We start from the raw sequence: 142,718 nt of genomic DNA, 5'->3' as shown, positions 1-142,718 counted from the left end.
AAAATAGACTTTATTATTATACTTGGCCTATTTGAACACAGTGCAGCAAGAGTAACTATCTCTCCACAGGCCTTTTTCATAAGCTTTGATGGAACTCTGTTCCAAAAGAAATCTTAGATAGGACTTTTTAAAGCTGGGCTAAGCCATGGATTTGTACCCTTAAATATTTGTGAGTCGGGTAAACCTGTATTTTTGAGGTCCCAAGATCATAGTGTTTCTGAGTCTGTTAGAAAGAGACATTTTTTTACTCACCACAGGCCAGGAATTCTGTATGAGAACTGTGTAGACTACAGGTATGAGACCAGCTTTCCCAAGAGGCTGTTACTTGCTTTGCAACTTAAACTTGATTTCTTAAAGGAAAACACACCCTTCCAGTTAAAGCCTTGCTAAAGAACTAGCATTTTTCTATTGTGTTTCACTGCATAAGAAAATGGATTTTTCAGCTGGGCACGGTGGCTCATGCCTGTAATCACAGCACTTTGGTAGCCTGAGGTAGGCAGATCAAGAGATCAAGACCATCTTGGCCAACATGGTGAAACCCCATATCTACTAAAAATACAAAAGTTAGCTGGCTGTGGTGGTGCACACCTGTAGTACCGGCTACTCAGGAGGCTGAGGAGGGAGAGTCACTTGAACCTGGGAGGCAGAGGTTGCAGTGAGCTAAGATTGTGCCACTGCATGCCAGCCACAGACAGAGCGAGACTATGTTTCAAAAGAAAGAAAAAATAGAAAAAGGATTTTTGTTTCATTGATGCAAACAACTATATTGTTGCAAGTTAAGAATACTTACAACTAGTTGATAAAGGTTCCAAGATGGCTGAATAGGAACAGTTCCAGTCCACAGCTCCCAGCGTGAGCGATGCAGAAGATGGGTGATTTCTACATTTCCAACTGAGGTACCAGGTTCATTTCACTGGGGCTTGTTGGACAGTAGGTGCAGCCCATGGAGTGTGAGCCAATGCAGGGAAGTGTATCACCTCACCTGGGAAGTGCAAGGGGTTGGGGAATTCCCTTTCCTGGCCGAGGGAAACTGTGACAGACTGTACCTGGAAAATCGGGACACTCACACCCTATTACTGTGCTTTTCCAACAGTCCTAGCAAACAGCACACCAGAAGATTATATCCCATGCCTGGCTTGCAGGGTCCCACGACCACAGAGACTTGCTCACTGCTAGCGGGGCAGTCTGAGATAAAACTGCAAGGTGGCAGTGAGGCTGGGGGAGGGGAATCTGCCATTGCTGAGGCTTGAGTAAGTAAACAAAGTGGCTGGGAAGCTCGAACTGGGTGGAGCCCACCGCAGCTCAAGGAGGCCTGCCTCCCTCTGTAGACTACACCTCGGGGGCAGAGCATAGCTGAATAAAAGGCAGCAGAAACTTCTGCAGACTTAAACGTTCCTATTGATAGCTTTGAAAAGAGTAGTGGTTCTCCCAACACAGAGTTTGAGATCTGAGAATGGACAGACTGCCTCCTCAAGTGGGTCCCTGACCCCCGAGTAGCCTAACTGGGAGACACCTCCCAGTAGGGGCTGACTGACACCTCATACAGCTCTGTGGCCCTCTGAGATGAAGCTTCCAGAGGAAGGATCAGGCAGCAATATCTGCCATTCTGCAACATTTGCTGTTCTGCAGCCTCCGCTGGTGATACCCAGGCAAACAGGGTCTGGAGCGGAACTCGAGCAAACTGCAACAGACCTGCAGCTGAGGGTCCTGACTGTTAGAAGGAAAATTAACAAACAGAAAGGACATCCACACCAAAACCCCGTCTGTACATCACCATCATCAAAGACCAAAGGTAGATAAAACCACAAAGATGGGGAGAAACCAGAGCAGAAAAGCTGAAAATTCTAAAAATCAGAGCACCTCTTCTCCTCCAAAGGAACAAAGCTCCTCATCAGCAATGGAAAACAGGTGGATGGAGAATGACTTTGACGAGTTGAGAGAAGGCTTCAGATGATCAATAATAACAGCCTTCTCCAAGCTAAAGGAGGATGTTCAAACCCATTGCAAAGAAGCTAAAAACCTTGAAAAAAGATTAGAAGAAGAGCTAACTAGAGTAAACAGCATAGAGAAGACCTTAAATGACCTGATGGAGCTGAAAACCATGGCACGAGAACTACGTGATGCATGCACAAGCTTCAGGAGCCAATTTGATCAAGTGGAAGAAAGGGTATCAATGATTGAAGATCAAATAAATGAAATGAAGTGAGAAGAGAAGTTTAGAGAAAAAAGAGTAAAAAGAAATGAACAAAGCCTCCAAGAAATAGGAGACTACGTGAAAAGACTTAATCTATGTCTGATTGGTGTACCTGAAAGTGACGGGGAGAATGGAACCAAGTTGCAAAACACTCTTCATGATATTATCCAGGAGAACTTCCCCAACCTAGCAAGGCAGGCCAACATTCAAATTCAGGAAACACAGAGAACACCACAAAGATACTCCTTGAGAAGAGTAACTCCAAGACAAAGAATTGTCAGGTTCGCCAAAGTTGAAATGAAGGAAAAAATGTTAAGGGCAGCCAGAGAGAAAGATCGGGTTACCCACAAAAGGAAACCCATCAGACTAACAGTGGATCTCTCGACAGAAACTCTACAAGCCAGAAGAGAGTGGGGGCCAATATTCAACATTCTTAAAGAAAAGAATTTTCAACCCAGAATTTCATATCCAGCAAAATTAAGCTACATAAGTGAAGGAGAAATAAAATCCTCTACAGACAAGCAAATGCTGAGAGATTTTGTCACTACCAGGCCTGCCTTACAAGAGGTCCTGAAAGAAGCACTAAATATGGAAAGGAAAAACTGGTACCAGCCTCTGCAAAAACATGCCAAATTCCAAAGACCATCGATGCTAGGAAGAAACAGCATCAACTAATGAGCAAAATAACCAGCTAACATAATGACAGGATCAAATTCACACATAACAATATTAACCTTAAATGTAAATGGGTTAAATGCTCCAATTAAAAGATACAGACTGGGAAATTGGATAAAGAGTCAAGACCCATCAGTGTGCTGCATTCAGGAGACCCATCTCACATCCAGAGACACACATAGTCTCAAAATAAAGGGATGGAGGAAGATCTACCAAGCAAATGAGAGGAAAAAAAAGAGCAGGGTTGCAATCCTAGTCTCTGATAAAACAGACTTTAAACCAGCAAAGATCAAAAGAGACAAAGAAGACCATTACATAATGGTAAAGGGATCAATTCAACAAGAAGAGCTAACTATCCTAAATATATATGCACCCAATACAGGAGCACCCGGATTCATAAAGCAAGTCACCAGAGACTTACAAAGAGACTTAGACTCCCACACAATAATAATGGAAGACTTTAACACCCCACTCTCGCCATTAAACAGATCAATGAGACAGAAAGTTAACAAGGATATCCAGGAGTTGAACTCAGCTCTGCACCAAGCTGACCTAATAGACATCTATAGAATTCTCCACCCCAAATCAAGAGAATATAGATTCTTCTCAGAGCCACATCACACTTATTCCAAAATTGACCACACAGTTGGAAGTAAAGCACTCCTCAGCAAATGTAAAAGAACAGAAATTATAACAAACTGTCTTTTAGACCACAGTGCAATCAAATAAGAACTCAGGATTAAGAAACTCACTCAAAACTGCACAACTACATGGAAACTGAACAACCTGCCCCTGAATGACTACTGGGTACATAATGAAATGAAGGCAGAAATAAACATGTTCTTTGAAACCAGTGAGAACAAGGACACAACATAACAGAATCTCTGGGACACATTTAAAGCAGTGTGTAGAGGGAAATTTATGGCATTAAATGCCCATAAGAGAAAGTAGGAAAGATCTAAAATTGACATCACAATTAAAAGAACTAGAGAAGCAAGAGCAAACACATTCAAAAGCTAGCAGAAGGCAAGAAATAACTAAGATCAGAGCAGAACTGAAGGAGACAGAGACACAAAAACCCTCCAAAAAATCAATGAATCCAGGAGGTGGTTTTTTAAAAAGATCAACAAAATTGATAGATGGCTAGCAAGACTAATAAAGAGGAAAAGAGAGAAGAATCAAGTCGACACAATAAAAAATGATAAAGGAGATATCACCACCGATCTCACAGAAATACAAACTACCATCAGAAAATACTATAAACAGCTCTATGCAAATAAACTAGAAAATCTAGAAGAAATGGATAAATTCCTGGACACATGCACCCTCCGAAGACTAAACCAGGAAGAAGTTGAATCCCTGAATAGACCAATAACAGGCTCTTAAATTGAGGCAAAAATTAATAGCATACCAATAAAAAAAAGTCCAGGACCAGATGGATTCACAGCTGAATTCTACCAGAGGTACAAACAGGAGCTGGTACCATTCCTCCTGAAAATATTCCAATCAATAGAAAAAGACAGAATCCTCCCTAGCTCATTTTGTGAGGCCAGCATCATCTTGATACCAAAGTCTGGCAGAAACACGACAAAAAAAGAGAATTTTAGACCAATATCCCTGATGAACATTGATGCAAAAATCCTCAATAAAATACTGGCAAACCTCATCCAGCAGCACATTAAAAAGCTTATCCACCACGATCAAGTTGGCTTCAGCCCTAGGATGCAAGGGTGGTTCAACATACACAAATCATAAACTTAATCCATCATATAAACAGAACCAAAGACAAAAACCACATGACTATCTCAATAGATGCAGAAAAGAGCTTTGACAAAAATTCAACCCTTCATTCTAAAAACTCTCAATCAACTAGGTATTGATGGAACATGTCTCAAAATAATAAGAGCTATTTATGACAAACCCACAGCCAATATCATACTGAATGGGCAAAAACTGGAAGCATTCCCTTTGAAAACTGGCATAAGACAAGGATGCCCTCTCTCACCACTCCTATTCAACTTAGTGTTGGAAGTTCTGGCCAGGGCAATCAGGACAGAAAGAAAGGGTATTCAATTAGGAAAAGAGGAAGTCAAATTTTCCCTGTTTGCAGATGACATGATTGTATATTTAGAAAACCCCACCATCTCAGCCCCACATCTCCTTAAGCTGATAAGCAACCTCAGCAAACTCTCAGGATACAAAATTTTTCGGTGTGCAAAAATCACAAACATTCCTATACACAAATAACAGACAAACAGAGAGCCAAATCCTAAGTGAACTCCCATTCACAATTGCTACAAAGAGAATAAAATACCTAGGAATACATCTTCCAAGGAATGTGAAGGACCTCTTCAAGGAGAACTATAAACCACTGCTCAATGAAATAAAAGAGGACTCAAACAAATGGAAGTACATTCCATGCTCATGGATAGGAAGAATCAATATTGTGAAAATGGCCATACTGCCCAAGGTAATTTATAGATTCGATGTCATCCCCATCAAGCTACATCTGACTTTCTTCACAGAATTGGAAAAAAAACTACTTAAGTTCATATGGAACCAAAAAAGAGCCCACATTGCCAAGACAATCCCAAGCCAAAAGAACAAAGCTGGAGGCATCACACTACCTGATTTCAAACTGTACTACAAGGCTACAGTAACCAAAACAGCATGATACTAGTATGAAAACAGAGATATAGACCAATGGAACAGAACAGAGCCTCAGAAATAACACCACACATCTGCCACCATCTGATCTTTGACAAACCTGACAAAAATAAGAAATGGAGAAAGGATTCCATATTTAATAAATGGCGCTGGGAAAACTGGCTAACCATATGTAGAAAGCTGAAACTGGATCCCTTCCTTACACTTTATACAAAAATTAATTCAAGATGGATTAAAGACTTAAATGTTAGACCTAAAACCATAAAAACCCTAGAAGAAAACCTAGGCGATACCACTCAGGACATAGGCATGGGCAAGGACTTCATGACTAAAACACCAAAAGCAATGGCAACAAAAGCCAAAATTGACAAGTGAGAGCTAATTAAACTAAAGAGCTTCTGCACAGCAAAAGAAACTACCATCAGAGTGAACAGGCAACCTACAGAATGGGAGAAAAGTTTTAAAATCTACCCATCTGACAAAGGGCTAATATCTAGAATCTGCAAAGAACTTAAACAAATTTACAAGAAAAAATCAAACAACCCCATCAAAAAGTGGGCAAAGGATATGAACAGACACTTCTCAAAAGAAGACGTTTATGCAGCCAACAGACACATGAAAAAATGCTCATCATCACTGGCCATCAGAGAAATGCAAGCCAAACCACAAAGAGGTACCATCTCATACCAGTTAGAATGGCGTCATTAAAAAGTCAGGAAACAACAGATGCTGGAGAGGATGTGGAGAAATAGAAACGCTTTTACACTGTTGGTGGGACTGTAAACTAGTTCATCCTTTGTGGAAGACAGTGTGGTGATTCTTTAAAGATCTAGAACTAGAAATACCATTTGACCCAGCAATCCCATTACTGGGTATATACCCAAAAATTTATAAATCATGCTGCTATAAAGACATATGCACATGTATGTTTATTGTGCTGCTATTCACAATAGCAAAGACTTGGAACCAACCCAAATGCCCATCAATGATAGGCTGGATTAAGAAAATGTGGCACATATACACCATGGAATACTATGCAGCCAAAAAAGAGGATGAGTTCATGTCCTTTGTAGGGACATGGATGAAGCTGGGAACCATCGTTCTGAGCAAACTATCACAAGGACAGAAAACCAAACACCGCATGTTTTCACTCCTAGGTGGGAATTGAACAATGACAACACTTGGACACAGGAAGGGGAATATCACACACTGTGGCCTGTCGTGGGGTAAGGGTAGGGGGAAGGGATAGCATTAGGAGATATGCCTAATGTTAAATGACGAGTGAATGGGTGCAGCACAACATGGCCCATGTATACATATGTAACAAAACTGCATGTTGTGCACATGTACCCTAGAACTTAAAGTGTAATTTAAAAAATTTTAAAAAAGAATACTTACAAATAGTTTTTTATTTTTAGCAGAACCAGGCAAAGAGAAACAGACAAGGTCCAAATTATGTTTAAGCAGTATACCTTGCTCCGTGGTTTAAAACGTTTAAGAAAGTTTTTCTGACTCTGAAAAACAAAATAAGAATCAGCAATGCTTTAAGCAAAAGTTAAAAACATTGCTTTAGTTTTCCATTAGCTAAATCCATCCTATTAACTTTGTTCTGCTTGATATCCATAAACATTTTAGCTTTTTATGAGTTCTGTACTTTATCTGTTATCAGAAATCTGCTTTTGAGAGCACCGGTTAAATTCCCACAGCTGATTATAGACCATTTTTAAGAGGATTAAAACAAGAAAATTGTCTGCCAATGACAAAATGTCCAGGGTTACAGTTAGAAACACGACTGACAAAAAAATTTGATTATCTTTGTAGTTTACAATAACCCAACATAACAACCTTAATTTTGATTGGTAGCACATATTTAAACATTAGAACCTTAGACACCCCATATAGTTTTGGAACATATGTTAATATTATATACTTAAATATAAACTGAAAAAAATAGACATCATTTTGACAATCCCATGTACCTAAACATGTTAAATAATTCTGTTTGCCTTGCTTTTGAATGCTTTAGGGGCTCTTTGTAGCACCAAAAAGCCATGCATCAGGAAAGACAACCTTTGAGACTGAAGTTTGATTTTGAGGACCTTCTTAAATATGTTAGAGGTCTAAAACAGTTAATCTTAAGGAATAGAATTTTAGATTACCATAAGCTATTTGTTTTGCCAACATGAAGAATTAAAAATTTGAAAAAGCAAAAATCTTTTATTGGCCCTTACTACTATATAAAAATCCTGTTAAAAAGAGAAAGCCAAATTTTCCCCTTGCATTAGTTTACTATTAATGTTAACCCCAATTTTAATGAAACCTTATAGTCAATTCTATTTAATCTTAACCAGTTTAAACATGAAGTGAGATTCTTACAAATCTTCTTTTATTATTATACTTTAAGTTCTAGGGTACATGTGCACAGTATGCAGGTTTGATACATAGCTGTACATGTGCCATGTTGGTTTGCTGCACCCATCAACTTGTCATTTACATTAGGTATATCTCCTAATGCTATCCCTCTCCTTGGCACCCACCCCACGACAGGCCCCAGTGTGTGATGTTCTCCACCCTGTGTCCAAGTGTTGTCATTGTTCAATTCCCACCTATGAGTGAAAATATGTGATGCTTGGTTTTCTGTCCTTGTGATAGATTGCTGAGAATTATGGTTTCCAGCTTCATCTATGTCCCTGCAAAGGACATGAACTCATCCTTTTTTATGGCTGCATAGTATTCCATGGTGTATATGTGCCACATTTTCTCAATCCAGTTTATCATTGATGGACATTTGGGTTGAGTACAGGTCTTTTCTATTGTGAGTAGTGCTGCAATAAACATACATGTGCATGTGTCTTTATAGCAGCATGATTTATAATTTTTCGGGTATATATCCAGTAATGGGATTGCTGGGTCAAATGGTATTTCTAGTTCTAGATCCTTGAGGAATCGCTGCACTGTCTTCCACAATGGTTGAATTAATTTACACTCCCACCAACAGTGTAAAAGTGTTCCTATTTCTCCACATTCTCTCCAGAATCTGTTGTTTCCTGACTTTTTAATGATCACCATTCTAATTGGCATGAGATGGTATCTCATTGTGGTTTTGATTTCCATTGCTATGATGACAAGTGATGAGGAGCATTTTTTCATGTGCTTGCTGGCTGCATAAATGTCTTCTTTTGAGAAGTGTCTGTCATATCCTTTGCCCACCTTTTGATGGGGTTGTTTGTTTTTTTCTTGTAAATTTGTTTGATTTCTTTGTAGATTCTGGATATTAGCCCTTTGTCAGATGGGTAGATTTCAAAATTTTTCTCTCATTCTTTAGGTTGCCTTTTCACTCTGATGGTATTTTCTTTTGCTGTGCAGAAGCTCTTTAGTTTAGTTAGATCTTATTTGTCAATTTTGGCTTTTGTTGCCATTGCTTTTGGTGTTTTAGTCATGAAGTCCTTGCCCATGCCTATGTCCTGAGTGGTATTGTCTAGGATTTCTTCTAGGGTTTTTATGGCTTTAGGTCTAACATTTAAGTCTTTAAATCATCTTGAATTAATTTTTGTATAAGGTGTAAGGAAGGGATCCAGTTTCAGCTTTCTACATATGGCTAGCCAGTTTTCCCAGCGCCATTTATTAAATAGGGAATCCTTTCTTCATTTCTTGTTTTTGTCAGGTCTGTCAAATATAAGATGGTTGTAGATGTGTGATGTTATTTCTGAGGCCACTGTTCTGTTCCATTGGTCTATATCTCTGTTTTGGTATGAGTACCATGCTGTTTTGGTTATTGTAGCCTTGTAGGATAGTCTGAAGTCAGGTAGTGTGATGCCTTCAGCTTTGTTCTTTTTGATTAGGATTGTCTTGGCAATGAGGGCTCTTTTTTGGTTCCATATGAACTTTAAAGTAGTTTTTTTCCAATTCTGTGAAGAAAGTCAGTGGTAGCTTGATGGGGATGCCATTGAATCTATAAATTACCTTGGGCAGTATGGCCATTTTCAGAATATTGATTCTTCCCATCCAGGAGCATGGAATGTACTTCCATTTGTTTGTGTCCTCTTTTATTTCATTGAGCAGTGGTTTACAGCTCTCCTTGAAGAGGTCCTTCACATTCCTTGGAATTTGTATTCCTAGGTATTTTATTCTCTTTGTAGCAATTGTGAATGGGAGTTCACTCATGATTTGGCTCTCTGTTTGTCTGTTATTTGTGTATAGGAATGGTTGTGATTTTTTACACTGAAAAATTTTGTATCCTGAGACTTTGCTGAAGTTGCTTATCAGCTTAAAGAGACATGGGGCTGAGATGGTGAGGTTTTCTAAATATACAATCATGTCATCTGCAAACAGGGACAATTTGATTTCCTGTTTTCCTAATTGAATATGCTTTATTTCTTTCTCTTGCCTGATTGCCCAGAACCTTCAACACTAAGATGAATAGGAGTGGTGAGAGAGGACATCCCTGTCCTGTGCCAGTTTTCAAAGGGAATGCTTCCAGTTTTTGCCCATTCAGTATGATATTGGCTGTGGTTCTCTCATAAACAGCTCTTATTATTTTGAGAAACATTCCTTGAATACCTAGGTGATTGAGAGTTTTTGCATGAAGTGCTGTTGAATTTTGTCAAAGGCCTTTTCTGCATCTATTGAGACAATCATGTGGTTTTTGTCGTTGGTTCTGTTTATATGATGGGTAACGTTTATTGATTTGCATGTGCTGAACCAGCCTTGCATTCCAGGGAAGAAGCTGATTTGATTGTCAAGAATAAACATTTTGATGTGCTGCTGGATTTGGTTTGCCAGTATTTTATTGAGGAATTTTGCATCGATGTTCATCAGGGATATTGGTCTAAAATTCTCTTTTGTTGTGTTTCTGCCAAGCTTTGGTATCGGGATGATGCTGGCCTCATAAAATGAGTTAGGGAGGATTCTGTCTTTTTCTATTGATTGGAATAGTATCAGAAGAAATGTTCCCACCTCCTCTTTGTACCTCTGGTAGAATTCAGCTGTGAATCCGTCTGGTCCTGGGCGTTTTTTGTTGGTAGCCTATTAATTATTTCCTCAATTTCAGAACCTGTTATTGGTCTATTCAGAGATGCAACTTATTCCTGGTTTAGTCTTGGGAGGGTTTATGTGTCCAGGAATTTATCCATTTCTTCTAGATTTTCTAGTTTATTTGCATAGAGGTGTTTATAATATTCTCTGATTGTAGTTTGTATGTCTGTGGGATAATTGGTGATATCCCTGTTATCATTTTTTATTGCATCTATTTGATTCTTCCCTCTTCTTCTTTATTAGTCTTGCTAATGGTCTATCAATTTTGTTGATCTTTTCAAAAAACCACCTCCTGGATTCATTGATTTTTTGAAGGGTTTTTTTAATCTCTATCTCCTTCAGTTCTGCTCTGATCTTAGTTATTTCTTGCCTTCTGTTAGCTTTTGAATGTGTTTGCTCTTGCCTCTTTTTTCTTTTAATTGTGATGTTAGGGTGTCAATTTTAGATCTTTCCTGCTTTCTCTTGTGGGCATTTAGTGCTATACATTTCCCTCTACCCACTGCTTTAAATGTGTCCCAGAGATTTTGTTATGTTGTGTCTTTGGTCTCATTGGTTTCAAAGAACATCTTTATTTCTGCCTTCATTTCATTATTTACCTAGTGGTCATTCAGGAGCAGGTTGTTCAGTTTCCATGTAGTTGTGCAGTTTTGAGTGAGTTTCTTAATCCTGAGTTCTTATTTAATTGCACTGTGGTCTAAGAGACAGTTTACTGTGATTTCTGCTCTTTTACATTTGTTGAGGAGTGCTTTACTTCCAATTATGTTGTCAATTTTAGAATAAGTGTGATGTTGTGCTCAGAGGAATGTATATTTTATTGATTTGATGTTGAGAGTTTTGTAGATGTCTATTAGGTCAGCTTGGTGCAGAGCTGAGTTCAACTCCTGGATATCGTTGTTAACCTTCTGTCTTGTTCATCTGTCTGATGTTGACTGTGGGGTGTTAAAGTCTCCCATTATTATTGTGTGGGAGTCTAAGTCTCTTTGTAGGTCTCTGGTGGCTTGCTTTATGAATCTGGGTGCTCCTGTATTGGGTGCTTATATATTTAGGATAGTTAGCCTTCTTGTTGCATTGATCCCTTTACCATTGTGTAATGGCCTTCTTTGTCTTTTTTGATCTTTGCTGGTTTAAAGTCTGTTTTATCAGAGACTAGGATTGCAACCCCTGCTTTTTTTTGTTTTCCATTTGCTTGGTAGATCTTCCTCCATCCCTTTATTTTGAGCCTATGTGTGTCTCTGGATGTCAGATAGGTCTTCTGAATGCAGTACACTGCTGGGTCTTGACTCTTTATCCAATTTGCTGGTCTGTGTCTTTTAATTGGTCATTTAGCCCTTTTACATTTAAGGTTAATATTGTTATGTGTGAATTTGATCCTGTAATTATGATGTTAGCTGGTTATTTTGCCTGCTAATTGATGGTTTCTTCATAGCATTGATGGTCTTTGCAATTTGACATGTTTTTTGCAGTGGCCGGTACAGGTTGTTTCTTTCCATTTTTAGTACTTCCTTCAGGAGCTCTTGTAAGCAGGCCTGGTCATGACAAAACCTCTCAGCATTTCCTTGTCTGTAAAGGATTTTATTTCTCCTTCACTTATGTAGCTTAGTTTTGCTGGATATGAAATTCTGGGTTGAAAATTATTTTCTTTAAGATTGTTGAATATTGGCCCCCACTCTCTTCTGGCTTGCAGGATTTCTGCTGAGAGATCTGCTGCTAGTCTGATGGGCTTCCCTTTGTGGGTAACCTGACCTTTCTGTCTGGCTACCCTTAACATTTTTCCTTCATTTCAACCTTGGTGAATCTGAAAATTATTTGTCTTGGGATTGCTCTTCTCAAGGAGTATCTTTGTGGTGTTCTCTGTATTTCCTGAATTTGAATGTTGGCCCACTTTGCTAGGTTGGGGAAGTTCTCCTGGATAATATCCTGAAGAGTGTTTTCCAACTTGGTTCCATTCTCCCCATCACTTTCAGGTACACCTATCAAATGTAGATTTGGTCTTTTCACATAGTCCCATATTTCTTGGAGGCTTTGTTCATTTCTTTCTACTCCTTTTTCTCTAACCTTGTCTTCTCACCTTATTTCATTAATTTGATCTTCAATCACTGATACCCTTTCTTCCACTTGATTGAATCAGCTATTGAAGCTTGTGCATGCATCACTAAGTTCTCATGCCATGGTTTTCAGCTCCATCAGGTCATTTAAGGTCTTCTTTTCACTGTTTATTCTAGTTAGCCATTCGTCTACCCTTTCTTTAAGGTTTTTAGCTTCCTTGTGATGAGTTTGTACATGCTCCTTTAGCTCAGACAAGTTTGTTATTACCGACCTTCTGAAGCCTACTTCTGTCAACTCTTCAAAGTCATTCTCCATCCAGCTTTGTTCCATTGCTGGTGAGGAGCTGTGATCCTTTGGATGAGAAGAGGTGCCCTGGTTTTTAGAATTTTCAGCTTTTCTGCTCTGGTTTCTCCCCACCTTTGTGGTTTTATCTACATTTGGTCTTTGATGTTGGTGACCTACAGATGGGGTTTTGGTGTATATGTCCTTTTTGTTGATGTTGCTTCTATTCCTTTCTGTTTGCTGGTTTTCTTTCTGACAGTCAGGTTTCTCAGCTGCAGGTCTGTTGGAATTTGCTGGAGGTCCAGTCCACACCCTGTTTGCCTGGGTGTCACCAGTGGAGGCTGCAGAATGGCAATTATTGCAGAACAGCAAATACTGCTGCCTGATCCTTCCTCTGGAAGCTTTGTCCCAGAGGGGCACCCGCCTATATGAGGTGTCTGTTGGCCCTTACTGGGGGGTGTCTCCCAGTTAGGCTACATGGGGGTCATGGATTGACTTCAGGTGGCAGTCTGTCCATTCTTAGAGCTCAAACCCCATGCTGGGAGAACCACTGCTCTCTTCAGAGCTGTCAGACAGGAACTTTTAAGTCTGCAGAAGCTGTCTGCTGCCTTTTGTTCAGATATGCCCTGCCCACAAAGTTGGAGTCTATAGAGGCAGTAGGCCTTGCTGAGCTGCAGTGGGCTCCACCCAGTTCAAGCTTCCTAGCTACTTTGTTTAGCTACTCAAGCCTCAGCAGAGGCAGACGCCCTTCCCCCAACCAGACTGCTGTGTCACCTTTGATCTTAGACTGCTGTGCTAGCAGTGAGCAAGGCTCTGTGACTGCAGGACCTGCTGAGCCAGGCACGGGAGAGAATATTCTTCTCTGCTGGTTGTTGCGACCTTGGGAAAAGTGCAGTATTTGGGTGGGAGTGTCCCATTTTTCCAAGTACAGTCTGTCCCAGCTTCCCCTGGCTAGAAAAGGGAAATTCCCCAACCCCTTGTTCTTCCCAGGTGAGGTGATGTCCTGCCCTGCTTTGGCTTGCCCTCTGTGGGCTGCACCCTCTGTCCAACCAGTCCCAATGAGATCAGCCAGGTACCTCAGTTGGAAATGCAGAAATCACCCATCTTCTTCCTTGATCACGTTGGGATCTGCAGACCAGATCTCTTCCTATTTGGCCATCTTGGAATGGATATTCGATGTTTACAAATCTTTTATAATCTTTTAGAAATTTTGATATAGAGCAGATTAGCATTTTAAGAAAGCCTTGTGCTTTAATTTAAATGCTTAATTTAAAGGAACACCATATGTTATTCCTTTGAATTTAGTTCATATATTTACAGTTTTCTTTTGCAAAATTAATTTTTACAGTGTTTTAAAAATTTGCTTAAAACTTTCACTTTATTTAATTTAAGACAATCTTTTACTCCTGAGAAAAATGTAGATTTTTATGCCTTCTTATAATTTTTTATTAAAAAATTTTACTGATTTTACACACATTTCATGCAAATCCATTTTTAGTAGTCTCAATTACATGTTATAATGGTAACTTTTTGTAATTTTAACTTTAATGTAAAACCTGGTAAGTTGTTTTAATTATGTGCTAGAAGCAGATAAAGACTGACTTCTTCCAGTATAGTTAGGGGCATGGTTACTTTTATATATCACCAGGCCTTACTAATTGTAAAGCTCGCAGGTTGACAGTACTTAAAGGCCAAAGAAGCAGTTTACAACATTAAAACATTTAACAAACCTAGTATTTGACCTGCATAATTTAGACCACCTGTTTACATGTTTAAGACATTTGTATTCTACAAGAATGTTTTTATGTCTTAAATATTAAAGTTACATGAACCAAGAGGCACTACAGCCTTTAATTTTGTCTTAATATTTTTTGAAGTGCTTATTTGCACACCAATTAATTAGAGGTTTTTTATAGACTTCACACAAAACACGTACATAACCATCTAAACAAACAGAAGAAGATTCAGTAACTATAAGATTTTTTGTTTGCCAATTTTCTAATTGGATTATTGGTCTCTGGTTGAGGCCATTTAAGAACAGGGCTAGGGGCCAGGCATGGTGGCTCATGCCTGTAATCCCAGCACTTTGGGAGGCCGAGGTGGGTGGATCACCTGCGGTCAGGAGTTTGAGACCAGCCTGGCCAACATGGTGAAAACACATCTCTACTAAAAATAAAAAAAGTTAGCTGGGCATGGTGGCAGGTGCCTGCAATCCCAGCTACTCACTAGGCTGAGGCAGGATAATTGCTTGAACCCAGGAGGCGGAGGTTGCAGTGAGACAAGATTGCACTGTTGCACTCTGGTCTAGGTGACAGAGTGAGACTCTGTCCCCCATAAAAAAAAAAAAAAAATGGACAGGGCTAGGAATACAGTTTCCAGGGCCTAACAAATAAGCATAGCTAGAAGAAAAAGATTTTGAGAGGGACTTATTTACTTTTAATTCTAGGAGTTTCATTTAAAAAAAGCAGAGATTTCTTTTAAAATGTAATTTGTGGTGGCTTTTTGGTTTTCCTGAGGAGTCTTAGGCCACCAGAGGTTATTTTAGGGCCTTCTATGCTTGCATCAACAGCGACAAGAAAGAGTGGATAAAAGTAATTCAGTTAAGTGAGATAAAACCCTCTTCCAGGAAAACAAGTTTTATAAAGATAAAAACAGAAAGGCTTTTTGAATATACTTATAGCTTGGATATTCACTTTTCATTAAGTTGAGTACACTTTAAAAATGTTTATTTAATTAATTAAAACTTTACAAAGAATATAAACAGTGATTCTTCTTATTTCTTTTACCAGTTTACACCACTACCTGTTTACAATCCTGTTTAGGTTCTTTAGTTTCCTCTGGGAGAAAGTGGCTGGGTTCAGGCAAAGGCAAGTTTTTAACTGGACTGCAGATCACTTTAGCAGCAAAGCTTGATATTTGAGGAGGTGATTATTAGCCAGAGGTTTCCATTAGAGGACAGCAGTCCTATGTGGGAATGCTGACAGTTATTTCCCATTGTTAACTTCATGGCCTTTCATACCAGCAAGCCACCACCAAAACTGGTAAGAGGCAAGCTGGCCATCCTCTAGCCATCAAGTCAAGTTTCTTGCTTAGGTAACCCACTGGTTGTTGACCTGGACCTTGAGCCTTAGTTCAAACTCCCAGGGTCATTAACTTCCTTTTTGATACATAGAGATTAAATGCTTTCCTTATGGGAAGATTAAGGGTTGGTGCTTTAAGTAAGGCTGCCTTTAGTTGGTTAAAGGCTTTTTAGTTTTAGATTCCCAAGTTACCAAGTGAGTCTTTATGTGCTTGAGTTTTTATAAGGTGGTATAAAAGGTTAGCTATTTCACCATTCCCAAATACCCAGAATTTGCAAAAATCCAGTAATGTCTAAGATCCCTCCCAAATGTTTAAGAGTTTTTGGAAAGGAAAAGGAGAAAATAAGTTTAATTCTTTCTCTACCTGGTGTTCTTGTACCTTCTGACTAGACCTATCTACTTTACTGCAGTTTGACAGAGCTGAGCTTTAAATTTTATGGCCCTATATTCCCTTTCAGCTAATAAATTGAGGAAAGCCTTAGTGCCTTCCTGAGACCTCCTCAGTTGAGGCAGAGAGAACAGTGTTATTTAAATACTGCAAAGTTTCAACTTGAGGATGACAAAACCTAGAAAGATGTTTGAACAGGGCCTGTTTTAGCAGCTTCCTTCTGATATTAGAGACTGCCTAAGTAATAAATCTTTTTTCCTGAATCACAACACAGGGAGGTTTGTTTTACTAAAGTTTTTCTCAGCCTTTTCAAAAAGGCCATGGGATTTTTATCTGGTTTCTGATTTAACAAGGAGAGGTTAGAGTAATTAATATGCTTGATTGTGGTTCTTTGCAAACTTTCTAATATGCACATCAGAAAGTGTTTTCTTTTCCACTTCTCTATAGGATCACAAGGGCTCCCATTAGAGTATTTAAAGGGCATTGTTTTTATTCTTATTGGGAATGTGGATTATGTCTCTTTTTTTCCCTTTTGACTGGGTTTCTTTTCTGACTGGCTCTAGGAAACCTACTGTTTGTTTTTGAGGTGTTTTTTTGTTTTTTTTTTTTTTTTTTTTTTTTTTTTTTGCTGCCCGTAAGGCTGCCTGTTTCTTAACAGTTAGGGTTTGGCTTAAAAGCAGCATAGCATCTCTCCATGTAACATTAAACCCTTGGGTTAAATTTTGGAAAGCCTCTATATATGAATCAGGGTCATTAGAGAACTTGCCTGGGGCTCACTTTATTTTCTTAAGGTCCTGCAACGAGAAGAGAACTTGAATCCTAGTAACACCATGTCTACTGGGCATTTTCTGTAGGGGGTAACAGCAATGTTGTGGGTTTCTTCAGTGGCACAACCAGAGGAGCTGATGATATATGGGTATTGGGGGCCCAAAATATGTGAGGCTGCTGGGGCACCTGGAAGTTACATTTGAGTGTTCCCGAAGGGTTTGTATCTCAACTTTTGGTAATTATATTTTGCAGAAAGATCTATTTGTTGGACAGTGTTGAAATTAATGCTTCCCTTAGAAAGCCAGGCCTACTGTCTCTAAGATGGCCATGGGTTTGTGCAATAGAATATAAGCCACTTTTTCTTTAGAATATCAGGATTAAAGAAGTTCCAGTGTTTCAGAATGCACTAGAGGGGAATACAGACTGTTGATGGTTTGTTACCTATCTAGAGAAAGAGGGGAGACAAGGCGTTCCTCAGTCCCCTTTCTCTTTTCAGTGTGGCCTAGGGTGGAAGGAAAGAGAAAAAGGACATACCACTTCTCGACCTTCCTTTTTTTCCTCTGTGTCCCAGCAACCATCATAGATGTTACCCATGGATGGAAGCATGACCTTTACCCATGGTTCCGGAGGAGTTCGTAGGCAAGACAGATTGTGCTCACCTGCTCAAGACCCTAGCTTTCCATCCTGCTGGTTTTCTAGACCCGCTCAGCGCAAAAGGCTCTCAAGGTACTCCAGTGGCTGGGGAGAGATTATGCAGTAGTTGGATTTAGGCAAGATACTTTTTTAGAGGGAATGCCCTAATGCCATTTTTGGCTTCCCTTGCTATGGCCCCAGGAAAGCATCAGAATCCCAAAGAATGGGACGAGTTTACTTTCAAACATAAAATTCCTTTCTGTTTAAATTTCAATGTAGTTTGATGAAGAACAGGTGCCTTAAAAATGTGTAAAAATTGAAGATTTATTTTGTTAGAAAGGCTTTCTTCTGGCTGTTGAAAGCTGAGTTTTTCTGTTTACAAATAGGGCATGAGGACTTATCACTGATAAAGGGATGTAAAAGGGAAAATAATTGGGGAACTGTACGTTTTGGACAGAGTGTTGGCCAGTCTTCACGTGGATAAAAATCCCATTCCACTAGGGGTGCTGTAAAATTAGAAATGCTAGGTAAAAACTCCAACTTTATATTTTTAGGCAAAAGTTAGAAAGAGGTTTGGGGTTTGATAGGCTGTTCCTATAGCATATGCCCCAGAACAAAAAAAATGAACTTGTCTCATATAGGAACTGTTTAGATACATTGGACAGTGCTCAGCTTTCACATGGAGAGAAAAAACAAACAAAATGCGAAGGAGGGTATTAACTCAGAGTGAAATATTCTCTCATACAGTGCCATGAATGTTTATTACTGGGGGACAGAAAGGCCTTTACTAAGTAAAAATTTAGAGAGATTTTGAATTTACCCTATTACTAGGAAATTATAAAACAACACCTCTGAGTTACATATTTGATTACCAAGACACTGACTGACTTTACTCAGCATGATTATATCCATAGGCTGTAAAAACATTCACAACATTGCATACAAAGAACGGATAGGAGAAATGATAGCCATGGAAAAAAAAGAACAAGAATAAGAGAAATGAAATGAAATAAAAAAAGACTGGAAGTTCTTGTGCCAACACCCTCATTGGCTGTTGAGGACTGGACTTAGTCCAAGGGCTTTTAGGTAACATTGAGGTATAGACTCAGCCAGGAACCTTCAGTAGCTCTAGGACCTCCTTTCAGTTCCACAAAATGGGTAGGCCCTTCATGAAAGAAAACTGGATTAGAACAGTTTTCAAGGTTGTTTTTGAAAGAAAAAAACTTAGGACAAGAATTTAATATTGTATTTAATAATTTGAACTTAGAAATGACCAACCTATCTCATTTTTTTGTTTTTGCTCCACATATCCTGTTATTGAGTCCCTCTCACTCCATATTTAAGCCGTAATCAGGCTTCACTTCAGAAAAAAAAAGAGAAATGGGTTGCCATATATGTTCAGTTAAGAATCAGGATCCTCTTGTGTATAAAAACTTTTACATTTATCATTCTTAGTACAAAGCAGTATTTTTAAGATGTGGACATGTTCATTCAAATTAAATATAACGATTTTTATTAGTATGCCCGTGTGGCAAGGTATCTGTATAAAGTTCATGCAGTGGTCTGTTTCATAATCTCCCAAAATAAGGATCAATATGTATGCACTCCTGGATCTTAGTTTTTTGTTGTTGTTTTTTGTTGTTTTTTTTTTTTGTTTATTTACAATTTAAAGGTTTTTTTCTAATTTATGATAATGTTAATCTACAGAAAGCTTACCAAAAGCTCTATTTTACTACAATTTTCTTAAACAAAAGTCCAAACACTCAAACATTGAAAGTGACTTTCTCAATTACCATTTTTCATTTGATGTATCTTCACTTATTACTACTGCATTGCAGTTTTTTTCTTATGTGGTGCAAGGTTATAAAAATGCCTTCCAGTTGATTTTTTGGTAACAGTAGAATCTGTTTTCTCAGACAATAACATGAGAATTTTGGATATATTACCTTTTGAGTTACTAAAAGGAACTTGATAAATGTGCAGAAATTTGTCTTTGTTAATAGATGTTTTATTCAAAGACTAAAGAAAGAAAAGTTGGCCAGGTGTGGTGGTTCACACCTGTAATCCCAGCACTTTGGGAGGCTGAAGGGGGTAGATCACAAGGTCAGGATTTTGAGACCAGTCTGCCCAACATAGTGAAACCCCATCTCTACTAAAAATACAAAAAATTAGCTGGGTGTGGTGGTGTGCACCTGTAATCCCAGCTACTCAGGAGGCTGAGGCAGGAGAATTGCATGAACCCAGGAGGTGGAGGTTGCAGTGAGCCAAGATTGCACCATTGCATTCCAGCCCAGATGAGAGTGCGAGACTCTGTCTGAAAAAAAGAAAGAAAAAAAAACAAAAGTCATACAAACGCACTGAAAATAAATTGGAATCCGGCACCTGACACTGATTAACAGGTTGAGCAGATTAAACTAGACCTAAATCCCTGTAAACAACATTGAAATTTGGAATTTTTTAATTAACAACGTCTTCAACAATTTAATAAACCTATGGGATTAGCAAGAAAAGATTTGTTTACCCATCATCAATCAATATTAGGTTAAACTACAAAACTTTGAACACACCGTATATAAAATGAAATTAGTAAACTATCCCCAGAGCTAATCTGATTAAAACAAGACTTCTGGGTATTTAGAAACACCAAATTATTGATAAACATATCTATTTTTAACAGATTTTTGATCTTATATATATACTACTATTAAGTAAAACCTAGTACTAATAGATATGATTTATAAAATATTTGTGAATATTTATTACTGTAGTAAAATATCAAGAAATTATTTAAATCTATTGTCTAAAAATTTTTCATTAACATATTTGGTATTTTAATTGAATGCCAGTATTCATATAATATGGCAAACCACTCATTTCTGTACTATTTTGTCATTTTATAACTGAAGCCTGAATTTGTAGCCATTTTTTAAAAAAACAATCTTTTCTCGAGAAAGATTTACACATCAAAATGTAGAGGTATTAATGTCACATTATAAACATAGTTTGCTGAACCCTACAGTAATTTGTAAAGTTTGTTTGTGTATACCAACCTTAGATTTTCTAAAGCACAATAAAGTCTTTTTACGTTGTTATTTAACATAAAAAAGTCCAAAATATATCCAGACAGGCAGGAACTATGGCTGCCACTTTAAAACACAAATGTTTCAGCACAATACACTATTCTGTGTATGTACAGATAAATAATCAAACTTTGAAATTTTCAAATCATAAACAGATAATATTTGTTACTTTCAGCCTTTACTATGTAAAACAAATACACACAGTTTACTCTTCTTAGTTTAAAATATATTTACTTTGAACAATTCAACTAATGCAAGACTATTGAAAATTTCATAAGCCATACAAATGTCAACTTCATTTTCAAAATTATAAGAACTAAAAAAAAAAAAAATAAGCTAAAGCATGACACTTTAGTTTAAAAAAAAGATAAATAACTTTTTATTTGCACTTGTGATGAGAATCACCTTTATTCATTTAGGAATAAACAGGAAATGGTGGAGCTGTAACTCGCTGTGTGGTGACTGTGATGGTATTTACTGTCATAGGGATGGTGGGATCCAGTGGACCAGAATCGTCAGCACCTTACCATGTTCACTGCTGTCTTTTCACTCTGTCACTAAGATTAGTTTCCGAAACTCATCAACTCTTTCTATCATGGTGTGAACTGCTTTGCACTGCGTTAGCATCTGCCTTTGGTTTCTGCTCATTTTCTTTGACTTTCATTTTTCTTGTCCTTCTCTGGTGTTTGCTTCACTGCTCCACTTTGAGGAGTTTGGGCAGCTTCACACTCAGTCACTCCAACAGTTTGTTCATTTGGCTGAAGCTCTCCATTCTTCTGTTCTTGGCATCTGAGATTTGTCAGCAAGGCCTGGTTTACAGGGACCATGGCTACTGCCTCCTCCCACCTGCGGGGCACCTCCTTCACTTCTGGAGGGCGCCAGTTCCAGTTGTGATCCAGCCGAGCACAGCAGGAACCACCGCAGCAGCCGGAGCCCCCATGGCCAAGGTTGCCCAGCCCGAGGACACCTGGACTCAAAGCCAGGATTGGGGCTCAGCTTGGCGCACAGAAATCCGAGGTCAACCAGAGCATTTCCCACAGCAGGGCAAGCCCTCCTCGACCTGTGGGGCCAGTTTCTCCCACTGGCTTTCTGCTGCCACCTCCCCTTCCATCAGAGGGACGCTCAAGATTGTGTAAGGGCCTGTGGACACCGTGAAGAGTCCAGGGAAGTGAGGAGGGGCTGGGCCAGGCAGGCTCAAGCCCAGCACATGGCCACACCCCTCACGCCTGAGCAGAGATCAGCCACTGCCACCGCGGGGAGGACAGAGGGGCCCAGGATCCCCCAGGCAGCCTCCCTCTGCGTCAGGAGAGGAAGGAACTACTTCCAGAAAAAATGTATAGAGTAGAAATGGCATATCTGACCCAATCGAGTTTTCAGTTTTTCTTTCCTTTTCTTTTCTTTTTTTTAGGTTAAAATACATTTTTATTAAATGTTAGAATAAATTTATACACAATTCACAAATTCTTTACAAAGAATTGCCAATCTTTGTCCAATTTTGTAGTAGTCTCTATACAGATTCAGAAATTCTGCTGTGAACAGGGTTTATAAAATATTTCTTTTAGAGAGCATCACAATGCTAATTTTAGGCAAAATAATGTTTTATAACGGAAGTCTTTGCATGGAGGTGAGCTCAAACACCCTTATTCTTTATTCCAGTGATGAAATAATGAGAAAAATAAACATTAAACTGACTTACCAAGAAAACAATGAACAAGTAATTCTGTAAACTTCTCAAATTCTCCTAAAATTTTTTATTACTTTCAGAAGCAATACTTTTGCAAGGTATCAACAACCACACTATGTACCCAAATAAAATGAATGTCAGAAATAAAAATACTGTCACAAAGAAGCACCCCTTATTGGAAGATGTATTGAAGAAGTCTTATTACACTGAAAGTTTATAGCACAGACCATAAACTCAGAGTCTCTTCACACATAATAACAATTCATCCATTTTGAAATGAGTAACTTCTCCTTTGTAGTGTTGCTAGTATAAAAAAAGATATACAAGTTCAAAATATGCTGGCAACATACAAAAGTGGCCAATAGTTTTGGTCTTTGAGAGTACGCCCTGCAGTTTAACAAAGACTGGCTTTGAATCTTCCATTCAAAAGCACACTTCTCTTCCAAAAGGATGACTGCCCAACTGATGCCATCCCAGAGAGCAGATATCCCAACCACCAACTTGAAATGGCTGAACAAAGAAAACTAACCAATTACTTCAAAGATGGGAAGCAAAATCAATGTCAAGGTATTTAAAATCATAAGAAATTTTAAAATTCAATTTTTGAAAAATTTCCCCTGAGCTTTGGCTGCTTTTTATATACAGTCTCTAGTAACAGATGCATTCCATCGTTCCAAGTTGTACTTATAAATGCTATAATTCTTGGTGCTAAAAATAGGTAAGTTATGTCTTGAACAGCAAAGTGGTAGCAATTACATTTCATGGAAATCTTTGGTGAGATGCAGTCCTGCAGGAGCCTCCTTTGTTTCCCTCCTCATAATGTGCCTAGAATCTTCAAGTTATCTTCAGAGGAGAAACTACAAGACCACAATGAAGGACAAGCAGACCATCCTGCATTGCTGCATCACCTATTGCACGTCGGATTTCCCTTAGAGTTTGATACTGCTCCAACAGGTGATCACCACAGATGATATCTACCTGACAAGCTGGATCAAGACCCATTTTTCTTCTGAAGAATTTTTCTACATGTCCAATAGTTGCTTCTCCTGAAACTCGAACAAACTTCTTTTCCAATGGCTTAAAATGTCCCGTGCCTTCATTAGCACCAATGAACTCCAGTAATAAAGACATATCAAGTTCCGGTGGAATACGAAACACTGATTCTAGGATTTTTTTAGATCTTCCTTTGCTTGAAGGGACTGGCTGTGGACCAGCAGGTTTAGGTACTTCTAGACCTCTTTCTTGATAGAAAGCATGCATTTGCTTTTTTTCTCTTTCCTCTAGATTGATCACTAATTTGTACACTATGTCTTGTAACTGTCGGTCCAACCTTATGTTATAAAGAGGTTGTGTCTGATGTACTGCTATATTGCATTTTGGACATCTGTTGCTGTAGTAAAAATGTCTTACGATGCAGCTTTTACAAAAGGTATAAAGACATTCTGTGATGGTAGTTGCATCTGTTAAGTAACCTTTGCAAATGGAACACAAGATATATGGGGTCAGCTCAGAGAGATTAATCAGGCGCTCCTCCTCGTCCTCCGAGTCCTGCCGGCCTCCCTCCAGCCTCAACGAGAAGTGACTCATGTCCTCCTCCTCCTCTTCTTCCTCCTCTAGCTCCTCTTATTCTTCCAAGTCCTCGTCCTCATCCTCGAAGCGGCCTCTGAAGCGGCCCAGGCTGCGCTCCGGCTTCAGCTCAGGGGGCTTCAGCTCAGGGGGCCGGGAGCCGGAGCAGCCAGGAGCCCCAGTCTCAGACAGAGGCGCCGGTCCCTCCTCACCTGCTGCCGGTGCGAGTGTGAGGGCGGGCGGGGAGACAGGAGGCGGAGGCGGCAATGCTGCAGCTCCCTTGGCTTTGGCAGCGCTTACGCTGCCCGCCGTCACCACCGCGACCCCCTCCATGGTTGGGGCAACTTGCTTTCACGTTAAGAAAAGAAGTCACATCGAATAGTTGATAGGTCTAAAGATATGTTACAATGCCCTTTGTGGGCAAAGTGCAGGCAGGAGACTCACATAACCTTGGTGCTGTTCCCAGGAATATATCACAATGCCTTCTGGGTACAGTTCAAAAATGAAAGTGTAACATCACCTTAGTTTGAGGCCCAGTGATATATCACAATCTCTCCTGTGGACAGAAACTAGAAAGAAGAATCACATCAGTTAGGTGCTGAGTTCAGCAATATGTCATAATGCCCCCTGTGAGCAGGGACCAGGCAAAAAAAGAGAGTCACATAACCTGGGTTATTGGCACAGAGATTTGTCACAATTCCCCCTGTTGGCAGGTCCTAGGCATGAGAGTTACATCACCTGGGTGTTGGATCCAGCAATATTTTATGATAATATGTGAAAAGGGCACAGGCAGGAGAGTCATGTAACCTGGGTACATACCCCAGAGATATGTCAAAATACCTTTTGTGGACAGTGCCAAGGCAGAAAAATAGAGTCACATCACCTAGGTGCTGGGTACAGCAACACATCACAATTCCATCTGTGGGCTAGGCCATGGCAAGAGTCATATCACTGAGATGCCAAATAGAGGAATATGTCAGCATCACTCCTGCAGGAAAGTCTGAGGAAAAGATGAACAATCTTACACATGTCCCAATTCTAGGTATAAGAGTCAACACTTCCTATATTTAGGGTCTAAGCAAATGAGTCACAGTCTCAGTGGTGGGCTGAATTTGTGCATGAGCATCTCAATTTGTTCTATGAATTCCATTTTCTTAGTGGAGTGATGACCTCATAACTGTGCTGAATTTTGGTCTGAGAGTCACCAACCCCCTTGTGGACTGGGTCTACCAATGAGAGACAATGTTTTAATTTTCAACTGCCTTTGGTTATGAGATTCAACACCTCAACAGTGAGCTGTATCCATGAGGAAAGATGGCAAGTTTTACTGTCAGCTGGGTGTGGATATCACTGTCACAATCTCACCTGTGCACTGAACCCCGTTAGTACATTCTCTATACTACCCAAGATCATCGTAGAATAGGAATTAGAGTCACAATTTGCCCTGAGACCTTTATGCTGCTCCCTAGGCCCAGGTAGAAAAGTTAATATTTCTCAAATTAATTGGGCCCAGACAGAAGAGTCCTCACTTGTCTATGAGCTGGGTCTAGAAATGAGTCACCATCCCACCTTTGTACAGGTGTTTACATGACAGTCAGGAATCAAACTGTGGATTGCATCTGCATGTGAGACACAAGACCTCACCAATGGGCTGTTTCCAGGTGTTAGGGTGACAATCCTAACAGCTGGCTGGATGTGTATACAAGAAACACAATATCCCTTTTGTTTTGGGACATGTGAACATTCTCTGTACCACTCAAGAGCTTTATACAAGTGCATGGTAGTTCTCTATGACCGTCATATAAAGAGGAGACATAGGTATTTTATAAGTTTTCCTAAGCCTAGCTATAAGAAACAGTATCTCTTCTATTGACTTGTTTGAGGTATGAGAACTGTCATCACACCTGTGAGCTGGGCCAGGATACATGTAATAATTTCTCCCCTGAATAGAGAGTAAACAGGGAAGTCACATTACCTGGGTTTGGGGCTGAAGATACATCATAATCTTCTTTGAGGGCAGGGACAAGAAAGGAGAGTCAAATCTCCTGAATTCTTGGCCAGGAAGATGTACAATCCTCTCTTGAATGTTGGGAACAGGCAGCAGAGTCACATCACCTAGGGCCCAGTGATATGTCACAATTGTCTCTGTGGGCAAACCCCAGTCAGAAGAGACACATCACTAGGTTGCTTAGTTCAGTAATATGCCACAATCTTCCCTGAGGGCAGGGTACATGCAGAAAAGGACAGTCATATTTTTAAAGTCACATATCTTTTAAAAAAGTCATGAGGCCCCCTTGGGCTGAGTCCGGGCAGAAGTTTTCCTATCCGTAGCTGTTGGTCACAGAGGTGTGTCACAATACCAATAATATGTGAAACCCGAGCAAGAGAGGATAGTAACATCATCAAGGTGCTCGGTCCAGTGATATGTCACAATCTCTTCTTTTTGCAGGGCTCAGGAAAAGAGTAGAGTCACATCACCTAAGTGATGAATAAAATGATATGTGATAATATTCCTGTGAACAGAGCTTATGCAGGAAAGTCACATCACCTAGGTGTTTAACCTAGCTATATATTACACATGTATGCAGTGCCCACGCAAAAGCAGAGAGTCATATCACTAGGTGCTGGGTCCAGCAATATTTCATAATATCCCTTGAGGGGAGGTCCCAGGAAGTAGATTCACATCACCAAGGTGAATGGCCCAGAAATATGTCCTCTTGTGGGTAGGGCTCAGGAAAAAGAGGAGAGTCACATAACCTAGTGACTGGGCCCAGCTCTATGTCACAACCAACCCAGTGATAAAGCCTAGTCATGAGACAAGAGTCACACCATGTAGGTGCTAAGCCAAGTGATAGTTCACAATCCACACTGTGCACAAGTTGCAGAAAAAAACAGGAGTATCACATCATCTAGGTAATGGGCCTAATGATATATCATAGTAACCCCTGTGGAAAGAGACCAGGAAGAAGTATTACATCACCTGTGTTCTGGGCCTAGCAATAAGTCACTCTCCCTATCTCCCACTCTCCTGAAGGCATGGCCCAGGCAGAAGAGGAGAGTCACATCAACTGAGTGATGAGCGCAGAAATATGTAACAGTGCCCTCTGTAGATAGAACCCAGTCATAAGAGTTACTTCCTTTGGGTGTTGGACCCTGCAATATGTCACAATGGCCAATGTTGTCTGGACACAGGCAAAAGAGTCACATAACCTGTCTACAGAGCACTTTGATATGTGAAAATGCTCTCTATGGGTGGAGCCACAGCAAAAGAATAAAGTCACATCACCTAGGTGCTGGGTCCATGGATGTGTCATGTTTTTATCTGTTGTCTGACCCCAAGCAAGGGAGTCAAATTATTAAGGTCCCGGGCAGAGGCTTATGTCACAATCACACCTAGGAAGGTCCAGGGATGTGACTGACAATCTTGAACATGTCTAGGTTTTATTTACGAGAGTCAACACCTCCTGTATGTTGGCCCTAAAAACAGGAGTCACGCAATCTCAGTGAGAGAGTGGGTCCATACATGACAGCCTCAATCCCTCCTGCAAACTCTGTCCTCTTTGAGGATTCACAGCCTCATATGTGTGCTGAATGTCTGAGATTAACCAACCCACTTGTGGATTGGATCCATGGATGATAGTCAATTTTCCAACTTTCCACTGCCACAGGGTATGAAATTAAGAACTTCAAAAGAGGGCTGTGTTCATGTGGGAGGATGACAATTTTTACTATCAGCTGGATGTGCACACAGGTGTTACAATCTCATCTGATTCCTGGGCCCTGTTAAGACACTCTCTGTACCACACAAGGGATTTATGTGGTATGCACGAGAGTCACAATCTGTTCTGAAACCTTCATACTAGTATGGATTCATGATTTTACCTGTGGCTTTAAGCCCAGGCATGAGGGTCAACATCTCTTGGATTGGTGGGTTCCAGATAGAACAGTCTTTACCTGCCTATGATTTGGGTTTAGGAATGAATCACTATCTTAACAGAGGCTGAATGTTCTGTCACAATTGCAACTGTAGATTGTGTCTGCATTTGGGATTCAGGACCTCCTCAGTGGGCTCGGTCTATGTGTGAGGGTGATGATCTTAATGACTGCCACAGTGTAAATATGTAAAACACAACCTCAGTTGTGTGCTGTCCTCTGTGGTGACACTCTCAGTACCAGCTGAGTGCTTTATAGCACATGCAATAGAGTGATAAACCTCCATGATCTTTGTACAAAGAGGAGACCAAGGATCTTACCCATTTTTCTAAGCCTACCTACAAAAGACAGTATTTCTCTTATTGGCAGGTTTGAGGAATGAGGGTCATCATCACATCTGTTACCTGAGTAAAGACATATGTCACAATTCCACCTGTGGATAGGAAGCGTGCAGGAGAGTCACATCATGTGGGTTTGGATCTAGAGATATTTCTCAACATTCCCTGAGGACAGAGACCAGGCAGGAGAGTCACATCACCTGGGTGCTGCTCCTAGCAATATGTCACAATTTCTTCTATGGGTAGGGTGCAAGCAGGAGAAAGTCATCTCCTAGGTAATGTATGCAGAGATATGTCACAAGGCTTTCTGTGAGTAAGTTTTAGGCAAGAGCCTCCCATACCCTAGGTGTTGGGCCTAGCAATATGTCACAATACTCAAAATATGAGAGGCCCAGGTAAAAGAGAAGACTCGCATTACCTAGGTGTTGGGTCTAGGGCTTTATACAGTTTGAATGAGAGTCACAATCCAGTCTGAGACTTTCTTGCTGGTATGAACCTATGATTGTATCTGTGTCCCTAAACCTAGGTAGGAGAGTCAACTTCTCTCCAATGTTCTGGGTCCAGATAGGAGAGCCCTCATCTTCTTATGAGCTGCATTTAAAGATGTTTCACCATCACAAATCTGGCCAGATGCTCACATATGACAGTCACAAATCCAACTGTGAACTGCATCCATGTGTAAGATTCACAAGTGAGGTCTATCCATCTGTGAGGGTTACAATTTTAACAGTTGATGGGTTGTGCATATGTGCAAGTCAACTTCACCTGTAGGCTGGGCTCTGTGGTGACACATTGTGTACAATTCAATGGCTTTATACCATATGTGAGAGTGTGGTAATCCCCTCTGACCTGCAGAAAAATAGGATACCCACGATCACACCCATATCCCTAAGCCTAGCCTTGGGAGACAGTATCTCAGCAATTGGCTGGTTCAAGATATGAAAGTCATCATATTACTTGTGAGATGGGACAGTATATATGTAACAAATCCACATTTGTGTAGGTAGCAAGCACGAGAGTCACATCACCTGGGTGCTGGGCCAGAGATTTGTTATAAAAAACAAAGCTTTTAACTGGTCCTGAGAACTAACTAGACATAGTCACAGAGATCTGTTATATTTGTTTATATTTGTTAGAATATTTCCTTATTTTTGAAAACTGAGTGAATTTTCAATGTATTTATCTTTCTAATTGTCTCTACTGAATGATTTGGTGACAGAAATTTGCATTGCTTTTGCCTATTGGCTTACAATAACAATGCTTCAATAACTATGGGTATGCAAATAACTGTTCAGTTTACCATATATGTGAAAATTTATGTATGTGTTGCATTTTATTTTATTAGTCTACTTTTTTTACCTTTACACTCATTCAAATTGTTTTAATTCTTTAACTTTATAATGTGTTTTGAAATCAGGAACTGTAATGCCTCCAAATTGTTTTTTTTTTAAATATTTTTTGGTACATTATTGTCTCTTGCAATTTCATATACTTTTGCATTTGCTGTTTTTGTCTCTTTAAAAATGCAACGAGAAATTTTAAAAACATTGAATTAAATCTGTAGATTACATTGGGCAGTATAAACATCTTCACAATATTAATTATTTCAACTTTTCACCAAGAGCATGCTCAAGAGTGTATTGTTTAATTTGTAGATATTTGTGAATTTTTCAGGTTTCTTCTGTTGTTTATATATTCTTATTCAATTTTGGTTATAAGAAGTAATCCACACAATTTTAGTTTTAAAAATTTGTTAAGACTTCTTTTTTGACCTAACCGGTGATCTATCAAAGAGAATGTTATGAGCTACTGCAAAGGGTGTGTGTCCTATGTTGTTGAGGAGTATTCTCTATACCTTTCTTAGGAATCATTGTTTTATACTGCCTGCAAATCTTATGTTCCCTTACTAATATTCTGCTTTGTCTTATTTTTATTATTGAACACAAGGTATAGAAATATCTCACTATAATTATATTGCTCTCTATGTGTTTCTTCAATTCTTTCAATATTTGCTTTATATATTCAGAACCCTAATATGAGACACACACACACACAAACTTATGTACAAATTTGTCATAGGTTCCCAGTGCATAAATCTATTATTGTATTATTGTTTGCAGGGCACAGTGGCTTACATCTGTAATCCCAGAACTTTGGGAGGCCAAGGTGGGTGGATCACGAGGTCAGGAGATTGAGACCTTCCTGACTAACATGGTGAAACCATGTCTCTACTAAAAATACAGAAAAAAAAAAAAATTAGCCGGGCGGGTGGCATGTGCCTGTAGTCCCAGCTACAGGCTGTAGTCTATACAGGTTTTTTCTATGGTACTTTGGAGATTACATAAAACCTTTAAAAGATACAACAATATATTTTAATCTGGTAAAAAATTAACTTTAGTTGCCTGTAAAATTTCTTCCTCATTACATGTGCCCTAAACCTTGTTATTAATGTTGCTAATTATCTTTTTATCCTGCATATTCATTAACAGGTGTTTACCATAATTTCTATGCTTTTATGTTTCAAATTTTAGACACTAAAAGTGCTTTTTCCACCATTTTGATAATGCTAAGGAATTCTGTTTTGTGTATGTGCGTAAGTTTTTTAGAAAGTTATGTATTTTTATAAAATTATGTGTTGTTCTCCTTCATCATGTTCTTTTCAGTGGAAGGAACTCCTTTCAGCATCTTTAATATGTAGGGCATATGAAATGCCAATATACTTTTTCCAAATTTGGTTACTTTGCAAGGTCATTTTCTTTTTATTTGTTAGGACAGTTTTGCTGATAGCATTATTCTCACTTGACAACTATTTTCTTTAGGACTTTGACTACATCACACAGTTTCCTCCTAACCTGCAAAATTTTTGTCGACAAATTTACTGGTTATCTCATTAGACTATGCTTTTAAATGACACATCACTTTTGCCTTGAAGCTCTCAAGATTCTCTAATTGTCTATGACTTTAAAAATTGTGCCTATATATATGTTTGTTAGAAATATCTTTGTGTGGCCAGGTGCAGTGGGTCACACCTGTAATCCCAGCACCTTGGGAGGCTGAGGTGGGCTGATCATCTGAGGTCGGGAGTTTGAGACCAGCTGACCAACCTGGAGAAACCTCGTCTCTGCTAAAAAAAATATATAAAAATTAGCCAGGTGTGGTGGTGCATGCCTGTAATCCCAGCTACTCAAGAAGGCTGAGGCAGGAGAATCACTTGAACCCGGGAGGTGGATGTTGCGGTGAGCCAAGATTGCACCACTGCACTCCAGCCTGGGCAATAAGAGCAAAACTGGGTCTCAAAAAAAAAAAAAAAAAAAGAAATATCTTTGTATGCATCCTAGTTTGTTGAGCTTCTTCATTTTTACATCACATTTTATTACCTTTAAAAATTTTCAGTTATTTCACTTTGTATTTTTACCTCCATAATTTCTAGGGTTTATTGATATTTTAAATATTTTTGTTGTTATTCTTTTTTTAATTGCATTTATTTTAATGCTGAATTTACTCACAGGCCATAAGTTTGTGTTTCTTCAGTTTCTTCTGGGACACCTTTTTTTTCTGGGTAATGTCCTTTTTCAGTTTAGGAACAATTTGTTCCTTTTCAGTAAAGATCATCTTTATGTGGCAGGGAGAGCTCATATATGGGTGAATCTGACCATGAGCTCTGTAGTCTAGACATAATAAAATTTATACTGGAGAAAACCCTACAAATGTGAAGAGTGTGGCAATGCTTTTAATCAGTCCTCAAACCTTATTGAACGTAAAATAATTAATACTGGAGACAAACCCTATAAATGTGAAAAAATGTAACAAAGTCTTTAATTGGTCTTCAACTCTTACTGAACATCAGAGAATTTATACAGAAGATAAAGCCTAAGAATACAAAGAATGTGAAAAAGGCTTTAACTTTTGAACGCTTATTACACATAGGATACATCATATTGGAGAGAAATTCTAGAAATGTGAAGAATATGGCAAAGCTTTTAATAAGTTCTCAAACCATACTGGAGAGAAACTCTACAAATCTGAAAGACGTGACAATGTTTTTGAAAACACCTCAAAATTCTAAAAATAAAAGAAATCATACTGGTAAGAAACAGTAGAAGTGTGAGTAATGTGACAAAGCCTTTAAATTCTTGTCACACTTGATTGTAAGATAATTTATACTGGAGAAAACTTCTTCAAGTATGAAGAATAAGACAAAAAGTTTAACCAATGCTCACATCTTTTTGTTTGTTTGTTTGTTTGTTTGTTTGTTTTTTGGAGATAGAGTTTCGCTCTTGTTGCCCAGGCTGGAGTGCAATGGTGTGATCTTGGCTCGCTGCAACTTGTGCTTCCTGGGTTCAAGCGATTCTCCTGCCTCAGCCTCCTGAGTAGCTGGGACTAAAGGCATGCACCAGCACACCCAGCAAATTTTGTATTTTTAATAGAGATGGGGTTTCTCCAAGTTGGTCAGGCTGGTCTCAAACTCCTGACCTCAGGTGATCTGCCTGCCTCAGCCTCCCAAAGTGCTGGGATTACAGGCGTGAGCCACCATGCCTGGCTCAGTGCTCACATCTTATTGCACAGGAAAGCATTTATTCTTGAGAAAAATTATACTAATATAAAAAATGTGGAAAAGCCATTCATATCTGCTCACATCTTACTCAACATCACGGAGTTCATACTTAAAGCATTAACAATGCAATTACTGTCAAAAGATCTATCAGAATATATAAACCTTTAATAGTATTTATTTTGGGCCGGGCGCGGTGGCTCACTCCTATAATCCCAGCGCTTTGGGAGGCCGAGGCGGGCAGATCACCTGAGGTTGGGAGTTCAAGACCAGCCTGACTAACATGGAGAAAGCCTGTCTCTACTAAAAATACAAAACTTAGCCGGGCATGGTGGTGCATGCCTGTAATCCTAGCTACTTAAGAGGCTGAAGCAGTACAATCGCTTGAACCCAGGAGGTGGAGGTTGTGGTGAGCCAAGATCACGCCACTGCACTCCAGCCTTGGCAACAAGAGCGAAACTCTGCCTCAAAAAAAAAAAAGTGTATTAATTTTGAACATGAATGAACATTACAAATATAAAAAGGGTTTTAGTGCCTTTAATTCTATTACAGATCTTGTTGTATACATTTTGTGCTAGAGGAAAACCCTGTGGCAGTTGCTCAAACTTTATTCAACACCAGGAAATTTATATTGGAGAAATACCCTGCAAATTTAATGAATTTGGAAAACCATTTTTTAAAAAACTACAGCTTAGAAAACATCAGAGTGTATACTAAGATTTTTTTTGTAAATACAGTAAATATAGAGTATTTTATCCAAAATTAAGTCTATGTCAGTATCAGAGAATATACAGTAGTAATAATAAGGCACTGAAATGTCAGACATTACACTAAATCAGAGTGTTGAGTATAGAAAATAATTCCAAACTAAAATTGTTAGATAAGTTTTTTGTACATAACTTTAAAAGGAGCAGATTTTTTGTAGAGTTATAATTACATGGGAAGTATACTTTTTATTGAAAAAATTACAGACTTTTTGAAAAGCAAATAATGATGCAATTGAACTCTCAAATTATTTTCTGCTCTTTGTTTCTATTGTATTCACATGTGAAAGCATGTGATCAATTGCTGCATCAGATATATGAGAGATTATTTTTATTAAGTGGGCATTATTTATGAACTTTTCCATAAAAGAATAAGGATATTAAAATATAAGATGCATGATGAAAATCTAAGTGAAGAGGCTTTTTGTGGTTGACTTATAATACTGAGTAGTGTATGGGGTAGGTTTCTAAGTAATATTCTTGTGCATTATAGTGAGAGAAAAACATTTTTAAATTTTAGTTAAAATTAAAAATAAAATTAGTAGTATATCATTATAATTGTGCTTATATGTAATAAAATATGGTACATTAAAAATTTTTAGATTATATGTGAACTTAATTTTGTAACATTTTTTAACATGTTAATTTTATTGTGCACTCAATGAAGTGTTATTATGCCACTAACTTTAACCTATCCCACCTTACTCAAGGGTGTAGGTAAAACATGGTAACAGTATATTATTTAGTAACATAGTGGAATAACATCTCTAGTAATCTATTTTTTCACTGGCTTTAATCTGCAAATAAGTGAGAGACTATTGTTCTCATAGGTTAAGTTTTTATTTTTTTTTCTTATTTAAATTTTTTAAAAAATTTTGTGGGCATATAGTGTATGTATATATTTATGCCATATATGGCATATTTTGATACAGGCATACAATATGAAATAATTACATCAGGGTAAGTGAGGGATTCATCACCTCCAGCATTTATTCTTTTTTTTTTTTTTTCCTTTTTTTGAGACAGAGTCTCGCTCTGTCGCCCAGACTGGAGTGCAGTGGCGCAATCTCAGCTCACGGCAAGCTCCGCCTCCCGGGTTCATGCCATTCTCCTGTCTCAGCCTCCCAAGTAGCTGGGACTAGAGGCGCCTTCCACCACGCCTGGCTAATTTTTTGTATTTTTAGTAGAGACGGGGTTTCACCATGTTAGCCAGGATGGCCTGGACCTCCTGACCTCGTGATCCGCCCGCCTCGGCCTCCCAAAGTGCTGGGATTACAGGCGTGAGCCACTGCGCCAGGCAGCATTTATTCTTTAAGTTAGAAACAATTCAATTCTACACTTCTAGTTATTTTAAAATGTACAATTAAATTGTTGTTGACTACAGGGTCATTTTACGGTCATAATGAAAATTATATACAAGTATACATAAAATCCATACATATCTGAGACCTAAATATTTTTAAAAACTTGTTACATATCTTTCTTCGAACATGTGGACACTCTGCCTGCAAAAATGTACAGATTTTTACTTTTGATTTAAGTAGGATTAAATATATACATATATTACTCTGAAGACAAACATGAGGTGTAAAAACATGCAGTAAGTGTGTTTGTATAACTATGGGTTTGTACCTGTTTTCAGAAGAATACAACAATATTAGAACAAAACAAATTATTTTAATGACTAATTTACTAGAAAACTAAAAACCTCAATTTGCCTAGGCAATAATCTATCGTGATTAATTTCCCAGATGTTCTTTGAGCTTCTTGTGTTTTGACGTCTAGGTCTCTAGCAAGGCTGAGAAAGTTTTCCTTGATCGTTACACCAAAAATATTTTCCAAACTTTTAAATTTCTCTTCTTCTCCAGGAAAGCCAGTTATTCTCAGATTTGGTTGTTTAACATACTCCCAAACTTCTTGGAGGCTTTATTATTTTAAAATTATCTTTTCTTTGTTTTTGTTGGATTGGGTTGATTTGAAAACATTGTCTTCGAGCTCTGAAGTTCTTTGTTCTGCTTGTTTAATTTTATTGCTGAGACTTTTCAGGACATTTTGCATTTCTCTAAGTGTGTCCTTTATTTCCCGAAGTCGTGATTTGTTTTTTTTTTTTTGTATGCTATCTATTTCACTGAAGATTTCTCCCCTCATTTCTTGCATGTTTTCAAATTTTTTAAAATTGGACTTCACCTTTCTCTGGTGCCTCCTTGATTAACTTAATAATCAACCTTCTGAATTCCTTTTCACGTAAATCAGGGATTTCTTCCTGGTTTGAATTCATTCCTGGTGAGCTAGTGTAATTTTTGGAGGGTGTTAAAGAACTTCGTTTTCTCCTATTACCAGAGTTGTCTTTCTGGTGTCTTCTCATTTTGGTGGGCAATATCAGAGGCAAGACCTGGGGCTCAAGACTGCTGTTCAGATTTTTTTGTCCCACAGGGTGTTCCCTTGATGTAGTACTCCACCACTTTTCCTAGGGATGTGGCTTTCTTAGAGCTGAACTGTAGTGATTGTTATTTCTTTTCTGGATCTAGCAACTTAGAACTACCAGGCTGAGGGCCGGTACTGGGGCTTGTCTACATAGAGTCCTTTGATGTGAACCATCTGCAGGTCTCTCAGCCATGGATACCAGCACCTGCTTCAGTGGAGGTGGCAGGGGAGTAAAATGGACTCTGTGATGTTTCTTAATTTTGGTTGTTTAATGCACTATTTTTGTGCTCCTGACAAAAGGTGGTGCTTTCAAAAGAGCATCAGCTGTGGTAATAAAAGGATCAGGCAGTGGGCAGGGCCCCATAACTCCCAAGAGGATACCCTCTTTGTCTTCAGCTACCAAGGTGGGTAGAGAAGGACCATCAGGTGGGGGCAGGGTTAGGCATATCTGAGCTCAGACTCTCCTTGGGCAGGGATTGCTGTGGCTGCTATGGGGAGTGGGGGTGTGGTTTTCAGGTCAACAAAGTTGTGTTCCCAGGAGGATTATGGCTGCCTTTGCTGTGTCATTCAGGTTGTCAGTCAGAGAACTGGGGGAAAGCCAGCAGTTACAGGCCTCACCCAGCTTCCGTACAACCCAAAAGGTCTGTCTTACTCTCACCGTGCCACCTCCAACAGCACCAAGTCTCTTTCCAGGCAGTGGGTAAGTAGGGCTGAGAACTTGCCATAGGCTCCCAGCCTTCCAACTGAGAAAGTAAGCAGGACTTTCACACCTTACCACCTGTCATGTGTGCACACCGGACTCACACCCTTCCCATGTTCTGGCCAGGAGACTTTGTGTCCAGTTGGAATTGTTACAAAGTTCAGCTGGAGGTTTTCTTCTTCCTGTGGCCTTTTCCCAGTGCCTCTGGCATCCCTCCCCAATGATCCCTGTAAAATAGATCAGAACTGGGTTTTCTGGGGGACCCAGAGAGCCCACAGGTCTTTTCTGGCTGCTGCTTCTACTCCTGCATTTTGCTCAGCTCTCTAAATTGATTCAGCTCCAGGTAAGGTCAAATTCTTTTTCTGTGATCTAGACCTTCAGGTTTTTCAGTGAGGGTGTGTGTTTGGTGGCAAACAATCTCCCTTTCCTACTTTCACAGCTTGGGCATTCACAGCATTTGGGCAGTCTCCCAGGCCCTGCAGGAGCATCTGCTTTTTTCAGAGGGTTTGTGGATTTTCTTGGCTTTTCTGGTATATTTCTGCAGTAGTTCTGGAGGAAAAGTTCATGATGCGAGTCTCAACATGCTGCTCTGTGTGTCTGAGTGGAAGCTGTGATCTAATTCTGCCTTCTCTATACCATTTTCTGTTGAGTCCTGACCTATTTTTTTTCTTGGGGGCTTTTTAAATACATATAGATACAGGTATAAGATTGGTGGATAAACATACAGAATGGGTCCCCTGGTTATGTTTATACAAACTCCACATATGCATACGTCTGGCAAAAAGCTTCAGGAAAAAAAGTAGGTCTGAGGTTATTTTCCTTCACAACTCCTTTAAACCAGGTGAATTCGAGAAGCTGATTAGCTCCACCCAGGTTAATCAATCAGCCAATCCTCTCAGCCCAGATAGATATGATCAGCCAATTAGCTAAGTTGGAAAAGTGAAAGCATCACATTTTGTGATGTTATCAAGCCACATCACAACATGGCTGATATGAATAACACAGACATACAGTGAGTATGAGAGTGGGGTCCTGAAGGCCGGGTGCGGTGGCTCACGCCTATAATCCCAACACTTTGGAAGGCTGAGGCGGGCAGATCATGAGGTCAGGAGATCGAGACCAACCTGGCTAACACGGTGAAACCCCGTCTCTACTAAAAATACAAAAAATTAGCCAGGCATGGTGGTGGGCACCTGTAGTCCCAGCTACTCCTGAGGCTGAGGCAGAAGAATGGCATGAACCCGGGATGCGGAGCTTGCAGTGAGTCCAGATCACGCCACTACACTCCAGACTGGGACAGAGAGCGAGACTCCATCTCAAAAAAAAAAAAAAAAAAAAAATTAGCGAGGCATGGTGGCTTATGCTTACACTCTCAGCTACTTGGGAGGCTGAGGTAGCAGAATCACTTGAACCCAGAAGGTGGAGGTTGCAGTGAACCGAGATTGTGCCACTGCACTTCAGCCTGGGTGGCCGACCAAGATGGCTTCAAAAAGCAACAAGAAGCCGGGCGCGGTGGCTCATGCCTGTAATCCCAGCACTTTTGGAGGCCAAGGAGGGCGGATCACGAGGTCAGGAGATCGAGACCAACCTGGCTAACACGGTGAAACCCCGTCTCTACTAAAAATACAAAAAATTAGCCGGGCGTGGTGGCGGGCGCCTGTAGTCCCAGCTACTCCGGAGGCTGAGGCAGGAGAATGGCGTGAACCCAGGAGGCGGAGCTTGCAGTGAGCCGAGATAGCTCCCCTGCACTCCAGCCTGGGTGACAGAGCGAGACTCCGTCTCAAAAAAAAAAAAAAAAAAAAAAAAAAAAAGAACAACAACAAAAAAGCAACAAGAACAACAACAACAACAGAACCCAATAAAACAAATAGGTAATACTGAACATTCACTAAAGCGCCATAGGTGGATCTTATTTGCCCCGCCAAATCTTCTTTGTGAGGAAGGCTAGGCCCCCTAGTGTCTAATATTTCTGGCAGTTCCTCTCTAGATGAACAGAACCTCAGTGAACTGGTTTGATGAAACCCAAAATTAAAAACACCCAGGTGCCAGGTTATCAAGGAAATATTTAAGTTTATGAAAAAAAGTGACATGGTGTGTTGCTTGGATTGAATAAATCTTTACGGAGCTAAGTGACTGACTGGATTTACCTAACCTGTAGGTAAAGATAATGGAAATCACCTCTGATGAATTTTATTTTATAGGCTTCTTACTGTACATATATACATTAGACATAAAATAGGTGGCTAAACATATACTCACAAAATAAGTCACATGGGTATGTCTACGTAATATTCATCTGTGTATATAGGTCTCCAAAGAAAGCCTCAGAAAAAAGTAGGTCAAAGGTCATCTCCGTATTCTCCTGAAGCCAAGGTAAATTCAGTAAGCCACTTCGCAGAACCCAGGTGGATCCAATCAGCCAATTATCTAAATAACGACTGTGGATTTATCAAGGCAGGACCAAAATGGTGGGTGTGAGTAGAACATGCACACACTGAGAAGAAATGCAAGGGCCGGGTTCGGTGGCTCACGTCTGTAATCCCAGCACTTCGGGAGGCTGAGGTGGGCAGATTGCAAGGTCAAGAAATCGAGACCATCCTGACCAACATGTTGAAACCCCGTCTCTACTAAAAATAGAAAAATTAGCTGGGCGTGGTGGCACATGCCTGTAGTCCCAGCTACTCAGGAGGCTGAGGCAGGAGAATCACTTGAACCCAGGAGGCAGAGGTTGCAGTGAGCCGAGATCACACCACTGCACTCCAGTCTGGCGACAGAGCAAGACTCCGTCTCAAAAAAAAGAAAAAAAGGAACTTTCTTACACGTATAAATTTATCTGCCCTTTAAACAAGATCTAGAGAATTACACAAATAAAAATATGCTCCAATATCCTGCTGCATTTAACATATATTGTTAAAGAAGGATTTTTTCTTGTTTCTTGCTTCTGGGAGATAAAAGTACACTAAGGCGATGGAAGTCATTCATTGCTATGTCAATGTTGACCCTTCTCTTTCTGTTGCACATGGGGCCAAAGTTGAACCAGCCTCATTCCAAAGTTTCTCACCAAAATTTGAGAATGTTTATTCTTTCTCATTAAGACTTTCATCAAGACAGGGACTCTTGTTTATTTCCATGAGCGTGCGATGTGAAAACACTTTTCTTTTTGTCTTTGTGGCTAAAATAGGCTCTTTATGGTAATGGAAAGAAAGCCTAGGTTTCTTATTATAAGATAGACTGTGATACTGAAAGCAAATACAATGGTACATGTTACCTGGCTACATTTCAAATAGCTGATAGTGACACTGCACTGAACCACCAAAGGTGGTTCTTTTTGGCCAGGCCAAAGCTCCTTTGTGAAAAAGGTTAGGCCCACTGGTGTCAGGCATGTCTGAATGTTTCTAGCCAGATGGACAGAATCCCATGGGCCAGTTTGATGAGACCGAGTTAAAAACACCTTGGTGCTGTGTAATGAGGACATTTTTACATTAAAAAAGCAAGATTTGAGGCCGGGCATGGTTGCTCATGCCTGTAATCCCAGCACTTTGGGAGGCCGAGGCGGGCAAACAACCAGGTCAGGAGTTCGAGACCAGCCTGGCCAACATGGTGAAATCCCATCTCTACTAAAAATATAAAAATTAGCTGGGCGCGGTGGTGGGTGCCTGTAATCCCAGCTACTCTGGGGGCTGAGGCAGGAGAATCCTTTGAACCTGGGAGGCAGAGGTTGCAATAAGCTGAGATTGCACCCACTGCACTCCAGCGTGGGTGACAGGGTGAGACTCTGTCTCAAAAAAAAAAAAAAAAAAAAAAAAGCAGGATTTGCTGTATGGCTTGAATTTGATAAGTCTTCACTAAGCTAATGGTTGATTGAATTTACCTGGCCTGAATGGGAAAAAAATAAATATCACCTCTGACCTACTCTTGTTGGCTGTCTTTTGTACATATAGATATAGATATAAGATAGGTGGCTAGATAAACATATACACAGAAAATGGGTAACATAGGTATGTCAACGTAATGATCTTTATTGCATATGTCCTGTAGGGAAGCCTCAGAATAAAAGTAGGTCAGAGGTCATTTTTCTTTCCAACTTCTGCAGCCCTGGTGAGTTTAATGAGCCGCTTAGATCAGCTCAGGTTGATATAAGTCAATTAGCTAAATTAGGAAGTTGCAGGCATCCAGGCAGACCCCAAATGGCAAATGTGAATCACATAGGTTTACAGTGAGAAAGGAAGCAGGGCCCTGAAATGCTAAGCTGGAACTAGAGTCTAACATGGTTTTGCCGAAAACTTACCTCCCAGGCGATGCACCTAAATGTGAAGCTTTGTTGATATTTAAACATAACATTGTATGGCTGTGTTCCAGTCTGAGATGGTATGGATCCATATGGGTTAGAGTAGGTTTACATCTGCATCTTCAGTGTAGGCTAGGGAATTTAAAATGTCTTTTGATTAATATCTTTTATATATATAAATATTTACATAGGCATGCTCATATAATTCTATATTCATATTTATCTACTCATGTATATCTATATACAGATCTATCTATCATTTTTTCCATTTGCATACAAAATAAAGATATAGGAGGTCAAAGGACAAATAAGTATTTGCATTTATAGCAATGTAAAGAAAAACTTCCATAAATGCAAAATCTTACTTGCCCTTTAAATTTTATCCACAATAGTATACAAATGGAGGTATGCTCTGATGTACGTCTTGTTGCATTTAATGTTTACAAGAAAAGAATTGGTCTTTGTTGCTCACATCTGTTGCAGAAAATGCACTAAGGCCACGAGAGTTATTTATTGCCAAGTCAAAACTGACCCTTTTTATTCTGGTGAACACGAAAACATGGATAAACTAGTTTCAGCCTAAAGGCCTTAACCCAAATTTGCAAATGAGAAATAATTCTTTTAAAAGCTTCCCTCAATTTTAGGGCTCTTATTTTTGAATACTTGACACAGAAATAGATCTTATCTTACTGTTTTGTTGGCTCAAGAAGTGACATTTTGGGTAAGAAAATAAAACACGAGGTCTGGGACTTGACTATAGACTGCTATATTGAAAGCAAAGTTCAGGGTTTTTTTGGACACTTTTTTTCTGTACATTTAAATACAGATATAATGTATGTAGATAGATAAACATATACATCCAGGTTCACTGGCTCACGTCGGTAATTCCAGCACATTGGGAGGCCAAGGCGAGTTGATCATTTGGGGCCAGGAGTTCAAGACCGTAGCCTGGCCACATGGCAAAACCCCATCTCTACTAAAAATACAAAAATTAGCCAGGCATGGTGGTGCACACCTGTAATCCCAGCTACTCATGAGGCATGAGAATCACTTGAACCTGGGAGGAAAAAGTTGCTTTGAGTCGTGATCACACCACTGCATTCCACCATGGGCGACAAAGCAAGACAGTCTCAAAAATAAAAAGATAAACATATACAAAGACACAAGGTCATAGAAATATGTGTATGTAATGTTCACTTGTGACTATGTTTTGTAAGAAACTCACAAATGAAAAGTAAGTCAGAGGTTAAGTCCCTACTCATGCCCCTCAAGATAGATGAATACAATCAGCCAATTTTCTCAGCCCAGGTAAATGTAATCAGTTGATGAGCTCAACCCAAGTGTTTCCAATTAGCCAATTAGCTGAGCCCAGGTCATTTCCATTAGCCAATTATCTCAGCCCAACTGATTCCATTTAGCCAATCAGCTCAGCCCAGGCAATTCCAATCAGTAAATTAGCTCAGCCCAGGTGATTCCAAACAGCCAATTAGTTCAGCCCTGGCAATTTCAATCAGCCCATGAGATCAGCCCAGGTGAATCTAATGGGCTGATTAGCTTAGCCTAGGTTATTCTAACCTGAAAGTTAGCTCATGTGATTTTAATAAGGAAATTAGCTAAGTTCTAGTAAATCCAATCAGCCAATTAGCTGAAACCTTGTGATTTCAATCAGCCAATTAGCTCAGTTCAGAAATATCCAATTAGCCAATTACCTCAGCTTAGTTTATTCCAATAAGCCAATTAGTTTTGCACAGGTAGATCCAATCAAGAAATTATTCAAATAACAACTGCAGCTTCATCAAAGCAGCATGTATAACATGGCTTTGCTGTCAGCTTATTTCTGAGGCCTATGATACTGAAGGTGAAGGTATTTTTATGCTTACATAAACAATATTGAATGGCTATGTTCCATTCTGAAATTCTGTTGTGCAAAGGAGCTTGGAAGTAATTCTATACTTGCATCATTAGTATATGTTAAGAGATTGAAAATGATCTGTTGGGGAACATTTCTTTTATACATAAATATTTACATAGACATACTCATATAATCCTGTAAGTTTTTAAAATCTATTTACTTATGTATATCTATATCCTGATGTACCAATCTTTGTATTCACATTTAAAAAGAATAGAGATACAGAATGTGGAAGTATTGGTAAATATTGGTACTAATTGTAATATAGAAAGAAATTTTAGGCTGTGTGCGGTGGGTCATACCTGTAGCCCCAGCACTTTGGGAGGCCGAGGCAAGTGGATGACCTGAGGTCAGGAGTTTGAGGCCAGCCTGGCCAACATGGTGAAACCCAGTCTCTACTAAAAGTACAAAAAATTAACCAGGTGTGGTGGTGGTCACCTGTAGTCCCAGCTACTAGGGAGACTAAGGCAGGAGAATCGCTTGAACCCGGGAGATGGATGTTGCAGTAAGCCGAGATTGTGCCACTGCACTCCAGCATGGGCAACAGAGCAAGACTCCGTCTCAAAAAGAAAAAAAAAAAAGAGAGAAATTTTAATAGATATATAAACTTATCTGCTCTATAAACTATATCTAGAATAATACACAAATAGAGGTATGTTCTGACATACATTTTGCTGCATTTAACATAAAAGAAAAAAGCAGCTGTCCTTTTTGTTCACTTCTGTGAAATGGCCATGTACTAAGGCCATGGAACTCATTAATTGTCATGTCAAAGTTGACCCTTTCTTTATGTTGTATATAGGGCCAGAGATAAACCAACTCAAGTCCAATGGCCACCCACATCTGAGAATGCTTATTCTTTCTCATTAGAACTTCCATCAAGACAGGGTTTTTTTATGGCTGGATGCGGTGGCTCACACCTTTAATCCCAGCACTTTGAGAGGCCGAGGCAGGTGGATCACCTGATGTCAGGAGTTCTAGACCAGCCTGGCCAACATGGCAAAACCTCATCTCAACTAAAAAAAAAAAAAAAATACAACAATTAGCTGGGTGTGGTGGCAGGTGCCTGTAATCCCAGCTACTCGGGAGGCTGAGGCAGGAGAATCTCTTGAACCCAGGAGGCGGAGGTTGCAGTGAGTCGAGATCATGCCATTGCACTCCAGCCTGGGGGTCTTCGTCTCAAAGAAAAAAAAAAAAAGACAGTGGTTTTTGCTTCTTTATTCCATGAGTGTGTGATGTAAAAGTGCAATCTTATCTTTTTGTCATTGTGGCTGAAGTAGGGTCTTTATGGTAATGGAAAGAAAGTCTAGCTCTCCTTTTAGAAGACAGACTGTGATACTGAAAGCAAATATAAGAGTACATGGTGTCTGGCCAAATTCCTGTGAAGCAAGAGCGAACATGCAATAAGGTGCCAAAGGTGACTCTTGTTGACTAGGCCAAAGTTTTTTTGTGTGTGAGGAAGGCTAGGCTCACTGGTGTCAGGTATTTTTAAATTTCCTAGCTGGATGAACAGAATCCCAATGGGCTGGTTTGGTGAGAGACAAAATTAAAAGAACCCAGGTTCCAGGTAGGTAGGACATTTTCACACTTATCAAAAAAGTGATGTGGTGGGTAGCTTGAATCAAACAAAAGTTATTGAGCAAATTGGCTGATTAGATTTATCTGGCCTGGAGGAAAAGAAAATGCAAATGACCTCTGACATAGTTTATGTTAGGGGCTTCTTTTTGTATATGTAAACATAGATATAAGATCGGTAGATTGATAAACATATAAACACAGAATAGATTACATGGGTCTGTCTACAAAATGTCCATTTATGCATCTGTCCTGTAAAAAAAGCTTCAGAATAAAAGTAGGTCAGAGGTGGTCTTACTTTTCTATCCCTGCAGCCCAGAATTCAGTAAGACAATTTGCTCAGCCCACATGATTGCAATAAGCCAATTAGCTCAGCTCAGGTGAATATAATCAGCCAATTAGCCAAATGGGGACAGCAAAGGCATTTAGGTAGGCCAAAATGATGGCTGTGAATAACACAGGCATACCTGAGAAAAAAGCAGGGTCTTGAAATGCTAACCTGAACTTAAAGGCTTACGAGGTAGTTCTGAAAGCTTACTATCCAGGCCATGCCCATAAATGTGAAGCTTTGTTCCTCTTAGCCTTATTGCTCTTATCTGTGAGGATAATATTTATTAAAGCCCAAAGAGGTTTTTATTGTTAAGTTAAAAATGTTCCTATTGGGTGGCTGAGGTAGGAGAATCACTTGAACCTGGGAGGCAGAGGTTGCAGTGAGCAATGGCACCACTGCACTCCAGCCTGGGCGACAGTGTGAGACTCCATCTCAAAAAAAAAAAAAAGTTTCTATTGATTCTGGTGAACATGGAACCAGAGATAAACTAGCCTCAGCTTAAAGGCCCTCACCCACATTTAAATATGCACTTAAGCCATGGGAGTCACTCACTGCCATGTCAATGTTGATCCTTCGTTTTCTGCTGTACGTAGGACCAGAGATAAACCAGTCCCAGGACAAAGACCCTCACCTCAATTTCAGAATGCTTATTCTTTCTCATTGGGGCCTCCATCAAGATGAGTTTTTCTTTTCTTCATGAATGTGTAATGTAAATGTGCACTATTGTCAACTACTCTTTGTTGCTGATGTAGGGTGTCTGTGGTAATGGAAAAAAGTCTAGATCTCTTTTTAGAAGATAGACTTTGATACTGAAAGTAATTATAACAGTGCATGGTACCTGGCCACATTTCAACCGGTGATAGTGAATGTTCACTGAAGTGCCAAAAATGGCTATTATTGCCCAGGTCAAATTTGCTTTGTGATGAAGGCTAGGCACACTGGTGTCAGGCATATCTGGCTGTTTCTAGCTGAATGGACAGAACCCCGCTGGAGTGGTTTAACAGAATACACAATTACAAACTACAGGGTTTCAGGTAACAAAAGCAGTTTCACATTTATGAAAAAAATGTGATGTGTATGGCTCAGACTGAATACAACTTAACTGAACTAATTTGCTAATCATATTTAAATGGCATGGAGGAAAAGAAAATGGAAATGAACTCTGACCTAGTTAACTTTGGAAGCTTTATTCTGTACATACCTATATAGATATATAGATATAAAGTAGCTGCATAAATAAACATATACACACATAATAAGTTCCATGGGTATATCTATGTAATGGTCATTTGTCCATGTGTCCTGTTAAAAAAAAAAGCATCCGAAGAAAAGTAGACTAGAGGTCATCTCCTTTATTACATTTGCAGTGCAAGTGAATTCAGTAAGCCAATTAGCTCAGCACAGGTGATAGCAGTAAACCAATAAACTCAGCTCAGGTTAATATAAGCACCTAATTATCTAAACTGGGAAGTGGAGGCATCAAGGCAGGCTCTAACAAGCAGACGTGAATGACACAGGCATACAGATAGAAGAAAAGCAGGCCCCTAAAGTGGTAAGCTAGACATAGAGACTTACAAGGCAGTACTAAAAGTTTATTTCCCAGGTGGTGACCATAAACATTAAGTTTTGTTGATGTTTATAAATAACATTGTGTGGCTCCGTTTCACTCCGTAATTGTATAGAGCCATCTAGGTGAGAAGCATGTCTTCATCTTTGTTTTCAGGATAGGCTGAGGAATTGAAAATGTCACTTGATGAACGTTTTTTGTATACATAAACATTTACATAGACAAACTAATATAATGCTGCATGTATGTGTTAAAATATTTCTCTACCTATGTATATCTATAATCATCTATCTAGCATTCTCTCCATATTCAAGCAGAATAAAAAATATAGAAGCTCAAGATATTGATAGCTACTTGTACTGAGGGCAGTATAAAAAAAAAAAAAAACCTTTCAGTCAGGCACGGTGGCTCATGCCTGTAATCCCAGCACTTTGGGAGGCCAAGGCAGGCAAATCATGAGGTCAGGAGTTTGAGACCAGCCTGACCAACATGGAGAAACCCCGTCTCTACTAAAAATACAAAAATTAGCTGGGTGTGGTGGTGGGTGCCTGTAATCCCAGCTACTCGGAAGGCTGAAGCAGGAGAATCGTTTCAACCTGGGAGGCAGAAGTTGCAGTGAGCCAAGATTGCAACACTGCACTCCAGCCTGGGCGACAGAGCAAGACTCCATCTTAAAAAAAAAAGAAAAAAAAAAAAAGTCCGTGCATGATGGCTCATGCCTGTAATCCCAGCACTTTGGGAGGCTGAGGCGGGCAGATTACAAGGTCAGGAGATCGAGACCATCTTGGCCAACATGGTGAAACCCCGTCTCTACTAAAAACACAAAAAATTAGCCAGGCGTGGTGGCGGGCGCCTGTGGTCCCAGCTGCTCAGGGGGCTGAGGCAGGAGAATGGCGTGAACCCAGGAGGCAGAGCTTGCAGTGAGCTGAGATCATGCTACTGCACTCCAGCCTGGATGACAGAGCGAGACTCCGTCTCAAAAAAAAAAAAAAAAGTTGGTCAGTGGTCATTTTTTTAAAATCCCTGATGCACAGGTGAATTCAATAAGCCAATTAGCACAACCCAGATGATAACAATAAGCCAATTAGCTTAGCTTGGGAGGATATAATGAGCCAATTAGCTGAATTGGAAAATAGAGAAATCAGGGCAGGCCCAAAACTGTGGATGTAAAAAACACATGCATACCAGGAGAAGAAATGCAGGGTTCTGAAATTCTAAGCTGGACACAAAGACTTAAATGGTAATAGTAAAAACTTATTTCCCAGGCCATGCCTGTAAATGTGAAGGTTTGTTGATGTCTACACATAACATTGTTTGGGTGTATTTGAGTCTTTGATGGAATGGAGACATATAGATGAGAAGTAAATTTTCATCTATGTCCTCAAAATTGGCTGATGTATTGAAAATGTCTCTTGATTAACATCTTCTGTATACATAAATATTTACATGAAAAACATAATTCTCTTCATATTTATTTATCAATCTACCTATGTATTACTATATCCGGATGTCAAGAATGTTATGTTTTATTCTGGTGAGGATAGGACCAGAGATAAACTAGCTTCAGCTTAAAGACCCTCACCCAAAGTTAAAAATGCTGAATAAGGCCAGGCACGGTGGCTCACGTCTGGAATCCCAGCACTTTGGGAGGCCAAGGTGGGCAGATCACCTGAGTTCAGGAGTTCAAGATCAGCCCAGCCAACTATGCTGGAAACAGTAAAACTTTATCTGCCCTTAGTACATAATTAAAATAAGTTACCAGGTTTTACATTAAAGTTTAAAATTGCTGAGTTACCATTATAACATATAATAGAGACCACTAAAAATGAATTTACATGCCAGGTGTGTAAGAACAGCAAAATATGTTTTAGTAAAAGATTATAAAAGGGATGAAAGTTTAAATTTTTACCTAGGTTTAAAGGATTATTTTGAATTAGATAAGATAAAGCTGATAGCAGTAAACCAATAAACTCAGCTCAGGTTAATATAAGCACCCAATTATCTAAACTGGGAAGTGGAGGCATCAAGGCAGGCTCAAACTAGCAGATGTGAATGACATGGCCAAGCATGGTGGTTCATGCCCGTAATCACAGCAGTTTGGGAGGCCGAGACGGGTGGATCACCTGAGGTCAGGAGTTCAAGACCAGCCTGACCAACATGGAGAAACCCCGTATCTACTAAAACTACAAAATTAGCCAGGTGTGGTGGGGCATGCCTGTCATCCCAGCTACTTAGGAAGCTGAGGCAGGAGAATTGCTTGAAAATGGGACGTGGAGGTTTCACTGAGTCGAGATCACGCCATTGCACTCCAGCCTGGGCAACAAGAGCAAAACTCTGTCTCAAAAACAAAAAAAACCCTGATGGTTTAAACAAATTGTGGATGGACTATAAAAATTAATATTGCAAAAGAAATTCTGTGCATGAACATACTGACTAAATTCAAGAGGGTATTATATAGTTGTTATTCCATAAATTGTGCATTGAACAAAAAGAAAAACATTTCCGTAAGGCACTAGTCTGTGCTTTAGCAAATTTATAAATGATTACAAAAGGTTTATAAAAATTTTACCTTATGGTCAAACTGATTAAGATTGGATAGAATTGCCTATATAGTTTCATTAGAAAATTAGGTTTGATATTAATAGTAGACTAATGCAAGAGTAAAATTTGGCTTTCTCTTCCTTGTACAAGATTTTCATGTAATAGTAAAAGATAATGGCTGGGCACAGTGGCTCACACCTGTAATCCCAGCACATTAGGAGGCAGAGGTGGGTAGATCACCTGAGGTCAGGAGTTCTGGAACGGGAATTAAAAGAAATTAAAGAATGTGTAAACAGAAACTCAGTTATATGTAAGAAAATCCAATCCCTCCCTGAGAAAGAGAAAGGCTGGAGTCCTTTAAAAATTAACTGCCTGTTTTTGTGTGGCTAGCGAGCCTTATCTCACCCTTTCCCAGGCAATGTGAAGACCCTGTTTCTCTAGCTGTGCAGCTGCATTGTCACTAGACAGATAAACTCAAGTCATAAAAAATGTTTTTCCTTAAAAAGTAGGAGATGATGTAGTGCATGTCTCAATTAATTGAATAACTGTCTTTGTTTCTCACTTCTGTAAAATGCTTCCCTCTGCACAGATCTCCCCCAACCCCACGAAATGCTTAAAAGGTGATTTAGCTCTTTGTTCAGGGCTCAGTCCTTTGGATGTTAATCCGACTGGGCCAGTGCACCTAAATAATAAATATCCTCCTCAACCCCTTGGTCTCTCTGATTCCGTAAAATATCCCACTACAGTTCAAGACCAGACTGACCAACGTGGTGAAACCCCGTCTCTACTAAAAACACAAAAATTAGCTCGGCATGGTTGTGTGTGCCTGTGGACCCAGCTACTCAAGAGGCTGAGGTGAGAGGATTGCTTGTACCTGGGAGGTGGAGGTTGCAGTAAGCTGAAATTGCACCACTGCAGTCCAGCCTGGGTGACAAAGTAAAACTCTGTCTGGAGAAAAAAAAAAGAAAAATTAATGAAACATTTCTGTTTACCTGCAGGTAGACTGCCAAAGAAAAGAAAGAAAAGAGAAAAGACAAATTGTTTAGAAAGCTAAGTCTCCCCTCTTAATGAGTAAAGGCTTTTGCCTTGTTTTAAAATTTTCAAGTTATCATTTTGGCAAAATAAATAACTTATGGTAACTTGAAATTGTATTTCATAATATCAAGTATTTAAAACCTCTAGTATTTGACAGGCTTCCCAAAATCAAATTTCAGCTTCAAGGTTGCCTTTCCTGACCCCTAGCTTTTGGATGCTTCAGTGATACAGAGAACCCCTGGAGCATCCAGAAGAGAGAAAATCAGAATTATTTGACATGTTTAGGTACATGGATTGCTAAAATAATGCTTAATCTTCCTCACATAATCTTTTAGTGAATAATATTAATATGTGTTTCAAAATTGTATGGGATTTCTAGAATTCTAATGTCTAAATATATGCTATCAATCACAATTAAGTTGCTATGTTATTGTAAAACACAGAGATAACAAAATTTATTTGTCAGTTGTGTTTGTTTGTTTGTTTTTTGAGATGGAGTTTCACTCTGTCACCCAGGCTGGAGTGCAGTGGTACAATTTCGGCTCACTACAATATCCATCACCTGGGTCAAGCCATTCTTTTGCTTCAGCCTCTCAAGTAGCTGGGATTACAGGTGCCCACAAACATACCTGGCTAATTTTTGTATTTTCAGTAGGAACAGAGTTTCACCATGTAGGCCAGGCTGGTCTCAAACTCTTGACCTCAGATTATCTGCCCGCCTCAGCCTCCCAAAGTGCTGGGTTATAGGCGTGAACCACCGTGCCTGGCCTCAATTGTGTTTTGGACTATTCCCTGGACGTTGTCATTCACAGACAATTGTTTTCTTGTTTTCATCTTTTTCAAAAGATGGTTTATAATCAGCTATAGGACTTTAACAGGTGCTCTCAAATACAGGTTTCTGATAACTTTAGAGATTGTGACATTGAAATAAAGGAGAAACATACAGAACTCATGAAGAGCTAAAGTGTTCATGAATATCAAGCAGAACAAAAGTTAGCTCAATGGACTAAACTAATAGGAAATTGAAGTAATTTTTTTTTCAACTTTTTGCTTCAAACATTGCTAATTTTTGTTTTGTTTTCCATAGTCAAGGAAACTTACCTTGAGCTATTTACAGCCTTTAATAATTGAGTAAAGTATACTCCTGTGAACAAAATTTGGAGCGTATTTGTTTTTCTCTGGCTAGTTTCTACAGAATTTGGAAGCTTATCTGTGAGTGTTCTTAACTTATGGTAATATGGTTGTTTGCATCAGTGCAATAAGAATCCATTTTCTTTTGCAACAGGGTGCAATTGGAGAAACTGGTTGTTTTACCAAGGCTTTGACTGGAAAAATATGCTTCCCTTTAAGGAATCAGGCTCAACTTGCAGAGCCAATAAAAGCTCCTTGAGCAAACTGCTCTCATACCTGTCTACACAGTCCCTGTACAGGGTTCCTAACATGTGTTGAGTAAAAAATGTCACTTTGTAACAGGCCCAGGAACCCCATATACTTGGGACCTCAAGAAGAAAGGAATTCACCTAATTCCTCAGTATTTGAGATTACAAACCCATGAGGGGGCTTGGCTTATAAAGTTATATCATAGATTCCTTGTAGAACAGAGTCCCATCAAAGTGAATTTTAAAAGCCTATTTAAAAATAATTATTCTTCCTGCACTTTATACAAACAATCAGGCCAAGCATAAAACTAAATTTTATTTTGCAAACAAGTCAGCCCTATCATGGTGTGTTTTTAACAAAAATGAGAACTGGAGAGAAAAATTATGTTTCCAAACTTATCATACACTTGTCATTAAATTATAGTCTCATTAGTTTTTAAGTTTTTCCTTGCAATTTAGACTAACCCTGTTTATTCCTGTGAATCAACCAGTGATCTCCAGCTACAGTGCAGAAGAAACAGAAAGGAATGGTTAATGTAACAATCTGGATCCACATTTCAGTTCTGGGCAATTATCCCGCAAATCCTGTCAGGTGATAGGAGTAACTAGAGTACCCATAACCTGGAGGTTTCTATGTTTGGGAAAATAAGAACAATGGAGCTAACGAAATCCAAGCCCCGTGCACCCAAATCTTAGCAGGCATAACTATAGCCACCTGTTATCTGGGTGTGTCAGCAGCCTTAGGATTTTTGTGCTGTCATTACCCTCTTGTTTCATTTTAATACATGTCTTCCAATAACCCAGTTTGTCTTTTCTTGCATTCAGGCCATTAAACTCCAAATGGCCATGCAACTGGAGCCTCAGATGATGGCCATGTTTTACTGGAGACCCTTACATAGGCCTCTGAGGGAGATCTGACTGCTGACTTGCCAAAACAGTGCCCCCTGTCAGCAGACAGCAGTTAAGATTAGTCATCGTTCTTATCATTATCTTTATTCTAATGTCAGTTAGATGTACTTCTTTAGCTTAACATCAGCATAATGTAGGAACAAAATCTTTAAAAATTTAAGCAAACGAAAACTACACCAAAAAAAAAACTAACATCCACGAATGCATACATATTGATCTTTGTGTTGGCAGAGTCTGAAGCAGAACATTGGGTGAAGTTGAGGCAGTTATTTTGACCACATTGGCATACTGATAAAATTATTTATATTTGAATAAAATACGTCTACATCCTATAAATACTGCTTTGTACTGTAAATAATAAATGTAAGATCTCTATCCTTAAGAGGATTCTAATTCTCAACTCAATATATATAGAAACCCATTCCTCTGGTTCCTCCAAACTGAAGCCTCCTTAAGGCTCAAATATAGAGTGAGAGGAATTCAACAACAGAGCATGTGAAACAAAAAGGATGAGGTAGGATGGTCAACTCTAAGGCCCAGATTGCCTTGGTGACCCCAATATAATAATATCAACTATTAAGCTCACTAACTAAAAATAAACATAAAAAGCTGAAAATACCATGGCTTAAATTTGATGGGACTGAGTCTCTAGAACTGTAGACAGTTATACTAAAAGAATTGAGCCAGAATGACATGTATCTAAGGATTATTAAAGAGAATGTTTAAAAGCACATAAGTATTTGTTCCAAATCTCATTAGAGTAGCAATATTCTTTTCTGTAATGTCAGCTTCCCCAAGCTAGGGATACCATAGACTAAGACAAGTGCCTAATATGTTGCAGGTAATTATTTTCTACATTTAATGAACTTGCAATAAGTTTGTAAAATATATTGGCTTCTGTTTCACGTATAAATCTCACTGAAAGGCACTATCCAGTAGCTATTTTTCTGAGTCAATTTTGGGATTTTCTGTTGCTTGATTCCCAACTAACGTTATTTGAATCTTAGTGATTTCTTTTTCTTTTTCTTTCTTTCTTTTTTTTTTTTTGAGATGGATTTTTGCTCTTGTTGCCCAGGCTGGAGTACAGTGGTGTGATCTTGGCTCACCGCAACCTCCACCTCCCAGGTTCAAGTGATGCTCCTGCCTCAGCCTCCCGAGTAGCTGGGACTACAGGCAGGGGCCACCATGCTGGGCTAATTGTGTATTTTTAGTAGAGTCAGGGTTTCTCCATATTGGTCAGGCTGGTCTCGAACTCCTGACCTCAGGTGATCTGCCTGCTTCGGCCTCCCAAAGTGCTAGGATTACAGACATGAGCCACCATGCCTGGCTGAATCTTAGTGATTTCTAAAGCCACAGATGTAATAACAGAAAGAGAACAAAAATGAAGCCAAGTTACCCCAACAGTTCATGTATAATATATTTTGTTTTATGGATGAACCAAAAACCACACAAGCTAAAAAAAAGTGGGTTTAATATTCAACCTGAGTTCAATGGTAGCAGTCAAAATCATATGCAAAACTTAGCAAAGTCACAATATAGAAACTCTTAGCCTGGTATTCCAAAAAAAAAAAAATTCTTATTTTGGCTATTTTTTTTTTTTTAAATTGATCATTCTTGGGTGTTTCTCGCAGAGGGGGATTTGGCAGGGTCATAGGACAATAGTGGAGGGAAGGTCAGCAGATAAACAAGTGAACAAAGGTCTCTGGTTTTCCTAGGCAGAGGACCCTGGGGCCTTCCGCAGTGTTTGTGTACCTGGGTACTTGAGATTAGGGAGTGGTGATGACTCTCAAGGAGCATGCTGCCTTCAAGCATCTGTTTAACAAAGCACATCTTGCACCGCCCTTAATCCATTTAACCCTGAGTGGACACAGCACATGTTTCAGAGAGCACCGGGTTGGGGGTAAGGTCATAGATCAACAGCATCCCAAGGCAGAAGAATTTTTCTTAGTACAGAACAAAATGGAGTCTCCTATGTCTACTTCTTTCCATACAGACACAGCAACCATCTGATTTCTCTATCTTTTCCCCACATTTCCCCCTTTTCTATTCCACAAAACCGCCATTGTCATCATGGCCCGTTCTCAATGAGCTGTTGGGTACACCTCCCAGACAGGGTGGCGGCCGGGCAGAGGGGCTCCTCACTTCCCAGAAGGGGCGGCCGGGCAGAGGCGCCCCCCACCTCCCCGACGGGGCAGCTGGCCGGGCGGGGGCTGCCCCCCACCTCCCTCCCTGATGGGGCGGCTGCCGGGCGGAGGGGCTCCTCACTTCTCAGACGGGGTGGCTGCCGGGCGGAGGGGCTCCTCACTTCTCAGACGGGGTGGCTGCCGGGCGGAGGGGCTCCTCACTTCTCAGACGGGGTGGCCGGGCGGGGACGCTCCTCACCTCCCAGACGGGGTCACGGCCAGGCAGAGGCGCTCCTCACATCCCAGACAGGGCGGCGGAGCAGAGGCCCTCCCAACATCTCAGAGGAGGGGCGGCTGGGCAGAGACGCTCCTCACTTCCTAGACAGGATGGCGGCTGGGAAGAGGCGATCCTCACTTCCCAGACTGGGAAGACGGGCAGAGGGGCTCCTCACATCCCCGACGATGGGCGGCCAGGCAGAGACGCTCCTCACTTCCCAGACGGGGTGGTGGCCGGGCAGCGGCTGCAATCTCGGCACTTTGGGAGGCCAAGGCAGGCGGCTGGGAGGTGGAGGTTGTAGCGAGCCGAGATCAGGCCACTGCACTCCAGCCTGGGCAACATTGAGCACTGAGTGAATGAGACTCCATCTGCAATCCCAGCACCTCGGGAGGCTGAGGCTGGCTGGCATTTTTAAAAAAGGATAAATACACGAAATATGACAAAATATACTCACTCAATTACAATAAAATATTTGAAATATGAATAATTTTATTCTTAATATTTACTATAATATATTTAGACAAGAGTTTCAGTAAAAAATACTTACAGCTACCATGTATGAATTAAAACAGCCCCGGGGGAAATAGTAATTTTTATTAATAGTGAATCCTGAAGCTCCAAGGGTGTAAAATAATTTCTCCTGGGCACACACAGCTAATGACCTAGATAAAGCTCACATATGTTTAATTTTAAAATTTTTATTTTCCTGGCCGGGCCCAGTGGCTCACACCTGTAATCCCAGCACTTTGGGAGGCCAAGGCGGGCAGATCATCTAAGGTCAGGAGTTCAAGAACAGCCTCAACATGGAGAAACCACGTCTCTACTGAAAATACAAAATTAGCCAGGCATGGTGGTGCATGCCTGTAATCGCAGCTACTCGGGAGGCTGAGGCAGGAGAATTGCTTGAACCTGGGAGGCGGAGGTTGAGATGAGCCGAGATCGCACCATTGCATTGTCTGGGCAACAAGAGCGAAACTCCGTCTCAAAAAAAAAAAAAAAATGTTTTTCCCACTATTGTCTATGGTAACATAACAGCTAAATCTTAATCACAGAGTTGGAAGTTGGGAATAAATTAAGACAAGTACTATTTAGGCAGGATAGGTAATCAAGAAAGTGACCATGTCCTTGAAATGCAACAACCATGGTGATTGCATGATGACTGCATATTGTCAACAAAATAAACCACAGCATTTGCACAGTATTTCAGCTCATTCAAGCAACGCTTTCTCCAGTTAGATAGCATGCACATTTTGATTTTACCTGTTCTCAAACTAACCTTTTACTCATAATAGGAAAATGCACACCTGTGAGTGATTTAGGATGCTTACGAAACATGTGATGTATGAACAAGCATGTACAGCTACTGTGTTTGTGCACCAAGAGAACCACCTAGAACATGCTATTGTAGTAACACCTCTTCCCACATCTTTTTTTTTAGAGACGGAGTCTTGCTCTGTCACCCAGGCTGGAGTGCAGTGGCTTGCTCTCGGCTCACTGCAACCTCCGCCTGCCGGGTTCAAGCAATTCTCCTGCCTTAGCCTCCTGAGTAGCTGGGACTGCAGGTGCACACCACCATCCCCGGCTAATTTTTTGTATTTTTAGTAGAGACAGGATTTCACCATGCTGGCCAGGCTGGTCTCGATCTCCTGACCTTGTGATCTGCCCGCCTCAGCCTCCCAAAGTGCTGGGGTTACAGGTGTGAGGCACTGCGCCCTGCCTTCCCACATCTTTATAAATAACTAAGTAAGATTTGCATAAATACAGTCTCCCTAGTCACAGTCTTTTCTGTCTTATTCTTATAAGTAGCCTGCCTTGAATCCCTTCTCTCTCAGGGTGTACTGGCTATTCTGCACCTAACTTTTAAAATAGTCATTCTCCTTTGCAATACTTTATGCTTCATTTCCTTTGTTGTGTGTCTCTAATTTTTTTTAACTAAGAAGACAAGAAATGAGGTCTTACAACAGCCATCAAGACTGTCATGGTTTGTTTTGTATTCTTTATTATCAATATTTTCTTCTCTGATATGTCAATATGCACATTTTAAACACAGACTACTTTTATTGAAGTCTACTATATAACACTGTTAAATTAAAAATTTAAATCACAAAATAACTTATCATAAAAGCATGTACATATTTCCATTTCAGCTTTATTACACTATTCAAAATTTTTGTAAAATTTCTGACACACAGTAAAATACATTTATCAAATTTAATATTTTATTTTATAATTTGAATTCAATTCCAAAATGATTTATATTCAAGTTTATTGTTATATTTGCTTTTGACCGATTTAGGCTTTCCAAGCTAAAGATAAACTAAAGCATGTTTTCAAAAGTTCAAGAGATTTAAGCTTACTGGCATGAAATGCTCTGTAGTAAAAAAAAAAAAAAAAAAAAAAACGCATTTTTTAATCAATATTTTAATAGTTTTATGTCTGAGTACTTAAACATCAAGGACAGGACTCTGAATGATGTTGATTGCATACTTAATTGATAAAGTAGAAGATAATCATCAAAGTCTAATAAGTGATGGATACAGCAACATAATACTTGACAAAACAATTCAAGAGATGTTTGACAAACAAGAAGGCTGCATAGGAACTACGCTGCACTACTAATGTAAAGTGTTCTCTCTCCCTCTCTGACTTTAGTCTTTATTGACAACCCTACAGCCGCCACATACTCACATACACAGAATAAGAAAAATTAACTCTTTTCCTAGAAGACAGTGTCTCATCTTTATTTTATTATACCTGTTTAACATTGCTGTGACAATGTTCTTCAAGTGCACTTTCTTTATAAGATAACCTGTGTGAATTTGAATAGATTGATACTGGAGAGACCCAGCTCAGAATACTCACTTGAACTGTCCCTTTGATTTTCAGGCAGTTAAAATGTTTTTGAAGGGTGAAAATAAACTGACTACTGATTAAGCAGAGAGTCTAACATAGAAAAAGGTTTTTCAATTGTTTGAAAGTTACATTGCATGGTCTACAAGTTTTAAAATGTAAAATACGTAATATAAATAATGCACAACTAAATAAGATAGAAATGAAGGAGCTGGCCACAAAGGACAGCCAAAACTCTATTATAGCAATATAGAAAAATATGTATCTACGATCAGAAGAAGGTAACTTGAAGTATTTGAGAGACATTCTCTAAAAATCTACAAGTATTTTTAATTTCTACAAAAATGTTTGTTAGGCACTTTAATTTTCTTTCTTTCTTTCTTTTTGGGACAGAGTCTGGCCCAGGCTGGAGTGCAGTGGTGTGATCTCAGCTCACTGCAAGCTCCGCCTCCCGGGTTCATGCCATTCTCCTGCCTCTGCCTCCCGAGTAGCTGGGACAACAGGCGCCCGCCACCACGCCTGGCAAATTTTTTGTGTTTTTAGTAGAGACTGGGTTTCACCATGTTAGCCAGGATGGTCTCGATCTCCTGACCTGGGGATCCGCCTGCCTGGGCCTCCCAAAGTGCTGGGATTACAGGCATGAGCCACTGTGCCTGGTCAGGCACTTTTAATTTTCAAAAAAAATTTAAACGCATTTGTTGTCAGTTCGGGTTTTCTGAAGAATTTAAATAGAAACAATTACAATAATACGTATCAAAAATCAACTTTTCTGGTAATTGATCAGTTTAATTTTCAGACCAAAAGAGTCAAATTTTACAAAATTTTATGTTGAAAATCAGAAGCCTCTTATAACTGAGAGAGATGACACAAAGATGCAGCTTTCATGTTGGGTGAAAGAGAAAATGATTATAGGGTTAGATAATTGTTTAATCGATGTTGATGTTTATTACTATTTTGTCTCAAACGATGTTGATAATGAAGAAATGTCTTTGATCGAAAAAATTTTTTAGAAACTTATCTTCTTAATCAGCCAAAATATTAACCAAAATAAGGCATATAAAATATTTAACAGTCATAATTTACATTTTAAGAATAATCTACTTCTAGGAATAAAAAAGGAAGGAAAAATAATATAAAAACAAATGAAAGTAAAGGATGTGGATTACTCACAATAGCTAATGTATGAAGTCAACCTAAGTATTCATCAACAAGGGAATGGATAAAGAAAATGTGGTATATTTACACAATGGAATGCTATTTAGTCTTAAAAAGAAAGTCTTGCTATTTGCAACAACATTAATAAACCCAGAGGACATTGTGCTAAGTGAAATAAGTCAGCAGAGAAAAAACTAATACCAAACAATCTTATTTTTATGTAGAGTTTAAAAATATTCAAGCTCACAGAAGCAGAAAATAGAATAATGCCTGGGACTGGAGGTGGAGATGTTGGTCAAAAGCAATGGGTCTTCCCTAAACCACTTACCTTAACAAATGAATTATTCTCCTATCAGTTTTAATTCAACAAGGAAGTGAATTATATCCTTAAGAATCAAAACAGGCCAGGCGCGATGGCTCACGGCTGTAATCCCAGCACTTTGGCAGGCTGAGGCAGGTGGATCACCTGAGGCCAGGAATTTGAGACCAGCCTGCCCAACATGGCAAAACCCCGTCTCTACTAAAAATACAAAAAAGTAGCTGTGCATGGTGGTGGGTGCCTGTAATTCCAGATACTCGGGAGGCTGAGGTAGAAGAATCGCTTGAACCTGGGAGGTGGAGGTTGCAATGAGCCAAGATTGCACCACTACAGCCTGGGCGACAAGAGTGAAACTCCATCTCAAAAAAGAAAAAAAAAGAAAACTGAAGAAATAATATATTTATTAAAGTAATGCAAGATGTATGCTGAAATTTCAGAGGCTTAGCAAAATAATATATTTTCTGCTGACATCCCTATCTTCTGGTTTTTTTCCTCAAGAGCGAAACTCCGTCTCAAAAAAAAAAGAAAACTGAAGAAATAATATATTTATTAAAGTAATGCAGGATGTACACTGAAATTTCAGGGGCTTAGCAAAATAATATATTTTCTGCTGACATCACTATCCTCTGGTTTTTTTCTTTTGATGTTAAGAGGACTTCTTCAGGATCTTTCAGAGATTATTTTTTCTTTCTTTTTTTCTTTTTGAGATGGAGTTTTGCTCTTATTGCCCAGGCTGGAGTGCAATGGGGCCATCACAACTTACTGCAACCTCTGCCTCCCAGGTTCAAGCGATTCTCCTGCCTCAGCCTCCTGAGTGGCTGGGATTACAGGCACACGCCACCACACCTGGCTAATTTTTGTATTTTTAGTAGAGACGGGTTTTCTCTATGTTGGTCAGGCTGGTTTTGAACTCCTGACCTCAGGTAATCCACCCTCCTCGGCCTCCTAATGCTGGGATTACAGGCGCTAGCCACCACACCCGGCACACTTTCATTTTCTATCTGCGTCCTTCTCTTTCTTCAGCCAATGGATGAAAAAGGAGATGCTGAGAAGACACATTTGCTTTTCATCCACACATCACTTCCACTCACTATTAGTCAATGTGGGTAGAGCTGAGAATGCCAGTTTCCTGGCAGAATAGCCACTTCTCAGCAGTAAAAAACACACCAAAAGTATAAATCTTTGATAAAAAGCTAACATACTTTAAGCAAAATAAGCATATGCATCAATAATAAAATGCTCGTGGATATTCATTTGGTTGATTTCTTTTGAGCTCAGGTAATATTGATCTAAAGCTAGCAAATATACAGCAGATAAATGAATATCACTGGAAATCAGAATATTGTCAATTAAGTTTTCTGTCAATAGAAGTAAAAATATGACCTCACACTAATAGTCTCACCTAGAGTTGTACAACATCAAATGCTTTTTATTAAAAATTGTATTTCATATGTATTCAATTTATATGACCCTCCACTATTTCAATGCTTTCTCCACTTTTATCAGTAGAAAACAGGCCAGCTGGTTCTAGGAAAGCACGCAGTGCTATTGCTACTTTAACAGTGATGATAAAGAGCAAAGAGCACTTGTTTGGGTGGTACTCACATGCCAAACTCTGTTTTGGGCCCAAAGTACTGGTTTTCTATTTTTCTTTTAATGTACTAATGAAATAGAATTCATAGCTAAGAAGACTTTATCTCATTCAAGTATGTATTATAGAATTTGACATGTGTCTCTGATTTACCTGGAAAAGTAAATTTTTCTATGAATCCAAATTGAGTACTATACATAAACAATTCTTTTACTAAAAGCCTTTCAGAGGTAGAGTAAGATTTACAAAATTTTATTATAATATGAAAAAACTGTGTTAACCATGTTCTCAGTAATCGCTCTGAACAACTCATTCTTAGTTCCCAGTATTCACCAGAAGTCACTCGGGAAATTGGTGTCTCTGTAAAGAGGCAGAAGAAGGTGCTAAGTGGAGGTGCAGCACCTTGCACATGCTTTCCACATGCACCTATTAGGGTCTTAATTTAATTGGGCTGTCATTTTCATGGCTAGATACTTACTGAATCTAGTCATACTATTTTTTGGCAGATGATGGCATCTGTAACTCATTAATTTTATATAATTATTTGCTTGGCTGAAAAATAAATGTTTTGTTAACATACTCTAAATTTAGTTTATATTTGCAATTTTTAATCTTTTAATGTTAAAGCAAATCAGAGAAGAGCAATGTGTATATTTAGTATGCTTTTTTTCTGCCTATCAGAATTCTTGTATTGCCTCAGAAATCCTAGGAAGTTACCTAAAAAAAAAAATTTCTTCTAATTTTTTAGGCAGAGTTTTAGATTTCTGAAGGTCAATCATGTAATGATTGGGCAAAGCTAAAATCTTGTCTTTGCTTCTTGGTAGTAACTGGCTGTTTTATTGTTTTTTATTTATTTATTTTTCTGGCCGTTTTAAAAAGCATGGCAATTACGCCAAGACATTGAAAACATGTGGCTTTAATTTTATTCTATTTCAAATGTTTTCTGTTACCTTTATCATGTTAATCTAAGAGAAACTATCTACATAACTGTTTATGCATTCAAGAAATATTCATATTAAGGTGTTTAAAGTTCAATGTTGTATTACAGTATAATAGGATCTTCTAAAATTAGCAGTTCCTTATTAATAAATTCATTGTTTTCAAGGCTTTTCAATTATGAAAACAAATAATTAGGTATGCTTTCTAATTATAATTTCAATTTTAGGAGGGTACCCACTGGTCTCCATGGTATTTCTGAAATGGATAGTGTAAAACTGGGCCAACCAGAATGGTGCAGACATGCTGATTTATTAGAATGAGTTTAGCTTTCTTAGTAGACTACCGGTATCCCAGAGGCTGATCATTCACTATGGCTTACAAAATGTTTCTCCATAATGCCAGTGAGCACCTTCGACCATGTTGTCTTTTTCCTCTCATTGATGTGGTCATGTTGTGGTTTTTTCTGTCACCTTAATGCTATCTCAAATGAGAAGTGATTATTTCTTGCATGAATGAGACCCCCCCCCCCTTTTATTTTCTTGTCATGGAATTCTTCTGTCTTCCTGTGGAAAGCAACATGTGGGAAGCAGAAATGATGACAATATTCAAACATTTCCTGCCATGTGACCACCAAAAGCAGCTTACAACATGGCCCACCTAGAAGTCACTTACTTCCAGGCAAGCAGCAGTGTTTTACTATGATGTCTCTTCCTCTTAAAAGCACCTCTAATTCAGTTTAGCCAAATTGAGATAATCTCCCTTTTGATGAACACTAAGTCAACATATTAGTAACCTAATTTCATGAGTGATTTCTCACCACAGTCACACCTTTTTTACGCTCAAGAGAAAAGGAATGCACAGCAGATGTGCAACAGACCTGCAATCCTTGGGATCATCTTAGAATTTTGCCTACCCACCTGAATAGACTTTTAAAATAGTCTTATAGTTTATTTTGTTATCTAAGTAAACAAAGATATCATCTGCAAATAATTAACTATTTTCCAATTTTATTTATTGCAAATATTAATATCTTTTTTGCTTAAATTATTTCTTCATGTACCATTCTATACATTCAAACAATCTTATAACAATATAAATGATTCAATTTTTGATTTTTATTAAAAATGAGTGTTTAAATGTATTAAGTTACTGTGAGAATTAAAATCCATTAACACATAAATAATGTTATGGTTAGTGCTGAGTACAAATTAGCTATTAATAAGATATTCATATGCTGAATTACATTAATATGTGCTTTAACACAAATATTTTTACATAACACACGTTTATCAACAAATAAATATATATTTAATTTTTTAAAATGTGGTAAATGGAATACAATTCAGCCTTAAAAGAAGGTAAATCCAACCATTTGAAACAATATAGATAAATTTGGAAGACACTATGCTAGATGGAATAAGTCTGACACAGAAAGACAAACACTGCATGATCTCATTTATATGTAGAATCTAATAAAGTTTAACTCAAAAAAGTAGAAAGTGAAATAATGGTGACTAGAAGGCAGGGGTCTGAGAGGGAAATAGGGATTTGTTAAAGGGTATAATGTTTCAAATAGACAGAGGCAAATAGGGTTTGAGATCTATTGCACAGCAGCATAACTATAGTAAACAATAATGCATTATTTCAAAATAGGAGTACATTTCAGATGTCTCACCACAAAAAGGTTATTGATACGTTATGTAACTTTACTTATTTTATATACATATATCAAAACATCACTTTGTACCCTGTAATGTATAAAACTCTGATTTTCCAATAAAAATACTATTTTTTTTTTTTTGAGATGAGTCTCACTCTGTTGCCCAGGCTGGAGTGCAGTGGCGTGATCTCAGCTCACTGCAACCTCCGTCTCACGAGTTGAAGCAATTCTCCCTCCTCAGCCTCCCAAGTAGCTGGGACTACAGGCGTGCGCCACCACACCTGGCTAATTTTTGTACTTATTTATTTTTGAGAAGGAGTTTCACTCTTGTTGCCCAGGCTGGAGTACAGTGGTGTGAACTGGCTCACTGCAACCTCTGCCTCCTGGATTCAAGCGAATCTCCTGCTCAGCCTCCTGAGTAGCTGGCATTACAGGTGCCCACGACCACACCCAGCTAATTTTTGGATTTTTGGTAGAGACAGGGTTTCACCACGTTGACCAGACTGCTCTCGAACTCCTGAATTCAGGTGATCTGCCCATCTGGGCCTCCCAAAGTGCTGGGATTACAGGCGTAAGCCACTACACCCGGCCAGTACATTTTTTTTTTTTTTAAAGAGATAAACGTTAAGAAATTGGGTCAGAGAAAAAGTGTTTCTTCATCTTAAAATTCCAGGAAACATACATATATTAAAACATATATATATAATATATATATACATATATATACACACATATATATAAATTAAAACATATATGTTTCCTGGAATTATAAGATGAAGAAATATATATATATTTATTTTACATATATATATTTCAAATGCCTTTCTCATTTAGTAATGTAGGTAGGTAAACTTTTAATATTATGAATAGTCTGGACCCAAAATTCAGAAATAAAATATCTTGATTTGAATGTTCAACATAACGTAATACTAAGAAACAGACTCTAAAGCAACTGTTTAAAGTTTTCTCTAAATGTCTTAGATGATTTCCTTCACTTGTTAGAGAAAAAATATTTGAATACATATTTGTAAACTACATTTAAGTTTAACAAATGAACATAAATACTTGGCAATAAGAAATTTATTAAACAAGCAGATGAAGAAACAATTTGCCTCTTTAATTTTAACACTGACAAACACTAGGCATTTAAGTGCTTATTTATCTAGTGTTACTGGAGTGCTAAGGAGCAGTACTCAACAAGAAATCTTTCCACAGATATTTGTAACTATGCTGTATGTGAATATATGGGAATTTGCCAAAGATAGTATTAAAAACATCCAACTACAATTATAGCCCCGGACTGACTGATTAGAACAAACATGGGTTACAAACCACTGATTCGGCCACGTTCTTTTTAGGCTCAACATTGATCATGAGCTAACAGAATCAACAAGAGCTAATAAATTTCCTGTACACTCACGATGTGCTGGGAACTCTTCTGGTACCTTTATCAGTATTAATTGCTCTGATTTTACTAATACCCTAAGATTTAAGCACTATTATCCTCACTGTACAGCTTAAGGGTTAAGCACAGGGAGGTTAACAAACTGTATTCAGGTCATACAGCTCATAAGTGGCAGAACTAGGATGCAAACAGGAACCACCTCATACTAAGTATCAATCTTAATCATTAAGCCCAACACCCTCTCACCTAATGCTTTTTTCCATTTCCAACATAACATTTTGGCTTTGAATTTTCTACTTTAGTAGAATCTAAAAGGAATTTAAAAATCACTATTTATACCTTTAGATAGTATGTAGAACTGGATTTTTGGTTTAAAGTACTCATTACTAAGCCTAACAAAAATACATTGGTAAGTGGCTACTAACAATGATATTTCTCTTATTATTTAAAAGAACCACTCATTTTACCTTTTATCAAATTTTTATATTAAAAGCTAGAATGAGCCTATAATTTAATAGAAAACTTATGGTCTGCATATACCTGATCATTTTTTGACTGGTTTACACTTTCTGAAAGTTTCAGAAACACTAATATCAGAATACTTTTTCCTATTTAATAATTAAAGAATATTAAGTTTTTACAGTGACTAAAATAAAATAGTTTGGAATTACTTTTTTTATTTTTTAAAAATTGTATTTACTTATTTTTTTTGAGATGCAGTTTCAGTCTTGTTGCCCAGGCTGGAGTGCAGTGGTGCAATCTTGGCTCACTGCAACCTCCACCTCCCAGGTGCAAGTGATTCTCCTGCCTCAGCCTCCCGAGTAGCTGGGATTACAGGCGCTCGCCACCACGCCCAGCTAATTTTTGTATTTTTAGTAGAGACAGGGTTTCACCATGTTGGCCAGGCTAGTCTCGAACTCCCGGCCTCAGGCAACCCACCTGCCTTGGCCTCCCAAAGTGCTAAGATTACAGGTATGAGCCACTGCATCCGGTCAATAGTTTGGAATTACTAATCAGTCACTTACCAATGATCAAGGAATTGGCTACAGTTAGGTGAGTAAAAATCTGTAGACTAAACTGTACCTACTAAAAAAAAGTCATATAAAAGAATATGGGCCGAGCGCAGTGGCTCATGCCTGTAATCCCAGTACTTTGGGAGGCCGAGGCGGATCTCAAGGTCCGGAGCTTGAGACCAGCCTGACCAACATGGTGAAACCCCGTCTCTACTAAAAATACAAAAGTTAGCCGGGCATGGTGGTGTGCACCTGTAATCCCAACTACTCAGGAGGCTGAGGCAGGAGAATCGCTTGAACCTGGGAGGCGGAGGTGGCAGTGAGTTGATATCATGCCAGTGCACTCCAGCCTGGATGACGGAACGAGACTCCATCTCAAAAAAAAAAAAAAAAAGAGTGGAATTTCTCCAAATTGTTTTATCAAGATGTAAAATAAATATTATTCCAAATTTCAGATCCACAGGTCATTGTACTGTTTTGCCACATTCAACATTCACACTTAAAAATATAAGATTCTGCCAGGCGCAGTGGCTCACGCCTATAATCTCAGCACTTTGGGAGGCCGAGGCGGGTGGATCACCTGAGGTCAGGAGTTTGAGACTAACCTGGCCAACATGGCGAAACCCCATATCTACTAAAAATACAAAAATTAGCTGGGCGTGGTGTAATTCCAGCTACTTGGGAGGCTGAGGTAGGAGAATCGCTGGAATCTGGGGGATGGAGGTCACAGTGAGCCGAGATTGGGCCACTTCACTCCAGCCTGGGAGAGAGAGTGAAACTCCGTCTCAAAAAAAGAAAAAAAAAAAAAAAGATTCTGCATAGAAACATAAGTTGTGCTATAAATATATCATAGAAAATTAAATTTAAAATTGTTCATTTACCATTAACTCTATTTAGAATCTAATTTCTGAAATATTTTTACAAATTTTATATTTGCCATGCTTTTTGCAAGAATAAAACTTTTTTTTTTACAAAGAAAAAGCTAACTGATGTAATCTTTTCACTTGTTAACAGCGTATGTCTATTCTCTTACTTGACTAATCTGAAAGTTTTATTGATAAGCAAATTCTTCAGTTAAAACCAATTTTTCAATGCATTAAAAATACCAACTTTCTCATGAGAACCCACAAACTACCATGTAAAATGACATGGCATGAAGACAACAATGAGAAAACTGTAGTCATAACACAGTAAAAGAAGAAAGACTGTGATGCATATATAGTTGGAATACACTAAGTAAGACAAAACTGAAGATCAGTAGAAAATAAAAGCAGCAGAATTTGTGTTTAAATTCAGCAAGTCAGCTTTGCAGCCTGAAAATGTCTTCTCCACATGATGAATCAATGTTATTTCTTCACCATTGCTATTTTCCATCTCTGACTTGAAGTTACAAACTAACTCCAGCAAAAATATTTATGACTTATTATAAAGCATGTTTTACTCAGAAGAGCTGTCATATTTGTTTGCTACATTTATATGTAAAAACATCCTCATGACTTATGAAGTCTCCCTAGTACTTACCAAAGCAAATTAGCTCACTCAATAGATTTACTTATGTCAATTATAAAAAGTGAAAGAAACAATAAAGAAAATTAGCCTTATACAGGTTTCTCCAATAAAACAAAAATCAAACGTTAAAATATAACAATATAACTATTATATAAAAACTAACTTATAGTTATATAAAAATATAACTAATTTTGTAATTACATCTAAAAATTATTTTGTGTGCACTCTTAAATTTCATAAAAATCATTCTTATAATCCCTGACCAGCTCACATAATGAGTACTTCATAAAATACAAAACAAGAACATTATGGGTCTAGCATGAGTACCAGACAAGTAAAAACAGAGAATGTGCATAGGGAGATTCTGAACTATAAGCCCTAACATTTTACAGCAATGAATTCAATACAATGCACAGAGTATAGATTTGCTTTCAACATTTTCGAGGTTTTTAGTTTTCTAATAAGTCACCGTATTAAAATAATTTGTTTTGTTCCAATATTGCTTTCTGCTTCTGAAAATGGGTACAAACTCATACTCATACACACTTCATAATTTTCTTACACCTAAGGTTTATCTTTAGAGTAATATATGTATATATTTAACTCTATGTAAATCAAAACTAAAAGCCTATATGTGTTTGCAGGCAGAGATAAATCATGTTCAAAGAAAAATATGTAACAAATTCTTTAAATATTTATTCAGTACTTAGAAATGTATCAATTTTATTTATACTTCTATATAAATTTTATTATGACCATAAAAATGACCCTGTAGTCAGAACAATTGCAAATTTTAAAATAATCAAAGTACTTTCAATATTTTAAAATAACTAACAGTATTTTTATTTTACTAATCAAATTGTTTGTAATAAAAAGGATAAATGCTAGAGGTGATGGATGCCTCATTTATCCTGATGTAACTATTATATATTATATGCCTGTACCAAAATATGCCATATATGGCATAAATATATACACATACTGTGTAACCACAAAATTAAAAAGAATAAATTTAAGAAAAAAAGGATAAAAATGTAACCTATGGGAAAAATATTTTTAAACTTATTTGCAATTTGAAGCCATTGGCAGAAGAGATTACTAGAGGTGTTATTCCACTATGTTGCCAAATAGTATATTGTTACCATATTTTACCTACACCCTTGAGTAAGGTGGGGTATGTTAAAGTTAGTGGAATAATAATACTCCACTGAATGCACAAGTCTTTTTTTTTTTTTTTTTTTTTTTGAGACGAAGTCTTGCTCTTGTTGCCCAGGCTGGAGTGCAATGTCGTGATCTTGGCTCACTGCAACCTCTGCCTCCTGGGTACACGTGATTCTCTTGCCTCAATCTCCCAAATAGCTGGGATTTCAGGCACCTACCACCATGACTGGCTAATTTTTTGTATTTTTAGTAGAGACAGGGTTTCACCATGTTGGCCAGGCTGGTTTCAAACTCCTGGCCTCAATTGATCCGCCCGCCTCAGCCTCCCAAAGTGTTGGGATTACAGGCGTGAGCTACTGTGCCCGGCCTGAATGTATAATAGTCTTAACGTGGTAAAAGAAAATATTTAATTATAAATTAAGTCCACAAATAATCTAAAAATTTTAAAATGTACTGCATTTTATTAAATAAAAGTACAATCACTAACATTATATGGTACTATTTTAATTAATTTTAACTTACATTTAACTAAAATTAAAAATGTTTTTCTCTCATAACATGAGCAACTACTTCATACATCACTAAGTTAACCACAAAGAACCTCTTCACTTAGACTCTTATGCATCTTATATTTCAATGTCCTTACTATTTTATAGAAGAGGTCGTATATAATTCCCACCTAATAAAGTATCTCTTATATCTCTGATGCAGCAATAGTTGATCACATGGTTTCACAGATGAATACAATAGAAATGAAGAAACAGCATGAAGTAATTTGAGAGTTGACTTACATCATTATTTACTTTTAAAAAGCTTTATAATTTTATCAAAAAAGTATACTTGAATTTAATTATGACTTCTCAAAGAAATGTCTACTCATTTTAAAGCTATATAAAATTAATTTACTTACCAACTGTAGTTTTGGATTTTCTATACTCAGCAATCTGATTTAGTGTAATGTCTGAAGTGTCAGTGCCTTAGCTATTTCTACTGTTAATTCTCTGATAATTATATAAACTCAATTTGAATTAAATATTTCTTTGTATTTATTGCATCTGCAAAAGTATATTTTAGTATGAGCTCTCTGGCATTTTCTAAGCTATAGTTATGGAAAAAATGTTTTTCCAAATTCATCACACTTGCTGAATTCTTCTCCAACATAAATTTCCTAATGCTGAACAAAATTTTAGCAACTGCTTCAGGGTTATTCTCTAGTACAAAATGTGTACAATAAAATCTGTGATACAAGTAAAAGCACTACAAACCCCTTTATATTTGTAATGTTTGTCTTTAGAATGAACTCTTCTTCACTTTAAAGGTTTATATTTCTGAAAGATCATTTGACAGTAATTGTATTTATAATACTTTTATTAAGTGTGAACTCTGATGTGTAATATGTGAGCAAATATTAATGACTTTTCCACATTCTTTATATTTGTACACCATTTCTCAACTATAAATGCTTTCCTGTACAATAAGTTGTGAACACTCGTTAAAAGTTATATTCTTCACACTTGGAGTTTTCTCCGGTATAAATTATTTTACCTGCAATCAAGTGTGAAAACCATTTAAAAGTTTTTCATGTTCTTTATATTTCTAGAGTTTTGCACTAGTATAATTTTTTTTTTATGTTTAGAAAAGTTTGAGGTATTGTTAAAAGCACCGTGACATCATTCAGGATTGTAGAGTTTCGCTCCAGTATGAAACGTCTTATATCTGTTAAGAATTGAGGACTTGTTAAGGGCTTTGTGACATTCTTCACACTTTAGGATTTCTGTCCAGTATAAATTATGCGTAATAAGGGTTGAGAACTTTTAAAGGCCTTGTCACATTCTTCATATTTGTAGGCTTTATCTTCCACATGAGTTCTCATGTTTAGTAAGAGTTGAGAACTGGGTAGAGGCTATGCCACATTCATCACATTTCAAGAGTTTCTCTCCAGCATGAATTATTTTATGCTTAGTAAATGTTGAGGATTTGTTAAAAGCCAGGCCACGTTCTTCACATTTGTAGGGTTTCTCTATTATGAATTCCCTTATGTTTAGTAAGGATTGAGGAACAGTTAAAAGCTTTGACACATTCTTCACATTTGTAGGGTTTTTCTCCATTATGAATTATGTTTAGTAAGGTTTGAGGAATGGTTACAAGCTTTGCCACATTCTTCATATTTGTTGGGGTTCTCTCCAGCATGAATTCTCTTATGTACGGTAAGGTATGAGAAACGATTAAAAGGCTTGCCACATTCTTCACATTTGTAGGGTTTCTCTCCAGTATGAATTATCTTATGTTGAGAAAGGTGTGAAGACCGGTTAAAGGCTTTGCCACATTCTTCACATTTGTAGGGCTTCTCCCCAGTATGAATTATCTTATGTTGAGTAAGGTGTGAAGACTGGTTAAAGGCTTTGCCACACTCTTCACATTTGTAGGGTTTCTCTCCAGTATGAATTATCTTATGTCGAATAAGGTATGAAGACCGGTTAAAGGCTTTGCCACACTCTTCACATTTGTAGGGTTTCTCTCCAGTATGAATTATCTTACGCTGAGTAAGGGTAGTAAGAGCTGAGGACCAGTTAAAGGCTTTGCAATATTCATCACATTTGTAGGCCTTCTCTCTAGTATGAATTCTCTTATGTTTAGTAAGGTGTGAAGACCGATTAAAGGCTTTTCCACACTCTTCACATTTGTAGGGTTTCTCTTCAGTATGAATTATATTATGTTGAGTAAGGTGTGAAGACCGGTTAAAAGCTTTGCCACACTCTTCACATTTGAAGGGTTTCTCTCCAGTATGAATCATCTTATGTCGAGTAAGGGCTGAGGACTGGTTAAAGGCTTTGCCACACTCTTCACATTTGTAGGGTTTCTCTCCAGTATGAATTCTCTTATGTTGAGTAAGGGTAGTAAGAGCTGAGGACCACTTAAAGGCTTTGCAACATTCATCATATTTGAAGGGCTTCTCTCTATTATGAATTCTCTTATGTTGAGTAATGTGTGAAGACCGGTTAAAGGCTTTGCCACACTCTTCACATTTGTAGGGTTTCTCTCTAGTATGAATTACCTTATGTTGAGTAAGGTGTGAAGACCGGTTAAAAGCTTTTCCACACTCTTCACATTTGTAGGGTTTCTCTCCAGTATGAGTCATCTTATGTCGAGTAAGAGCTGAGGACTGGTTGAAGGCTTTGCCACATTCTTCACATTTGTGGGAATTCTCTCTAATATGAATTCTCTTATGTCGAGTTAGTTGTGAAAGCATGCAAAATGATTTGCCACATTCTTTACATTTGCAAGTTTTCTTTTCAGTATGTCTTATCTTATGTCTATCTGAATTTGAAAACTTATAGAAGACTTTTACATATTTATCACATTGATATATTTTGCTCTGGGTAGTTATCAGACATTGGTTAAGTCCATTATAACCTCCTTTGCACACCTTACACTCATCCATACTTTTACAGCCCTTTCTTAATTGTAAATTCTCATGTTCACATTTATCATATCTCCTCAGTATGACTTTTTGGAAAAAATATTTTATGTCTCGCTCTGGGCAAAGGTCTTCAGCAATATGAGAACATATAACTAAAAGAAATAAAAACAACCAATTACTCCACTTACTAGACTCAGGTAAATATTTTTTACAAATCTAACCTATAAAACTGTATATACTACATAAGGAAGATGGCATAGCAAAATACCACAGGCTCTAATTTATTCAAAAACATATAAAATGTAACAAAAACATACTGACCAAAACACATTTTTGGAAAATTTATAAATGAGTTAAGTGTGTAAAGTGCCCCAGGTTAACACAATGTAAAAAGCAACATAGAAGAAAAAGAAAAATCTGTTATATTAACCCAACACAGTACTTCCTTCTCCTCAGTATAACATAGTGCCCTTAGAAGTAAATTGCCAACTCCTTGTTTCTATTTAAAAGACAAGAAAAATATTGGCACATACATTTCTATGTCTGGCTTTTAGGGGTCTTTCAAGACACTGGTTTCATTCTCCCATTAAATAAAATGCTGAAAAAAAATAGTATACTTTAGAATGACAATTTGAGACTGCTGAGACCAAAGGTAAATGTTACAGCAGCAGAGAGACTGCAGTACCACAGACAGGTAACAAGTGTAGCAAGTGATTGATAACTAGGAAGAAGTGCAAATAAACTTTTTAAACTAGAAAATAAAACATTTCAGATCAGACACATTCTAAGAACATGTCTGAAAGGCTCCCAGAATGTCTAGCCATGACAACTGGTTTTAGACTATGCCGGGATAAAGCTACGTTGTAAAGATTGTGACAGGTAGCCATTTTTTTTTTTAAATGTCCAAGTCTCAAATATTACAATGTGTACAAAATATTAGGGCAACATGGCCCCATCAAACAAATCATGAAATTTTCAGAAAGCAATCATTATAAAATAAAAATGTATAAATTTTAGAAATTTAAAATAAGTTGAATAATAATGAGTAAAAGGAGCACAGACAACTACTGAAAATCAGAAAAATGAGAAAAACGGCAAAAATATTAAAAGCATTTTAAAAACAGTAATTGTGGAGGTAAATAATACAAAGAGATAATTAACCAATTCTAAAAGAAAAAAATGATATAAAAATAAAGAAGTTCAACAAACAAAAATACACATACAAGATATTTATTTAAAAAAACACATATATAAGAACAACTTAAAATGTCACAGACAAGAGACAATCTCAAGAACTGCAAGACAAAAGTGATGTGTCATTTATTGGCATAGAGTTACACACTAAACAGTGAGTTTTTCAAAAGAAAATTTTGCAGGCCAGAAGAAAACTGTGTGATATTGTCAAAGTCCTGAAGAAAAAATGCTGTCAGGTGAAAAGAATAATCATCAGCAAAAAACATCCTACCAAATAAATAAAAAAAAAAAGACCTTCTAAAATAACCAAATTCTGAGACAGTATATTGGCACTGCATATGGCCTATATATATCAAAGATGCTGAAAAAAGTTTCTTCCACTGAAAATAACACGATGCAAGAAAACAACACATAATCATATAAAAATACATGTTCCTGGGAAACATACATACACAAAAATAGAATTCCTTAGCATTCTCATAATGGGACAGAAAACATTTATAATTATGCTCTAAAATTAGAAAAATAAAAGAACAGAAATTATTGTGAATATCTGTTAATAAATATACAACATATAATCAGCAATATCAATAACAAAGTTGAGGGCAGATGTAATGAGGAAAAATTTTTGTATATAACTGAAGTTCATTTTTCACCAGATTAAATATATACTGCTTTACCTTTTAGAGGTTTTATGTAATCCCTAAGGTACCACAAAGAAAATATCTGTATAGACACTCAAAAGAAAATAAGAAAGAAGTGAAACCACATCAATACTAAAATGAAACAGACACAACGGAAGACAGAAAGGGAGAAAATGAAGGACAAAGATACAAGAATCAAATAAAATAATTAATAAAATAATGGAAGTCTTTGTCTTTTAGAAAATTACTTACATATAGGTATAATTAGCTTTCTAGTCAAGAGACATAGTTTCAAATAAAGGGATTCATTAAAAAACATTAAAACTCAAGGCCCGACTTGCCTTTCTATAACAGTCAGTTTAGAACTAATAATAAAAAAAGCCTGAAAGTGGCAAGATTGATGTAGGCATTTTATCCAAATATTAACCAAATGAGAGCAGAAAAGGTCAAAATAGTATTACGCAAGCTATATCTTAAATCAAAAACTCATATTATATAAAATGTATATGAAGTCAAAACTCAAAAACAAAGGACATTAAGCAATAATAGATTGATGGGGAACCTATGAAAAATTTGTATATACTCATGTTTGTGTGTTTGTGTGTGTGTGCATGTGTGTGTGTATCTCACATTAGGGTTCCAAATATGTAAGGTAAATATTGACATAATTGAAGAAACACATAGAAAGCAATATAATTATAGTAGGATATTTCAATACCTCACTTTTTCTGATAATAATAAAACAAGAGAAAATAAGGAAACAGTGGACTTGAAGGCAGTATAAAACAAGTATTTCTAACACAGATATAGAGAAAACTTCTCAACATCAGGAAACACACCCGTTGCAATAGCTCATACAATCTTTTTGACAGACCACCGGTTAGGTCAAAAAATAAATCTCAGCAAGTGTTTTAAAACTAAAATTTTGAGCCAGGCATGGTGGCTCACACCTGTAATCTCAGCACTTTGGGAGGCCACGGCAGGTGGATCACCTGAGGTCAGGAGTTCAAGACCAGCCTGGCCAACATGAAAATACAAAATTAGCCAGGTGTGGTGGTCTCTACTGAAAATACAAAATTAGCCAGGTGTGGTGTTGCATGCCTGTGATCCCAGCTACTTGGGAGGCTGAGGCAGGAGAATCGCTTGGACCCAGGAGGCGGAGGTTGCAGTGAGCAGAAATCGCGCCACTGAACTCCAGCCTGGCAACAGAGCAGGACTCTGTCTCAAAACAAACAAACAACAACAAAAAAAAACTAAAACTTTGGCCAGGCACGGTGGCTCATGCCTGTAATCCCAGCAGTTTGGGAGGCCGAAGCGGGTGGATCACCTGAGGTCAGGAGTTTGAAACCAGCCTGGCCAACATAGTGAAACTCTGTCTCTACCAAAAATAAAAAATTAACTGGGCCTGGTGGCATGCGCCTATAATCTCAGATACTCAGCAGGCTAAAGCACGAGAATCACTTGAACCCGGGAGGCAGGAGTTAGTTAGCCGAGATCACTCCACTGCACTCTAGCCTGGGCAACAGAGTGAGATTGTCTCAAAAAAAAAAAAAAAAAAAAAAAAACCCTAAAATTTTATGGATTACTTTCTATGAACAAAATGGAATAAGAATATGAAACAATGGAAAAAACTGAAAATTTCACAAACATATAGAAATTAAACGATACACTCAAGCATGCTCTTTTTCAAAAGCTAAAATAATTAATATTGTATAGATGTTTATACTGTTTAATGCAATCTACAGATTTAATGCAATGTTTTTCAAATTTCTCATTGCATTTTTGAAAAAATAACAATAACAAACTCAGGAGTGCTATTGCAAGAGACAACAAAGTACCCAACAATCTTCAAAAAAAAAAGAATGTTGGAGGCATTATAATTCCTTATTTCAAAACAGATTACAAAGCTACAGAATTAAAACAATTTGGTATCAGCATCAAGCTGAAAACCAGACAAATCAAATAGAATGCAACACATAAACTTTCATATATACGGTCATATAAAGAGTCATTTACATACCCATAATAATTGTAGCATTGTTACGGAAAGCCAATAGTTAAAAACAATGCTAATTTCTGTCACCAAATTATTCAATAGATATAATTTGAAATGTAAAAATACTGGAACATCACTCAGTTTTCTTTTTTTTTTTTTTTTGAGATGAAGTCTTGCTCTCGTCCCCCAGGCTGGAGTGCAATGGCGCGATCTCAGCTCACTGCAACCTCTGCTTCCCGGGTTCAAGCAACTCTCCTGCCTTGGCCCCCCGAGTAGCTGGGATTACCGGCACCTGCCACCATACCCAGCTAATTTCTGTATTTTTAGTTGAGATGGGGTTTCACCATGTTGGCCAGGCTGGTCTAGAACTCCTGACCTCAGGTGATCCACCCACCTTGGTCTCCCAAAGTGCTGGGATTACAGGCGTGAGCTACCGCACCGGACCACATCACTCAGTTTTCAAAAAGCAGAAAATATTCTAACAACTACACAGATAAATCTTGATGATATTTTGCAAAGTGACATAAGCCAGCCACAAACAGACAGAGATTGTATGAGATATATAAAGAAGTTACACCACTAGGAAGAGAAAACAGAGTGGTGTTTCAAAAGCGCCATAATACTGGAAAAATTGGTAGTTGTATAATGTGTATTGAGATTTAGCTTTGCAAGATAAAAACACTTCAGCAATTATGTTGCATAACAATGTCAATATAACTAAAGTGAATATTTGAAAATATTTTATTATAAATTATTATGTGTTTTTGACAAGTAAAAATGAACAATAGTAGCTAGAAGAGAAATTTAGTGATGAGTTTAGTTTTTCGAGATGGAGTTTCACTCTTGTCACCCAGCTGGAGTGCAATGGCGCGATCTTGGCTCACTGCAATCTCCACCTCCTGGGTTCAAGCAATTCTCCTGTCTCGGCTTCCTGAGTAGCTGGATTACAGGCGCCCACCACCATGCCCGGCTAATTTTTTTGTATTTTCAGTAGAGACGGGGTTTCACCACTTTGGCCAGGCTGGTCTCAAACTGCTGACCTAAGGTGATCCACCCACGTCACCCTCCCAAACTGCTGGGATTACAGGTGTGAGCCACCACACCCTGCTGGTAGTTTTTAAATTATCTTCAAAGCCAAAAGTATTTCTTTCACAGAAAAATAATATAGATTCATGAATAAACCGGATATGGAAGATTCACAAATAAATAGGATGTTGAAATTAGGAGAATTTTTGTGGCTACTCATCTACACAGGATTAAACAACCTTTCACAACAAACCTACACCACAAATATACAAGTTATAAAGAAACACAGGGATAATATTTATAAAGGCAAACAAACACAGAGACAATTATATTGGCACTAGCTGTATGGCTGATTCATATTTGATTTTGCTCCACACTGTCTTAAATTGTTCAGAACTAAATATTGTCATACACAATTATAATATAAACTGAAAAATCAAAACACAATTAACTGGTATGAGGTGGCATGTTCTAAAATATATAATACAAAAATATAAAATTGCAAAACAAATTTAAAACATAGAATGTAATACTTATTGGACAGCATCAAGTCGATCAATATATTCATGAACAAAATGTTGGAAGAAGACTATAGGGAAAAAGTAATACAGAGTTTACTTGAAAATGAAAAAGACTAAGTACTTCCCAAATTTTGAGGTAATAAAATCATACCTGACCAATAATACTTGATTTGAAATTATTTTACTTCAAAAAAAGATAAAAATAAACACTTTCCAAAATAAAAGGTGAGAGTGTTCATCACGACTAGCACTGTCCTATAAAAGATGCTACATGGTGGCGAGGCATAGTGGCTCATGCCTGTAATCTTACAGTTTTAGGAGGCCCAGGCAGTCACATCACTTGGGACCAGGAGTTCAAGAACATCCTGAGGAACATGATGAGACTTTGCATATAAAAACAAAGAAATGCTACGAGTCCATTATGCTGAAAAATAAAATTCGCACAGCATCATATGACTATGTAAATATAAACCTCTCTATTAAATGTAAATATACAGACACACATGGAATCCTTTACTATTATAATGATGGTGCATAAAATCCCTAAATTTCTTCTATAGAATATGAAAAACAAAATATAAATCTGCATAAATCTGTTATTAGATATAATTTGTAATATTAATAACAAAAATGTAGAGGTATAGTATTTGTATTCAGTTGAAGTTATGAGATTAAAATATATTGTTTTAACCTTAAGATGTTTTATGTAATCTTCATTTTTCAAGATGATTATGAAGATAATATTTATAGAAAGTATGCTAAACAAATAGAAAAGTAAGGCATGTCACTATAAAATTAAACAAAATTTAAGGTAGTAAAATAGGAAATGAGAAAAAACATATCTATAAGAGCACATAAAACAATAACAATAAAACTGGTAATAGAAACATTTCTTTAAGCAATTATTTTAAATACAAATTAATTAAACTATTTAATTTTTAAAAATGTAATCCCAGGACTTTGGGAGGCCAAGGTGGGCTGATCACTTGATCTCAGAAGGTCAAAACCAGAGTGGGCAACACGGCAAAACTGTGTCTCTACAAAAAATACAAAAAAACTAGCAGGGTGTGATGCCACATACTTGTAACCCAGCTGCTTGAGAGGCTGAAATGAGAGGATCATCTGAGTTTGGGAGGCTGAAGCTGCTGTGAGCCATGATCAAACCACTGCAAACCAGCCTGGCTGACAGAGTGAGAATCTATCTCAAAAATAAAAAATTAAATAAATTATATTTAAAAAATTAAATGCCTAAATGGCTTAAGAAAAACAGCATACAATATGCTGCATACAAGAGATTCATTTTAGAATTTAGTTAAATAGGCTGAAAGTAACAGAATGAAAAAAATCTATATTCCATGCAAATAGTAACTACAATTGGGTGAGGTAGTCATAATTATGGTAGACATTATTATGGTAGTCCTAAGTACTAGCATGAGACAAAGACTGATATTACATAATGGTAAAATGGGTCAATTTAACTGGTATCTATCCATATGTATATGAGTATATATATATATATATATGTATACCTACAGATACGTGTATATATAACATATATATGTATACATATAGATATCTATATAGGACCGGGCATGGTGGCTCATGCCTTTAATCCCAGAACTTTGGGAGGCCGAGGCAGGTGGATGACGAGGTCAGGAGTTCGAGACCATGCTGGTTAACATGGTGAGACCCCGACTCTACTAAAAATACAAAAATTAGCCGAGCATGGTGGCACGTGCCTTGTAGTCCCAGCAACTCAGGAGGCTGAGGTGGAAGAATTGTTTGAACCTGGGAGATGGAGGTTGCAGTGAGCTGAGATCGTGCCACTGCACTCCAGCCTGGGCAACAAAGCAAGACTCTATCTCAAAAAAAAAAAAAAAAAACAACTATATAGATACATAATATAATTAATGTATTTAATAAAATACTTATCTAGCTGTATGTATATGTATATATAATATCAGGGCTCCAAAATATATAAAGCAAATATCAACAAATTGAAGCAGGAAATACATAGCAACATAGTTGTAGACATCAAGACCTCATTTTCAATAATAAATAGAAAATTCAGATAAAATAGCAATAATAAAAGAGAACTTAGAAAACATTATAGACTGTATAAATTATTTTGAATACACAGGAAGCCTGATAGTAGATAACTTATTAAAAAAAAAAGATTTGGCTCACAGTTCGGCAGACTGTACAAGAAGTGTGTGCCAACATCTGCTTCTGGTGAGGGTCTCAAAAAGCTTACAATCATGGTGGAAGGCCAAGAGTAACTGGTAACTGAACATACCACATGGTAACAGACAGCAAGTGTAAGGTGAAGGAGCCAGGTTCTTTTAATGAGCCAGCTCTCTTTTGAATTAATAGAATGTAAAATTTTGATTACAAAGAGGATGGTGCCAACCCATGCACAAGGAATTTTTCCTCACAAACCAAACACCTCCCACTGGTCTTACATTCAACATTGAGAATTACATGGCAGCATGAAGTCCTCATGCCTATAACCCCAACACTTTGGAAGAACAAAGTGAGAGGCTCTCTTGGGGCCAGAAGTTTGAGATCCGGCTGGGCAACATAGTGAGACCCTGTTCCTACAAATAATAAAAAAATTAGCCAGACGTGGTAATGCATGTCTATAGTCCCAGCTATTAGGGATGCTGAAGTGAAAGGATCACTTGAGCCCAGGAGGTTGAGGTGACAGTGAGCCAAAATCATGCCACTGCACTCCACCCTGGGTGACAGAGTAAGATCCTGTCTAAAAACAACAATAAATACATTTAAGTATACCAAAATTATACACTGTGTGTTTTCTGACCACAACTGAATAAAACTAGGAATTAAAAGCAAAACTGGCAAATCCAAAAGTATATAAAATTAAATATATAAAATTCTTCAACATATTCTTGCTCAGGGGCCAAAAATTTAATTTTTCAAAGGTGTCAATACAACCTACAGTTGTGAACAAATTTAATACAATCATTATAACAATCTCAATAGCACAGTTTTTAACAGAAATAATATGGTTTGGCTGTGTCCCCACCCAAATCTCATCTTGAATTGTAGCTCCCATAATTCCCATGTGTCATGAGAGAGACAGGGAGAGGTAATTAAATCATGAAAGTGGGTCTTTCCTGTGCTGTTCTTGTGATAGTGAATAAGTTCCAGGAGATCTGGTGGGTTTATAGAGGGGAGTTCCTTTGCTAACGCCCTCTTGCCTTCCACCATGTAAGACATGACTTGCTCCTCCTTTGCCTTGTGCCATGATTGTGAAGCCTCCCCAGCCATGTGGAAGTGTGTGCCAATTAAACCTCTTTTCTTTATAAATTACCCAGTCTTGGGTATGTTCTTATTAGTAGCATGAGAACAGACCAACCAATACAAGAAATCTTGTGTAAAAGTTTAAACCTTGATTACAACTATAGCCAGAAACCCATGAAAAAGAACAAGGAGGCATTATACTCTAATTTCAAAACATACTAGAAGCTAAAATAAAAACAATGTGGTACTGAAACAAAGACACATAAACAGATGAAAGAACAGAATACGAGTGAAGAAATGAACCCCCCTTTAAAAGATCAAATGATCTTCCACAAAGTTGCCATGAGCACACAATAGAGAAAAGATAATCTCTTCAAAAATTAATGTTGAAAACTGGATACCAGCCAGGTGCGGTGGTGGCACACGCCTGTAATCCCAGCATTTTGGGAGGCCACGGCAGGTAGATCACCTGAGGTCAGGAGTTTGAGACCAGCCTGACCAACATGGAGAAACCCCGTCTCTACTAAAAATACAAAATTAGCAGGGCGTGGTGGCACATGCCTGTAATCCCAGCTACTAGAGAGGCTGAGGCAGGAGAATCACTTGAACCCGGGAGGTGGAGGCTGCAGTGAGCAGAGATTGCACCATTGCACTCCAGCCTGGGCAACAAGAGCAAAACTCCGTCTCAAAAAAAAAAAAAAAAAAGAAAGAAACAAAACTGGGTATCAACAGTGATAAAGCTGGATTATTTCCTTGAACCATATATGAAAAATATTTTAAATAAAATACCCAGACATAAAAAATAACTAACCAATTTTTTAGAAATGTAGAAGAAAAACATGACGTTTGTCTTAGCAACACTTTTTTAGATACAACATTAAATGCATCAGCAACAAAGAAAATAACAGAAAAATTTAACTGCACTATCCTTCAAAATTTTTGCACCCAAATAAAATATTCAATAGAGTGACAATGCCTCATAAAAAATGTGTGAAAATATTTGCAAATCACATGATAGGAGTTAATATTCAGAATATATAAACAAGTCTTAAAACTAAACAATACAGTTGAATAAGTTGATTTAGAAATGGTCAAATAATTGAACAAAATTCTTATCAAAAATATACACAAATAAGAAAATGCATTTAAAAGAAAATGCAAAATAACTATTTTGTAGAGAATTTCATAAAAATCACAAAAAACAAAATCACCTCACACTCATTGGAATGGCCACTATAATTTTTTTTTTTTTTTTTTTTTAGTTGGAGTCTCCCTCTGTTGCCCAGGCTGGAGTGCAGTGGCGAGATCTCAGTTCACTGCAACCTTCATCTCCCGGGTACAAGCAATTCTCCTGCTTCAGCCTCCTGAGTAGCTGGGACTACAGGCGCCTGCCACCATGCCCAGATAATTTTTTTTTTTTTTTTGTATTTTTTTTTTTTAGTAGAGACGGGGTTTCACCATATTGGCCAGTCCGGTCTCAAACTCCTGCCCTTGTGATCCGCCCACCTTGGCCTCCCAAAGTGCTAGGATTACAAGCATGAGCCACCGTGTCTGGCCTAGAATGGTCACTATAATTTTTTAAAAAAACACCAAATCTGTTGATGATGCAGTGAAAATGAAACCCATATCGATTGTTGGTGAAAATCAGGAGCGTAGCCATTATTTTAAAATGTTATAAATGTACCTCAAATAATCAAAAATAAAATTACCATAAAATACAGCAATCTCATTTATGAATCTGTATCTATAATATGCAACACAGGACCTGGAAGACATATTTGAACAGTCATGTTTATTGTATTAGTATTCACAAAAGTCAAAAGGCTGAAGCAACCCAAATGTCTTAATTTGGAAACACATTGAAAAATGTAATACATAAATACAATGAAATATTATTCAGCCTCATAAAATCTTGTCACATTTGGAGATAAACTGAGAATATTATGTCACCTGAAATAAGCCAGTAACAAAATAATGAATATTATATAATTCCACTAATATGAGATATTTTAAGTCATCACACTCATAAAAACAGAAAGAGAAACGGTGTTTGTCGAGGGCTGGAGAGAGGGTAAAATGGGTTGTTGTTATTTAATGGGTATTGAGTTTTAGTTTTACAAGATGGAAAATTCTGGAAGTCTCTTGTATAACAATGTGAATGTACTTAACATGCCTGAAATGTATACCATTTTTTTGAAACAGGATCTTACTCTGTCACCCAAGCTGGATTGCAGTGGCACAACTATGGCTCACTGCAGCCTCAAATTCCCAGGCTCAAGTAATCCTCCCCACTCAATCTCCCAAATAGCTAGGACCACAGGTGCATACCACCATGCCTGGCTATTAAAACATTTTTTTGTGTGTGGAGAGAGGAGGACTTTATATGCTGCCCAGGCTGGTCTCAACATTTTGGGCTCAAGCAATCCTTCTGTCTTGGTCTCCCAAAATCCTGGTATTATAGATGTGAGCCACCACCATGCCTAGGCCTGAAATGTACACTTAAACAGATTAAAGATGGTAAATTTTAGGACAGGCGCGGTGGCTCATACCTATAATCCCAGCATATTGGGAGGCCGAGGCAGGCGGATCATGAGGTCAGGTGATCGAGACCATCCTGGCTAACACGGTGAAACCCTGACTCTACTAAAAATACCAAAAATTAGCCGGGCATGGTGGCGGGGCACCTGTAGTCCCAGCTACTCGGGAGGCTGAGGCAGGAGAATGGCGTGAACCCGGGAGGCGGAGGTTGCAGTGAGCCGAAATCATGCCACTGCACTCCAGCCTGGGCGACAGAGCGAGACTCCGTCTCAAAAAACAAAAGAAACCTACACTGAAAAAAACACACTAACATGGAACTGCAAAACAATAATAAGTAAAATGTTTACTCATATAATCTGGTATGCAACACTGATGTACCATTAAAAAAAATTGTCTAGATAACTACAGTATTTGACTGTAACTGTGTACTCATGGAAGGCAGGTATTTCGAATCATTGACAGGCACTGTGTGGCAGTAAAATTTTAGAGAAAATGCAGAATAATCATAAACAGAAGATTTTAATGAGAAACATTTAATAAATAAGCATTTAAACTAGAGATAATTTTTATGTTTTAATTGTATGCTATTCTTTCACAAAATGAAACTGCTGCAATCCAACTTTAGAAGCAAGGAATAGCCTTACATTGCTAAAATATATATGTAATTAATATATGTATTTATTATTATTTATTTTGTATATATAATTTAATACATATATAGCAGAATATGGTTGGAGTCTATTACATAAAACAAATACTTAATGAATAAATTATGTTATTGTTTAGATATAGGCTAGAGAAAATGGGTGAAAATATATAATTCCTGTTTGCCTGTAGCAAACTTAAATTTGTAAGTAACTATATTAGTAAATATGGAATGCCTACTAATTACCTAATTTACTTCAAACATAACATGTAAATTCTAGCTTATTGCTCCTAAATGTCTGAATCTAAAATTACAGGCACATTTGAAGTAGAAATTAGAAATTAAAAACTTATAGAAAGGGTGACATTAATAAGATAGAGAAATAAAAGGTGCCCTATTTGTCTATTCCTCCACAGCAAGAAAATTTGTTGACCATCCCTGACAAAAATACCTTTATGAGAGTACCAGGCCTCATCGCTCAAACCTGTCATGACAGCTACATGGCATATTAAGGTTGGAGAATTGCTTCAGGCCAAGATTTCAAGACCAGCCTGGGTTACGTAGCAAGACCCCATCTCCAAAATAAGTGCCTTTAAGAGATCTTTAAAGTCCAGGGATGAAGTTGTGAAATTCTGCTAAAGCCAAAGACTGAGAGGTGTTCACTTCAGAAAGCAGGCTCTCATTTCAGTGGCAAACTACAGGACCCCTGGTCTTGGCAACAGGACAGGAAATGGCCAACCCTACTTGGTCCCACTGAGAATTCTGAATTTACTCTGTAATTATTTCAAAATCCTTTCAGCCGCAGTCTGGGAGAGGTTCTGTCCTTTCACAGGCCTGGAGGAAGACACCCGTTTATAGCCATGCAGGCAGGCCTGCAGACCCTGGCTTTTAATGTGGTGCCTGAAGCAGTTCAAAGTCTCAGGTCCAGCTTCTTGGGCCACAGTTTATGGCCAGTTCTCTTTACCTAGAAACCAACACAGTGTGACCCGAGGAAATCCTCTGTGGTACTCAGCAAAAGCCATACTCATTTACATCCCGATTTAAGGTACATTATATACAGACCCTACTGCAAAAACCTGCCCTAGTGTCTGCCCTACAGAGCAAAGTCTTGAAGGATATCCAATCTGTCCAAAAATAATATGGGAATTACAACTATCCAAGTCCCTTGTAACAAGCCAACAAAAGGTGGACCCTAGTGCAGACCCAGCAATCTTGTGACCAAGCTACAACCCCTCTCCATCACAAACCCGAGGGAATCCCATCACCCTGGGGGCCCAATGGAAGAAGATCTTTACCTCCTGAAACTAGTTTATAGAAACTTGAAGAGGTGTTTGCTCCTTCAAATTCACAGACACCAAATGCAAAATTATATTGTGCACCTTGTCAATGCTTCTATTTTAACATAGCACTGAAGTATATGGCAGAATAATTAGTCAAAACAGTTTTCAAAAAGCCATTGAAACTGAAGACAAATAAGTAAAACTTTGCTGTTTGTAGATTGCATCTTATATATAGAAAACCATAAGCAGCACATTAAAACCTAAGTTAATAAATAAACTCCGTAAATTAGCAAAATATAAAATTAAAATACAAGTTATGGTTCCATACACTTAAAACAATCTGGTAAAATAGACAAAACAAATCTTATTTACAATAGCATTAAAATAATAAATTTCTGGCCGGGCGCGGTGCTCACGCCTGTAAACCCAACACTTTGGGAGGCTGACAAGGGCGGATCATCTGAGGTCAGGAGTTCGAGACCAGCCTGGCCAACATGGTGAAACCCCATGTCTACTAAAAATACAAAAATTAGCCAGGCATGGTGGCGAGTGCCTGTAATCCCTGCTACTTGAAAGGCTGAGGCAGGAGAATCGCTTGAACCCGGGAGGCGGAGTTTACAGTGAGCTGAGACTGCACCATTGCACTTCAGTCTGGGCAAGAAGAGTAAAACTCCATCTCAAAAAATAAATAAATAAATAAATTTCTGAGAACAAATTTGACCAAGGAGATAAAAACTCTTTACACTGAAAGATATAAGATAGCTAGGAAAAGAAATAGAGAAGACAAAAATAAATTTAAAAATGTTTCATGTCTATGAGTTGAAAGAATATAGATTCAATAAATACAGGTTCAATAAGCTCCCTGTAAAAATTCCAGTGGCAAGTTTTTTTCACAGTAACGGAAAATACAAGGCTAAAGATTACATGAAACTACAATAAGCTTTGAATAGCCAAAGCAATCTTCAGGGAAAAAAAAAGCAGAATGGCATCATATTTTATAATTCCAAACTATCTTTCAAAAATATACTAAAGAAAAAGGATGAAATGTGCAGAAAAATTAAAAAATTCAATGGAACAGAAACCACTACTCTATTCATGTAAGACACAATGCAAAAAGAGAACTTAAGAAATAGCTTAACATAGAATTTTTGAAAATTATGCAGATATTTATATGCCCCTAAAAACAATGAAAAAGCAGTCAGACTGTGCAGTCTCTTATATGCCATGAGGACTTTGGCTCTCACTGTAAACTTGAAGGAAAATGACTGAAAGGAAAGTAGAATCTTTAGAGAATTTAAAAGCATAAGACAGAAATGTCCCTATGTGAGAGCAAAGAAAAAAAAAAATGCAAACTCAGGCTTCCAGAAACTATATCCCTTGGAATACAGCTTCCGAAATGACATTTTAAGGACTTGCTTTCTCCTTGACCTTTGGATCTCTCATCTGTTTCATCTGTTGTACTGGCTTTCACTCTCACCTACCTGGGGGTTTGGCTACCATCTCATGTCTCTTCATATTACAGGGCTCTTTTCCTTGCTCCAGACAGGTGATCAGGTCTGGCTTAGAGACAGCAATACCTGTTTTTTAAAAATAAGTAACACGCATCTTGCTCATATTCTCCAATTACCAACTTAGTAATGTGCTCAATAAAGAGAATGTAATATAGTATTCTAATACATTTATGCCAAAATACTAATTTATAACAGAAATTTCTAAATATTTAGAAAATACTGTATATTTGTAGATTCTTAATTCACTACCCAGTACTACTGAATAAAAAAATTGGTGGTAGCAATTAGATTTTAAGGTGTGGGCAACAATATTTTACACCACTAAATTTCTGGAATTACCACTATTCTAGAGTGAGGGATACAGATCAGCTCAGCAATGTGGAAAGTTCAGTTCAAGGTGAAACCTCTTGAAGAAATTTTTTTTTCTACACTGACAAATCCTTATGATTTTCTTGAAAACAGGGATATGAAACTCATTTATGCAAAGCATAATTATCAAAAATTACCAAATTACCAAAAAACATTCTACAAAAAAAAAAAACAAAAAACAAAAATAAAGCCTTTGGAGTATATTAGGAATTGAGTATTGAAGTTATCCTCACCCAGGAAGACCAGGTTTCTGTAGTTCTCTAACATCACATCCCTATATAAATTCTGCTGTGCAGTGTCCAGGCAATGCCACTCCTCCAGAGAGAATTCTACAGTCACATCCCTAATTGTCAGTGGTCCCTGAAAAACACACAAACACAGACACACATATATTTACCAAGTGGTCATGGACAGAATTTTTAATGTCACTCAAGGTGTAATTAGAGAGTAGAGAGAACAGGTTCTGCCTTATTGGAGTGACCAAATTATCCAAGAAAATATTTTTCTAACACAGAAATATTCTCTAATGTATTCTCTGACTCTAAAAAACACACCCCCATACACATTTACCAAGCGGCCAGGGCAGAATTTTTAATGTGTCTCAAGGTCAAATGAGAGAGTAGAGAACTGGTTCTGACTTACAGAAAGTCTGTTTCTGAATTTTTTTTGTTTTGTTTTGAGTTTCTATATTTCTAACAAGTTCACCAGTAATGCCAATGTTTTTGGCCCAAGAAGAATATTTTTTCAAACATCCACTAAGTAAAAGAGCCTGTGTTTTTCCTAGTATTGCTGGACTGTAAAAAGAAAAAGATGACAGTTTTTACTTGCCAAAGACAGATATATGCAAATAAAACCTAAGAAAGAGGGGCAGCTACTAGATAAAATGTGATGGCTTATGCACATCCGCTGCATAAAAATAATTTATAATGAAAAGAAAAATAACTAGCTTTCTAGTAAAAATATCTGTAGGAGACCTCCTTAACCAAGTGAATCATTAATATTACTTGCACTAGGACAAATTTTTATGATGTGCTGATGCACAAAAGAAGGACACAGCATCACCACTGTGACATTTTCTCCCAGAAGTAAATTGTAGTCCGAATTCAACCATAAAGAACCATCAGTTTTATACCAAGTTCAAGACACAGATATCTCTCATGTTCTGTAATTTTTAATAGTGATTTTAAGTAGTCTTTCTTTAGCACCCTAGAAAGCAAGTATTTCCTCATTTTTTTTCAGGACTTTCTGGGTAATAAATGCCATCCTCCTTAAATAAACACTTTCTTAATCCTGCTCTCTATAGAGTTAATGAAGAACACAGATGGAACCTCAACATTACAAGTTTTCCATCTTTTTTAAGAACCCCTTTCTTCTTCCAATAGGAATCTTGAGTATTCACACCTTCCCAGCCACAAAGGGAACATTTTTAATACAGTAGATTATAAATCCATGAAGAAAATTCTGCGTGGCATAGAAGGAGCCATGATGTAGAAGGCTCTGGTATATGGGAAAAAACATATTTTTCAGAGACCCTTGACTACTATAAGAATTTCTTAAAGTAGTTAAAACAAACTCATTAGGGAGGAAAAACAAGTAGAGAAGTAAAGGTTTGCACGTAAAAATGCATGGCATTTCAGAAGGCAGAGTGGACACAGCTCTTGATATGAGACATGTTTAGTTGAAAAAAAAAAGCCATTTTTTCCTCCTTCTCCTCTGGAATTCCTGCTCAGATGAAATTTTCTGCACAAATTACACCCGCATCTCGAGAATATGCCTTTAAAGTTGTCAGCACCACCCATTTACCTGCTACCACCACACCCACTGGCAGGACCAAGACCTGCAGAAACATTCCATCCATTTCTGTCCTTTATACTAGTAGAGATTCAGGAACAATGAGCTTCTCTATGAAAATAAAAATGTAAGTTTCTTCTTTTCTGTCCTCAGATGCCCTCCTCTGCCACAGACACCAGCAATTTCTGCTACAGTAATGGTAATATGGGCCACACTGCCTTGTCTCTCCCAAACCCAAACAGAACATGCCCTGTGACCACCCTTTAGTGCAAAGGTTTCTACCTTAACTCTCATGAATGCCTTGAACACTTCATTGTTGATTCTGGCCTCACATTGGAATTATATGAGGTACTTAACCAAAACAACATATATGTTTCCACCTAAAACAATAAACAAAACCTGTAGGAAAAACTGAAGTAAGGATTTTTCTGCAAATTGGCCATGTAATCCTAATTAGAGGTCTGGGCTTATAATCACTTAGCTAAGCATTTAATCTCAAGCTTTAATGAGCTTACAAATCACTTAGTAATTTTGGGCCCACTCTATGTAATGTGATGCTGCAGGTTTGAAAAGGGTCCAAAATGAATGTTTTAAACAAGTTCCCTGTCAATGTTGATGTTGCTCCCCCGGGCTCATGATGAGCATTAGTTAGAGAAAGCAGGCATAGCACAGAGTCCCTTACACTCAGCACTCTTGTCACAACACAAATACTTCTAGGGCAAATGAAGACAACCACTCTCCATCCTAAAGTATCATATTCTTTGCTGGCTCTGTAGAGTATACAGAGGAAACAGAAAACAGCCATGTCTGAATAAGTCTGCATTTAAATAACATGTACAAGTGTACTGATGGAATGTTTATTAAACATTGTGCTCTATGTGCTCAAGAGGATGTTATGGAGCACTGTGCTGGGAATAACACATTATGTGACTTAATCTTCATAACACCCTTGGAATTGGTACTAAGTGTTTAATAATTCCCAGGATTTAGATAAAGGGCACAGCATTTTAATTTTTATAGTTTCTCTGTCATTAATTTTTTATAAAATGTATAGAATAAAGCTAAATAGATAGATGAGAGGGATAAAGGAAAAATTTAATGTAGTTTAGAGGAATTTTTATTGTGTTTATATTTGATTTTTTGTGACTTGTGGAGCAACTACTGATTTGTAAGATTAGAAAACAAATTGCTAAATGGAATGTCTCTGCAAGCACTGGTCTTAATAAAAAATTTAAAAAGACCCTAAAATATATACTTTATTATTCCCATTTATCTGCTTTTGGATTTCAGAAAATTGTGAGCACCACTTCTAGAAAGACAGCAGGCTTCACCAACCAAAACTCTGATCTTATTAAATCAGTTATCTGAGGCAAGACTCCAGGGTGGGGACAGGACTAAATAAAGCCCCCAAGTAGGAACTGAACAGAACTGGAGCAGGGAGTGGAGCCTATGTAGAATTTGTTCTCTGTGCCACTGGGGTACTTCCAGTTCTGTTTCCTAAGCTTACCTAAGAAAAACTTAAATCCCAGAGTTCATGTAACTTTAATCTTTTTTAGCTACTGCCCTGTCAATTTCATAATATATACTAATAATCCATTTAAACAAATATCTTAAGGATATCTAGAATAATTTTATTAGAAGATAAATAAGTATTCTTAGCAAAATAAAAGAAATAAAAATAATAACAATTCTTCTGTCCATAAACATCCCTTCAGGTGATGACATCAGAAGTCACAACAATATTGTTTTTTTGTTTTTAAGATGGAGTCTTGCCCTGATGTCCAGGCTGGAATGCAATCACTCAATCACTCAATCTTGGCTCACTGCAACCTCTGCCTCCCGGGTTCAGGTGATTCTCCTGCTTCAGCCTCCCAAGTAGCTGGGATTACAGGCGCCCACCACCACGCCCAGCTAATTTTTTATTTTTTTTAGTAGAGATGGGGTTTCACCATGTTGGCCAGGCTGGTCTCGAACTCCTGACCTGGTGATCCACCCACCTTGGCCTCCCAAAGTGCTGGGATTACAGGCGTAAGCCACCACGCCCGGCCTAATATTGTTTATTTTTTATTTGGGTTACTTATGGCCCAAATAAACCCCAAGTTTCTTTGCACAAATCTATTTATTATATCAACCATATGATGCTTAATTCATCGTTTATCCAGTTGCTAGTCTGGACTAAAAGTTCATAGATGGTAGGGACCATGACTGCTACATCTATTATTCTAATGGCCATATGAGATGGAAGCATTTAGTTTATCTGTTCGAATCTCCAGAACTTCTTCTTTTCCTCCCAAGTACCAGCAATCTGAAGAAACTGTCATGTGGGTACCAACCAAAGACATCTCTTGAATGAAGGAAGGATGACCCATTTCTCTTACACTGAGACAGAAGCAGAGTTAACCACTCTTGTCAGCCTGACAATTCTGCTCCGGAAATCCTCAAATGTCTCAAAGACACCTAGGTGATTCTGAGAGGATTCCCAGTGACCGTGTGCTGACGGCCCAATTGTAAGCCAGACAGAAGAGATTTAGGCTGATTCTAAATAGAAAATGGAACTGCCCTGGTAAAGCTCCAGAACCTGGATCACCTGTCCTGATTTGCTAGCTTTTGGGTAAGAGGAAGGACAAAAATGTTCTACTCCAGTATCACATTTTAGGAGTAGGTATAGTTGCAGTCATGGCTCTGGATACTTTGTAGCCTTGATCTCTCACTCCTAAGATGCTGCTATCAGATTCTATTTACACCAGGATCCTCTCATGTAACTGCAGCAGGTCACTGGACAAGACTTGAAAAGCTCAAAGAGCCACACTATCAAAGGGGGGCTTTAAGATGTCTATGTTGACATCTCACAATGCAGAAATTCCTCCTGTTGGTTTTCATTACCTTCTCAATCTACAACCTGGCCCTGTCTTGTGAATCTCAGGCAGAGGTCAGCTCTTATGTGCAGATTCTTGGTCAGATCAAACTGGCTCTGCATTCTTAGGTGTTACAGCAAGTGGAGTACAATCAAAGTGAGATGTTCTCCTAGAGGCTGTTCTAGCACATCCTAAGTAATATGTCTGCCTAAAAAGAAAAATCCGAGGCAACACGGATATAAGTAGACAGTTTATTTGTTCCGCCTTTGAGGACTGTAACCTGGGAGCAAAGATTCAAGTTGCCTGGAATCTACACTTTGATTATCAGCAGTTACAAGTGGATTTGTAAAGGCAAAAAAAAAAAAAAAAAAAAGAGGGACAGAGAGTGGGATGGTACAAAAATGTTTGTTAGTAACAAACGATTTTGGGAGTGAGAGATCAAGGCAACAAAGTGTCTAGAGTCATAACCACAACTATACCTACCTTTCTTATTTATTTATAGAAATAACATTGACTATTGATTGGATATACATCAGTAAGGTTTACAGCTTAAGTTATAGTGTTCAGTGTCACATTATTAGTTAAACTGATGCTACTTGTGGCAATTGTGAATGGTTTCAGGAGATGAATACATAGCTCAAGGGGTGAGAGGAAGACATAATTGTGTTCTCATTTATTTTTTATTTTTTATTTTTTTTGAGATAGAGTCTCTCTCTGTCGCCCAGGCTGGAGTGCAGTGGCGCGATCTTGGGTCACTGCAACCTTCGCCTCCCAGGTTCAAGCAATTCTCTGCCTCAGCATCCCAAGTAGCTGGGATTACAGGCGCCCACCACCATGCCCAGCTAATTTTTGTATTTGTAGCAAAGACAGGGTTTCACCATGTTGGCCAGGCTGGTCTTGAACTCCTGACCTCGTGATCCACCTGCCTCAGCCTCCCAAAATGCTGGGATTACAGGTGTGAGCCACTGCACACAACCTGAGCTCTCATTTTAATGTCTCTCTGTATTTGACAACTAAAAGGACTTGTATTCCTCAGATAAACGTTTTTTTTATTTTCCAAATCTTAAGACCTACATTCAGAATTTGGAGCTGCAGATTTAGGCTCTGGATGGGTGGAGTAGCAGCAGGTGTTACCTCCATATTTGTGGACATTTTAGCAAGAGGAGATACAAGAATGTGGAGATTCTCATGTCTACGTGTCTACTCAGTGCGCACATATTACTCTGATTGGGTTTCTGAGCTCCATGTTCTATGTATGAATCAGTTTCAGGTCTGAAGATACAAGAGTCAATGAAAGAGGTAAAATGTTGATTGCTGCCCTGTGAAGTTTGTAGAAATCTGGTCTAGCTTCTCTAGAAGTGACTGTAGTGGCCTATAGATACCAAATAGGCAGATACACAATTCTTCCTGCATATTTAGGAGACAGCACATACTGTGTAGCATAATTGTGAGGTGACTGGAAGCCTGAGAGGGAAAGTCCCCTCTAGAGTAAAGCTTGGCTGGCACCTTATGTGTTTATATCATGTCTGGTAATTCTAGACAGTGTTTGGAATATATAACGAAAAGAAAAACTTTCTACAGCCCCAGAGAAACACAATGATAGAACAGAAAGAAAACTGTTTTATTACACAATTAACCTAGAATGTGAAGTGCATCATGGTCAATCTGCTCAAAGACTGCAAAGACAGAAAGATGTTCATCATAATTAGTCCATAAGCAGAAAAATTTACAACACCATACCATACATAATTCATTCTAAATTCACTTGATAATTGAAAAGGCCTTCCATATATGCTACATGGTTATATTCAATGCCAAAATAAACCTTATCACATCTTCATGACAAGAGGCAGTTTTGCCACTTAAGCCTGGTGTCTGCTGAAGGTAGGCTCTCACTCTTCTACAAAAATGGTTGATTAGGATGCTATCATTTTGGCTATTTACATTTTAAAATAATGGCTCTCTACTCCCTGAGACTGGGTTAGAGCACTCCTGCTTGCCCTTCCCTGGTCACCAGTGTCCTCTCTTGACTCCTACCATCTGCCACCGAGGCACAGCCCACAGCACAGGGCTCACAGCTGGCAGCTCACATCTCATGTGAACCCGAACTGCCACAGTAGCACTCCAGTGCCACATCAGAGAGTGAAGCCTGAGCTGCAGGAGGAGAGCCTGCAGGCCTCCTGGGTAGAACTGCACCTTCACAATAAAGGGAATGGAAGAAGTGTTTCAGCCTCAGTGCCAATTTATAATGGTGACATGAAAAAATACTGCTGGATTTGCAGTATGAGTCTGGGTAGAGATCACTCCAAGAGTCATCCCTGTGACAGCCCACCTCATTCAAAGACACCCCGGGATACGCATAAGGCTTCTAAAACAGACACCCAAAGCATTTGAGAGAAAAACAGCTCTCAAATGAGCAAGATTTTATTGAGAGAAATAAAGAAGTTAAAAGCATCTTAAGAAAAACTCACATTAGACATAAGATTTATCGAAATAGCCAGAAAATATTCCCCTGAAAAGAATTTCTCTCTAAGCATCCAGAGTGCACAGCTACTCTCAGCATGAGAAACATGAGCATTATAAAGAAAGTGTGCATATTTTCAGCAGAATTTCATAAGGTTTCTCTTTCATCTCTGCTGCTCTCTCATCTCCTAGCCATTGAATGGGGGATCTATGTTGAAATACATCTGACAACTTCCACCAGCACTTTTTGATGAAGAATTGGAATCCCTCTCTGTTCATACAGTAGAATATATTTGAGCTTGCAACATAGTTAACTAAAGAGCTATTACGGTTTTTGGATGGCCATGTCACCTGTGTTTGTCCTGTAATAGCAGCATTCCAAGTTAGTGAAATACAAGACACTAAAATTATGCTTACCTAGAGTTATCCCTATTACATAGATTAATAAGCATTTCAGACTAATATCTACTGTAACGATTTTGTAGTAAATTTTTTGAACATTAGATATAAATATCTAAGTATATATAATTTTAATGTACTAGTCATAATAAATGTAAAATTTTTTAAAAATGTCTGTAATCGCTGGGCACCATGGTTCATGCCTGTAATCCCAGCACTTTGGAAGGCCGAGGTGGGTGGATCACCTGAGGTCGGGAGTTCGAGACCAGCCTGACCAACATGGTGAAATCCCATCTCTACTAAAAATACAAAAATTCACTGTGCATGATGGTGGGTGCTTGTAATCCCAGCTACTTGAAAGGCTGAGGCAGGAGAATCGCTTGAACCTGGGAAGCAGAGGTTGTGGTGAGCTGAGATCATGCCATTGCATTCCAGCCTGGGCAACAAGAGTGAAACTCCATTGAAAAAACAAAACAAAACAAAAAAAGTCTGTTATCATAATTCAGTTAAAACACTTTATATTTCAAAAGTATAAATAACAATATTAAAAGGCCGATCTGATTCATTGAAAGTAAATTTTGTGGCCTTATATTCACACTATTGTAGAAAATACTTTTTTTTTTTTTTTGAGGCGGAGTCTCGTTCTTTAGCCCAGGTTGGAGTGCAATGGCGTGGTCTGGGCTCACCGCAACCTCTGCTTCCTGGGTTCAAGCGATTCTCCTGCCTCAGCCTCCGGAATAGCTGGGACTATAGGCGCGTGCCACCACACCCGGCTAATTTTTGTATTTTTAGTAGAAACGGGGTTTCGCCATGTTGGCCAAGCTGGTCTCCAACTCCTGACCTCGTGATCTGCCCACCTCGGCCTCCCAAAGTGCTGGAATTACAGGTGTGAGCCACCATGCCTGGCTGAAAATACTTTTTAAAGTATATAAACGCAGGTTGCCTACAAACACTACACATAACTATGCTAATTGTTCTGAAGTAATAAACAGAAACCAAAGTACAACTAAAGACTTCACTGTTCAGTTTATATACTGAACTGCTTTCTTTTGCAGTGTGAGTACTTCAGCCTGAAAATATTAGATAATCACCTTGGACAATCAGTTTTCTGTTAAAAAAAACTACTCAGTATCTTTTAGTCTTTATCATTCTGTATGGCTAAATTTAATCCTATTTTTGTGCTCCACTTTTGCGTGTTTTTAAAATGAGCTTTGATATAAACAAAACTGTGTCGACTTTAAAAGACTAAAAATGAAAGGAAAAAACTTTGCCAAAGCAAAAACAAAGCAATGAATCTGAAGTCCTAGCTAATGACAACCTTGAGTAAAAAATAATGACAAAAGGTTTACTTAGCTGTTAATATAATTTATGTATATTTCAAAATAACAAAGATAAATGTACATATCATCTTAAATGCTTTAAGATGCTAAGTGCTTATTTCAAGGTAGAAGAATAAAGCTTTTCATTTCTAATTTATATTTTTTTCTACAACAGCCAGGTTTTCTGGACATGTTCTTGAATTCTTGGACATCTGAATTTCAGCAGACATTGGATTCAGGCATCTAAGGGGCAGCCTTGGGCACACTTTGTGCACTTGAAATAATGCTTATGGGGAAAAAAGCAGAAGAGAGAAATGTGTTATAAAAATTCCATGGGTACACATGAATAAAGCAAGTTCTTAGAGACCTATGAAGAGACTTTAATTCTGACACAACAGTAGGAGACTACAACACCCCACAGAAACTATTAGACAGATCCTTGAGACAGAAAATAAACAAAGATAACAGTATATAAACTTGACACTTGACCAAATAGTCCTAGTAGATATCTACAGAACTCTATGTAAAAACAACATAATATACATTATTCTAATCACCATGTGAAACAAACTCTAACATTTACCACACAATTAGAAATAAAACAATACTCAGCAAATACAAAAATCCCTACATTATACCAACCACACATGGAGACAACAGATTGTTGAAAATATAATTCAACTACAAAGAGAACCACTTGAAAACATACAATTATATGAAAATTAAACAACCCGCATTTAAATGACTTTTGGGCAAATAATGAAATTAAGACAGAAATCAAGAAGTTGTTTGAAACAACTGAGAATAAAGATACAGCATACCAGAATTGCTGCAACACAGCTAAGGCAGTGGTAAGAAGGAAATTTATAACACTAAATGCTCACATCAAAATGTTAGAAAGATCTTAATTTAGTGACCTAATATCACAAAATAAAGTATGAGAAGCAAGAGCAAACCAATTCTAAGCTAGCAGAACGCAAAAAATAACCAAAAGCAGCTCTGAACTGAAGGAGACTTAGACATGTAAAACTATACAAAAGATCAAGAAATCCAGGAGTTAAATCTTTGAAAAAAAATTGATAAGATATACTACTGGCTAGATTAATGAAGAAACAAGAGCCAAATAAACACAATTAGAAATGACAAAGGGACATTATTACTGACCCCACAAAAATACAAATAACTACTGAAGTCTACTATGCACATCTCTATGCACACAAACAAGAAAATCTAATAGTAATAAATAAAGTCCTGGACAAATACATCCTGCCAAGACTGAACACAAATATATCCTGCCAAGACTCCACACAAAAGAAAACGAAGCCCTGAATAGACAAATAACAAGCTCCAAAATTGGATTAGTAATATATAGCCTACCATCCAAAAAGTTCTGAGGACCAGAGAAATTTGCAGCTGAAATCTGTAAGATGAACAAAGAGCTAGTACCATTTCTGCTAAAAGTATTCCAAAAAAAATGAGAAGGAAATCTTCCCCAACTCATTATATTAGAACAGAATCATTCTGATACTAAAACCCAGCAAAGATAAAATGGAAAAAGAAAACTTCAGATAAGCCGGGTGCAGTGGCTGGCCAGGAGTGGAGGCTCACACCTGTAATCTCAGCTCTTTGGAGGCCAAGGCGGGCAGCTCACCTGAGGTCGGGAGTTCAAGACCAGCCTGACCAACATGGAGAAACCCCATCTCTACTAAAAATACAAAATTATCCAGATGTGGTGGCGCATGCCTGTAATCCCAGCTACTTGAAAGGCTGAGGCAGGAGAATTGCTTGAACCCAGGAGGTGGAGGTTGTGGTAAGCCGAGATTGCGCCATTGTACTCCAGCCTGGGCAACAAGAAGGAAACTCTGTCTCAAAAAAAAAAAAAAAGAAAGAAAGAAAACTTCAGGCCAATATCCTTCACAAACATTGATGTAAAAACCCTTAGCAAGGCTGGGCGCAGTGGCTCACACCTGTAATCCCAGCACTTTGGGAGGCCGAGGCAGGTAGATCACAAGGTCAAGAGTTCAAGACCAGCCTGGTCAATTTGGTGAAACCCCGTCTCTACTAAAAATACAAAAAAAAAAATCGCCACTGCACTCCAGACTGGGCAACAGAGCGAGACTCCATCTCAAAAAAAAAAGCAGGCGCAGTGGTGGGTGCCTGCAATCCCAGCTACTCAGGAGGCTGAGTCAGGAGAATCACTTGAACCCAGGAGGCAGAGGTTGCAGTGAGGCAACACCATGCCACTGCACTCTAGCCTGGGCAGCAGAGCAAGCCTCTGTCTCAAAAAAAAAAAATCCTCAGCAAAATACTGTGTAATCAAATCCAACAGCCAACAGCATATCAAAAAGCTAATCCACTATAATCAAGTAGGCTTTATCTCTGGGATGTAAGATTGGTTCATCATAAACAAATCAATGTGATTTATTACATAAACATAATGAAAGACAAAAACTGCAAGATTATCTCAATAGATGCAAAAAAAAAAAAAAGCTTTCAACAAAATTTAACATCGTTTATGTTAAAAGCCCTCAACCAATTAGGCATTGAAGGTACATACTTCAAAATAATGAATTATTTATGACAGACCCACAGCCAACATACTGAATGGAATGGACACAAGCTGGAAGCATTTCTCTTTAAAAAATGGCACAAGACAAGAATGTCTTCTCTCACCACTCCTATTCAACATAGATTGGAAGTCCTAGCCACAGCAATCAGGTGAGAAAAAAAAAAAAGCATCCAAATGGGAAGAGAGGTTGTCAAACGATCTTTGTGTGCAGACAACATGATTCTGTATCTAGAAAAGACTATAGTCGTGACAGAAAAGCTCTTTAAACTGACAAACAACTGCAGAAAAGTTTCAGGATACAAAATAAATGTACAAAAAACCAGTAGCACCCATGTACATCAACAATATCTGAGCTAAAAGCCAAATCAAAAACAAAATCTCATTCACAACTGCCACAGAAAAATAATTATATACAAATACAGCTAACCAGAGGGGTGAAAGATCTCTATGACAAAAATAAAAAACAAAACAAAACAAAAAAGCATTGCTTAAATAAGTCAGAGATGAAAAACAAATGGAAAATCATTTTATGCTCATGGATAGAAAAGATCAATATCATTAAAATGGGCATACTGCCCAAAGAAATCTACACATCTAATACTATTCCTATCAAACTACCAAAAACATTCTTAACAGAACCAAAAGAATCCATTTTAAAATTCATATGGAACAAAAAAAAAGAGCCCAAATAGCCAAGGCAATCCTACACAAAAGGAACAGAGCTAGAGGCCTTATATTACCAAACTTTAAACCACAGGGCTACAGTAAAAAAAGCAGCATGGTACTGGTACAAAAACAGGCTCAGAGACCAAAACAACAGATTAAAGAGCCCCAAAATTTATTCCGCACACCTACAACCATCTGATCTTTGACAAAGCTGACAAGAGGAATTTGAGAAAAATTCCTTATTTAATAAATGTTGCTGGAATAACTAGCTAGCACTATGTAGAAGATTGAAACTAGACCCCTTTCTTACACCATATATAAAAATCAACTCAAGATTGATTAGGCCAGGCACTGTGGCTCACGCCTATAATCCCAACCAAAGCCAAGGCGGGCAGATTGGCTGAGGTCAGGAGTTCGAGACCAGCCTGGCCAATATGGTGAAACTCCATCTCTACTAAAAATACAAAAATTAGCCGGGCGTGGTGGTGGGCACCTGTAATCCCAGCTACTCAGGAGGCTGAGGCAGGAGAATTGCTTGAACCTGGGAGGCGGAGGTTGCAGAGAGCCGAGATCATCCCACTGCACTCCAGTCTGACGACAGAGCAAGACTCCATCTCGGAAAAAAACAAAAAGAAAAAGTAGGCAAAAGACATCAACAGATACTTTTCAAAACAGACATACATGTGGTTAACAAGGATATAAAAAAATGCTCATCACTAATCATTAGAGAAATGCAAACAAAAACCACAATGAGGCATCATCTCACACAAATCTGAATGGATATTATACGAAAGTTAAAAAAAATCACAGATGCTGGTAAGGTTGTAAAAGGAATGCTTATACACTGCTGGTGGGAGTGTGAATTAGTTCAACCATGGTGAAAAGCAATGTAGTGATGTCTCATGTAAGTAAAAACAAATTTCCATTTGACCTAGCAACCTCTTAATTGGGTACATACCCAAAGAAATATAAATTATTCCATCATAACACATGCACATGCATGTTCATTGCAGCACTATCCACAATGGCAAAGACATGGAATCAACCTAAATGCCTATCCATGGTAGACTGAATAAAGAAAATATGGTATGGGCAAGTATGGGGACTCATGCCTCTAATCCAACACTTTGGGAGGCCAAAGCTGGTGGATTGCCAGAGCTCAGGAGTTTGACAGCAGCCTGAGCAATATGGCAAAACCTCATGTCTACAAAAAACAGAAAAAGAAAAAATTAGTGGGTGTGGTGGCATGTGACTATAGTCCCAGCTACTTGGGGGGCTGAGGTAGGAGGATTGCTTAAGCTCAGCAGATTGAGGCTTCATTGAACCTAGATCACACCACTCCACTTCAGCCTGGGTGAAAGAGTAAGACCCTTTCTTCAAATATAAATAAAATAAAATAAAAGATTTAATAAAAACAAAACATGGTACATAAACATCATGGAATACTACGTGGCCATTAAAAAAAAAAGAAAGAAAGAAAAGAAACAAAATCATGTCCTTTGTAGCAAAGTGGATGGAGCTAGAGACCAGTATTCTTAGAAAACTAATGTAGAGACAGTAATCCCAGCACTTTGGGAGGCCGAGGTGGGTGGATCACCTCAGGTCAGGAGTTCGAGACCAGCCTGGCCAACATGGTGAAACCCCGTCCCTCCAAAAATACAAAAATTAGCTGGTGTGGTGGCAGGTGCATGTAATCCCAGAGTCTCAAAAAATAATAATAAATAAATACATGTTACCATTTATAAGTAAGAGCTAAATGATAAGAATGCAGAGACACAAAGAGAACAATAGATACCGAGGGCAAGTTGATGGTGGATGATGGGAGGACAAAAAAGATCAGAAAAAATACCTGTTTGGTGCAAAGTTTAGTATCTCAGTGACAATATAATCTGCACACCAAACCCCCATGACACAATTTTACCTATATAACAAACCTGCATGTGTACTCAGGAACAAAAAATAAAAGTTAAAAGGAAAAAAATCCACGAGTTAGTTTGAGAGAGTGCAATGTAGGTGATAGGACTGGTTTGTGCTACAGATAGTGGCCCAGGTGTGACTCTAATTTATTTCTGGGTTCATGCAGGCAGATGAGATTATGAACAGGTGGTCCAGAACCCTAGGTTGGTGGAGAAAACAGGTTGCTACTGCAGATTCAGTGTCTAGGGGTGAGGATACGCCAGGAGACTTGTAGACACTTGTGGGTTTTTGGCAAAAAAAACATTAGGATAAAAATGCCGTGGTGAAATTCCTGAGGGTGGTGTCTAGCCCTGGGAGTGGTGTAGACACCTCAATGTCTAGTGGGTGTGTTTGTGACTGGGTAGAAATCCTGTGCTGACAGCTGTGGAAAAAGGGAATCTGCTATCAGAGCTTCTTTCCTTTAAGTTTTCAGTCCTCTCTCACCCTGGGAGGAGACCTAGAATCACAAAACAATGGGCACTATGACAGACAGAAAAGCAGAGCCTCCCAGAGTTTCATTTCAGGCCAGGCCTCTGTGGTATCTTTCTTCTGGCACCAAATCTGTAGAGTTTGCTGAATACCAAGATTCTCCAACATCAACTCATTGTCTAAAATTTGAATTCTGACACCACCCATTCAGCACAGACCCTGATTCAGGGCTCAGTACCACAGTGTTCTCTTTACTGTAGATGTCAGGAACAAACCCAATGAACCCATCTATGCTCCTGAGCTACTGTTTAAAAATCGAGGACTCCCATAACCTCCCTCAAGTTCAATGATTTGATAGAGCCACTAACACAACAAGCAAAACAACATAGTTATGTTGACCAGTTAATCATAAAAGATACAACCCAGAAAAAGCAAAATGGAATAAATGGACAAAAAAAAAAAAAAATAGGTGGGGAAAGATGAAGCACATAGGTAATCCAGGTAAATAGTTGTGATTAATAAAATTCTCCATCCTTTGTGTGCTCCAGGAACAGTTCATGGAAAGAAACACCCTTTCCATTATAACTTAGATGGGGCTCTTTTTTTGCCCATCACATAGCCAGACACAGACTCTGCACATTTTCTTCTTTTTCTCATATAAAAATCACCTGAATTTGGCTAGGCGCGGTGGCTTATGCCTGTAATCCCAGCACTTTGGGAGGCTGAGGTGGGTGGATCACCTGAGGTCAGGAGTTCAAGACCAGCCTGGCCAACATGGTGAAACCCCCGTCTCCACAAAAATACAAAAAATTTAGCCAGACATGATGGCTGGTGCCTGTAATCCCAGCTATTCAGGAGGCTGAGGCAGGAGAATCGCTTGAACCCAGGAAGCAGAGGTTGCAGTGAGCTAAGATCACACCATTGCACTCCAGCCTGGGCGACAGAGTGAGACTCCATCTCAAAAGATCTCAAATCTAGTTATTTCATCCTCAGTTTGCCATTTCCCTCACACCTTCTTTTTAATCTGTTTGCTGCTCCTTATGAAAGTCAGTCCCTGTCTGCCTAAGCTTTGCAATCCTTAAAGATATTATTGTTACTGCTTCCTCCTGTTGCAATACTCCTTTGGAATTTTTTTTAAACATAAATCTAACTTTGCTTATATTTTTCAAAGTCTAGAAACTATCTCAGAACAATAACAACTTCATCTTCAGTAAGACCTTCTGAGACCCCTTCCATTTTAACCTTAACTGCATCTGCCTGTGGATCCCCGGCTTTCCAGGGCTCTGTAGCTTCTCTCAGGATAAAGGCTTCTTCCATGGCTGGGACATCTGCAGGGGTGGCTCCCCAGAAAGAATTAGCTGGGCCTTTAATAACCTGTTTTTGCAGGCTCAATATTAGCCTTAGCTTGGAGTCACTGGGCTCAAGTTTTAATTTCTATGACAGAGTTACTCACTTGGTTTTTGAAACTAAGTGTTTAAAAAATCTAGCAAAATTATCAAACATAGTAGTCACATAAGGAAAAAAAATTAAGGTGCTTATATTTCATACCCAATAAGAAAGGTTAAAGTATTCCTTTCAGAGAATAAATGTATTATTGTATTAGTTTCATTAAAAATCATGTAGTAAATAATTAGTAATATGTGAACACTTCTAGGAGGTAACAAGTTTAATCTCATAAAATTTAACATTAAACTCAGAAATCAAAATAACAGAATATAGAACAGAGATATTCACTATCACAAGTTTTCCCCGCAAAAAAAGAAACTGATGCTTTTATGAATGCATGTAACTCATCAATTATCTACCATATTTTCTTGTGGAAATGTATTCATTTTCTACAGCCAAAATACAGAGATTTTTTTCTATTCTTTTCCTTGGTAGCATTCTAAAAGCTAAGCCTTGGAATTGGTTTGAAACCACCCAGCCATAAAAAAACACACTTGAAAAAATTTCTAAATTCGGCTGGGCGCGGTGGCTTACACCTGTAATCCCAGCACTTTGGGAGGCCGAGGTGGGCGGATCACGAGGTCAGGAGATCGAGACCATCCTGGCTAACATGGTGAAACCCCGTCTCTACTAAAAATACAAAAAAATTAGCCGGGCATGGTAGCGGGTGCCTGTAGTCCCAGCTACTCGGGAGGCTGAGGCAGGAGAAGGGTGTGAACCTGGGAGGCGGAGCTTGCAGTGAGCCAAGATTGCGCCACTGCACTCCAGCCTGGGTGAGAGGGAGACTCCGTCTCAAAAAAAAAAAAAAAAAAAAATTTCTAAATTCACTCTGGAAAAGAAATAGGTAAATGAGGGCTAGGTATGGTGGCTCATGCCTGTAATCCCAGACCTTTGAGATGCTGAGGCAGGCGGATTACTTGAGGTCAGAAGTTCCAGACCAGCCTGGACAACATGGTGAAAACCCATCTCTACTAAAAATACAAAAATTAGCCAGCATAGTGGCGGGCTTTCACGGAGTTTCACCGTGTTGCCCAGGTTAGTCTCAAACTCCTGAGTTCAGGTGATCCACCCACCTCGGCCTCCCAAAGTGCTAAGATTACAGGCATGAGACAGTGCTCCCCGGTCCCTTTGTAAATATTTTCTTACCTTTAAAGCCCTACTAATAAAATGCAACTTATACTTAAAAAATCTGAGGTCAAGATAAGTGAAAACAATTCTTTTCTTTCTTTCTTTTTTTTTTTTTTTTTGAGACGGAGTCTCGCTCTGTCGCCCAGGCTGGAGTGCAGTGGTGCGATCTCGGCTCACTGCAAGCTCCGCCTCCCGGGTTCACGCCATTCTCCTGCCTCAGCCTCCCGAGTAGCTGGGACTACAGGTGCCTGCTACGTCGCCCGGCTAATTTTTTTGTATTTTTTAATAGAGACGGGGTTTCACCGTGGTCTCGATCTCCTGACCTAATGATCCTCCAGCCTTGGCCTCCCAAAGTGCTGGGATTACAGGCGTGAGCCACCGCGCCCGGCCGAAAACAATTCTTTTCAAGGTGACAAACCGAGGGAGTAGCAATGCTGATTAAGAAACAAATGTGTCTGACTCATATGTCAAGTAAGGCCATCCAATCGCTTGAGAGATTCTCCCACCCCATCCTGCTCTCATAAGTGCTCAATAACCACTCTCTCAGGAGAAACTACACTATGCCCCACTGAATGGCCCAGGATCATTTTATTTTGTAAGCTCTTATACCGTCTAACTGGGTTCAGTTTTCTTTTTTTAAATTCTTGTCTTTTGAAATACTGTTTTTTGGCCAGGCACGGTGGCTCACGCCTGTAATTCCAGCACTTTGGGAGTCCGAGGTGAGTGGATCACCAGAGGTCAGGTGCTCAAGACCAGCCTGGCCAACATGGCGAAACCCTGTATCTACTAAAAATACAAAAATTAGCCAAAAGTTGGGGGGGGGGCACCTTTAATCCCAGCTACTTGGGAGGCTGAGGCAGGAGAATCATTGAACCTAGGTGGCATAGGTTGCAGTGAGCCAAGATGGCGTCACTGCACTCCAGCCTCGGCAACAGAGCAAGACTCTGTCTCAAAAAAACCAAAAAATACTATTTTTTCTTTCACAAATGTTTCACTATTTTTATTTCACTATTTCTCTGCCCACTTAGAGAATCCAGGGGGCAGAAATTATTTCTGTGTTTTTTACCAGCATCTGATTGGCTTAACAGCAATGTGTCTCTAAGAAATGGAAGCTGAGTTGGGTGAAGACAATCTTAATATCTTCGAAAAAGAAATACAACAGGAGACTCCTCTCAGCCCTGGGGCAGCCACCTTCTTTCTTAATAGGCTACACTCCATAACTCAGGTTGTGCTATAAGAAAAAAAAAAAAAAAAAAAAAAGACCCAGTAGCTGATATCCACTAGATACTCTAGCAGATATAGCCATGGTGGGTATCTTGGTTTATCCCCAGGAAATACTGAAGCCCAGGACCAAGAACAAAGCTAAAGGGTGGGTGAAGACATCTCACCTCACAGCTTCCAAAGGGAAACTTTGACCCAAAAACATTCTGATAAGATCTCTGTGCCTATACAAGATAAAAGCAAAGAGGAACAAAATTTTTTTTACACTATAGTGTCAGGGAATTATACTTTGCTTTCTTCCCATGGAAAGTATTTACAAACAGAAAACAAATCTTTTTAAAGTGCCATCCAATGCTTTGTCAAAAAATGATTAAAATATGGTATAAAAAATGTAAACTAAAGGACAAATAATTGATAATGTGAATTAGGGAAAACTGGCATTTGGGAATGTCAGAAGAAACTGAAAATTTAGTATTTTATTATTTAGTATTTTTGCAATCCAGAGTTAGGCTGAAGAAATGATGAAGGGGGAGGAGGGTAAACCTTGAGACTCTGCTTGGGACACATGTAAAAAATTCAGCGGAAAAGGCCGGACGCGGCTCACGCCTGTAATCCCAGCACTTTGGGAGGCCAAGGCAGGCGGATCACCTGAGGTTAGGAGTTCGAGACCAGCCTAGCCCACATGAAACCTCATCTCTACTAAAAATACAATAATTAGCCAGGTGTGCTGGTGGGTGCCTGTAATCCCAGCTACTCCGGAGGATGAGACAGGAGAATAGCTTGAACCTGGGAGGCGGAGGTTGCAATGAGCAGAAATCTCGCCCCTGCACTCCAGCCTGGGTGACAGAGTGAAACTCCTTCTCCAAAAAAAAAAAAAAAAGAAAAACAAATCAGCGGAAAATTAGTCTCCTGTGGCTTGTGAAAATAATTAAGTGGCAGGCAACTAGACTGAGGTGGCTCTAGTCCCTGGATTTCTACTTTAAAGAAATTTAACTCAAATGCATGGTTTTTGTTTTGTTTTGTTTTTTTGAGATGGAGTTTCACTCTTGTTGCCCAGGCTGGAGTGCAGTGGCACAATCTCGGCTCACTGCAACCTCCACCTCCCGGGTTCAAGCGATTCTCCTGCCTCAGCCTCCGGAGTAGCTGGGATTACAGGCATGCACTACCACGCCCCGCTAATTTTGTATTGTTAGTAGAGGCGGAGTTTCTCCACGTTGGTAAGGCTGGTCTCGTACTCCTGACCTCAAGTGATCCGCCCGCCTGGGCCTCCCAAAGTGCTGGGATTACAAGCGTGAGCCACAGCGCCGGCCTCAAATGCATGTTTTTATAAATTACTAAATTGGGGGAAACAAAATTGAGGCTTAGCCAACTATACACTACCATTTAACCTCTGATTACATAACAAGGAAATGTCCACCTTGATAGTGCAAATTAACAAACTATGTAACTGCATCTAACCAATTACTGAATTTGGTTTTCTTTATCTCATGTTATTAAAGTCTTTTCTTCAAGCCCCTGCTATGGACGACAAATGACAAACCATAGCTGGGTACTTTACAATTTTTTTTTTTTTTTTTTTTTGAGACGGAGTCTCGCTCTGTCGCCAGGCTGGAGTGCAGTGGCGCCATCTCGGCTCACTGCAACCTCTGACTTCCTGGTTCAAGCGATTCTCCTGCCTCAGCCTCCTGAGTAGCTGGGATTATAGGCACATGCCACCACGCCCGCTAATTTTTGTATTTTTAGTAGAGGCGGGGTTTCACCGTATTGGCCAGAATGGTCTCAATCTCCTGACCTCGTGATCCGCCTGCCTCGGCCTCCCAAAGTGCTGGGATTACAGGCGTGTGCCACCGCGCCCGGATTTTTGAATCACTCTTTAATTAAATTCTTTAATATGTTTGCGGTGACTTCTGTATATTTTTAATAAGAGAAAAGAGAGACTCAGAACCCCACAGACCAAAGCTCTTCCCATTCATGAACCCCGCACCCCGAGTCAGGATTCTCCCCTGACGACCCTCCTGTCGTCCCTGCACAACCTGCGGAGACTCGGCGCTGCGGGTGCAGAGCTGCCGAGAGAGGGATCCAGGCCAGGGCACAGTCACTGCGCAGGGAAGAGACAGGACGCCCGGGGTCCCGGCTGTCAGCGCAGCCGCCATCTTATGGCTGAGGGGGACCGAGGCCGAGCTGGCCAAGGAAAACTCGGGCGCAGATGGTAGGGCTGACTGCGAGGAGGCCTGAGTCCCGCCACAGCGACTTCCCACCGGTTCCAACCACCCCCTTCCCCTCTCCCAGGATGTCGGACCCAGCACTCTCACCATTTCTAGGCTTCCAGGAGGACCTGGCGTCTTAGCTGGGGATCTCCTAATACCTGCAGGTCACAGGGCCACAGAGGCTGGGCCCCTAGGAGAAGAGGACACAGACCAGGGAAGACGAGACCTGCAGCTCCGGCTAGAGCGAGAGACAAAGTACCCGCCAAACCCGGAAGCCACCCTGTCCGCTCCAGCTTCGTGTCTGATTGGACGGTTTCCAGCCCAGCGTCCCTGACTGGATAACGTTTAAGGCCTCGCCCCTTTAGGCCCTGAGTGACAGGAGACGTGATCAGATGCTCGGCTGAATGAAGAAAGAGTGAAAGCCTAAGCTCCAGCCTTTTCAGGCAGGTTTTCCTCCCTGAGCTGAGCCAGGCCCAACCCAAAGGTATTTGCATTTAACCTTGTGTGTAAGGTCATATGCGTTTATACATAATACATAATATGGCCCGGCGCGGTGGCTCACGCCTGTAGTCCCAGCTACTCCGGAGGCTGAGGCAGGAGAATCGCTTGAACCCGGGAGGCGGAGATTGCAGTAAGCCGAGATCGCGCCACTGCACTCCAGCCTGGGCCACAGAGTGAGACTCTGTCTCAAAAAAAAAGAAAAGAAAAAAATACACTATATTGTTATTCACAAACAAAAATAATCTAATAACAGCTATTTTAAAATTTCAGCTTTCCTGACCTTCCTGGCTTCTGGTTTTTTGATCAGGCAGCCTGAGATTTTAAGAAGGAGGCAATCATGGCCGGGTGCGGTGGTTCACGCCTGTAATCCCAGCACTTTGGGAGGCCGAGGCCGGCGGATCACCTGAGGTCAGGAGTTGGAGACCAGCCTGACCAATATGATGAAACTCAGTCTCTACTAAAAATACAAAAATTAGCGGGGCGTGGTGGCGGGTGCCTGTAATCCCAGCTACTGGGGAGGCCGAGACAGGTGAACCCGGGAGGCAGAAGTTGCAGTGAGCCGAGATCGCTTTGAACTCCAGCCTGGGCAACAAAAGCGAAACTAAGCTCCGTCAAAAAAAAAAGGAGGCAATCTTCTGAAATAGAATGTGAGCCAAATGTGAATTTTAAATTTTCTAGTAGCCAAACTTTAAAAAGAGAGAAGAAATAGGTCAAACTAATTGTAACAATTTCAGTAACCCAATATATCCAAAATATTACCATATGAGCAATGTGTAATTATTAATGTAGCATGTATATAGTTAGAACTATATCATTGGAACTAAGTCTGGTTTTTTTTGTTTTTTTGTTTTTTTTTAATTTTTTTTTGAGATGGAGTTTCGCTTTTGTTGCCCAGGCTGGAGTGCAATGGCACAAAGTCTGTTCTCTGCCTCCTGGGTTCAAGTGAGTCTCCTGCCTCGGCCTCCTGAGTAGCTGGGATTACAGGTGCCCGCCACTATGCCTGGCTAATTTTTGTATTTTTAGTAGAGACGGGGTTTCACCATGTTGGCCAGGCTGGTCTCGAACTCCTGACCTCATGATCCACATGCCTCGACCTCCCAAAGTGCTGGGATTACTGGTGTGTGAGCCACTGCACCCGGCCAGCTTTCTCCATAGAAGATATTTTGCCAAACTCTGGGCCCAGCACCTAGGTAATGTGGCTTTTTTCTTCTGCTTGGACCATGCCCACAGAAGGGATAATGACTTATCACTAAGCCCAGCACACATGATGTAATTTTTCTGCCTGGTCTTTGCCGACAGAAATCATTTTCACGTATTTCTGAGTTCATCACCTAGTTGATGTGAACCTTCTTATTTTCAGACTTGTTCACAGTGGAGATTGCTACATATTGCTGGGCCCAGCTCCTATGTGATGTGATTCTCTTCTCATGCCTGGGTTCTCCCCACTGGAGTGACTGTGACATATAGCTTGGCCCTGGCCCTAGTTTATGTGACTTTCCTCTTCATTAGCCCTGCTCACCTGGGGACATTATAACATATCTGAGCCCATCACCTAGGTGATGTGACTCTCTTGCCTGATCTTCGTCTCAGGGGTAGTGTTTTATGTTGTCACACCCAGCAACTAGGTGATATGACTCTTCTCTACTGCTTGGGCTCTGCCCAATAAGAAATTGTGATGTATCACTGGGCCTAGGTTATGTGATGCTCCTCTCCTCCCTGGGCTGTACATACGTTGCTATTGTGACATGGCTGGGTGCAATGCCTAGGTCATGTGAGTTTCCTGCATGGGCCCTGCCCACAGGGGCATTATCACATATCATGTTGTTAGTTATCTAGGTGATGTGAGTCCCCTCTTCTGCCTGGGTCCTGACAAAAAGAAGGATAGTGACTTATCACTGGACCAAGCACTTAATGGTGTGACTCTCCTCTTTTACCTGGGCCTTGCATAATTTTGTTATTGTGACATATTGCTGGGTCCAAAACCTAGGAGATGAGAGACTTTTGCCTTGGCCCTGACTACAGAGGGCTTTTTGATATTTATTTGCATCTATCACCTAGGGGATGTGTCTCTCCTCTGCCTGCACCCTGCCTTCAGGGAAGATTGTGACATAACATTGGGTGCAACAACCAGGTCATGTGTCTCCCCAGCCTGGGCCTAGCAAACCGGGGAGCACTGAGACATATTGCTGCTTCCAGAAACTAGGTAATGTGATTATACCGACTGTGCCCTGCTTTTAGAAGGACATTGTAACATATCACTGGCTGAGCACCCAGGTGATGTGACTCACCTGTCTGGTCCCCACATTCAGGGAAGATTGTGACATATCCCTGACCTAGCACCCAGGTGATGTGACAATACTGCCTGGGCTCTCCCCTCAGAGGGTATTGTGACACTGCTAAACGCAGCGCATAGGTGATGTGACTCTCCTCCACTGCTTAGTCTCTGTTCAAAGAGAGATTGTGATGTATCACTAGTCCCAGCACGTAGATGATGTGACTCTCATGTTTGGGCCAAGCCTACGTCATGTATTGTGACATATATCTGGGTCCATCAGCTCGTTAATATGACTCTTCTGTATGGGCTCTGTCCACAGGGGTACTATAAAATATTTTTTCATTCATCCCCTAGGTTATTTGCCTCTTCTCTTCTGCCTGGGCACTGCCAAAAAAAAGGAGATTGTAGCAATTCACTGGACCCAGAACCTAGTTGAGGTGACATTCCTATTTTGCCTGGGCCCTGCATATTTGGGTATTGTGTCATATCACTGGACTCAACACATAGGGAATGAGAGGCACAAGCATGGGCCCTGCTCACAGAAGGCCTTGTGACATATCTCTGCGTCTATTACCTGTGAGATGTGACTGTCCTCTTCTACCTGCACCCTGCCTATAGAGAAGATTGTAACATATTGCTGGGCCTACTGACCAGATGATGAGTTTCTTTTGCCTGAACCTTGCCCACAGGGAGCATTGTGACATGCCACTGGGCTCAGCACCCAGGTGATGTTCCTCTCCTGCCTGGTCCCTTCCATCAGGGAATATTGTACAAATCTCTGGCCAAGCACCCAGTTGATGTGACTCCCCTGCTCACTACCTACTCACAGGTTACATGTCCTATGTCGCGGGTGAGATGACGACTCTCATATCTTAAACCAGACAACAGTTGATATGCTGTCTCTCATAGCTAGGCTTAGGAAAATGGATAAGATTCTGGGTTTCCTATTTTTATGAAGGTCAGAGGGGATTACCACACTCTCACCTATGGTATGTAGCCTTTGGATTATACACAGTGTATCATCACAGAGCCCAGCACACAGATGAGATTGACTTGCATGTATGGACAACCAAGCACCTGTTAAAATTGTGATCCTCACAGATGGACAGACCGCAGTTGTGAATCCCACACACGGATGCAGTCCACAGTTGGAATTGTGACTGTCATATGTGACCACCCATCCAGATTTGGGATAGCAAAACATTTTTAAATGCAGCTCATAAGAAACTGAGGGCTGTCCTATCTGAACCCAGAAAATTGGAGAGATGTTGACTCTCATAACTGGGCCTAGGGACACAGATACAATCATAGGTTTATTCCAGCATGAAAATCTCAAGCTGGATTGTGGCTCTCATGCAAACCATATAAAGCCCTAGGATAGTACAGAGAGTGTCCTAAAAGGGCCAAGCACACAGGTGAGATTATGACACTCCTGTGCACACCCTGACAACAGTAAAGACTGTCATTTTCCCTCATGAACCCAGCCCACTTTTGAGGCTCTGAACCTCACATCCAAAGGCAGCTGAAAGTTGAAAAATTGAATCACATACATGGATCTCGTCAACGGGTGGGTTGGTGACTCTCAGACCAAGATTCAGCACACCTGTGAGCCTCTGACTCCACTAAGGGAACACAGTTCACAGGAGGGATTGAGGATTTAATACACAGATCCGGTTCACCTTTGAGATGGTGACTCGTGTAATTAGACACAACATACAGTAGGTATTGACTCTCGTACCTTGAACCAGATCACGTATGGGATCGTTAATCTCATTCTTAGACCATCTTGCATGTGTGATTGTATCATATAGCTCTTCCCAGCAACTGAGCGATTTGATCCTTCTGCCTAGGTCCTACAGGTGAAATTGTGTCATATCACTGAACCCAGCATCTAGGTGGTGTGAGACTATACTTTTGCCTTAGCACTTTTCACAGAGGGCATTGTGACATTTTGCTGGCCCTAGAACCCAGGGGAAGTGACTTTCCTCTACTTCTTGGTCTCTGCCCATGAAGAGATTGTGACATGTCACTGGGCTTAACACCTAGGTGATGTGACTTCCTCTTTGGCCTGGACCAAACACTTTTGCGATGCAAATCTGTTTGGGCCCCGCCTACAGAGGTATTAAAACATATCTGTTCATTCATCACCTAGGTGATGTGACTCCTCTCTTCTGCTTGGGCCCTGACAAAATGGGGGATTTTGACACATCACTAAACCCAGCACTTAAGTGATGCTACTCTTCTGTTTTCCCTGGGCCCTGCATATCTTGGGTATTGTTATATATAGCTGGGCATCATTCCTTTAGGATGGGAGGCTCCAGCCTGGGCCCTGCCCATGAGGGGCCTTGTAAGATGTCTCTTCCTCCATCATCTAAGAGATGTGACTCTCTTCTTTTGCCTGCATCCTGCCCACAGAAAATGTTGTAATGTATTGCTGGACCCAGTCACCAGATGATGTGTCTCTCCTGCCAAGGCTGTGCCCACAGAGAGCATTTTGACATATCACTGGGCTCAGCACCCAGGTGAAATGACTCTGCTGCCTGTACTCTGCTTTAAGAGGGGATTGTAATATATCTGTGGCTGAGCACCTAGGTGAGATGACTTCTGCGTGGTTTCTGACCTCAGGAAAGATTGTGACATATCTTTGCCGAAAACCTAAGTGATGTGAATCTGCTGCTCACTTCCTACCGACAGGTAGGATTGTGATATATATTTTGTCCAGCTCACAGGTTCATTAATTGCTCTTATACCTCAAGCCAGCCAATAGAAGAGATACTGTCTCCCATAACTAGACTTAGGAAAATGAGAGAGATTATGAGTCTTCTCTATGTATTAAGGTCATAAAGCACTACTATTCTTTTACATATTATATAAAGCCCTTGAGTGGTACAGAAAGTGTCATTACAGGGCACACTAAACAGGTGAGACTGTGTTTCTTATATGCATATACCACCATCTGTTAAGACAGTCGCCCTCACAGATGGACAGAGCCCATTGAAGAGGTCCTGAATTTCACACATTGACACAGCCCACAGTTTGGATTGTGACTGTCATATGTGAACATCCAGCTACAGTTGGGATGGTGACTCATTTCTAATTCTGGCAAGTTAGATCCTTTCTACCTGGATGTATTCAATGGAGAGATGTTGACTCTTATTCCTGGGTTTGGGAATCATGAGTCCGTAGATGCACAAAGGTCTCAGAGCATACTGTGACTTTAATGTGTGTGTGACTTTAATGTGCTCTGAGACCTTTGTGATACAAAGGGTGTCATAACAGAGCATGGTATAGAGGTGAGATTATGACACTCATATATGTATATCCAGCTGGCAGTAAATATTGTCATTCTTCCACATGAACACAGCTCACTCATGAGGTTCTGAATCTCACATGCAAAGAAAGTTGAAGGTGGAAAATTGATTCATACATGGATTCGGTTCACAGGTGGGTTGGTGACACTAAGACCAAGATCCAGCATATCTGTGAGGCTTTGACTCCAGTAAAGGGACACAGTCTGTAGGAGGGATTGAGCCTCTTATGGATGGATTCCCTAAACTGTTGAGATTGTGGGTTATACACCTATACCCAACATACAGGAGGTGGTGCCTCTCATACCTAGAACCAAGACATGTGCAGGATGGTTAATCTCATCTCTGGATCTTCCTGCAGCTGTGATTGTGACATATACCTCAGCCTAGCACTTGAGAACTTTTACGCTCCTGCCTGGGCTCAGCCCACAGACTGGGTAGTGACATCTTGCTGCACCCAGCACTTAGTCAATGTCTTGGTTCTGCCCATAGAGACAACTTTGACATATTGTGGCTCCTCGCACTTAGGTTATGTGACTCTCCTGCCTGTGTTTTGCCCACATGGGCCATTGTGACATATTGCTGAGTCCAACATGAAGGTGATGTAATCCTCCACCCTGTCCTCTGCCTACAGAAGGCATTGTAACATACCTTTTGGTCCCTCAACGGTGATGTTACTCTCTGGCTCACCCTTCTTTTAAGGGATATTGGGACATACTGCTGTACCCAGCACCTAGGTTATGTGAATTTTTCTACTGCTTTGGCTGTGCCCAGTGAGGGGTTATGGGGTATCTCTGGGCCCAGCACCTAGGTGATTTGACTCTTCTTTTTCTTTTTCATTTTTTTTTTTTTTTGAGACAGTTTCACTCTGTTGCCTAGGCTGGAATGCAGCAGTGCGATCTCGGCTCACTGCAGCTTCAGCCTCCTGGGTTCAAGCGATTCTCTCACCTCAGCCTCTTGAGAAGCTGGGATTACAGGTACCTGCCACCATGCCTGGCTAATTTTGTGGAGACAGGGTTTCACCATGTTAGCCAAGCTGGTCTTGAACTCCCGACCTCAGGAGATCCACCTCTCTTGGCCTCCCAAAGTACTAGGATTACAGGCGTGAACCACCATGCCCGGCCAGGTGAGAAAGCATTAGTATGACAAGGGCCATTTATAACTCTTGAGTTCTTAACAAAAGATGATATCTGCAAAATTAAGTGTTCTATTTAAGAAAAACATTCAGCAAGCTTATCCTGCATTTCTACACAAAGAGCACAACAACAATATAATGCACAACAGTCAAGCAAAATAAGTAAAATTGTCCCAAGTAAACTAAATAAGGGCAGATGTTGGAACAAAGCTGATATGGGTTTACTACCTGATTCCAATATGTGTTCACAGTTAGAATAGTGATCCGGATTTATTTATTTATTTATTGAGATGGAGTCTCACTCTGTTGGCCAGGCTAGAGTGCAGTAGCACAATCTCGACTCACTGCAACTCCGCCTGCTGGGTTCAAGCAATTCTCCTGCCTTAGCCTCCTGAGTAGCTGGGATTACAGGCATGTGCCACCACTCCCAGCTTATTTTTGTATTTTTAGTAGAGACAGAGTTTCACCATGTTGGCCAGGCTGGTCTCGAACTCCTGACCTCGTGATCCACCCACCTCGGCCTCCGAAAGTGCTGGGATTACAGGCATGAGCCACCGTGCCTGGCCCCTGATCTGGATTTTTATATTACCCATCTCTCTTGTTTCTTTTGAGCTGCAGTCAGAGATCACTGGTGTGTTCACAGGAATAAGCAGAATTAGTCTAAATAGCAGGGAAAATACTCAAAAACAACAAATGAGACTAGTGTCTAATAACGGGTGTACTATAGTTCTTGAAACATAATTTTTTTCTCTCTCCTTTCTTCCATTTCTACTAAAGACAAATCATGGTGAAACTGATTTACTTGCATAAAAAGCTTTAGTCTTATACTTGGCCTGATTATTTGTATAAAGTGCAGCAAAAATAATTATTTTTCACATATGTTTTAAAAATTGGCTTTGATGTAACTATGTTCCATTAAAGGAATATCACAAAAGACTTTTTAAAAGCCAAGCCCAGCCATGGGTTTGTACCATCAAATACCTATGAGTTGGGTGAGTTTCTCTCTTCTTGGGGTCCAAAGATAACTCTGGGCTCCTGATTCTGTCAGAAAGAGACATTCCTGGCCAGGCATGGTGGCTCACACTTGTAATCCCAGCACTATGGGAGGCCAAGGTGAGTGGATCACCTGAGGTCAGGAGTTCGAGACCAGCCTGCTCAACATGGTGAAAACCCATCTTGACATGAAATACTAATATTAGCTGGGTGTGGTGGCATGCACCTGTGGTCTCAGTTACTCAGGCAGCTGAGGCAGGAGGATCACTTGAACCTGGGAAGCAGAGGTTGCAGTGAGTTGAAATCACACCATTGTACCCCAGGCTGGGTGATAGAAGAAAACTCTGTCTAAAAAAAAAAAAAAAAAAGAAATGACATTCCTTACTTACCTTGGGTCAGGAACCCTGCACAGGGACTGTGTAGACATAGCTGGAGGCCAGGTTTCCCATAAGGCTTATATTGACTCTACAAATTCAGTATGATTTCTTCAAGGAAAGCACCCCATTCCAGCCAAAGTCTGGTGAAATTACCAGTGTCTCCAATTGTGCCCTGTTGCAAAAGAAAACATGCTTATGGCACATATGCAAATAGCTATATTTCCATAAATTAAAAATACCAATAGGTTTCTACATTCTGGAGAAATCAGGTAGAGAAAAACAAATATGCTCCAAATATTTTTTACAGAAGTATACATTCCCCAGTTGTTAAAAACTGTAAATAGCTATAAATATTTTGACTCTGAAAAACAAAAAAAAAAAGGATTTGCAGCATTTTAAGAAAAAAGCCAAAAACTATTATTTTTGTCTTCTATTAGTTCAGTTTATGCCATAAACTCCTTTTCTGCTTGATATTCATTAACATTTCAGCTCTCCATGAGAGTCCTGAAAATTTTTCCTCTGTTCTAATGTTGCAGTCTCCAAAGTTATCAGAAACCTGCATTGAAGAGCACCTGGCAAAGTTCCATAGCGGACCATAAATCACCTCTTGAAGAGGATCAAATCAAGACAACAATTGTCTGTGGGTGACAAAAAGTCCTAGGACAGCTGTTATTTATTTATTTATTTATTTATTTATTTAGAGACAGAGCCTCATCTTGCTCTGTCGCCCAGGCTGGAGTGCAATGGCACAATCTTGGCTCACTGTAACCTCCGTCTCCTGGGTTCAAGCAATTCTCCTGCCTCAGCCTTGGGAGTAGCTGGGATTACAGGTGTCTGTTCCACGCCAGGCTTTTTTAAAATTATTTTTAGTAGAGACAGGATTGCACTATATATTGACCAGGCTGGTCTGGAACTTCTGACCTCAGGTTATCCACCTGCCTCAGTCTCCCAAAGTGCTGGGATTATAGACGTGAGCCACCGTGCCCAGCCAACCCCCTAAATCTTAGAAAGGACTTGAACCTTCCTAACTTGGGCCTCAAGCTTTTTATTAAGAGAGGTCTTTAACCCAGTATTTCTTAGGAGAGACTGTAACTCTTCTATGTTGGGCCTCTAACCAAATCCCATTTTTTACCCTGGTAAAATGTACTCCACTAGTTACCCCAAGTTGGCTAATTGGTGCTGCAGTTTACTTCCTTTGGTTCAGTTTTCTCCTCAGTATAGTCCCTTTATAGTTTGCCAGAAAGCTGTTACTGAAAAGGGCTTTTAATCCAGACCCCAGGAAGTCAGGGTGATCCCATGCAGTAAAATGAAAGCAAGTTTATTAGAGAAGTAAAGAAACAAACAAACAAAAAAAGCTGCTCCATAGGCAGAGCAGCTAATGTAATTCTTGTTTCTTAAATTGGCTTTGACCATAGGAGGGACTGAGACAATTCTGGAAGCCCAGCACCTAGGTGATGTGACTTTCATCTTTTGTTTGGACCCTGTGCACAAAAGGAAGAGTGGCTTATCACTGGACCTCACACACAGGTGATGTAACGCTTCTGTCTAGGGTAATTGTGACATGTTCCTGTGCCCGTCACCCAGATAATGTGACTCTTCTCTTTTCCTGAGACCTTCCTACAGTGGAGATTGTGACATATTACTTGGCCCAGTACCTATGTAATGTGACTCTTCTCTCATACCAGAGACTTGCACCTAGGGTAGTTGTGACATATAGCTGGGCTCAGCCCCTGGGTTATATGACTCTTTTGATTATCCTCAGCTCCACCTGCAAGGAGCACTGGGAAATATATCTTTGGGCCCCTCAATTAGGTGATGTGACTCCCCTTCCTGGACTCTTTCCTCAGGAGGTATTGTGACATATTCCTGGACCAAGTACCCAGGTAATGTAACTCTTTTCTACTGCTTGGACTCTACCCAAGGAGAGATTCTAATGTATCACTGGACCCAGCACCTAGGTTACGTGACTTTCCTCTTGTGTCTGAGTCTTGCATAAATTGTGTATTGTGACAAATCTCTGGGTCTAAAACCTAGGTGATGAGACTCTTATGCATAAGCCCTGCTTACAGGGATATTATGACATATCTTTCTTTTTTTTTTAATCACCTATGTGATGTGCCTTTGTTTGTGTGTGTGTGTGTGCATCCTGGCCCTGACAAAAGAGGGAATTGTAACATATCATTAAACTTAGTACCAAGGTGTTATGACTCTCCTTGTTTGCCTGGGCCCTGCATATATTTGGTAATGTGACGTATGGCTGAGACAAACACCTAGAGCATGAGAGCCTTGTGCCTGGGTCCTGCCCACAAGGAGCCTTTTGGCTTATCTCTGCATCCATGAACTAGGAGATGTGACTATTCTTTTCTGTCTGGGTTCTGCAAAAACAAGTGATTGTGACATATCATCAAACCCAGCAACTAGACGATGTGATTTTTCTTCCCTGCTTGAGCCCTGGATATGCTGTGCATTGTGATATATGGCTGGGTCCAACATCAAGGTAATGTGACTCTCCTAAATGGACTCTGCCCACAGGAGTATTATGACATATCTTTACCTTTATTACCTTGGTTATGTGACTCTTTTTATTTCCCTGAGCCCTCTTGAATTAGGAATTGTGTCATATCACTGAACCTAGCACCTAGGTGATGTGACTCTGTTTTATTGCCTATTTTAATGCCTGTTCTGCATTTTTTAAGTATTGTGACATGTCCCCGACCACAACACCTAAAGAATTGGGAGGTACCTGCTTGTACTCTGCCTATGGGGGGCGGGGGGACATTGTGACATATCTCTGGTTCCATCAGCTGCTTCATTTGACTCTCCTCTCCTACCCATGCTTTGTCAATAGGAGAGATTGTGACATATCTCTGGAACCAGAACCTTGGTGATGTGACTCTTCTCTCCTGCTGAAGCCATGCCCACACAAGGGAAAGTGACTTATCCCTGGACCCAGCACACAGGTGATGTAATTCTTCTGCCTGGTTTTTGTACCCAGGAGCCATTGTAATCTATCTCTGGGCCCATCATTTAAATGACGTGACTATCCTTTTCTTCCTCAGCGCTATTCACAGGGAAAATAGTGACACATCTGTGGGGTTCTTACCGAAATGATGTGACTCTCTTGCCTGGGCTCACCTCTCAAGGGAATTTTGACATATTACTGGACCAAGCACTGGGTGATGTGGCTCTGACAAAGGATAAATTGTGAGGTACCGCTGTTTCCAGCACCTAAGAGATCTGACTCTCCTCTTTTGCATAGGCCCTGCATTTATTGTGTATTGTGACATATGGCTTGGTCCAACACCTTGGTGATGTGACTCTCTACTTCTTCCTGGGCCATGCCAAAGAAGAGGATTGTGACATATCACTGGATCCAGCACCTGGATGATGTAAATCTTTTCTTTTGCTGAGCCATGCATATTTTTGGTATTGTGACATGTCACTGGACCCAACACCTACAGGATTGGGTCAGAGGCTACTGAATAAGCCCTGTCCATAGGTGGCCTTGAGACATATGTCTGCCTCTATCACCAAAGTGATGTGACACTTTTTCTGCCTGCATCCTGCACATAGAGAAGATTGTGACATATCACTGGGCCCAGTAACCAGGTGATGTGTCTTTTCTGGCAGGTCTTTTCCCACAGGGAGCATTGTGAAATATCACTGGGCTCAGCCACCAGGTTATGTGACCTTTCTGCCTTGCCCTGCTTCCAGGAAGTGTTGTGACATCCCTCATACAGCACCCAGGTGATGCGACTCTTCTGCTCATTTTCTACTTATAGTTGGGATTGTGACAAATATCCTGGCCCAACTCATAGGTGCTATGATGATTCCCATACCTGGAATCAGCCAATAGGGGAGATAGTGTCTCTTGTATTGTAGCTTAGGGAAAAAAGTAACATCTTGGGCCTCCTCTTTGTATGAATTTCATAAAGAATTACGAATCTGACTGGGCAGGGTGGCTCATGCCTGTAATCCCAGCACTTTGGGAGGCCAAGGTGGGTGGATCACGAGGTCAGGAGTTGGAGACCAGCCTGGCCAACATAGTGAAACTCTGTCTCTACTGAAAATATAAAAATTAGCCGTGTGTGGTGGCATGCACCTGTAGTCCTAGCTATTCAAGAGGCTGAGGCAGGAGAATCACTTAAACCTGGAGGCAGAGGTTGCAGTGAGCCGAGACATGTCATTGCACTCCAGCCTGGGTGACAGAGTGAGATGAGACTTCCTCTCAACAAAAAGAATTACGAATCTTTGGTGTGTTTCATAAACCTTTTGAGTGGCACAAAGAGTGTCTTCACAGGGCTTAGCACACAGGTGAGATTGTTTCTAAAATGCAGAAACTGCCAACTGTTAGGATTGTCACCCTCACACATGGCAAAAGCCAACTGGTGAGCTCCTGAATCTCACAGGTGGACACAGTTCAAAGTTGGAATTGTTACTGTCATATATTAACATTTGGCCACAATTAATAAATTGTCATTAATAAATGCAGTGCATAGGCAGGTGAAGACTCTCCAATCTAGACCCTGCCGACTAGAGAGTGAGGACTCTCTAATCTGGACCCTGACAACTATGCTTATACCTGAACTTAGGGTCAAAGATATAATCATGGGTCTATACTAGCAGAAAGGTCTCAGAGCAGACTGTGACTTTTATGCACACTCTACAAAGTCCTCAGGCGGTGCAGAAAGAGTTCCAACAGAGCCCAGCACACAGGTGAGATTGTGCCACTCATATGCACACCCAGTCAACAGTAAAGATTGTCATTCTGTCTCATGAAAACAGCCAATGATTGAGTTTCTGAATCTCAGACTTGGAGGCAGTCAAAAGTTAGAAAATTGACTATCATACCTGGATCTCATTCACAGGTGGGTTGGTGACTCTCAGATTCAACACAAGTCTGAGGCTGTGACTTCACTAAGGAGATACAGTCCACACGAGTAATTAAGGGTCTCATGGACAGATTAGTCTACCATCTAGATTGTGACTCTTTACGTAGGCCCAACATACATGAGCTATTGAATCTTACAACTCGAACCTAGATACATATGGATTGTTAATCTCATACCCAGACATTCCTGCAGGTGTGATTGTGACATAGATTCTGCCTGTCGTGTGACTGATTTAACTCTACTCCCTGGGCCCAGCCCAGAGCTGAAATTATAAAATTTCATTGAAGGAAGCATTTAGGCGATGTAGCTGCATGCTCCTGCCTTAGCATTGCCAAAAGGGAGCATTGTGACATATTGCTTGGCCTTGCACCCAGGTGATGTGAGTCTCTTCTGCCTTCATGCTGCCCACAGGCAGCACTGTCACATATCACTTGGCACCACATTCAGGTTATGTGACTCTCCTGCCTGTGCCCTGCCCATATGGGCCATTTTGACATGTTGCTGAGTCCGATACCCAGGTGACGTAACTCTCTGGCCTGGCCCTGCCTACTAGGTTTTCTGTGACATATCTATGCACCAAACAACTTTGTGTTTTGATAATCCTCTTCTACCAATTTCTGCTCAAAAGAAGGATTTTGACAAATAATTGGGACCAGCACCTAGCTGAGGTTACTCTACTCTTCTTTCAAGGTTTGGTTTGCAGGGGATGTTGTGACATGTCACTAGGCTAACAGACAGGTGATATTCTTCTGCTTTGGCTCTTCCAAAATAAAGCATTTTCACATAGTGCTGTGCCCAGGACCACAGTGACTGAGTCTCCTGCCTAGACTCTGCCCACAGAAAGATTGTAACATATCTCTAGACCCATCAACTATTTGATGTGAGTCTCTTCTTTTACCTTGTCTTTTCCCACAAAAGAGATTGTAATATATCTCTGGGCCCAGCACCTAGGTGATGTGACTTCTTCTGCCTGGGTCATGCCCATAGAAGGGAGAGTAACTTACTACCAAGCCCACCACAGACATGCTGAGATACTTCTGCCTGTTGCTTGCCCACAGGATGCATATGCCAGATTTCTGGGCCCATCACCTAGATGATGAGACTCTCCTCTTCTTTCTGGGACCAGTACACAGTGGGAATTGTGATGCATCGTTTAGCTCAGCAGCTACATGATGTGACCCTCTTCTCATGAGATTCCTGCCCATTTGGGTAATTGCAACATATAATGTAGCCTAGTTTCTAGGATACCTGACTCTTCTCTTATTCCTGAGCCTTACACAGAATCGGCAACATCTCTGATCTTCTCACCTAGGTGAGGTTACACTCCTCCCTGATCTCTCCCTTCAGGGAATATTTTGACATATAGCTAGACCCAACACCTGGGTAATAAGTGTGTGGGCTCTGTCCAAGAAGAAATTGGGATGTATTGCTAGGCTCAGCACCTAAGTTATGTGACTCTTCTCTCCTGCCTGGGCCCTGCATACATTGTGTATTTTGACATATCGTGGGCTCCAACACCTAGGAAATTGGCGATTTCTACCTGTGGCCTGCCCACAGGAGGCCTTGTGATGTATTTCTGCATCATGACCTAAGAGATATGACCCTTGTTTTTAGCCTCCACTTTGCCCACAGGTGAAATTGTGACATATCACTGGGCCCAGCAACAAGGTGATGAGTTTGTTTTGCCTGCACCTTGCCCACAGAAAACAGTGGAACATAGCCCTTGGCCTAGCACTAAGGTGATATTTCTTTTATCCCTGGTCCCTGGCCTCAAAAATGACTGTGACATAACCCTTTCCCAGCTCTCAGGTGATGTGATCACCCTGCTCATTCTCTACTGACAAATGGGATTGTTACATACATCTTGGCCTGGCTGACAGGTGCAATAATGACTCTCATACCAGTCACCAGGAGAGATACTGTCTCTTGTAGCTAAGCTTAGAGAAATGGGTAAGATCCTGAGTCTCCTTTTTGTAGGAAGGTCATAGATTATTTCCACTCCCTCACATACTGTATAAAGCCCTCAGGTGATACGGAGAGTGTCTTCACAGGGCCCAACACACAGGTGAGACTGTTTTTCTTGTGTGCACACCCCACCAATTATTAGGATTATTGCATTCACACAAGGACACAGTGTACTGGTGAGTTCTTGAACTTCATACATGGATGCAACTTACAGTTGGAATTGTGACTGTCATATGTAAACATCTGACCACAACTGAGATGGCGACTCATTTCTAAAACCATCTCATAGGCAGCAGAGTAATCTCCTCTCTGGACCAAGTCAATTAAAGAGATGTTGACTCTCATACATGGGCTTAGGACCATGAGTACAATCATGGGTTCATACCAGCATGGAGGTCTCAGAGCAAATTCTGACTCTTGTGAATAGCATATAAAGCCCTTGAATAGTGGAGAGACTGTCCTCATAGGGCCCAGCACACAGGTAATATTGTGACACTCTTATGCACAGGTAGCCAATAGTAAAGATGGTCATCCTTCCACATGAACACAACCCACTGTTGAGGCTCTGAATCTCCACTCAGAGGCAGTGGGAAGTTGAAGAAATAACTCTTATATGTGGATCTGATCCATAGGCTGGTTGGTTACTCTCAGACCAAGATTCCCCACAGCTGTGAGGCTGTGGCTTCATTAAGGGGACACAGTCTTCAGGAGGGATTGGGTCTTTTGTGTACAAATCCAGCCCATTGTTGAAATTGTGACTCAGGTACTTAAACCAAACCTACAAAAGGTGTTGACTCCCAAACCTGAAACTGGGACATGTGTGGGATTGTTAATTTCATTTCAGGACCTTCCTGCTGGTGTGATTCTGACATATGCTTCTGCCCAGAATCTGAGTGATTTGACTTCCCAGCCTTGGTCCAGCCCCCAGTAGGGATTATGACGTATCACTTGGCCAAGCACTTAGCTGATGTGACCTATTCTCCTGCCTTGGCTCTGCCCATAGAGGACATTGTGATGCACTGTCAGGCCCTGCACCCAGGTTATGTGATTTCTGCCTGTGCCCTGACCACATTGGCTGTTTTGACACATTGCACTGTCCAATACTCAAGTGATGTTACACTTCTGCCTGTGCCCTTCCTACAGGGGACATTATGAAATATCTCTGTGCCCATCACCCATGTATCTTGACTCTCCTGAATGTATTCTGCTCACAGGGGGTTGAGACATATCTGGGCTCAGCACTCAGCTGATGTGATGGTTCTCTCTTTTTTTTTTTTTTTTTTTTTTTTTTTTTTTTTGAGATGGAGTCTTGCTCCATCACCCAGGCTGGAGTGCAGTAGCGCAATCTCGGCTCACTGCAACCTCTGCTCCTGGGTTCAAGTAATTCTTCTGTTTCAGCCTCCTGAATAGCTGGGACTACAGGTGCCTGCCACCACACTTGGTGTTTTTTGTATTTTTAGTAGAGATGGGGCTTCACCTTGTTGGTCAGGCTGGTCTCAAACTCCTGATCTCAGGTGATCCACCCTCCTCAGCCTCCCAAAGTGCTGGGATTACAGGCATGAGCCACCGCACCCAGCCAACGCTTATCATTTTCCTATGTTCTGCTCCCACAAAAGATAGTGGCCCAGCACAAAGGTGATGTGAGTCTCCTGCCTGGACCCTGCTCACAGGGAGCATTGTGAAATATCTCTGGGCCCATCAACTGTTTGATGTGAGTCTCCTCTGTTACCTGGGCTTTGCCTATGGAAGACATTGTGACATATCACTGGGCCCAGCACCCAGGTGGTTTGATTTGCCTCTTCTGACCGGGCCATGCCAACAGATAAATAGTAACATCACAGGGTCCAGCACACAGGTGTTGTTGCTCTTCTGCCTGGTCCCTGCCCACAGGTGTCATTGATACATATCTTTGGTCCCAACAAGTAGATGATGTGACTCTTTACTTCATTCTGGGACATGTACACAGTGGGGATTGTGACATATCGCTAAGCCTAGCATTTATGTGATGTGATTCTCATGCCTGGGCCCTGCCCACTGCAGTGATTATGACATATATCTGGGTGCAGCCCCTAGGTTATGTGACTCTCCTCTTTTCCATGATCCCTACTCATAGCATGAATTGTGACATATGTCAGGTTTTCTCACCTAGGTTATGTGACTTTCTTGTCTTTGCCCTTCCATCGGGGGCATTGTGACATATTGCTAGTTCCATTATCTGGGTGATTTGACTCTCCTCACCTGCCTGTGCACCACCCGAAGGGGACATTGTGACAAATCCCTGAACCAATTTTCTACATAATGTGCCTCTCCTCTGTTGCAGGAGACATGACCCAAAAAGGGATTATGGCATATCTCTAAGCCCAACACCCAAATGTTGTGACTCTCCTGCCTGGGCTGTGCCTAGAGAAAATATAATATGTCACTGGGCCCTGCATGCAAGTGATCTGATTCTCCAGCCTGGGCCTTGCCCACAGGGGAGATTGAGACATATTCCAGGTGAAGAATTCTGGTGATGTTACTCTCATTTATTAGCCTTTCCCACAGGTAAAATTGTGAAATATAACGTGGTCAAGCACACAGATGAGATTTTTATTCTTGTATGCAATCCCAGACAACAGTTACTATTGTCACTATAACACATGGACAAAGACTGCTGTTGAGGTCCTGAGTCTCATGAGTGAATGCAGTCAACAGCTGGAATTGTGACTGTCATATGTATACCTTGCCAGAAGTGGGATGGTGACTCATTTCTGGATTCAGCTCACAGGAATGGTGATGACTGTCAAACATGGGCCCAGCCAATAAGAGAGATGTTGACTCTGGTAGCTAGGCTTTGGGGTCTAAGTCTTTTACTCATAGGAAGGTAATAGAAGATTATGACACTCACACGTATAGTATAAAGCTTTTGGGCAATACAGAGTGTCATTACAAGACTGAGTACACAGGTGACATTGTGACTCTCCTATACACACCTAGCCAACAGTTTGAATTGCCACCCTCACACATAGGCCGAGCTTACTGGTGAGGGCCTGAGTCTCACATATGAACCTATTACACTGGTTGGATGGTGGAAAATTTCTGAACCCAATTCACTTGCCCAATAAACCCACCAATAGAAGATATGTTGCTGCTTGTACCTAGGCTTAGGGCAACAGGTAAGGTTTTGGGTTTTCTACTTGTATAAATGTCACAGAGGATTACCACGCTCACTAATATTGTATAACGCCCTCGGGTTGTACAGAAAGTGTCATTACATAACTCAGCAAAATTTGAGATTGTGACTCTGAAATGCACACCCAACAAAGAGTAAGAATTGTCACCCACACACATGGACAGAACCCGCAGGTTCACTTACAGATGCAGTCCACAGTTGGAATTTTTAATGTCATGTGTGGATCCAGCCACAGGTGGGAGGGTGACTCATAAAACCCAACTAAGAGGCACAGCAATTACTTTCATACCTGGACCCAGACAATAGGAGAGATGTTGACTCTCATACCTAAACTTAGGGCAACAGGCAAGATCATGAATTTATACCAGTGGTAATATCTCACAGGGGATTGTGACTCTCACCCAATCAATGTAAAGCCCTTGGGTGGTACAGAGAGTGTCATAAGAGGGCCCAGAACAAGCTGAGATTTTAATTCTCATATGCACTTTCAGCGCCTAGTAAAAATTGTCACCCTCCTGCATGGATACAGAAAACTGTTGAGCTTCTGAATCTTACACCTGGACACAGTCGAAAGTTGGGATTGTAATTGTTTTATGTGGATTTTGTCTACAGGTGGGTGGTGACTCTAAGACCAGGATTCAACACACCTAGAAGGCTTTGACTCTGATACCAGTCACAGAAGGCTCTGCGACTCTTCTGTTTTCTCTAGGTCATGCAAATGGAGGTGGATTGTGACATATCATACGGCCAACACAACACACAGTCTACAGGTGGAATTGGGACTCTCATGCATGGATCCAGTTCATCATTGATACTGTGACTCATGTACTTGGATGCAACTCACAGGAGGTATTGACTCTTTTACCTGAAGCTGGGACATGTGTGGAATTGTGAATCTTAGCCCTAGATCTTCCCGCAAGTATGACTGTGACATATACTTTTGCCTAGCACCTGAGTGATTTTACTTCCCTGCCTGGGCCCAGCTCTCAGAAAAGATTGTGATGTGACTCTCTTGCTTGAGCCCTACCCACAGAGGCTATTGTGAAATTTCACTGGGCCCAGCACTTAGGTCATGTGACTCTTATTTTCAGCCTGGGCCCTGTCCACAAAGTCACTGTGAGATGTCACTGAGCCCAGCACCTCTGTGATGTGACTGTACTGCCTGGGCCCTGCCCACAGTAGGTATTGTGAAATACTTTGCCTGCATTCTGCCTACCCCCCAGAAAAAAAAAAAAAAAAGAACTGTGACATACCACAGGCCCAAGCACTTAGGTGATATAACTCTCCTCTTCTGCCTGGGCTCTGGCCTCAGGGGAGATTGAAACATTGTACTGAGCCCAGATTGCAGGTGATGTGACCCTCTATCTTAGGCTCTGCCCATAGGAGGTATTGTGATATACCTCTGTGGTCATAATTTAGGTGCTGTGACTCTTCTATTTTCTCTAGGTCACGCAAATGGAGGAGGATTGTGACATATCATAGGGCCAACACAAAAATAATGTAAAACTCCTGCCTGAGCCATGCCCATAGAAGGCATTGTGACGTATCACCAGTCACATCACTCAGGTGATGTAACTCTCTTTCCTGAGCCCTGCCCTCAAAGCATATTGTAACATATCTTTAGCCTAGAACTTAAAATATGTGACTCTCTTAGCTTGTTTCTTTTCCACAGGTGGGATTTTGACATATAACTGCACCCAGCACACAGGTGAGATTGTGACTCTTGTATGCTCATCCTGCCAAAAGTTGAGTGTCACCCTCACACATGGACAGAGACTTCTGGTTAGGTCTTGAATCTTGTACATGGACACAGTCCGCAGTTGGAATGTCATATGTAGATCCAGCCACAGGTGTGATGTTGACCTATTTATAAAGTTAGCTCACAGGCACATTGATAACTCTCATACCTGGATCCAGCCAATAAAAGATATGTTGACTATTATAGCTAGGCTTGAGGAAACTGGTAGGGTCCTGGGTCTCCTACCTGTATGAGAGTCACGGAAGATTATGACACTTATGGAAATTACATGAAGCCCTCTGGCAATGCAAAGTTTTATCACAGGCCCAGCACACAGGTGAGATTGTGACTTTAATATGCAGACAAAGCTAACAGTTAGTATTGTTACCTTCACATATAAACAGAGTCCACTGGTGAGGTTCTAAATCTCACACACCAAAAAAATTCACAGTTGGAATTGTGACTGATATGTGAATCTGCCCACTGATGGAATGCTGACTCATTTCTGGATTCAGCTTAGAAAAATGGTGATGACTGTTTCACCTGGACTCAGCCAAATGGAGAGATGTTGACTCTCTTAACTAGGTGTGATGGTTAATACTGAGTGTCAACTAGGCTGGATTGAAGGATACAAAGTATTAAATCTGGGTGTCTCTGTGAGGGTGTTGCCAAAGGAGATTAACAACTGAGTCAGTTGGCTGGAAAAGGCAGACACACCCTTAATCTGGATGGGCGCAATCTAATCAGATGCCAGAGTGGCTAGAATATAAGCAGGCAGAAAAATGTGAAAAGAGAGACTGGTCTAGCCTCTCAGCCTACATCTTTCTCCTGTGCTGGATTCTTCCTGCCCTTGAACATCAGACTCCAAGTTCTTTAGTTTTGGAACTCGGAGTGGCTCTCCTTGATTCTCAGCCTGCAGAATGCCTATTGTGGGTCTAGTGATTCTGTGAGTTAATACTTAATAAACTCCCCTTTATATATATATATATATATACATGTATATATATATATATACATGTATATATATATATATATATCTCACACAGGGATATATATATTCCATTAGTTCTGTCCCTCTAGAGAACCCTGACTAATACAGATTTTTGTACCAGGAGTGGTTCTAGAGGAACAGAATATTAAGGATGGAGTTCCTTTTTTGATTCTCGGGTTTCTGGAGTTGGCTGCTTAATATGATTAGACCCAAAAATGTTAAGACTCTACTTCTACTAGTATGGAAAACACTGATAGTCTTTGGGATGAACTGTTTAGAGAGTTATGTAAAATAAATGCATTTGACACTCCTGATTTATCACTCATGAGAGGCAAGGAGTTTAGTGACTCTATACATAATACCTTTGACCAGCTGGGCATAGTGGCTCACACCTGTAAACCCAGCACTTTGGCGGGGGCGAGGTGGGTGGATCACGAGGTCAGGAGTTCAAGACCAGCCTGGTCAAGATGGTGAAACCCCCTCTCTACTAAAAATACAAAAATTAGCTGGGTGTGGTGGTGGGTGCCTGTAATCCCAGCTACTCAGGAGGCTGAGGCAGAGGATTGCTTGAACTGGGAGGCGGAGGTTTGACCATATGTGGAGAACCAAGGAACATAATGAAGCTGGTTGTCATAAGTTCAGTGAACAAAGTGATGATAGAAAATGATGAACTCAGGGATTCTATCTTTTGGCTTCGGAAGCAGTTACTGAGGCTCAAATCTGCTAAGATTGCCCTGTGTGAGAGTCTCATCTCTGGTAGAGAAAGAGCTGAAATTGTGCAAAAACAGACACAAACTCTTATTATGCTAGTGGCTGACCTGCAACAAAAGGTGTATGCACAGCCTCGCCAGGTGTCCACTGTTAAAGTGAGGGCATTGATTGGAAAAGAATGGGACTCTGCCACTTGGAATGGGGACATGTGGGAGGACCCTGATGAAGCTAGGGGCACTGAGTTTGTAAACTCTGATGAGCCTTTTTTGTCAGAAGAAAGAGCTTCCCCATCCCCAGTAGTGGCAACATCCCCTTTCTGATCCATGCTGCCATTAGCCTTTCCACCTTTGTCTGAGATAAACTCTGCACTGCCTGAGGCAACAGTGATGGCCTCCCCTGAGGCAGTTGCCAGGCAAAATAATGTTGACTCTTTTCAGGAGCCACCCTCAACACCCCTGTTTGCTTCTAGGCATATAAGTAGACTAAAGTCCCAGCAGACCCCTAGAGGTGAGGTCGAGAGTGTGCCCCATGAGGAGGTACACCACACTCGAAAAGAACTGCTTGAGTTTTCTAATTTACGTAAACAGAAATCTGGAGAACAGGCTTGGGGATGAATATTCAAGATGTGGGATAATGGTGGAAGGAACATAGAGTTGAACAAGGCTGAATTTGTTTATTTGGGCCAACTAAGTAGGAACACTGCATTTAATGTTGCAGCTTGGGGAATTAAAAAAGGTTCTAATAGTTTATTTGCTTGGTTAGCTGAAATATAGATTAAAAGATGGCCCACTGTGAGGGACCTGGAAATGCCTGATATCCCTTGGTTTAATGTAGAGGGAGGAATCAAAAGGCTTAGGGAGATTGGGATACTGGAGTGGATTGGTCACTTTAGACCTACTAGTTCTAGCAGGGAAGGTCCAGAAGATATACCCTTGACCATTGCCTTGCAAAATAGATTTGTGAAGGCAGCACCTGAATCTTTGAAGAACCTTATAATTGCTCTTCTCTGCATGTCAGATCTAACAGTGGGAACCCTGGTCACTCAACTACAAAATTTAAATACAATGGGAATAATTGGATCCCATGGTGGCAGGGGCCAAGTGGTGGCACTCAACCATCAAAGGCAAGGTGGGCTTAGCTACTGTAATGGACAGCAGAGGCAAAATGGCAATCAGAATAGTCTGACTTGTGTAGAGTTCTGGCATTGGCTGATTCATCACGGTGTTCTTAGAAGTAAAATTGACAGGAAACCTACTACATTCCTACTTAATTTATACAAGCAGAAAAATTCTAGGTTGAATGGACAAAAGACTAATTTGAAACATAAAAACAGAGAATCATGGCCCCTCAATCAATTTCCAGACTTGAACCAGTTTACAGACCCAGAACCCCTTGAATAAAGGGGAGGCCAGATTCCCTTGAGGAAAAACCCCACTACACTACTGACAATTTATGTAGTGAATCTTTCTCTCATCTTTCCCCAAGGAGATCTCTGGCCTTTTATGGGGGTTATTGTGCATTAGGGAAAGGGAAATGATTGGACATTCTGGGGACTCCTAAACACTGGCTCTGAGCTGACATTGATTCCAGGGGACCCAAAACATCACTGTGGTCCTCCAGTTAAAGTAGAGGCTTATGGAGGTCAGGTACTTAATAGAAATTTAGCTCAGGTCCAACACGGTTGATCCAGTGGGTCCCAAGACTCATTCTGTGGTCATTTCCCCAGTTCCAGAATGCATAATTGGCATAGACATACTTAGCAGATGGCAGAACTACTACATTGGCTCTCTGAGTAGTAGGGTGAGGGCTATTAGGGTGGAAAAAGCCAAGTGGAAGCCATTAGAGCTGCCTCTACCTAGGAATATAGTAAATCAAAACCAATATTGCATCCGTGGAGGGGTTGCAGAGATTAGTGCCAGCATCAAGGACTTGAAAGATGCAGAGGCTGTGATTCCCACCCCATCCCCGTTCAACTCATTTGGCAGAAGACAGATGGATTTTGGAGAATGACAGTGGATTATCGTAAGGTTAATCAAGTGGTAACTCCAATTGCAGCTGCTGTACCAGATGTAGTTTCATTGCTTGAGCAAATTACCACATCTCCTGGTACCTGGTATGCAGACATTCAGTTAGCAAATGCTCTTTTCTCCATTCCTGTCCATAAAGCCCACCAGAAGCAATTTGCTTTCAGCTGGCAAGGCCGGCAATATACCTTTACTGTCCTATCGCTCTCTCTGGCTTTGTGTCATAATCTTATTCAAAGAGACCTCTATCACTTTTTGCTTTTGCAAATAGCACAGTGGTCCATTACGTTGATGACATTATGCTGATTGAATCCAGTAAGCAAGAAATAGCAAACACACCAGACTTATTCATGAGACATTTGCATGCCAGAGGACGGAAAATAAGTCTGACTAAAATTTAGGGATCTTCTAGCTCAGTAAAATTTCCAGGGGTCCAGTGGTCCAAGGCCTGTCAAGCTAGTCCTTCTAAGGTAAAAGGTAAGTTGCTGCATTTGGCCCATCCTACAATCAAGAAAGAGGCACAATGTCTAGTAGGCCTATTTGGGTTTTGGAGGCAACCTATTCCTCATTTGGGTGTGTTACTCTGGCCCATTTATTGAGTGACCCAAAAAGCTGCCAGTTCTGAGTGTGGTCCAGAAAAGGAGAAGGCTCTGCAACAGGTCCAGGCTGCTGTGCAAGCTGCTCTGCCACTTGGGCCATATTACCCAGGAGCTCCAATGGATCTTGAGTTGTCAGTGTAAAATAAGGATGCTATTTGTAGCCTTTGGCAGGCCCCCTTAGGTGAATCACGGCAGAGACCTCTAGAATTTTGTTCTTTCTTTCTTTCTTTTTTTTTTTTTTGATGGAGTCTTGCTCTTGTCATCTAGGCTGGAGTGCAATGGCATTATTTTGTCTCACTGCAACATCCACTTCCCAGGTTCAAGCAATTCTCCTGCCTCAGCCTCCTGAGTAGTTGGGATTACAGGCACCCACCACCATGCCTGGCTAATTTTCATATTTTTAGTAAAGATGGGGTTTCTCCATGTTGGCCAGACTGGTCTCAAACTCCTGACCCCAGGTGATCTGCCTGCCTCGGCCTCCCAAAGTGCTGGGATTACAGGAATGAGACACTGTGCCTGGCCAGCCTCTAGGATTTTGTAGCAAAGCCCTGCCATTTTCTGCAGATAACTACTCTCCCTTTGAGAGACAACTCTTGGCCTATTACTGGGCTTTGGTAAAAACTGAACTTTTGACTATGGATTATCAAGTCACCATGCGACCTGAACTGCCTATCATGAACTGGGTGCTTTCTGACCCATCTAACCATAAAGTAGGTCATGCAAAACAGCATTCCATCATCAAATGGAGGTAGTATATACGTGATTGGGCTTGAGCAGGTTCTGAAGGCACAAATGAGAAAGTGGCTCAAATGCCCATGGTCTCCACTTCCGCCATCCTGCCTTCTCTCCCCCAGCCTGCACTGATGAGCTAAGGGGGAGTTCCCTGTGATCATTTGACAGAGGAAGAAAAGACTATGGCCTCATTTACAGATGATTCTGTATAATAAGCAGGCACCACCTGAAAGTGGACACAGCTGTGGCACTACAGTTCCTTTCTAGGACATCCCTGAAAGACAGTGGTGAAGGGAAGTCTTCCCAGTGGGCAGAACTTTGAGCAGTGCACCTGGTTGTGCACTTTGCATGGAAGGAGAAATGGCCAGATGTGTGATTACATACTGAATCATGGACTTTAGCCAATGGTTTGGCTGGATTGCCAGGTACTTGGAAGAAGCATGATTGGAAAATTGGTGACAAAGAAATCTGGGGAAGAGGTATGTGGATGGACCTCCTGAGTGGTCAAAAACTGTGAAGATATTTGTATCCCATGTGAGTGCTAACCAATGGGTGACCTCAGCAGAGGAGATTTTTAATAATCAAGTGGATAGGATGACCTGTTTTGTTGACATCACTCTGCGTCTTTCCCCAGCTACCCCTGTCATTGCCCAATAGGCCCATAAACAAAGTGGTCATGGTGGCAGAGATGGAGGTCACAAAATGACAAAGTGCTGAATGAAATGGTGGTATACTTTGGAATGACAGTTCGGGTCTGCTGAGACCAGAGGTAAATGTTACAGCAGCAGAGAGGCTGCAGTACCACAGACAGGGAACAGGTGTAGCAAGTGAAGACTATTAAGAAGAAAGACAAATAAACTTCTTTAACTAAAAAAAAAACACCAAATTTCAGACAAGACACATCCTAAGAACATGTTTGAAAGACTCCCAGAATCTCTAGCAAAGACAATTGTTTTCAGACTATACCAGGACAAAGCTACGTGATAAAGATCGTGACAGCTAGCTTTTTAAAAAATGTCCAAATATCAATTAAAGATTACAATGTATACAAAACAGGGCGATACATTCCCATCCAAAATATCATAAAATTTTCAGAAAAAAAACCTTAAAAAAAGAAAATAAATTGGGCCGGGTGAGGTGGCTCACACCTATAATCCCAGCAGTTTGGAAAGCAGCGATGGGTGGATCGCTTGAGCCTAGGAGACCAGCATGGGCAACATGGTGAAACCCGGCCTCTACTAAAAATTTGTAACAATGCTGCAGTTATTATGAGCATGAAAATAACTCTTCATATGACTATATATGTTAAATTTTATATATGTGCTGCATTGGTTTTTATTAGTCTACATTTTTACTTTTATACTCACACCAAATTGTTTTAATTTTGTAGATTTGTAATGAGTTTTAAAATCAGAAACTGTATTGCCTTTAACATTATTTCTTTTTTTGAAGATTGTTGGGTATTTTACTGTCTCATTAGATTCCATATACTTTTGGAGTTGCTGTTTCTATTTCTTCAAAATGTAGTGTGAACTTTTAAAGAACATCCCATTGAATCTGTAGTTTACATTGAACAGTATGGATATCTTCAAAATATTTATCTCAACCTTTGAACAGGAGCATGCTCATAAGTGTGTTAATTTCTATATATTTATAATTTTTTCAGTTTTTTTCTATTATTGTTTCATGCTCTCATTTCATTTTGGTCATAGAAAGTAATCCATACAAATTTAGTTTTAAAAATTATGTTAAGACTTCTATTTTGGCCTAACAGGTGGTCTATCAAAGAGAATGTTTTATGAGCTGTTGGGAAGGCTGTGTATCCTGATGTTGTTGAGGAGTGTTCGCTATACCTGTTAGGAATGATTGTTTTATACTTGTTTTCAAGTTCTCTGTTCTCTTACTATTACGCTGTCTTGTTTTGTTTTTATTATACAAATTGGGGTATGGAAATATGCTACTGTAGGCTGGGTGCAGTGGCTCATGCCTGTAATCCCAGCACTTTGGGAGGACAAGGCAGACAGATGACGAGGTCAAGAGATGGAGACCATCCTGGCCAACATGGTGAAACCCCGTCTCAACTAAAAATACAAAAATTAGCTGGCCGTGGTGGCATGCACCTGTAGTCCCAGCTACTTGGAAGGCTGAGGCAGGGAGGCAGAGGTTGCAGTGAGCCGAGATCACACCACTGCACTCCAGCCTGTCAACAGAGCAAGACTCCATCTCAAAATAAATAAATAGATAAATAAATAAATAAACAAACAGCTAAAGTAACATTATGTTGACCTCTTCTGCTCTAATTTAATTAATATTTGCATGGAATATCTACATCCATCTTGCCATTATCAGTCTGTTTTATCATTAGATCTCTGATGACTTGATTATAGAAAGGCAAGTTGGATCTTGGTTTTTAAAATTATCTAATTCCTTTATTACAAGTATGTCTCTTAATTGGAAAGCTCATTTTATATACATGTTTAAATAATTTTCTGAAACAGAAAGACTTAGTAATGTTATTTTATTGTTTTATTTGATTGTTGTATCTTTGTCTCTAATTTTCTCTCTTTGTGTCTTCCTTTGTGTCATTTTGATTTTTGTACTGATATGCTTTTAATTTTTTCTTATTTTGTTTTGCATATCTATACAGATTACAGTTTTTTTGTGGTACCTTGTGGCACCTTGGAAATTACATAAAACCTCTAAAAGATATAACAATATATTTTAATCTGGTAGAAGATAAATTTCAGTTGCATACAAAGATTTTGCTCTCAAAATTTTAATAATTTTCTAAATTTTTTTCAAATTACAGACAATACTTAAAAATGTTTTCTGCACCATAATGATTATGCTAAGAAATTTCATTTTTTTATATGTGCATATCTATCCAAGAAAGTAATCCTTTTTTTTCTTTTCTCTTTTGGCCAGATGCAGTGGCTCATGCCTGTAATCCCAGCACTTTCAGAGGCTGAGGTGGGCAGATCAGGAGGTTAGGAGTGCGAGACCAGCCTGGCCAACGTGGTGAAATGCCATCTCTACTAAAATTTAAAAAATTAGCTGGGCATGGTGGCAGGCACCTGTAATCTCAGCTACATGGGAGGTTGAGGCAGGAGAATTGCTTGAAACTGGAAGGCAGGGGTTGCAGTGAGCTGAGATCAGGCCACTGCATTCCAGCCTGGACAACAAGATTAAAACTCCATCTCAAAAAAATATGTATATATATATGTTTATATGATTATGTGTCATTTTCTTGAGTCATTTTATTTTAAGTAAAAGAAACTGCCTTCAGCATTCCTTTTTTTCTTTTTTCTTATTACACTTTAAGTTCTGAGATACATGTGCAGAATGTGCAGGTTTATTACACAGGTATACATGTACCATGATGGTTTGCTGAACCCATCCACCCGTCATCTACATTAGGTATTTCTCCTGATACTATTCATCTCCTAGCCCCCCTCAATCTGACAGGTCCCAGTGTGTGATATTCCCCTTCTTGTGTCCATGCATTCTCCTTGTTCAACTCCCACTTATGAGTGAGAATATACAATGTTTGGTTTTCTGTTCTTGTGTTAGTTTGCTGAGAATGATGGTTTCCAGCTTCATCCATGTCTGTGCAAAGGACATGAACTCATCCTTGTTTATGGCTGCATAGTATTCCATGGTGTATATGTGCCACATTTTCTTTATCCAGTCTATCACTGATGGGCACTTGGGTTGGTTCCAAGTCTTTGCTATTGTGAATAGTGCTGCAATAAACATACGTGTTCATGTGATTTATAATCTTTTGGGTATATACCCAGTAATGGGATTGCAGGGTCAAATGGTATTTCTGATTCTAGATCCTTGAGGAATTGTCACACTGTCTTCCACTATGGTTGGACTAATTTACACTCCCACTAACAGTGTGAAAGTGTTCCTATTTCTCTACATCCTCCCCAGCATCTGTTGTTTTCTGACTTTTTAGTGATTGCATTCTAACTGTCATGAGATGGTATCTCATTGCGGTTTTGATTTGCATTTCTCTAATGACCAGTGATAATGAGCATATTTTCATATGTTTGTTGGCTGTGTAAATGTCTTCTTTTGAGAAGTGTCTGTTTATATCTTTTGCCCACTTTTTGATGGGGTTGTTTGTTTTTCTCCTGTAAATTTGTTTATGTTCTTTGTATATCCTGGATATTAGCTGTTTCTCAGATAGATAGATTGCAAAAATTTTCTCCCATTCCGTAGGTTGCCTATTCACTCCAACAATAGTTTCTTTTGCTGTGAAGAAGCTCTTTAGTTTAATTAGGTCCCATTTGTCAAATTTGGCTTTTGTTGCCATTGCTTTTGGTGTTTTAGTCATGAAGTCTTTGCCCATGTCTATGTCCTGAATGGCATTGCCTAGGTTTTCTTCTAGAGTTTTTATGGTTTGGGGTGTTACATTTAAGTCTTTAATCCATCTTGAGTTAATTTTTGTATAAGGTGTAAGGAAGGTGTCCAGTTTCAGTTTTCTGCATATGGCTAGCCAGTTTTCCCCACACCATTTATTAAATAGGGAATCCTTTCCTCATTGCTTGTTTTTGTCAGGTTTGTCAAAGATCAGATGGTTGTAGATGTGTGGTGTTATTTCTGAGGCCTCCGTTCTGTTCCATTGGTCTGTATATCTGTTTTGATACCAATACCATGCTGTTTTGGTTACTGTAGCCTTGTACAATAGTTTGAAGTCAGGTAGTGTAATGTCTCCAGCTTCGTTCTTTTTGCTTAGGATTGTCTTGGCAATGCAGGCTCTTTTTTGGTTCTATATGAAATTTAAAGTAGTTTTTTCTAATTCTGTGAAGAAACTCAGTGGTAGCTTGATGGGGATAGCATTAAATCTATAAATTACTTTGGGCAGTATGATCATTTTCATGATATTGATTCTTCCTATCCATGAGCATGGAATGTTTTTCCACTTGTTTGTGTCCTCTCTTATTTTCTTGAGCAGTGATTTGTAGTTCTCCTTGAAGAGGTCCTTCACATCCCTTGGAAGTTGTATTCCTAGGTATTTTATTCTCTTTGTAGCAATTGCGGATGGGAGCTCACTCATGATTTTGCTCTCTGTTTGTCTGTTATTGGTGTATAGGAATGCTTGTGATTTTTGCACATTGATTTTGTATCCTGAGACTTTGCTGAAGTTGCTTATCAGCTTAAGGAGATTTGGGGCTGAGATGATGGGGTTTTCTCAACATACAATCATGTCATCTGCTAACAGAGACAATTTGACTTCCTCTTTTCCTATTTGAATACCCATTAATTCTTTCTCTTGCCTGATTGCCCTGGCCAGAACTTGCAATACTATGTTGAATAGGAGTGGTGAGAGAGGGCATCCTTGTCTTGTGCCAGTTTTCAAAGGGAATGCTTCCAGGTTTTGCCCATTCAGTATGATATTAACTGTGGTGTGTCATAAATAGCTTTTATTATTTTGAGATATGTTCCATCAATACTTAGTTTATTGAGAGTTTTTAGCATGAAAGTTGTGTTGCATTTTATGGAACACCTTTTCTGCATCTATTGAGATAATCACGTGTTTTTTGTCATTGGTTCTGTTTATGTGATGGATTATGTTTATTGATTTGTGTATGTTGAACCAGCCTTGCATCCCATGGATGAAGCTGACTTGATCATGGTGGATAAGCTTTTTGATGTGCTGCTGGATTCAGTTTGCCAGTATTTTATTGAGGATTTTTGCATCCATGTTCATCAGGGATATTGGCCTGAAGTTTTCTTTTTTTGTTGTGTCTCTGCCAGGTTTTGGTATCAGGATGATGCTGGCCTCATAAAATGAGTTAGGGAGGATTTCCTCTTTTTCTATTCTTTGGAATAGTTCAGAAGAATTGGTACTAGCTCCTCTTTGTACCTGGGGTAGAATTGGGCTGTGAATCCATCTGGTCCTGGGTATTTTTTTATTGGTAGGCTATTAATTACTGCCTCAATTTCAAAACTTGTTATTGGTCTATTCAGGGATTTGACTTCTTCCTAGTTTAGTCTTTGGAGGGTGTATGTTTCCAGGAATTCATCCATTTCTTCTAGATTATCTACTATATTTACATAGAGGTGTTTATAGTATTATCTGATGGCACTTTGTATTTCTGTGGGATCAGTGCTGATATCCCCTTTATCTTTTTTTATTGCATCTATTTGATTCTTCTCTCTTTTCTTCTTTATTAGTCTGCTAGTGGTCTATGTATTTTGTTGATCTTTTCAAAAAACTAGCTCCTGGATTCATTGATTTTTTTATTTTTTTTTTGAGACAGGGTCTCACAATGTTCCCAGGCTGGAGTGCAGTGGCACGATCTTGGCTCACTGCAAGCTCCACCTCCCGCGTTCACACCATTTTCCTGCCTCAGCCTCCTGAATAGCTGGGACTACAAGTGCCCACCACCACACCCAGCTAGTTGTTTTTTGTTTGTTTGTTTGTTTGTTTTTGTATTTTTAGTAGAGACAGGGTTTCACCGTGTTAGCCAGGATGGTCTCGATCTCCTGACTTCGTGTCTGCCCAACTCGGCCTCCCAAAGTGATGGGATTACAGGAGTGAGCCACCGCGCCCAGCCTCATTCATTTTTTGAAGGGTCTTTTGTGTCTCTATCTACTTCAGTTCTGCTGTGATCTTACTTATTTCTTGTCTTCTGCTAGCATTTGAATTTGTTTGCTCTTGCTTCTCTAGTTCTTTTAATTATGATTTTAGGATGTCAATTTTAGACATTTCCTGCTTTCTCTTGTGAGCATTTAGTGCTATAAACTTCCCTCTAAGCACTGCTTTGCCTGTGTCCCAGGGATTCTGGTACACTGTGTCATTGTTCTCATTGGCTTAAAAGAACTTATTTGTTTCTGCCTTCATTTCATTATTCACCCAGTAGTCATTCTGGAACAAGTTGTTCAGTTTCCATGTAGTTGTGCGGTTTTGAGTGAGTTTCTTAATCCAGAGTTTTAATTTCATTGCACTGTGGTCTGAGAGACTGTTATGATTTCCATTCTTTTGCATTTGCTGAGGAGTGTTTTACTTCCAATTATGTGGTCAATTTCAGAATAAGTGGGATGCTTTTCAGCATTCTTTACAGGGCATATGCAGTGTCAGTATGCTTTTTCAAAATTTGGTTATTTTGAAAGGTTTCCCTCTTTTTATTTGGCCTGACAGATTTGCTGATGCTATTATTCTAACATAAAGTAAAAGTAAAACAGGAAAATCCAAAAGCATATAAAAATTAAACACATGAGCTGGGCGCAGTGGCTCACCTCTGTAATCCCAGCACTTTGGGAGGCCGAGGCAGGTGGATTACCTGACATCAAGAGTTTGAGAGAAGCCTGACCAACATGGTGAAACCTCGTCTCTACTAAAAATACAAAAAAATTAGCCAGGCATGGTGATGGATGCCTGTAATCCCATCTATTCAGGAGGCTGAGGCAGGAGAATCACTTGAACCCAGAAGGTGGAGGTTGTGTTGAATCAAGATCATGCCACTGCACTCCTGCCTGGATGACAGAGAGAGACTCCATCTCAAAGAGAAAAAAAAAAAAAAAAAAAAAAAAAAACAAGATCCCTTCTCTCTCTCTAAAATAAAATAAAAAAAAATAAAAATAAAACACTCTTTAACATATTCTTGCTTGATTCAAAAAATTTAATTTTGTTAAGATGTCGGTACAACCGACAGTGGTAAACAAATTCAACATAATGCCTACAAAAATCTAATAGCACAGGATTTTTAAACAGAAATATTCTTCAACATGTTAAAATTTGATTATGAACTATAACTAGCCAAACACCCATGAGAAAGAGGAGGCAACATACTTTCTCATTTTAAAGCATATTAAAAGCTATAACAAAAACAATGTAGTACTGACACAAAGACAGATAAACAGATGATAAATCAGAATAGAGAGCCCAGAAATAGACCCTTCTGTAAATAAATGATCTTCCACAAAGCTGCCATGAGCACACAACAGAGAAAAGATAATATCTTCAAAACTTAATGCTGAAAACTGAATGTCTATACTGATAAATCTGGATTCTTTCCTTGAACCATAGACAAAAAAAAATTTAAATAAAATACTTAGATATAAAAAATAGCTAACAAATATCTTTAAAAAACATGGAGAAAAGACATGACATTGGCCTTGGAATCATTTTCTTAGATGACATTAAACGCATGAGCAACATTGAAAAGAACAGAAAAATTTAACTGAAATATACTCCAAAATTTTTGCACATCAAAAAAAAAAATTCAAGAGAGTGACAATGCCTCCTAGGAAATCAATGAAAATATTTGTAAATCACATAGGATAGAAGTTAATATTCAGAATATATAAGCAACTCTTAAAACTGAAAAACACAGTTGAATAACAGGATTTAGAAATGGAAACCTAATTAATCTAAATTTTTATCAAAAGTATAAATGGGAAGAGCATTTGAAAGGACACACAAAATTACTAATTTGTAGAGGAATGCATAAACACCACAAAGAAATACAAAATAACTTCACACCCATTAGAATGGCCACTATCAATTTTTTAAGAAAACCAAATCTGTTGATCATGTTATGAAAATAAAATCAATGTTGACTGTTGGTGGAAAACAAAGATGCAGCCATTATTTAAAAATGTTATAAATGTTCCTCAGATAATTAAAAATAAAATTATAACCAATTACAGCAATCTTATTTATAAATTGATTTCCAAAGTATGCAACACAGAACCTGGAAGAGATATGTAACCATTTATGCTTATTGTACCAGATTTCACAAAAGCCAAAAGGCTGAAGCAACCTAGATGTTCCTTGATTTATAAATACATCAAAAAATTCAACATACACACACATGGAATATTATTCAGCCTTAAAAGAGAAAATTTTGTCACATTTTAAGATAAACTTTGAAAATTTTATGTCACGTGAAATAAACCAGTAACAAAATGATGAATACTACATGATTCCATTTACGAGATAAGTTAAATAGTCAAACTCATAAAAACAGAAAGCTGAAAGGTGTTTGCCAAGGGCTGGAGAGAGGGTAAAATGGGCAGTTGTTACTTAGCGGGTATTGAGTTTTAGTTTTACAAGATGTAAAACCTCTAGAAGCCTTTTGCATAACCAGGTGAATATACTTTAACATGCCTGAAATCCACAGTTTTTTTTGACGAAGGGTCTCACTTTGTCACCCAAGCTGGTGTGTGATGGCAAAATTATGGCTCATTTCAGCCTCAAACTCCCAGGATAAAGTACTGCTTGTCCCTTAATCTCCCAGTTTGCTGGAACCACAGGTGCACGCCACCATGGCTTGTTATTTTAAATTTTTTTTGGATACAGCAGGTCTTTATGTTTCCCAGGCTGGTCTCAAATGTTTGGGCTCAGATGATCCTTCTGTTTTGACCTCTCAAATTTCTGGGATTACAGAGGTGAGCCACTACCATGCCTGGCCATAAAATGTACACTTAAATAGATTTTAGAGAATCAATTTTATGTTATCTGTTTTTACAAAAATTATTTTAAAAGAAAAACTAAATGAAGAATTATAAATCTTTTCTAGAATTACCTTCCAGTCACAAAAGTGTTTCTCTCACACAAAGGAAATATATATTCATTATTAAACACAGGGTAAAAATCAGATTATTTCCACAACTACTCACTTAGACAAGATAAAACAACCACCGAGAATCAGCTAAGAAAGAATATATACAAGATAAGCCATAACCATAATTGGTGTCATATTTATAGATAAAAACACACAAATATATAATCTGATTGTGATAGACATATGGCTAATTTATTTCTCAATTAAACCGCACATTGACTTAAAGTGTACAAATAGAATTACAAATTGTCTACAATTATAATACATAAGTAAAACAGAAAAACCTAATACATTGATATTAAGAAACTGACACTAAAAAGCACACATATAGAACTGCAAATAATAATAACAGAAATGTTTACTCATAAGATCTGGTATGCAACACTGATGTACCATTACAAAAATTTGTCTAGATAACTACAATATTTGACTGTGTCTGTATACTCATAGAAGGCAGGTAGTTTGAATCATCAGCATGCACTGCATGGCAGTAAAATTTAAGAGAAATTGCAGTATAA

At 39.5% G+C, this 142,718-nt stretch overlaps 1 protein-coding gene, 1 long non-coding RNA gene and 1 pseudogene across 4 annotated transcripts; 1 reads left to right on the top strand and 2 right to left on the bottom strand.

Moving 5' to 3' along the window:
• Positions 1 to 22,246: 22,246 nt before the first annotated feature.
• Positions 22,247 to 24,430, bottom strand: LOC115931575 (polycomb group RING finger protein 6-like; annotated as a pseudogene).
• A 45,267-nt stretch (positions 24,431 to 69,697) lies between these two features.
• On the bottom strand, positions 69,698 to 107,435 carry LOC101145945 (zinc finger protein 257). Its single transcript, XM_031004027.3, is given in 6 exon segments — positions 69,698 to 70,369; positions 70,371 to 70,463; positions 70,465 to 71,920; positions 86,359 to 86,454; positions 86,991 to 87,117; positions 107,312 to 107,435. Coding segments are annotated over 6 exon segments (1,947 nt in total). The 5' UTR covers positions 107,315 to 107,435; the 3' UTR covers positions 69,698 to 70,197.
• A 9,789-nt stretch (positions 107,436 to 117,224) lies between these two features.
• On the top strand, positions 117,225 to 135,760 carry LOC109024107 (uncharacterized). 3 transcript variants are annotated; one of them, XR_008674283.2, is made up of 6 exons: positions 117,225 to 117,322; positions 118,644 to 118,755; positions 126,534 to 126,673; positions 127,271 to 127,390; positions 127,497 to 127,532; positions 135,545 to 135,760. It is a non-coding gene; the product is annotated as an uncharacterized lncRNA (long non-coding RNA). The 3 variants fall into 3 exon arrangements; XR_008674286.2 differs by having other exon boundaries at positions 126,437 to 126,673; XR_010131926.1 differs by lacking the exons at positions 117,225 to 117,322; positions 118,644 to 118,755 and adding exons at positions 119,429 to 119,542; positions 124,973 to 125,148.
• The last annotated feature ends 6,958 nt before the right edge of the window (positions 135,761 to 142,718 follow it).

The sequence above is a fragment of the Gorilla gorilla genome, chromosome 20 (genome assembly GCF_029281585.2).
Source record: "Gorilla gorilla gorilla isolate KB3781 chromosome 20, NHGRI_mGorGor1-v2.1_pri, whole genome shotgun sequence".
In the NCBI taxonomy this organism is placed as follows: domain Eukaryota; kingdom Metazoa; phylum Chordata; class Mammalia; order Primates; family Hominidae; genus Gorilla; species Gorilla gorilla.
The sequence above is the reverse complement of the archived record's forward strand: the minus strand, read 5'-3'. Positions and strand labels throughout refer to the sequence as shown.